The sequence below is a fragment of the Diadema setosum genome, chromosome 14 (genome assembly GCF_964275005.1).
Source record: "Diadema setosum chromosome 14, eeDiaSeto1, whole genome shotgun sequence".
Taxonomy (NCBI): Eukaryota; Metazoa; Echinodermata; class Echinoidea; order Diadematoida; family Diadematidae; genus Diadema; species Diadema setosum.
Window position 1 is genome coordinate 1,854,652 of NC_092698.1, and position 144,179 is coordinate 1,998,830.

At 38.7% G+C, this 144,179-nt stretch overlaps 6 protein-coding genes across 6 annotated transcripts; 2 read left to right on the forward strand and 4 right to left on the reverse strand.

Moving 5' to 3' along the window:
* Positions 1-46,732: 46,732 nt before the first annotated feature.
* Positions 46,733-60,539, reverse strand: LOC140237464 (deoxyuridine 5'-triphosphate nucleotidohydrolase-like). The gene is made up of 5 exons (XM_072317392.1): positions 59,961-60,539; positions 56,901-57,037; positions 55,803-55,877; positions 52,083-52,153; positions 46,733-50,948 (listed from the first exon to the last, which is right to left on the reverse strand). The coding sequence occupies exons 1-5, from the start codon at positions 60,305-60,307 to the stop codon at positions 50,892-50,894; spliced, it is 687 nt and encodes a 228-aa protein (XP_072173493.1). The 5' UTR covers positions 60,308-60,539; the 3' UTR covers positions 46,733-50,891.
* Positions 60,540-62,470: 1,931 nt separating this feature from the next.
* Positions 62,471-74,872, forward strand: LOC140237629 (protein KTI12 homolog). Its single transcript, XM_072317555.1, has 9 exons — positions 62,471-62,680; positions 65,829-65,880; positions 66,665-66,717; positions 67,502-67,557; positions 68,017-68,096; positions 69,856-70,015; positions 70,418-70,480; positions 72,779-72,847; positions 73,679-74,872. Exons 1-9 carry the CDS (start codon positions 62,530-62,532, stop codon positions 73,820-73,822), a joined length of 828 nt encoding a protein of 275 aa, XP_072173656.1. The 5' UTR covers positions 62,471-62,529; the 3' UTR covers positions 73,823-74,872.
* A 3,573-nt stretch (positions 74,873-78,445) lies between these two features.
* LOC140238160 (U4/U6 small nuclear ribonucleoprotein Prp3-like) lies at positions 78,446-93,689 on the reverse strand. Its single transcript, XM_072318099.1, has 14 exons — positions 93,526-93,689; positions 91,741-91,928; positions 91,116-91,363; positions 90,465-90,555; positions 89,697-89,888; positions 88,883-88,984; positions 88,145-88,313; positions 86,788-86,931; positions 86,101-86,200; positions 84,438-84,670; positions 83,657-83,737; positions 82,850-83,226; positions 80,814-80,924; positions 78,446-78,767 (listed from the first exon to the last, which is right to left on the reverse strand). The coding sequence occupies exons 1-12, from the start codon at positions 93,668-93,670 to the stop codon at positions 83,018-83,020; spliced, it is 1,902 nt and encodes a 633-aa protein (XP_072174200.1). The 5' UTR covers positions 93,671-93,689; the 3' UTR covers positions 78,446-78,767; positions 80,814-80,924; positions 82,850-83,017.
* Positions 93,690-94,318: 629 nt separating this feature from the next.
* Positions 94,319-97,566, reverse strand: LOC140237824 (uncharacterized). Its single transcript, XM_072317752.1, has 3 exons — positions 96,269-97,566; positions 95,215-95,791; positions 94,319-94,420 (listed from the first exon to the last, which is right to left on the reverse strand). The coding sequence occupies exons 1-3, from the start codon at positions 97,564-97,566 to the stop codon at positions 94,319-94,321; spliced, it is 1,977 nt and encodes a 658-aa protein (XP_072173853.1).
* Positions 97,567-101,676: 4,110 nt separating this feature from the next.
* On the forward strand, positions 101,677-103,601 carry LOC140238113 (uncharacterized). The gene is made up of 2 exons (XM_072318047.1): positions 101,677-101,827; positions 103,238-103,601. The coding sequence occupies exons 1-2, from the start codon at positions 101,682-101,684 to the stop codon at positions 103,452-103,454; spliced, it is 363 nt and encodes a 120-aa protein (XP_072174148.1). The 5' UTR covers positions 101,677-101,681; the 3' UTR covers positions 103,455-103,601.
* Positions 103,602-120,501: 16,900 nt separating this feature from the next.
* Positions 120,502-130,984, reverse strand: LOC140237564 (isochorismatase domain-containing protein 1-like). The gene is made up of 5 exons (XM_072317498.1): positions 130,626-130,984; positions 129,180-129,227; positions 126,572-126,730; positions 125,168-125,284; positions 120,502-123,050 (listed from the first exon to the last, which is right to left on the reverse strand). The coding sequence occupies exons 1-5, from the start codon at positions 130,752-130,754 to the stop codon at positions 122,904-122,906; spliced, it is 600 nt and encodes a 199-aa protein (XP_072173599.1). The 5' UTR covers positions 130,755-130,984; the 3' UTR covers positions 120,502-122,903.
* Positions 130,985-144,179: the final 13,195 nt, after the last annotated feature.

The following is a 144,179-nucleotide window of genomic DNA, read 5'->3' on the forward strand; positions in this document are numbered from 1 at the left end:
ACTGAAACTTTGTGTCCTGTTATCAAGAGAGAGAGAAATAAAACATTTGCTTCTGATAAAAAAAAAGAGAGAAAAATGTCTGTTGATTCCAGTAGGGGCCTACATTCACTGATGACGCTTGACTTGTTACATGAATATGATTTATAATCGAAGCATGAGGATGAATGCTCCAATTGACAAGTGCATGCAAAAGACGAGCGCCTTATTTGTCGAGTGAAAAGAGGGGAAAACACCTCAAAAAAAAATATATAAGTTAGAGTAAATAGTTGAAAGAATCCGTCTCTGTCCGTTTCAATACCCTGGCATTGCACCATGGAAATAACAAGACGACCCCGTTGGACTTTAGCTACAAGATTTGATTTATTTACTTTTTTTTTTCGAACGCCGTGGATTCGGCTACCTTGGTCAAGGTTTATATATTTTTTGTTTATCTGTAAAGTCAACTAAATTTACCTTGAGGGTCCCATATCGTATAAGCTTTGCTTCTTAGTGGGACCCTCCATTTCCGTCCCCATCGTGGAGGTGTCGTGGCCCAGTGATAAGAGCGCACGTTTCTGAATCGCATGAGCGTGATTTAGGTTCGTGGGTTCGAGCCCCACAAAGTCAGACACGTTTGCCCTTCAGCAAGGCAATTCATCCACATTGCTGCTCTCCACCAAGGAGTATAAATGGGTGCCCTGTAGGATGAGAATGTTAATGTTGGTTGATCAGCGTGTGCGCGCCTGTAAAATGGCGACTGACTGGAATGCTCCCCAGGGCGTGGAGAGTGAGCACTGTCAGTGCTGGCGGGAAATAATGTATCAAGAGACAGGGGTAATAATAGTATTTAGCGCTTTGAGCACGCTACAGAGTGGATTTAGCGCAATATAAATTTATATTATTATTATTATTATTATTATTATTATTATTATTATTATTATTATTATTATTATTATTATTATTATTATTATTATTATTATCCTTAGTTAACTTTTATTACATACCATGCTTTATGTATAATTATATTAAAAAAGATATTGTGGGTTTTTTCATCTGTTACTCATTTTCATTTTACTTTGGTAAATCACATTCTGCAATTATTACAAATATCCTGTGCATATACATTGTATATAATTTCTTTGTTTATTTGATGGAAGTGAAAATAAATTTGAATCTTGAATCTTGAACCAAATTTACCTTTTATGTGCTGCTTGAAACAGCGTCCTTTCTTATTTGGTGTAGTAATGAGTAATACCAAATAAGTTTACGCGCTGTAGAAAGTCCTCAGAAATAAAATGTCATGATTCCGCTACTAAGAACATATGTTTTTGTCGTTGTTGTTTTAGGTGATTTTTTAACTATAGTCTTAATCATTAGCCAGGATTCAAGTTTCCTTTTTCTCCATTCTATTCATTGAATATTTCAGAAGTCGACTGCTGTTACAAACATTTCAGTTTCGTTTGTATTATGAGGCTGATTTGTCTATGGCTCAAAAAGAGGAAATATCCACAAACTATACGTAAAAAAACTATACTTTCAACATCTTTTTCCCCAACTGTACTGGCAATGCTTTCAAATAGATGCGATCTTGAATTTATGCGTGCGTATATATTCGAAGTTCTTTCGATGGTTATCAAACGAGCTGTAGTATGCAATACGACGCAACGAATTCCCTGAAAGGAAAAGAAAAAGCATGAAGAAATGGAAACACCATAGTGAATAAATTCCCTTCAAGAAAACAATTATCTCTTACCGAATGTTGTGGCACTAGTTGTGATAAGGCACATACAAAGAGCGATGCAGAGTATGAACATGAAGCACTGTCTTGAAGCTTCCATGGCGGGGAAGAAAAAAAGTTTGTGTCCCAATTTGCACCAAGTGAAGCCCCGAACAGATGACCGAAAAATTATCCCTTGAAGAACAGAACAACGGGCCGTGATCCTCAGGAAAACGGACAAGATAAAGGGAAGGAATAAATTTCCCGACTAATCAGCGTTTGTTCAAGTGGTCGATCAGATACGCACAAACACGTGAATTCCGCGGATCGTTGCCAATAATCATGCAAATCGTCCTCTCGTCAAGGCCCGCATAAAACCGACGCTAACTTTGCAGGACAAATAAAGGAAAATTAAGGCGAGAGCAGGAGCAATCAACAAGTGAGGAGGAATCCGTCGATTATGAGCGCGAAACTGCGGCTGATGACGGCAGCGTATACTGACGACGTCTTCTTTCTTTTGTATCGTGAGGAGAGAGAGAAAAAAAGTTCAACTCAAGCGTTGCAAATACCACTTTGTCCGCCCGTCTATTGCTCTCTCTTCCACTGTCCCCTCTTGTTGCCCTTTACTTGATACACTTTCGGGTAAAAAACAAAAAGAGAAGCTTCCAGGACTGACTGTGACGATATCACCCATAAACTGATAGAGTTATTCAGAGGACGAGTAGGAGTTGTGCTGGCGAATAAGTGGGTGGAAGATGTGTATGAGAGAGAAAAGGGCTGAAAGAGACAAGAAAGGAAAAAGAAACAATTTCTGTGGAGGGAAGAAAAAACAAAGTATCCTGAAACGATGAATTTTGTGTCAACGGAAAAAAAAATGGAAACGTTTTAGCGGCAAATTATCGAGGACGGTTATTCACTCGGTTGAACGCGTTATCTCATCCAATTAGTAAATAATATTCCCGCGCTTTGTCGAGAAAGGACTCCCTTGTCTTCCTTTCCACTTCGTCTTCTGTAGGTTCCTTGTCTGAAATATTAGGCTATAATGTGGGATGTCAACTTTAGATGGCGACAGCGCAGCGGCGTGTACGAGCTCTCCTCCTAATGTGCGTAGAAATCACAATTACACGAGCGAGTGCGCGCTTTTAAAAAGTGGTGGAAGGAGCGTTGCGTTCATTGGTGCTTCGCGTGCAACGTTGTTACATCGCGCCATAACCTACTACCACTCACCGGAAGCAATACTATGGCCATTCAGTCATACAATCATGTTCACGTCATTTGTCTGGTGCGGAAGTACATGCCTTGGAATAGAAAAGCAAAAAGAAAGAAATGACTGATCAATTCCAAGAATAAGTGAGTTTCACAGGACGTACTTGCGGTGAAGATGTAGGCGGGTGTCTCTGTGTTTTAAAAAGATCATTGTATATGCAGACACATTTTCGTTGAGTGTAGGTATAAGGGTGTGTGTGTGTGTGTGTGTGTGTGTGTGTGTGTGTGTGTGCGTGCGTGGACACCTACGGATCAAAACTTTTGGACGATGGGGTGGAGCTACAATATTCATAGCTAGTTTTGATTACTTTTTGTCTACGTGTATTTAGTGTATTATGCTTGATACCATGAGGGATGATACCGAGAATCTTGAGTGTTAGCCTCTTTTACACTTCCATGGATCGCTTCATGGATCATCACGGATCGTAAAGCCGTGGTGTTCCGGCGTGCGACATCAAGATTTCTTCTCAACGCCGGTGTGGATACAACCCCAACTGGGTGTCTACAAGGACAAGTACCGGCTCCTACACGGACTAGCACGGTGTCTACACGGACAGACAAGGGAGCAATGCGGAGCACACCGGAAACGTGTACGGCGCTAACACGGACATCAAGAAACAGCACGGAGGCAACTGGGTCCCTTTACGGTCCTTACACGGATTTGTATAATGTCCACACGGGTACCCCCGAAATGTTGACAAATGACTTATGCTTTTAGGTGGCATTTGATGATTAGGTGCTCATTTGATAATTAAACCTTCTTGGGGGACATTTTGTCCTCAGTCAAGTATGGCAAGTACACCTGAAAATCTTCTGCTTGTCGACACCATAAGATGTAAAACTTTTTTGTTTCAAAAGCTCTAATTTTGCAGGAACATTAGGGCATTAAAAAAACTGAGACAGTTAGGAGACGGAATGTGTGGGTCAATTAAGCCTTGGCTTCTCAGCCGACGGCTTTTTAGATGGCTGATCTGATGGGGAAGTTGTGGGCAATTTTAAGAACTTTAAATGGAAGTGGCCTCAGACATATTCTCGCTTCAAAGTGATATAATATATGGGCCTTTATCTTTCGTCCGCGGCAATTTACCCTCAGTGATTATTTCGCATCGGCAAAATATATAGAATTTCAATTCCGGATGGAACCGATGCTGATACGGACGTCCCGATGTCTTCACGGAGTGTCCCGAAATGAACACAAGGAGTATACTGAGCCTTCAAGGAAAAGTACGGTCTGATTGTCATTCGTGAACTCCGGGATGAAAAATTAAGCAAGTTAAATTTCTTGTCCATGCATATGCAGGTACACCAAGGATCATGCCTGATGACTTCACGGTGTCTAGACGGTAATGCCGGAACAGCACGGATGATCCCGAAAGGACGATCCGTGGTGATCCGTGATGCAATCTCTGAAAGTGTAGAAGGGGCTTCTTATGGAGTTTTGGTTTGTTTGTTTGTTGTTGGTGTTTGTCTTTTCTTTGCAAGAGTTAAAGTCTTAAAGTAAAATGCGGATGTAAGCGCAAATTGTTGAATTGAATTGAATTCATTTCATTTCCATCTTTTCCGAAGGCGCGTATACACAAAAAAATTGACACGTAAAAGAACAAAAAAGACACAAAAGGAAATAACTCTAGTACAGTATTCTTTTACAGTGCAAGTTGATAGTATACGATGGAAATGGAGGAATGCACTAAAAAGCATGACTAGTCGTAAACGCTTCGTGAGAATTGAACAAAAAGAGAACATAATGTATACACAAAATGATAGAAATAAGCAGAAAGAAATCAAATGAATTCAATTAATTTAGGGGGAAAACGGTTCTCTTTCAAAAGCAGTGTCTACAGGGAAGATCATGACTTTGTGTTGGTGGCTGTTGTTCCAAGTCGGCAGTGAAACTGGAGCTAAATTAAACACTTCACCCACAGCCATGCCGTGGATTGGAAAGTAAAGTTAAGAGGGCGGGATTTCATCTTTGCCAAGCAAGAAGGAAAAAGAATTCTCATCTGTTGGGAAAACGCTGAATGGTAGTATAGAAATAGAGTCATGGAAAATTATTAAGAACTAGAACTAGATCGGATGACATTTACTTTGATAGTTTGACCTACTGAGAGTAAACGTAAAAGGATTATTTTGTCAACGAGAACGAACAAAAAGATAATCTTCATTTCTTAGTATCTTCCCCTGATAGACCTATATATAGGTTCTCATTAGAATGGAGGCTCAGCGGGCAGTGCCTTTCTGTCACGGTGTAACATTTTCACGCTCACATAGGCCTACATGAGTGCACATGTTATTTTGATAGTCGCTGTCACACTGGCAAAAGAGAGCGAAGTTTAAGTTCGCGATCTCTATAAGACAATGTGTAAGATCTCGATTTTTTTGCCAGAGTGACCGCGGCTATACACACATCAAAGTAAGAATCAAATCATATCTAATCTACCTAACGACATATGCACACGCATACACACACACACGCACGCACACACGCACACACACACACACACACACACACACACACACACACACACACACACATGTATACAAAATAATTATATAATATTTGAAAAACGCCCAATTATAGCAGGCATGGCAGGTATCTAATGAAAACCAAGCAAACTATAATAGTCTTGTGATGACCAGATAGGCCATTGCCGTATTGAAACAAAAGAGATGCCTGCAATTTGCAAAATATTTGTTTAAGTTGGCAGCTATTTTTTGCAAGTGGACTTCCCGAAGAAAAATGGCTATGGCTGGGTCTCACGTAGAATTTTGCTTTCTCATCATACAGACAAATTCATAGAGCAAGCTTGTATAAAGATGCTTTCTCGTAAAGATGTTGTGTCTATAAACACAATGTAGATTGTTCAGTTTGTGTAAATGCTGGAATGGGGTTTGTTGTAACCCTTACGAGGTCATGACGATTTAAACCTGGGTTATTGTTGCTGTTGTTGGGGTTTTTTTTGGGGGGGGGTTAGCTAAGGACGTTCATGGATTATTTGTTTTAATCCCAATCACATATTGATTTTCCTCTTTTTTGTAGAAAAAAGAACGTAAATCATTCTTATAGATCCTCCTTTTATTACTAATTTCACAACATAAATGACATAAGACATACAAAGACAAAGACAAAGAAGTCGTGTCTTTCGCAACATGTAATTTTTCTGTTCTTTTGATATTTACCAACATTTTACTGCTGCATTTTTCAACTTGTGTTCTTGTTCGTGACAAAGAGAATTCGGATATGACAGCATCATCTGGTTTTAGGAATGACATCATTCTCCAACTTTACAAGGAGTCAAGGATATCCTGTAGTTGTTATCTTACGCAAAGTCTTTCAAAGTCTTAATTTCAATCAATATGCATTGCTTCTGGAAGACTCGTTAAATATTATTAGAAAATATCGTTGAAGCTTTCCTGATTCAAATGAGAATATTCTTTTTCTGCTAGATTACGAACGTATAACCTTATGCAACTGTGCCAGCTCTTAATTCAAAATGTGGGTCAAAAGATAGATCCATATCCCATCAGGATAACGATTTTGTTGTACGGTGTGCAGTATGATTAATAAAATCAGACTTATTTTGATTGATTGCAATCATGATTTTGACCTTTATAGTCCCGTTTTTTTCGTTTTCGTTTGGCTGCACTCACAAACAAAACAAACAAACAAACAAACATGAAGTAAACAAAACCATTTTCAATTCACACACAGGTAAAAATGACTATACAATGCATTTGGAATTAGTCTATGTTAGGTTACATCCGAAACTTGAAGTCGCACTTTCATTACCAGATATACAGTATACAATCGTCATATATATGTAAGTATAATAAATATATATAAATATGTATACATATATATGTAGATATATATATATATATATATATACAGATGAAAAGAAAGATTACTAACTATCGAACGAACTACAATGTAAATAAACAAATAACTAACTGTATAATAATATATACATAATATAATAAAATATTATGTATATACATTCAATAGATTTACATCTTTGACGACTTATAATACATACTTGAACATAATGTGTGTAAATATATGTAGGCTAATTTACATAATGAATATATGTGTGTGTGTGTGTGTGTGTGTGTATATAGATAGATAGGATAGATAGATATACATATTATATAATATATATATATATATATTTAGACAGAGGGGGAGGGGGAGAGTCCAAAGAAGAGTGCACTATTATAGTATTTACTTGGATATTGTATGATATTACAACCCCGGGGCGGATCCAGGAATTCCGTAAAGGGGGGGGGGGGGGGGGAGGGCGCCTTTACAAATTAAAGGGGGCACATGCGCCCCTCCTTTTTTTTATTTCTTTTGTTTTAACAAAACAAAAATAAAGGGGGTGTGCGCCCGGTGAGCCCCCGCCTGGATCTGCCACTGCCACCTGAACTCAAATATCAGATGGTGCGTACTTTAAACTTTTATTTTCGAACGCTATGTAATGACAATCCAGATCAGTAATGCACTACACACACTAATCCTCTTTTGTGTTTAAGATCAATGCAACATCTTGCAAAAGTCAGTCCTACTGCCAAAAATGCGGTGTTGCGTTATCGTTTTGTTTTGTTGGGTTTTTTTTCCAATAAACAGTGGAGAGATGTTGGTATTATGGTTACCGCGGGTTTCACACCCGAATCCTTTGTTAGCTTTCGCCATGGCCAGTAGAAATCATTAGTGATCAGAGCTCCAGTCGTAGTATCATTATCAACCAAATCCTCTGTCATCAAGAATCGGTAATCGCCCCGTGCGTAACTCACGTTACAACACCCTCATATCCCGACGGTATAAGAACATCCGAACCATGTCACTAATCCATGGCCCAGTAGTTGACAGGGCCCGATATACTACAAGTTTGGAAGCAGAGAGTTCGCCCGATACACACAGGAGCGCGATGGTGATGGCTACAAATTTTGTAGGTGGTGGTCTTATTCTCTTCTCACACCCAAGAGACGAATCATTGTCACAGTTCTTGGTTGATATGCTCTTAAAATAAAAACATAGTTCCTATGTGCCTGAAGAACTGTCAATTTTAGCTCTATCATTATACACAAATAATATTTGTGTATAATGATAAAGAAAAAAATACACATTATGTATAACAAATGTGTGAAAGAGCGCCATGATGACATGATTACGGATGGGTAATGACGAAAATGCGAAATATTAACCGGAAAGGTTCGCCGGAAGTACTCAGTCTCAGAGTTTTCCCCGACAGTGGTTGCTAAGTGATGTTTTACATTCGATTACATCGATTACAAAATATCGGGCCATAGCAGTACTCATCGAGAGAGACTGAATTGCATGCAGCTTGTTCTGCATGCGATTCATATCGGTATACCGACTTTTATTCTATCACACTTTCGATCCAAAAATACATCAAAAACAACTCGATATCCTGGCAAATCGCGTCAGCCAGCCAAGTTTCTTGGAAGAGCTTTCCGATATATTGCAAATAAATTCCAAATGCTCAAAGATGGATTTTGAGTCCTGCTGAGTATTATGTCTTACCCTTAACCAGCAGATTCCTCAGGTCGCTGAGAAATATTTCAATCCATTCTTTTGAACTAACCAAGAAGTACTGTAGTGTTCATCAGAGAAGTTATACCCAATTTGAAATCAAAGACGAGTTGTGATATCTTCGAAGCAATTTCTTAATTCCTAGCGAACTGCAGCTTTTCATTCGTGAAACTTATATTCAGCGGGCGGTTTGCACCCAGAATCCCCCAAATTCTATATTTCATGTAATATGATTTTCTGTTGGTATTCTATGTTAAAATGCCAAACAAGTAATAATAGCAATAATAATAGAACTGAACTACTTTAATAAGGAAATGCACATAATCATTGTTTTTCTGCAAGACAGATGTGCCTTCCCTTAGAAATTGCTGATTTGTCAGGAATTTGCATTGCCTTGGACAGTTGGATTTTTTTATGATTAAATCAGTGAAAAGAACTGTATTTTTTAATCAAATTGCGTTTTTGGTTGTTGTTTTGTTTTTAGATTGTAATATATACTGTTGGATTAAATGCTAAGGATCTCCGTGAATTACTTAAAGGGACTGTTTTTCAATGAAACTGAGTTTTGTTTGTGTGTGTGTGTGTGTGTGTGTGTGTGTGTGTGTGTGCTTTGTTAGATCATTTTTGGTTGTTTGTTGTTTTTCCTTTTTTATTAAAACATGCGAGCAGCTCAATATAACGCTGAGGGTCATCGTGATGACCTTGTTGTCCGGAGAAGCGCGAATTAGGAAGTCATGGCGATCGTGTGGTCATGTTGTCCTCACTTTGTGAAATAATCCTTGTTGTTATGCTCTGGGCAGCACGCTTTCCAGCTACTGATGAAAATTCGATGATCTATATGAAGACGTGTTGCATTGCAATGGGAGTTATATCACACCATGATATTTCACGCCCGCCATGTCTAATAATACTGGCATGTCTGTAGGGTCAATGGGCACTGTGGCGTTACTCAACAAAATATTATCTTTGTCGATTATCCCGCGTTACACTTCCCGGCGAACTATAGAAAGAAGCAGATGGAATTATACAGAGAACAAAAGCGATGTTCGTATATAGGTGTAACAAAAGAGAACCTATTTTGTTTGTTTTTTTCTCAGTCAGTCAATGTGCCTCTGCGATTGTGTGATTCCATCACAGTTTTGCACCAGCAGTGGAGCGCCAGACACCGGCCTACCTTTATTTCCGCCTGACGCCATCCCAGGAGGAAATCGGCTTGTCGTAAGATTTAGAATATGTCTTCAGGGCAGTTCGACTTATGTCACCTTCCTTTACCCTATTACCTCTTACACATGAACATAAAGATGCCGAATACAAGAATACATTGATCTGCTAATAGTATTCAAACACCTGCGTTTCTCGATTTCCTGATCAGGATTGCAACCACATCGCTGGGACTCAACCCATCCCATGCTCGATTGCTCTTTTGCCTACATTACCCTAATTTGCTATTGCTCATCTACAGAGTCGTTTGCTGTCCCATCGCGATGTCTTTGAATAAGATTTAGGGCGGGAATTAAAAAAAAAAAAAGAGAGAAGAATGGTGTTTGCCGGCATCTTTTTTAAGAGTATAAACGGTCTCTCATATTCTCATTGCTGAGCTGGCATGGGGTACTAGTATATTGCGTCCTGCAGGGCGAAAAGCCCTGTACCAATAATAACCCTGTATTGTATGGTGTCGTGGTCTAGTTGCAATTTAGTAAAATGTTACACACTGCCGAATATTTAATGATACTGATGAATAATACAACTCTTGGCATGCCTTCGATTAAAATTTGTTTTATTGGTATGATGGGAGTGAGCATAACAGGATCAGATGTATTCATAATACATATGTTCAGTGCAATTCTAGCACCACAGTACTATTGTAATTTGCAATGTGAAAGCAAATACTCCACAAAATACGCAACGAAATAACGAGGTACGTAGTGTTGCAATCAAGATTTCGCACGAAATACGCATGCAAGTTTTGAGTGATGAGTCGTGTCACGAAATACCACCGATCGTACAGTGGTGTATCCCTCTCACCTGACCTGGCACACTTCTTCGTTCTCCCCGTAAAAAAAAAAAAAAAAAAAAAAAAAAAAAAAAAAAAACAACAACAACAACAACCAAAAAAAAAACCTATGCGCATGCGTAGTGGTCATCACGGAGAGGTGTCATTTCGGGCAGGAAATACCATGGTATTTCATTAATTAGAACGGTACCAAGTGAAGTAAGGTTTTACCGTCGTATGTTGTCAGTGAGAATGGTGCCTTAAAGGTATTAGCGCACATTTGTAAACCTGCAGCAATTGGTTTCATAGTTAGCATGGAGTTTGGGTATGATTGCAGTAACACCTGTGCAAAATTTCGTTCCAATTAGTTCATTACTTTCATAAAAATAAATGAAAATACACCGTATGCGTGCGTATAAAAACGCTCGCTAGCTCCGGTCCACGAACGTACTACATGCATGCGATACAAGGGCGGTGAGTTGGCTCAGTCGGTAGCGCGTCTGCCTCACGATCACGCGGCCCGGGTTCGAATCCGAGTCTGGACTGAGCAATGTTGTGTGTAAACATACCGTCCCCTCTAGCAAGAGGCAAAACACTCTGTCCCTCGGATAGGACATAAAATGGAGGTCCCGTGTATGAGAGAGTCACAGCTCATGCACGTAAAAGATCCCGCTTCATTCATTCATCGCAAAGAGCAGGGTGTCTAACCCGGTGAAGTGGTCCCACCCCACATCCAACTGGACCCCATGGAAGACCAGCTTAGTGTAGCTGAATATGGGCTATCCAGCCATCTTCACAGATGGAAAATGAGCAACAACAACAACAACATGTGTAAATTAATGTACGTAGCTAGCCCGCGCTCGTAATTCGATTTTGGGTCGGGTTGACCCGGTTTGAAAATTGATTTTAAAACGATGATTATCTCTCTTTTATCGAATGGTATAGACAAAGAGCAACAGGTGAGGTATGTTACTGTTATAACTTGTACTTGAAGTCATATTGGACCTGTTTTATGCAGTTTTGATTTTCGTGGGTTTGCAAATGTGTGCTAGTACCTTTAACTATCGTGGTATTTAAATACCCCTTTTTGTTAATTTTTGTATCCTTTTTGTTGATTGTTATTCTTGATAGTCATTTATTTGATTGTATTAATTTTTTGTATCTTAATTGTACAACGCATAGAGAAGCATGTGCTCATTATGCGCTTTATAAATTCATTATTGTTATTTTCATTATCATTATTGCTATAATTATACCATGAATATTCAAATATGAATGCACTCACACTTTCCCTGTTATAACACTGCATAATACTTATTTATATGAAAGAAAACTTTGTTAGTTATAAATTACAAATGATTCATGATGTCCGTTGAAATCATTGTAGGTCCTACATGTCCGTCGTTATAACAATGTAATGATACTGCTTGTAGACATCAACAAAATTTTCCGACATTGAGGAGTTATGATTTTCAGGTTATTACATGCAAAGTTGTTGTTGTTGTTGTTGTTGTTTTATAGACAAACTTGATTATCAATTGAACTAATGGAATAATTATGACCAAATTACTAAGAATACAAATGGATTGAGTTTCATGAGTAATATTGATATATCAATATAATTACACGGTTGATTTAAAATTATCTCTTTCAATGTATATCATGAATGTTTAACTCGATATTTGTACCACGATTGCAAACTATTGAAAACAAAATCCATTTCGAGCAATAATTGTAGAATAATCCCAATGACATCTATTTTTCTATTTTGTCGAAATGACATCAAATACATGTGCCTTTTCATGTGACAACATTACTTCAGATGAGAAAAAAAAAATCCCATCCATTATGTGTCATTCAGCTCATTGAGCACCGAATGCAAAATGACAGACAAGTATAGAAATACGAGATAAGACAAATATCTAGGGATTTACGTCAGAACAGTGTCTGCAAATAATATCCCTTAAATCGGATACAATGGATTCCTGAAATAGCTGGTGAGGTAACCAGGGTATCACTGCTCAAAATGGTTCATTAAAGGGATGGTACAGTATTGGTGGAGATGAGAATTGGGCTTTTAACTTTTTGCGAGATACCAAGAAAACACGTATGAAATAGTACAGAGCATACCATTTCAAGAGGAATTCAAAGTTTATTTGATGAAAATCGGGCTTGGAATGACTGAAACATCCATAAACAAAGTAAAACAAAGCGATCGTAATAAAATGTAGGTCCCACACTTTATTGGAATCACTTTGTTTTGGATATCTCAGCCATTTCAAAACCAATTTTCATCAAATAAACATTGAATTCCTCATGGAATTACATGCTCTTTCAAATTTCATAAGAGGTTTCTCATTATCTCACCAAATAATGTTAGAAACCTGAAATTAGGTCTCAACCAAAACTATACGATCCCTTTGAATCTCGGTGTTGTATACGAAATGACACGATTCATTTTACATTTCTTTTAAAGAAAAGTGAACTACACATGAGCTCGGGAACTCTGAGATATTCTATGTCCTTTATCGCAGTATTCTTTGTTGATCTTTTTTTTCAGACAATATTGATACAAATCCTGGGTTCATGTGGGTACAAAGCAAACGAGAATTACAACTCATCTAATATTTCTACGAAATAGAATCATTCTCCATCACATCCTATCAACTATAAATCTATCAACCTATATCAATCAACCTATAAATCTATTGCGATATCAAGTTTTGTTTGGGTTTTTTTTCTCAGTAATTTGCTTCTCCGTAATGCAAATCCAATGGAGGGGGAGTAACTTGGTTTACTTTGGTGACAGTCACGCATGATGACCAGTAATTCGAAAAAGTCGGAAATCTCTTCTACATGACGTGGTTTAATCTTTTAAAAGCAATATTCACGGGTAATAAACATTTGACAATTAAGAAGCGCAGTTCATCATATTGCAGTTTCAAATATGAAGCTGAATGAATAAGATTAAACAAGAATATTTGAAGAGTTTTTAAGTGATGGCTTCCACCCTTTTCAATGTTACATTTATGTACGAAAAAGAAATGCAAAAAGAAAATCAGGCAATTAATCAGTCAGTCAGTCCGTCAATCAATCAATCAATCAATCAATCAATCAATCAATCAATCAATCAATTATCCACAACACTGTATGGGTAATTTAAAAAAAAATAAGAAAAAAGATGAATGTGTCATGTTATATCATGACTAACAAAAGATATTGCAAGGAAATGTGTAAGATATGCTCAGTCTGTGGATTGTGCATTCCAATGTCTTTTGTTAATCATAAATTATTAGTAATTTTACCATTAACTGACAGATGATATCACTGACAGAATCTTGGTTTTAAAGGCTCTCTCTTTTTTTTTTTTGGGGGGGGGGGGGTTGCTGCGTAATCTGAAGAAAAATGGTAGAAAAATTAATATGTTATAACATATGGCACGTATCTAGATACTCTTTTGGCCACCAAGTGATGATGAGGGTAATATGAACCGATGCAAGTCAAGATATATATGCAATGCACGGACCCTTTAAGTTGTAATTATTTGAAGTGCTTTAATCTTCAAATGAGGATTCCTGGCTTCCCCTGGAGATGTTACTCCTCAATTTTGAGGAGTTGTTAAAGTGAGATAATGGGTGATTATGTCATCGGCACATATGTCTTGTTCGTTTTTTACATATCAGGGGTTCCTTGACATGGTGGGGGAAATACAGGGCGAATTGAAGAGTTTTTGGAAGCTCAAACAGGGTATTCCAGGTTGAAGACCTCACCTCCACCCCCCCCCCCCTCCTCAAAAACAAAACAAAACAAAACAAAACAAAGCTGGGTTTCAACAGAAACGAACCATCGTTGCTTGACGCTATAAGGTAATTTTTTTAGTTTTTTTTTTTTTATCCAGCAAGCTTCGTTTTCGGCGAAAAAAGAAATGCGAATTAATGTAGATAGTGATTGAAAAAAAAAAAGTCACTAAAGGGTTTGAAAAGAGTATCAAAAATTGGAAAGGCCTCACTAAAATGGGTAAAAAAAAAAAAACCAAAACAAACAAACAATCAAACTTAGTAGTACTTGGAAATCAGACAAAAATAACCATCATTTTTCCTCTTTCGCCGATATAATGTTTGATATTCTATATTTAGCACACGCCTACCTGTAGGAGTTATGCAGGAGAAAGGTGAGACCACTGACGAAATTTGATGACCATAATAGTAAAAGATTCAGTATATCGTATGTAATCATTTCATAGGCTGTCACACATCGGGCAAACGTGTTTGCAGCGCGCTCGATTCGTGCTGATTCAGAAAGTTGACAAGACCGGGGGAGACGAAATGACGTCATGGCGCACCCATAGAAAGCTTCATAATGACGTCATTACATAACGTAGAGATCCACGAATTCCGTTCTCAAGTTATTCCAAGTTGTAGTTAGAGATTTAAAAACACACACGGCGTTGTCGGGACGTATTCGTTGTAACCATCAACTATAGCCTATTCTAGAATAAGGTTTTAAGAAAATAATGTAAAGAATCGGACGAATTCAGATAAATAACATCATTGACAAAGAGTCATGGAGTATGGATTTGGAGTAAACTGAATTATCTGAAATTCACGAGCATGTGAAGTCGATTGCGAGCATGTATAATTGATGCTAAAGGTTGTACTTTCCTTTCTTACACCTTGCTCGGAAAATGTTGTTGTATGGTATAGAAAAGAGGCGGAGACGGACATCCTGTAGATGTGTCAAAAACAGAGATGGTGATGAGTATGGAAGGACAGAAGGACGCAGTGGAAGATTACACGAAGGAGATGAAGAACAATGAGTTGCTTCCTAAGAAGGACTAGTATATAGAAGTTGGGGTTTATTTATTTATTGTTCATTTATTTATTCATGTTTTCTTTAAAAAAATACAGGGAAGGCACATTTACTATGCTAACTGCTTTACGATTGCGCCCTGTATAGATACACAAAATATAAAATTACAATACATTTATAGCAACATGACTCACACAATTACAGATCAATGACATAAACAAACAAAAGAACTAAACTTAACTACATTTCTGTTACGTTCTGTATACTGAATACATTAAAGATCATATAAGGCCTCAGCAATTTGGATATTTGGAAAAGGGGAGAGTATATAACCATAAACAACAACAAAAAATGTCTAATGGGTTTGACAATGAAAAAGAAAAATACAAAATTAGATCTTGTTGAATTCATGGGAGAAAAAGAAAATTAAAGCATGCGGATAAATCTTAAAGAATTTGTTTTGAATATATTCAGAGACGAAGACAGTTGTACTGCAATGGGGAGTTTGATGAAAAGAGAGCTACCGGTGTACGTAAAGGAACGTTTCTTATATTCTGTTTTCGGGTGTGGCATTGTTGATCTGAAGATTCGTTCTTGCTTAAGGTTCGTTAATCCGAAAACGAAATAAGATTGGTAATTCGTTCGAGGTGAGTAAAAATTCGTTAACGGTTCGTTAGTACGCACCTTCTCTTCATTTTCGGATTAACGAACCTTCAGGATGACAGACATTATTGAATTTTTATTTTCAGATCAACGAACCTTCGGAATAACGAATCTTCGGAATTCCGCCACAATATGTTCGGATTAACGAACCCTTTTTCACTTCCGGATTTAAGATTGCGTTTTGGAATGACAAACCTTCGGAATAAATAATCATATTTAATTTTTGAAGTAACTTACCTTCGGAATAACGAATCGAATAACGAATAAACGAAAAATGCCACGTAAATGTTCGAATTAACTTAACTCTTTTTCATTATAGGATTAAGGAACTTTTAAGTGTAGGGAATCTGCATGTTTCAGAATAACGAACCTTCGGAATAACGAACATCACCAGAAGTTTGAGAAGTACTAGTATACTCAGTAGTATATACTCAGTACTCTATATTCACTTATATACACATTTATATTTATATTTATTCAGTAATAGTTATATCATATCGTCTTTCATGAATTGAATTGGGAATCAGTCGTCCACTAAGTTTGCATTTTGTGAAGCATGATCCTATCATAATGAATAGTTTCAGTGTCATACGGCCTTGTGGACAGTTTCATACTCAAAGACACCGTACGTGTCATAGAATGAAAAAAGAACAAAATATTACGTTAAATGTACTGTTTACCTTTGGGAGCAGTGATTTGAAGAATGTTAGAGTCATCACATTTGATGTTTATGTGCAGGTCAGTTGTATCACAAAACATCCTACATGTAAAATACAGATTTTGCAATACGGTATATAAGGAGATATCACTAATAATAATAATAATATATAATAATTATAATACAATAAAATATAAGGAGATATCACTATTTTCTTACCAAACCATATCTGTAGACGGCTTAGTGTATATAGAAGCAATCTTATTATAACCATTGTTCACATTTTGTATATTTAACAATACCAAACATTGATTATAATGATTAAAATTTTAGCATTGGTTGTTTCTATCCGAAACTCTCATTTTAGAACTATTTTGAAGCATTAAAGCTGGGTTTTTGTTTCATCTGCAAAATGGTAAATTATACCTTTCATTTGATCAGAATTGAAAATGTGGCCACAAATTCAAAGTATGTATTGTTGTCACAGTACATTATCTATATTTCTAATTTGAAATTTGAGTTTCATGAACTGAACTGATGCTGCTTCCGCTCAGATATCGTCTTATTCTCCACGAAAGACGTGACATTATTTTACGTATTGTATTTCATTGTGGCGTCCACGTGTCGCAGAATGATTTGAGGTTTCATCCGGCGGAGAAGAACTGGGTTGCTGATGCGGAAAAACGACCTTGCAGCTCTATCGCCTGTGTTCCTTATAGTATGTCGCATTCAACCATAAAAACCGCCATCAAGCTTATTGACGGATTATGGCTAGCCAAGTCTACACCATTCTGACGATAACAACACAACGAAATGCCCCTTCCCATGTCTTCATATATTTCCTGCCCGAAAACAACAGACATTATGTAGACTCTGTCTTTTATTATTTTAATTTTGCAAGTTTAAACATATCAGTGTTACAGCTCATACATTAAAGGTATTGTTTACCTCTTGGAGCAGTGATTTAAAAAATAAAGTGTTCAAGTTATCACATTTGATTCATTTGTGCATGTCAGTTGTATCGCAAAACATCCTATTTTTTTCAACAAAGCCTAGAATATAAGGAAATATTACAGTTTTTCTAAATGAACGTTAATTGTGTACGGTTTAACCTAGAAACATTGTTATTATAAGTATTGCCCACATATTGTATTTTTAACAATATAAAACATTGATTATAGTAACTGATCAACATTCTGCATTGGTTGTTTTTATGTCCCTAACTCACATTTGAGAGCTATTTTGAAGCACTAAAGCTGGGTTTTTGTTTCATCCGCAAATGGTAAAAATGGCCTTTAAAACACACAGAAAATCAGAAAAACGACAAAGACCCAAGACGTGGCAGGACTCGTTTATTAATATTGTCAGAAAAACGATATATGAGACGTTGCGGTTGGTCGTCCTAGACCGAAAAACAAAAGGTTATTCTAGGAGTTGAAAAGAGTATAAAGAATTGAAAAACCCACGCTAAAGTGAAATATCGAAAGTAAATTTTCTCAGAAATCAAACAAAAATAACCATCATTCGTTCATGTTTCATCATAGTGTTTGTTATACAATAGCACATGCTTACGTGTGAAAGTAATATAGGAGAACGTAAGACCATCAAGAAAATTTAAGGACTTATTAAAAGATTCATTTATATTATTTCGTATCTCAAAGACGCACATCTGGTAAAGCGTGTTTGCTGTGGCGCTGGATTCACGAGGAAATGGAAATTTCACTGAGTAGACACTGACGCCAAGGCGCACCCATGAAAACTCTGTCATTACACGGAAGGTCATTTCTCTCGTCATGTTCACCCTAGGATGAGGAAGGGTCCGCAAAGTATATTTTTCATTAGTGTTCCACAAGACCAGGGTTTCCTATGGCAAAGGAATTCAGTGGAATATTATCTTTATATTGGTAGTTTATTCATTGAAGTGACTCGCTATGTACTTAAAATATCTGTAATGCACTACAGGTCCTTTTGTCAATCTTGACTCAACTGGCAATGAAAATTATGCTTAATATAATATCAGCCCTTCCATCTTGTGTCACAGGGCCTGAGTCAGTTGGATGGGGGTTCGGATGTCATGGAAGCGCCCTGAGCGCCCTTCAAAGGCGGATGCCGGCGCTATACAGGAAGGCATATCATCATCACCATCATCGACTTCATCATCATCATCATCATCATCATCATCATCTTCTTCTTCTTCTTCTTCTTCATCATCGTCATCAACATAATCATCATCATCATCCTCACCATCTCCATCATCATCAACTTCATCATCATCATCGTCATCATCATCATCTTCATCATCATCGTCATCAACATCATCATCATCATCACCATTATCATCATCATTAACATCATTATCATTATCATTATCATCAACAACAACAACATCATCATCACCATCACCATCAACATCATCATCATCATCAACATCTTCATCATCATCAACAACATCATCATCATCACCATCAACATCATCATCATCATCATCATCACCATCATCGTCTTTCTAATCAACATCATCAACATCATCAACATCATCAACAACATCATCATCATCACCATCACCATCAATTCAATTCAATTCAATTCAGTCCATCAACATCATCATCATCATCAACAACATCGTCATCATCATCATCAACAATCATCATCATCATCATCATCACCATCATCATCATCATCATCATCAACAACATCATCATCAACATCGTCATCATCATGATTGTGTACTCTATTTGTGTTCATCCAAACTAACTTGAACACGCATGGGGTTTCCGCTCACCCCGGCATCGCGGGTTAAGATGTCACTTGGCACAGCTCGATTCCATCTTGATTAGCTAGTCCAGAACTCCTTCGATGGAATCCGTCTTCAAAATGACATCGAAGTTGACGGAGCCATGCGGATGGAGACTTCACTCCCTTCTGAGGTTTCCGTGATTGTGGAGAGAAGGAAAGGAAAATATGAAAATGGGGGAACAAAATAATTGAGCCTTTGAGTTTGAGCCTTTCCATGAGATGATGTACACTAAATATTTCCAAATTGTAAAGTTATCTGTCTATGATGGCGGTATGATTTTTATACGTGCGAAAATATGGCCGCGATAGCCCTAAATCTTCCACCCTCCGTAGTCGGAAACATTGAATTTAAGACCCGTATTGGCATCATGTAGTGGATCGAGTCCCCAATGAACCGAAGAGCGTTTCTCTTTTGAGATCATTCGAGGGTCACGATGATATCGACATAAGGTGAAAAGGTTTTATCTTGCAAAGTGACGGTTGTTAAGAAGGACAAAATATACTGATTACAAAAAGGTGTTTAAAATGGTATGCAAAAGCATAATAAATAGATGAAAAGAAAATGTTACTTTTTTAATGCGTATTAGCCTATATTCAAGACACTAAGCAAAATGTAAAGATTCGTGATACAGTAGTTTGTCATTCCTGATACAGAAGCTCCCATGAAGAAAGCTGTCCCACTTTCAAGCACAATTCAATCTGGACATGGGTGTACTGCAAAAAGTCCGGTGTTAAATATGAAACACCGAGCTGGTGTTAAATTTCCGGTGCTCATTCATGGTGTTAGATTAACACCTCCGGGTGTCATTTCAAAATTTAAATTTGTTTTTTGAATAGTTTCTTAGTTACTGCACTTCTTGTTAATTTTGAACTTCAACAAGACGATAAAGAATTTTCCGATAAAGTACTTGATTTTTGAAAAAATTTGTAAACACATTTACACCACAGTAACACCAGTTGGTGTGGTCCCCTATTGAAGCTTGACGGGTGTTATACCATCGAAATTAACACCACCAATATCAAATCAACACCATGCGGTGTCATTATTGAATTAACTCTAGCGCAGTGTCAAAAATATCACCAGCCACAGTGTCAAATTAACACCACGAAGTGCTAGGTGAACACTTTTTAACACCGTTACAATACATTTTCTACACCTGTGGGTGTGGTCCTCTATTGAAGTTAGATCGGTGTTAGATTTAACACCCATGGTGTTAAATCTAACACCGATGTTTTTACAGTGTGAAAACACCGTATTCATAATATGATGTTCCAGCTGTCACCGTTTTGTTTCTTTGCTTATTGGTTGTGTTTCATGTAGATGGAAGCATATTATGGTGAAAAGTGGTTAACACCAGGATGCACGATACATGTGCAATGAACTCTTCATTACATAAATCTATCAATCAATAAATTGCACGATAAATGTTCAAATTTAATGCGATAAGGTAAAAATAGACTATAGACTTATAGATGCAGAGTTAATGATAACTACGTGGACGTGTTCAGAATCCGAGCATAAGGGAGGGGGGAGTTCTCCCTGCACCACGCTTGAGGTGTCACACCTATAAAATAAATGGACTTGCCCTGGCTTCTTCACAAATTCGTACCAAAAATAGTATGAAGTAAGCAAGTAATAAAATTCATGATAAATCTAGCGTATGAGTTATGTACAAACCTTTTGATCCCGGTTGATGAGGGAGAATTTATCTACAACATACGCCCGATATGAATATATCAGATGTAGTTCTCATCTGAAAAATTTAGAGGGACAATATTTCTTTACGTGCATGTAGGTGCACCAAATATTGGGAATTTCTGAGTGAAGCATCACGTACGCGTAGTCTAGCTTTAAGGACTCATGTGCAGAAAGGCTTGATTGTGTGTGTGTGTGTGTGTGTGTGTGTGTGTGTGTGTGTGTGTGTGTGTGTACTATGTAGAAATTCTCAGTTTTTTTTTTATTTTAAACACACTTCTAGAGTGAAATTATGGCATGAGACCTACAGTGGCATTGACGCGAAGTGGCGGTGCTCCAACATATTATCATGAAATTTCGGTATTCTGCTCTAAAAGATCTGTATCTCCTCCCCACCCCCACGTGACCCCCACCTCCTTTAATCTTCATTTATCTTCAAAACTCCGTGCAATTCCCTCTATACTAGGTGTTTACAATACTTGACGCATTTCATTTTTATTGCCTATATGAAAAAAGCGTTAGTAGGTGTATTGATCGTATACTTTCTTTTTAAAGTGGATTTATGCAAAGTATAACCACCAATCAGTAAAAGTATTAGACGTAGTTCATGGGATTATAATAGAGTTTGTATTCACTTCTCCCCACTCATGACAGCTTTATAATATTTTACCAAACAGCGATATTAATCTGATTTCAAAGGATATTAATTCCTTTTCCTAGTTCGTTCTAAGCCATTAAAGTGGCCAGAGCTTATAGTAAAAATTCGAACAAGACGCAGACTTAATCCAAATATACACTTCAATAATATTACGTACAGAACTACAAAAATAGAATCCGAAAGATTACAACAACGTTGTAAGCCCAACAAAATAAGTAAATAAAAATATAGAATTATGCATATTATGTCCAGATAGATGTAGTTATAAAGATGTATATTAACAAATTTATATGGGCGTATGTGTGTGTTATTTATGCCATATCTGCAAGAGCCTAAAATAAGTTATATCAAATCGAATTCTTATTTTCATTTTGAATGGAAGTGAATAAATGTCATGGGGGGGGGGGGAGAACATGGAATGTGGTGAGTTGACATTTTTATTTGACTTTTTTTTTTAATCACAAATGTTTTGATGTGTTGGTAGCAGACAACACAGAGCCAACTAGCGACGTGTGACCAAGAAATCCTGATTAAATCTAAGATATCAAAAGAAAAAGAACAGCACAGTAAGGCCATTTTGGTAAATAAAAAGGTAGATATTTTAACTGGTTATTGTTTGTTATTCTGAAGGTTTATTATTCCGAAATTGAAATCAGGCTCGTTATTCCGAAGGATCGTTATTCCGAAGGTTCGTTTTTCCTAAAGTTCGTAATTCAGAAAATGAAATAATAAGCTTCGTTCTTCCGAAGTTTCGGTAATCCGGAAATGAAACAAGATTCGTTATTTCGAAGCATCGTTATTCCGAAGACGGAATTAGGTTTAGATTCTCTAACATTGAATAAACTTCATGTCCCTAGTGACAAAATACAGTGTTGTAATAAAAAAAAAAAAGAGAGTAGGATATTACGCCATGAAAATTTGATGAAAACATGCACATGCACTCCCACACACAAAGTACACCCACAAACACGTATATAAAATATGATAATCGTAAACTGTAATAGTGTTGTTGATGAAAAAAAAAAATTTCTCCTTCTCCTTCACGGCATGCCACCCTTCCCCCTCTTCTATACATCATCATCATCTGACAGGCATTACGTTTAAACAGTTATAATAAGATGCCACTAAAAGCAGGGAAAAGGCGAACAGAATAAAACAAACAACACAAAAACCAGAAGAAAAAAAAAATCACCCAAGCGTGTATACTGATCATCCAATCTGAAAGGATCCTGCGTACATATAATAGATCAAGCCCCTTTCCACCCTCATAATAACTACTCGACAGAAAAGAACCCCGCTCCCTCTTCCCGGCTCCGCCACAGATTGTTCAATTTTGGAGTAACAAACCTTAATTCGTTTTCGGATCAATGAACCTTCGGAATTAAAAAAAAAAAAATCTTATCTACATGTTCGGATTAACGAACATTCGGAATAACGAACCCTCTATCATTTCGGTTTAACATTCCTTTGGAATAACGGACCTTATCTTATTCTAGTATTAACGAACCTTCAGAATAACGAATCTTCGCATTTGCAGATCAATGAACCTTAAGAATAACGCATATCACCCATGTTAATTATATACCTCATGTCGAAGTTTAAATATCTAGGAGTGTGTGAAGTAGGAAACTTTGTTATTTGATGACGCATACAATAATAGATTATGTACTACTGTGGCTTGTGGAATCTATATACATCGTCTATCATCTTTAGATGTCATATATCCAGCATGCTTGATTTAAGCATCTTTCCACAAAACTAAACCGTTTGGTATATTCTTAAAAATAAAGTGAGTCAAATTAGGTCCACATAATAAATATCAGTAAAAAGCTTAGATTCTGGGAATTTTCTTGTTATGGTTATTGAAAACGAAAATATTCCGCGACTTTTTTCAGGCATTTGTGTTGACTGGTCACATCGAAATGTCGTTTCTGTACATCCGACGGCGAAAGAAACCGGACGCCAGTTCTTTTAATACGTCAAACTTTTATTCCCAAATTCATGAAATGACGGAAGGTTTTTGTGACGCGCAAGGGGAATAGTTTTCTGAAAGCTTTTTTTTTTTTTTTTTTTTTTACAATTATCTGACTGAAGACACTGAGTGTCGAAGAATGTATATGTGTGTCCAAAGGTGAATTTTACTTCCGTTGAGACGAACGCAAGGCGGAAAATACAGTGATTGCTATCATGTTTATGTAAATTGTACCAGTTAAGGCAATAATTAAATTTACAGCGTCCATTTATGATAATGATGAATATAACAATAACGATTATAGTGACAAATGTAATAATGATCATAACAACAATCGTTATCACTATCATTTTGTTATTTTATTTATCGTCATCGTCATCATTTTCGTTACTGATGGAGGTGATCGAGTGTTAATAATTCTGATAATAATGATAGTTTTCATTGATATGGTCTCTTTAACGCCGAGCAGATGAATATAACAGCAATTATTACAGTAGTGATTACAGTTATGATTTGTTAACTTATCATTATCCTATAATGCTTCCATTTTTCCATCCGCCTTTTATTCTTATTGCATTTGCAGCAATCCTCTGCAGAGATTGGTGATCTATTTGGTCACAAATTCATTGTGGGTTTTTTTTTTATGAATGTATCGTTTCGCTATGATGGAAAATAGAATAAACTTAAAACATGAAACTTTAATTGTTACTCTCTATCAAGGTGTAGAATGTCATTGCGAAGGTTCCTTGATCAAAAATGAAATAGGTTCGTTATTCCGAAACACACGAATTCCCAAAACCTATACAGGTATTCGTTGATCAGAAAATGAATTGAAGTTCGTTATTCCGAAGGTTCGTTCAAGGGGAAAATCAACAGAAGGTGCGTACTAACCAATCTTCGGAATTACGAACCTTATTTTATTTTTCGGATCAACGAACCTTCGGAATAACGAACCTTTATCATTTTCGGATTACCTAATCTTCGGAATAACGAAAATCACCCGAATGAATCATACCCGGCACCAGGTATAGCTGAAGAGGAAAGTGCTGTAAAAATATAATGGCAACCTGGCTGGTATGCTTCCAAGGGAGCGGAGAGAGTTCCTTGCAGAAGCCGGTTTGATTCCAATGATATAGGGTGACTAAGTTTGAGAGCGCTTCGGGTAATATCGGGCACTATAGATAACGCGGCTGCAATCTTCATTGTCATTAATACGTAAATAGCATCCTGTTCTTATTCCAAGAACTGGTCATAAAATGTACGGTTAACATTACGTTTCATTAGTCTTGTCATATAATAGAATGTATGCGGGGGATATGTGCATGTTTTGATCACTTTATTATTCTTGACATTATTTATATTTTTCATATCGTACATTGATAAGGATGATTCATATGTGATCATTTAACGTTTGCATGGAATAAGTGCTTGCATCATTGGAATGAACCCTCAAATGTTAGTTGAATTTTTTTCCTAAGCCGGTTTCTGTAATAATACATCTTACCTACATTGTAAGTATGACCATTTTGTGTGATCGATTATCTTCGGATTTAAGATAACGAAAGCCTGGAGGGTAAAACTACGTTTACAATTCTCAAACTGAAAAGATGTCGAGAAAAAGGATTGAAAAGTTGCACTGTTTGGGTGCCCATAGATTACTGGATTATTTGTGTATCTCTTAAACACAATATAGTACACCTTTGGGCAATACGCCAGTATTTATGCACAACAGCATTAATTCTCCGGTTGATCAAATACTTAAAATGCAAATAAATAAGTGCACTCGCTGTCAAAACATTGAAAATCAAATGTGACAAGGAAAAAATTATGAAAAAGGTAGTAACTCGCACGATTTTGGTTTAAGCAGTGTTTGTGTTAAATACTATGTGAGCTTAATATGTAGGGTCTACGACTCTTAATCATTCCGAAGAGTAAAGATTTTTGAAAAAGAATCTAGGCCATTTCACTTCACTTTGGCATACGAAATGTCACCGAACTACTAAAAAATACATCAATAAGGTTATATCTTCCCTGCTATTCAAAAGTCCATCAATCATTTCAGATACATATCTTTCCGAAAAAAGAAGAAGAAAACAACCCCATTCTGATGACTAAATCAATCTTGTACCAATGACTTATTTCTCAACTGTAGCTTCTTCTTGTTGCAATTCTACTGAAATATTAATGTTGGCTGTTGTTTTCTCTACTCGTTTGATTGAACTGCAACTCTCCCTTTGAATAAACGCCATTAAAGAGAACTGGTAATTGCACGAAATGTTGTTAATGTGTGTGTGTGTGTGTGTGTGTGTGTGAAATATATTTGTATTGATTTGAATATCAATAAATAAAGATTATCGAAAAGTGTGTGTGTGTGTGTGCGTGTGTTTGGGTTCATGCGTTTTCAAGGAAATGTTATATAAAACTGTGAAGGAATCGTTCAATCAAGAAGGGCAATCTGATACTGTCTGCAGACACGCATCCCCTTATAGTTTCCGACTGGTTTCCATTTAATGGGGCAAATATTCATAGAAATAGACTGGCATGCCTGTGGTGCATAGCTAGTGTATGAATGGATTTGATGGGTTCCCACAAGTCATTCATCTGTATCCTAGCAACCAACATCATACAATAATGTGATTTAACATGCTGACTCGGTCTCAATCAACCCGACTTAATTGCTAGTGCTTTTGAATGCAATCTTATTTCTGATGTTGACTTTTCCAATCCCTGGCAAGGATACCTGACTAAATATCCAAGGCACCGTCATCCAAGCAGTTCATGGACACACACGTTCATAAACGTAAATACACACACACGCACACACACACACACACACACACACACACACACGCATAAACTTTATTTATACAGACACGCAAATATCATTGCACAAATCATGTGAATCAGACATACACCTACGTATAACAAATTTGTACGATCCTCTCATATACACACAACTGAGAAATTCTAAATAAATAAACACAACAGCAGCACACATGGCATGTGGCATGATTATCTTCTCTTATATCTACATTGATTTCTAAATTAATAAACATTGCATTCATCATTTGAAACTACTTACAGTTATGTCTTAAGAAATATATTCATCTATTAAACGTAGACTGTTCGTTATTTTCTTCCAATATAATTATCTACCAATAACGTTTGTCAGTCTCATGTATCAATATTTTCTATATGTTCGTCTTTTAATAGCCTATTTATCATTGTATAATGTTCGTCTATACACTATTGTCGGGAATATTGTTATTCTTTTATCTTTCTAATATATACATCTAATCCATATTCGTAGTCTTCACATAATCACATTTCATGGCCGCTATGTTACATGAAACTATCAGTCATGTGATTCATATACACTGCAAAAAGTCCGGTGTTACATAATCATGAAACATCGAGCTGGTGTTAAATTTCCGGTGCTCATTTATGGTGTTAGATTAACACCTCCGGGTGTCATTTCAAAATATAAAATTGTTTTTGAATAGTTTCTTAGTTACTGCAATTCTTGTTGATTTTGATCTTCAACAAGACGATCAACAATTATCCGATAAAGTACTTGATTTTTGAGAAAAAAAAATGTGTAGACACATTTACACCACAGTAACCCCAGTTGGTGTGGTCTCCTATTGAAGCTGGACGGGTGTTCTACCATTGACATCAACACCAGCAATATCAAATCAACACCATGCGGTGTCATTATTGAATTAACACCAGCGCAGTGTCAAAATTATCACCAGATTCAGTGTTAAATTAACACCATGAAGTGCCAGGTGAACACTTTTCAACACCATCACAATACATTTTCTACACCTGTGGATGTGGTCCTCTATTAACACTTGATCGGTGTTAGATTTAACACCATGGTGTTAAATTCAACACCGATGTGTTTTCAGTGTACGATGTTGAGCTACGAAGATGGGAATCGGTTGAATTTGAACATCTTGTATCGACCGGACCCGATAAACAAGACTATACAAATTAACAAAGCAGCAGGTTGTATTTTCATATTTACTCGTATTCAAATTTTACATCCGCGTTTAAACTGTCAAGATCGTTTAATCTTTTATTTTCTTTTTCTTTGAATCTAGCACATTGTTAACTTGACTCTCAGTTTGCGCAAATACTTTTTGAAGGGCTCAAGTGATTAACTTGTAAGGAAAATAGGTGACATTTTCTATCGTCAACTGTAGAGAAGCAAGATAATTTCCATATGAATACTTGCATGCAGTAAAAGCAAGACAAAAAAACAAAACATTCACATCAATTTAATTTATTTCCATCATAAGGTTCAGAAAAAGTGTTAATATTTCCATTTCGGTTTTGTTTTAAGACGCCAAATTTTGACAGTAGGTACAGAAAAGATTAATCTTAAGACAAACTTAAAAAAGATTGAGTCAGTCAAACCAAATGACATGTTCTGAGCCATTACAGAGAATCTACAACTCTTGTGTGGGTTTTGAGCTGGACGGTCACAACAATTTCACAATAAAGTATATTGATAGCGGCGGGTGAGATGAAGACATCAACACCTCCTTTAAGTTTCATACACTTATTTATGTTTTGACTAATAGACCTCTCACTGTAGCTTTGAAGACACGCCAAAAGTTTCAAATCCTAGGTTATGGGGTTTTATTCTTTACTCTTTTTTCCTCTCCAATTCTAATGAAACTTGTATCACTTTTGTTCATGTGCGCTAAAAACATCATTGAAGTCAGCTAAAATGTTGAAGTGGAATTATGCACTTTGATACAACACGTTGAGCATTACCACTTTTGCCCACACCATGATGGCATTATTCGACAGGAACCATCGAATTTTAAAGGTCGTCATCAGCTTAATGGATCACTGATTGCGTCAAGAATGATAATTGTTCGACGATCAGAACGAGCCTATTTCCGGCAGAGTCCCTTTCTCCGCCCGTCGTTCCGACAAGGCGTAATGGACTGGGGCATGCAGCCACAAACTCTCTGGCAGATATCAATGAGAGATGCAATTAGCACAACCTGCAGTAACATGGCCCCACGGTCAAATTGGTATATCAACTTGCTTGTCATTACCTACTATGTTTTAGAACTACGTTCTACACACACAAAAACGAAGTGAAACCAAATTATGACAGAAAGATAAACAATGATAAAGGAGAAGAGAGAGAAAGATGAGAAGAAGAGAAGCAAAAGGAAAGGAAAAACATTCCTAAAAGGCAGAAGAAGAGGGTGAAAAGTTTGAAAAGAGTGGATAAGATTGAGGGGAATCAAGAGACGTTGAAGGAGGAGGAATTGAGAAGAGCTAGATTGAAAATTAAAAAGAGAGAAAGCTCCTTAAAAAGGATCTAACGATCTAAACAAATCCATACTAAGCAGACAAGTCACGCTTGCTGAGATGACATGCTTCTGTAAATGTCTTATTTTCGAACGCCATGGTTACTGACAGGTGCAAGCTTTAAATCCGTGAAATGTTGATCGGAACACCATTTACATATAATGTTTGCCCAGAAAAATATAGTAATCCCAACTAATTGGTGACAAACATCAACGACTCCTATTTCAATACATCGAGAATGACAGGATGAGATTTATTGCTTCCAGTAAAGTTATTTGAGCAATAAATCATCCAATCATCCATCCAAACTCTCGTAAGTCCACTTCAATTGCTGCTTTATGCATTTCATTTCAAGGATTTATATGGTGTTATGCTGCACTTAGTTGGCTATAGGGTATACATTTACGTTCTTAATTTTGTTCCCGTGTGTTTTGTGTGATTTGTTTTTGGAGTGTATATAACCATTCTTATCTGATTGCTATAAGAAAAGAAGCTCTTTGAGCTGATGAATACCGCTGTTATACCAAGATTACCTAAACTGCCATGATTACGTAAGAAAATCCACAATCTTCATATTGCTATTCAGCTACTGACAAACATCTAGTCATCATAATATTCTGATGGCTGCAACGATGACAATTCATTATGTTCTATAACATCACCCACTGAGGAAAAATGAAGGACAGTGAATTAAAGCCTTATTGATGTAGACCTCGAATCGATTATTTACAGAGCTTTAGTTCCCAATTTAAAATCAGAGAAATTTGATGATTTATTTTTACATGATCTTTGTTTACCTATAAGTGTATAATCTTATTGACAGATTACGCAGTTGATCACGAAATCCGAAAGGTTCAGATTTGTTGCCCCAATTGCACATTATACCAATAAGTTAAAACTTCATAATTCACACATACCATTCACCAAAGAACTGCTAAAGCAGTAACAGAGATAGATAGGCAAATTGATAATGTAGATAATGACAATATGATTAAAGGGGAAATCCAGTCCAAAAATAAGTTAGTCTGATAAAAAAAGAGTAAAAACTTACGAGTTCAACAGTAAAAATTTGACTAAAATCGGATGAAAAATAAGGTTAGTTATGAAATAGTGTTGCTAATTTCTGCAAACAGTTCTTGTACAGTGGATATGAATATGTAAATGAGTGAGCTGACCCATGTCATAGTCTTACAATTTTCCATTGATCGTGTACAAAAAACAAAATGACGAAAATTCAATGTTTCTGTCATTGAAGTCTGAAACATGATGTTATTTCTAGTTGAATAACTTCAGAATAGTGATCAATTAGATATATCAGGATTTGAGCCTTGGGCATAATTGCGTTTGAATGAAAAACTGGAAATTTCAAAATATTATGCACAAAGTATCTGGCAAGTTGTGAGGGGATGACATGCTCACATTGCCATTTGCATACCAATATTGACCGTTGAAAGAAATGTTACCTCAAAAGTTAGTGAAACTTCAAAATGTCATAACTTCCTTATTTTTCATCCGATTTCGATCAAAATTTTACCGTTGAACTCGTAATATTTTACTCTTTCTCATCAGACTAACTTATTTTTGGACTGGATTTCCCCCTTGAAGGGGCGTTCCAGACGATTTTCATAATTTCACATCATGTAGTACATAAATCAACAGCTCCATGTATAGACTTGAGGAATTTTTTGTGGCCCTTGAGCAGAGAAACCTATAATCTGTAAATCTTAAACAAATTACACTGGACAGTGTTGATGACACAGGAGCCTCAAATAATATTTCAGAAATGTAGCAGTGTAATTCCATTACAATCAATGACAATACCGCCTGCAAGTTGTGTAGAATCTATGCATGTTTTTTTTCCTTTTGTTCTGCTTCCTTGAGCCACAGCTAATGCATTGTTATAGTGAGGCTGCATGTCGTCATCCTTGTTCATTTGCAATGCGTTATACATTTTGAAAACATTATTATTCCTCATAAAGTCACTATAAATTCTGAAACTCCGTATTCAGTATAACTTATTTATAGTTGTTCAAATATAAAAGTCTGAAAATCATCCTTTAAACCTTATCAGCTGAAGATAATCGGGTCGGGCGGGGGGGGGGGAGCTCAGGGTGCAAGGTGGAGTATACGAGATGTGTACTTGTTCGACCATAGATCCTAACGTACTTTTTATAATCCATACACACAATTTCCAAGAATTGTATTAGCTATTGATAGATATTGCTACATTTTGTCGTGCATACATTGAATATCCGTCCCCTACAGGACAAACATTACACTAAGTATTATCTTCTTCAAATATTTCATGATAAATAAGTTGTCCCGTTTGAAACGATGTCTCATCAATTTTTTTTTTTGCGTGCGTGCGTGCGTGTGTGTGTGTGGGTGTGTGTGTCTATGTGTGTGTGTGTGTGTGTGTGTGAGTGAGTGTGTGTACATATGAAATTGATACATGTGAGATAATAATACGGAAAGACATGAGCACAGGCACGCGCACAAACCACGGCAAGAGGGGAAAAGCAAAAAGGTCAGCTGACATAAACCTGAAAGAATCAGATGAGACGTTAACATTTGCATATATAAAGTTCCTTAGGCTACTACAGGCTGCTCAGTTTCGTATTCTTTCCATCAACCTACAAACGTTTTATGTCTCCTGTCTCCCTGTAGGAGTGGAGACAAAAAGATGAAGGGGGAGGAGATTTCAAAAAGATTTCTGTGACATATTAAAAAGAAGGAGAAATAGATTACTGATAGGGAAGCATTATATCGAATGCTATTTAGTGCGCATGCAGCATCCCACAGGAACAATGCATAGTCATGAACCAATCACAATCATGCTTAATTCGCGGTGACATCAAAGGTATCCTTTTCCGCTTTTCATTTTGTGTTGATTTTCTTTCTTAGGTAGTGCTGGGCTCATATTTGCCCTAAAAAGATTGTCATTTCTTTCAGGAGAGGTTAGACGGGGAAAATTAGACGAAAGGGATCCTCTCCGAACATATCTTTAGACACAACATGCCCTCATTGCCAAAGCTGTCACTGTAAATTGCGCTGGGGCATACAATTCGCTTTCAGAAACGCATAGACTGAATCAGGTTAGAATCCGTTATACATGTTTCAAGGAATGTGATGGTATAGCATAATATATTATAAAAGTACTGGTCTCCCATCAGTATATAAGAATACACCTCAAAACTCATCCAGAAGATGTAATAGCAAAATGTGTGAGTGTATCAGTGAAGGCATAAGTGAAAAGTATAGATATACCAGGTAGATATTAAAGACTTATTTTGATGTTATCAAGTATTAGGTTACATTTAACTATTCGTTTAATCATGTATACATGACGGGACGCGGGTAGGGGGAAACTGCACATTACGCTAATGTTGTCATTCCATACAATTAGTGTTAATATATACAACCTTGTTTTATTTTTCACAACAATCTGGAAGCCTGTATTGCTAAGCTGGAAGTCTTATGTTTACTGTTGAATAAAAAAGATACTATTTTCATGGTTCATATCGGGCAACTTGTCAGACTTGTTCTTTCCCATAACACCATTCAGCGTCCCTCACCTTTTCTCAAAGTAAAACAGGTAAATAGTTTTAGCCTTTTTTCCCATGAATGTGACACCAATGACATGACATCAGATCATTGAAACAATGACAGTATAACAGCAATAGTTACTGCGATAAGTCAAGTTCAACCATGTATTACATTGAAAAATAAAAGAAGTGATAATATTGATAATATTGACGATTCAAATTATAACGGTTGATACTCTGGATAGTAGGTGCTTATGGGAGGAAAAGGAGGGGCGGGGCTATCTAAACCAACAGTCGAGCAGTGTCAAGAATGACCACTTACGTAAAGTGGGAGAAGCGAGGCCTTGCACTCCATTAACAAACAAACAGACAAACAAAATCAAGCACATTAACTTTCCTAGGTGTTCATGACTGATACGAATACAGAAAAATGCGATATGCATGCTTATTGTAAATCGTTTTACTTTCTCATAAGTTGTAAACGCAAAACTGGTAACACAGTTTATTATCATTTTTTAATCCAAGGATTCAATATTTTGGGGGACAGCATGAAAGGATTGAATGGAAGGATATTCTAGCTCCGTTTTCTATATATCATGTGGTGTGATGTACATTGTAGAACTGCATACTCAGGGATGTCAGGTGGTTAGGAGAACGTGTGAGTAAAAATTTTTGCATCCATCTTTTGACATGACAAATAAGATTAGCGCCGTGAAAGTTGACGTTGAATTATTACAACCCACTGTATAGTCTCAAAGTTTAATGTACGACTGCATGTCACGTTATAGTAATTCATCCCCGCTATCCTGCCAAGGAGCTGTGGTATTACATAACACGCATAATTTGAAAGAGAAGATGATTACTAGTATTATATCAAGGAGAAATCGTGAATGTTTTGATGGTGGAAGATTTTGTTGGTGAAATTGATAGTAGCGGGAGCAAGTGATCCAGGTATACATTTCATTTTTCATGTCACGTTTTCCATCATTGGAATTGCAGTGTAACCTTCAAAATAGGCTTGATTGCTCATTGTCCTAAGTGCGCATTGATCGATTTCCTAGGATAGTGGGGGGCGCAAGGGATTTTTGGTTCAAAATTTTCCAAAAGCAACCAAATTTGGCACACATGTAGCCCAAACCATACTATTTCGATTTTTGATGGGCGCCAAGAAAGGCGCCCTCTGGGGCGGCCATATTGGCAAAATCCAATATGGCCGCCATATAGGTTTAAAGGTCACTTGCATTTGAAAACATCTAAGGGTTACAATCATTTAAAAAGTCAGGTTAAGAGGTTTTCAGGGTCAAGGAATTCAAATCTGAAGTTGTTTTTATGGTATGAAGTCAATTTTTCCTTATAAGGTCACCTTAAGGACATTTAGGGGTCAAACCATTCATTCATAACAGTTTATTGAAAAAATGGCTTGCCCATGGTCAATATTCCAGGAATGCCAGCCTTAGTAATAGAATTGCAGTTGTCGACGGCTGAAAAAGGCGTATTTCTTGTGAAGGGCGCCCTCCGGGGCGGCATATTTACAAAATCCAATATGGCTGCCACCTACGTTTAAAGGCCAGTATAACAATCAAAAACCTTTAAAGTGTTACAATAATTTGAAAAGTCAGCTATAGAGGTTTTATGGGTCAAGAAATTCGATTCTGAAGTTGTTTTTATGGTCTGATGTCAACTTTTCCTTAAAAGGTCTCCCTAAAGGTCATTTGGGGTTAAACCATTATATTCACAGTAGGTAATTTAGAAAATGGCTTGCCTATAGTCAATATAGGAGGAATGCCATCCCGAATACAATTGCAGTACGTGTTGTTGAGGGTTGTGGAAGAGGGAGAGGTGGGCTTCCTCACGAGTAACAACGTATCTGCTTTCGTGTTAAGATTTCAAACACTAGGTATACACTCATGAATTATAATAAGAACCCCTTTCTGAGAGTAATTATGTTTAAGGGATCTTACTCATATCCTTATTTCACAATTAAATTTGAAGACTTGGCAACCCTTCAATTTCATTTTTAATGATTACTTACGGTAATTTTTGTCTGCATCATTTCAATTATGGCCTGTTATGATATGGCTAAACAAGCTTTTAAGTGAGGTTCTGTCCAAAGCTATGGAATATTATAGTTAATGTCACAATCATTCCATTAATTATTTTTATATTACAGGCGCTAAGAGGAAATGTCCTCACCGACTGGTCATCTTTGCGGAATTCAATATTTTGCATTTGCTTTAATGACAGCCAAAAGTGCTAGTTATGGGTAATGCCCTTTCAAAGAGTTTTCAAGATTTGATTATTGGATTATTATTTTCATCTTCATCTGCAAGGAATGCAATAAAAACATACATATATGAGAAATAGAATCCTATTCCTACCTAATATATTAATAGTTTAGCAATAAGGGGGGGGGGGGCTGTTCTCTATATTACCGGCGTCCTTGACGTTGCCACTAAAAAGAGAAGTGTCTTTATTTCTCTGTTGCAGTTCAGGGATCCTCAATCAAAATAGATATTCATAATCCAGATTTAAATTCAGTGGAATAATGATTATAAAGCTCACTCCTAATCTGGATGAAAAAAAGAACAAAATCTGTCGTGTTTAAGAGAGTTTTTAGTACATAAGGTTGGCATCAATTTTCGAACTTGTTTAAGAAAGTTTGATTCTAAAGTCCTTATAGGAAATTTTATGTTCCTCCACAGCTAAATATGCCGTTCAGAGAGCATGACGGTCCTGGTGACGCCATGTAGGGAACAAGCATATTTCGCAGGTGCCACAGTGACACCATTAACAGGGTACAGATTAGATATGCTATAGTACAACTTTCATGACACCTTCTAGGGTCTATTAAGATTCTATCCAAAGTGCTTGGACGCAAATTAGTATGATATCACAAGACTTTATAAGTTGGTATCTCGTTGGTCTGAAGTAACTCTACTCTCCGCAACATCTCTACGACGCACGTCTCCTGGAGACGAGCCCAATCTCCAGGATTCGCAGGAGAATCGAACATTTTCGATTTTTGCAGAGACTATTTCCATCTTCCAGCTGGTCTCCGAGACAAGTATATATGTTGATAAACCCTATCATTTTCGATATAACAATCTTCCTTTACCAAAACCTCGAACACATAGTTGTAAACGCACATTTTTTTTTATAGAGGTATAAGGTTGCATAATAGTCTTCCCATTTGTATTCGTAACTGCCCAACAATTGTAACATTTAAGCGATTATTGCTAAACAATTAGACTGAATAATAATAATAATAATAATAATAATAATACAATGCATTTATAAGGCGCTTAATACCGATGTTTCTAAGCGCACAGTTTACCGGAAAATTAATATCTATACCAGAATGATACAAAAATACCAAAATAAGACTCAACGGTGTCTATTTTATGAACAATTCAAAGATTTGTCATGTATGATGTTTATGTATCGATCTGTATATCGATTTTTAATTTGAATAAGAAGATAATATTGAATATCATTATTGTTATTACAAGACGATATTACCCCCTTTCCTCCCACTTTTTTTTCTATATTTTTCTTCTTCTTCTTCTTCTTCTTCTTCTTCTTCTTCTTCTTTTCTTCTTCTGGTCCCCATGGAAGACCAGTGACTCTACAACAGTGTCGCTGAATGTTGGTTTTCCGGCCGTTTTCCACTATCTCATATATCACTTTGTCTTTGTTATTATTGCTTAGGTTCTCTGTTTGTAAACTCATACTCGTACTGTTCAATGATATTAATTTTCTTTTGTTTGTATAGTTTGTATAACATTGCATTTCTGTAAACTCTGTATATTTGTAAAGTTATTTCATTTGTATGCTTTTTATGACGGGAAATAAAACCAAACCAAACCAAACACGTCTCTGCGAGGTCTCCATCACTGTGGCCATGTCGTGGGGACTAAATTTGTCTGCAACATCTTCGAGATGTCCCCGCATCTTGTGGAGACCGTAATAACATAATGGCGACGAAAGGGAGAAGTCGCTGTGAAAAGACGTCTCTGATAAATCCCTGCGACTGCAAAAGCCGTGCCAAAATCCCCGTGAATTCCAAGCAAATAAGTTGTCCCTTCGTTTGAAGACGTCTTGGACGTCACCCTGGAAATCGCGTTAGTTAATTTCTTCGAGACGCTGGCATTGCGACAATGTCTCCTCCCGTCAGATAGGCCCTCAATCCCCTCCCCCACCCCATTTTAAGTTTGCAGCAATATCAAACTACTGACTATGGCTCGTCTGACACCTGCTCTACATTGTGCATTCATTTCATTTCATTAATTTTTTTCCATTTCCATGTTTTCCACCTCCCAATGCGTGCCTTGAAACAGCTGTGGTGCAGGAGAATGAAATTTGGTACTGAAGCATTGCGGAGAGTGGCTGATAGTAATTGCCATGTACCTGTGTCATCTTTCCTCCAACTCCACTCCCTGAAGTCAGGGATCACATCATGACCCATGCTGTCATGATTCCAGTAGAAACTCACTTGCAGCAGCACTCATCTTCGAAATGTTGATACAGCGCCGCTTGAGCAGATAAGGTGGTTTCTGATGATCTGCTCCCACGTTATGACGAGATGATGCCTACCCTCGTTGACGCTGGCTGCCCCATAAACCTTGTTGCTCATCAGTCCTTGCTGGACATAAGCACGATTATTAAAGTAGTTAATGTGTCTGTGAGCTCTGGTTTGCTGACCCACCCATTTTGCATGCCACATCAAAGCAAATCTGAAGTAATGTCGCACCCTGTCAGTGCCAGATGTTGGGCTCTGGAAGAGAGGTATGCTGTACAAGAAAAAGCTGAAACATTCGGATTATTAAAGGATTATTAAAGTCCTTATCTTTTCAATACCACGACCCACCCGTAACTCCCTCAGATCAAGGGATTTAAAAAAAAAATGTGATGTTATGCTCATCCGTGCGATTGTATACTGTTTTCAGAAAATGCTTTCAGAAAATATTATGTCATCCTTTGTAAGGATATCTTTGCGTAAATCGCATCTAAGTTGTTGGACAGCTGAAGGGTTGTGAGATCACAATTCCTGTTGGATATTTCCGTCTTGAATCAGGTGCTCAGGATGAGTTGTCCGTCCCATTAATTCTTGGATATCTGTGCGCTGATAATTGAGGGCAGTTCTTTATTTTTCAATCTTAATTTTCAGGAAGCCGCTACGCTCTTCCAATCATAATTTGAGATTTGAGTGGTGCCATCACCATCTCTTGTCAGAGGACTGCAGTGTTGCTGCGCAAAATGTTAAGATTATTTTCTTCAGGATCAGTATACCATACCACATCAAAAGGTGTTCAGTTTCCCTAGTCATTTGCGCTTTCAGTAAAGAAACGGTTTCGTTTGATAAAAAGAGAATTAAAAAAAAAAGATTTAAAAAATCCTTCAGCTGAATTGTCTTCACCTACTCGGATAAGATACTGCCATTAAAGGACTTTAATGATTGAATTTAGTTAACTACCCCTAGAATACTGGTCTGACCTGGATTGAGGAGCTCGATTCCCTGGAAGCTTCTGCCATTGCTTCCTTCACTGAAGAAGCAGACGCTGTCTTGTCGAGGGAGAGCAGGCATACACCAATTTCAGCCGGAGGAGAATCATATCGCTTGCCAGCTGGAAAGTTATATAATTGACCATGAAAGATGACGAGGTGGCTCAGTCGGTAGCGTATGGCTTGAGGTCTAAAGACTTGTGTTCCGGCGCGGGTTGGAATCCCACTTATCTCAAGTCTAGCTGTGTTGTCATACCGTCCCCTCTAGTAGAGGCACAACACTTTGCACCTCATCACTTGGATATAAAAAGTGGAAGTCCCTTGTGTGAAAGAATCACAAACCCAGACACATGAAAAGATCCCGAATCGGCATTCCGTTATCGGAAAACTCAAGGTGCATAAACCGGTAAAGTGGTCCACCCCAAGTACATACAACTGACCAGCTTGTTGCATACGGGCTATCCAGCTATCTCGTCAGAAGGAAAAACGAAGACAAAATAAGATTAGGCGTGTTTATTACCCTCTTTGCCATTGCACCCTGATTCGGCACCTCGGAATAGGATGGCGGCCGTATTAAGCATGTATATTTGAAACAAAGAAAGGAAAAACTGACCAGAAACTATTGATATAATAGTGAAAACTTTGAGCAAAGAAAATGAGAAAAGAAAACGAAACCGATGGAAGCCCGTTTTCTGTGCTGAAAGATTTTGATATATATATATGTATACATGTATATATGTATACATATCTTAGATATATATTTTTTTCATTTGTCATAATCATTGATATGTAGGGGTGGACCCGCTCTTGGCCCTAATTGACCATTGATGGAGTACGGAAGAGATGGCAATTGGGACAAAACAGGGGTGCAGTGAATTGCAGTTGAATGCTCACAGACGCCATTTCGAAAAATGAACAAAATGCCTGATTTGACCCTTATTCTACCTTGAAAGTGACCTTGAGAGGTGATAGTGACCTTGAATTGCAGATATGACATTTAGAATCACATTCTCTGACCCTGTAAAATCTTCCACATGGGATTCATAACATTAATCAACCTTTCCAATTTGTAACTGCAGTTGACCTTTAACCCAGATGGCGGCCATATTGGATTTCACCAATATGGCGGCCCCGAGGATTTTTGGTCTTGGCGCCCATCAAAAATTGGAAGAGTATGGTACAAGGGACCTATGAGCCAAATTTGGTGCTTTTGGAAGAATCTGAACCAAACGACCCATTTTGAGCCCTTAGGCCCCCAACTAGGAGTGCCATGGCCCCCAATTCAATGACATGCACGTAAATACTTAACACGAAAGACAACCCATAATAAGACATAAATTGTGGAAAGCTGTAGAGTTTTGTGAAATCATTGTTACGTCATGGTAACCAACAAGTGAGGCAATTATTGATGGCAATTTGTTGCGCGACATGCATAGACGTGGTATAGATGCTTATTTTTGTAAGAGTTATCGTTTCTATAAGCATGCATCGATAGTGATGTATAGTGACCTTTCTAAACGTCGCAATAACCCTAAATGCGGAAGCTCGTAGACAAAATTGTTAGAATTCATTAACTTACTGTTTGACATGGGAACAATTAATTACGTCTATATAGTTTCTTCATATTTTGACTGCGGTGGGTGGGTGAATGGTTTGTTGTGAATCATAATGACGTTTATACAGGCATAGCGCTCTTGAGAGAGTAGGCTCAATTATAGCCCATTAAACGAAGAAAAGAAAGCTTCGTGACCTTTTGAAACACTGACTTGGAGAATTTACAAAGCAAGTCAGAAACTAATGAGGAACATAAAGACAAAGCAGTCAAAAGAATATGTAACAAAACAGAACTAATCAAATTTTAAGTAATTTGATGACTAGACCAGCATAAAATACAGAGAACGCATTCTATAAAATAAGTCTGTTCTTTTTTTTTTAAGTTGAAATGTCATGACACGAAAACCTGTATCCTTTGAAATTGTATTCTCAAATTTACAATGTACAAGACAACAGAAAAAAAAATGAGCTGAATCATCGCCACTTCCAGTCTGTGAAAATGAATTTGATTTTAAGCCGTAGAAAGGTCGGACGCTATGATCTATTACCACAATATAATGCGGTCTACCTGTTTGATCCTATCTCTATTTTGGAAACTTTGTTTTAATATCGTCTTTTTTTTTCTGCATGCAGTCAAGGTTCGAACAAAAGCTTTTGAAGGTGTTACACATCCAATTAAAGGATAAAAAAAGGAGTGTGCGATTGTGTATGTCAGTATGTGTGTGCGTGTTATTTGAGATGAGAAATGGAGAGAAACGTAACAAAAATATAAAAAGGGTAAAGGAACGTGCAGACAAATAGGAAATGAATACCGAATGTATCGGTAGAAACAATGATCACCTTTAATTTACGATATTCATGATCTTTAAATGTTACTAAAGGCGTCGTCATCGTTGCCACACTTTTATACAGGAAACCTATGTTGATGCTTGCATTCATACTCTTGAAGGCACATCTCATAAACTATATTGATCCTATAGGAGAAAATGTAGGAAAATGTGTATAGGTATGGGCATAGTTAATCACCTTGGGTAGTTTATAATAACCACTGTCATTTTTATGGTCGTATTAAAATTATTTCTAGCAGAGGAACAAAAGGCTATCACAAAAGTACGCATGCAACAAAATTAGAACACTGGAAAGATGCTAAAGTTTGACATATTCAGAGTGGGATATATAGTTATGAGTTCACCCTTTACAGTTTTAAATCATAGGTGAGATGCTACACACGATGTGGGTTTTTTTTTTTTTGTAAACACAAAACCCTTTTACCAAGACTGATGTTGATCGCGGTAAAGCCAGCTCACGGACACGGTATACGATGTCTGTAGGCATGATTAAATAGGGCAGCGAACCACTGGCCTTTTACAGCGCTCTTACGTTATCCTCTTCATCAAGCTTCATAGTCTGGCATGATAATTTGCTCGTGGAGCTTCTCAAGCTGTCCATAGATTCACTTCATTGACTTTGTAATCGCAGCTCGAGGTACCGCGATTAAGGAATCTTGATAAACTGTCACGACGTGAATAAAGCTAAAAACCGCGCGGAGAACTATCCCGCGTCTACGCGGCTGCGTGTATTGAGGACGGAGCCCACAGGTGTATTGGGGTTGGTCAGGCAACCTTCTCCGATCTCGCAAACACGCGGAGCGGCGATCCCTTTGAAATTTGCCGAATTTGTAAATTTATCGAATGATTATTCATTCATATCGTGGGATCCAGGCAATGTAAAGTGTAACAAAGCATCCCGAAGGCAAATCGGGAAGATCGAGTCGCCTTTGACTTGACCATAGCTGGCCAAAACTTCTTTTTCTTGCATATTAATTTCTCTCGTTCATATTCTTTTTCACTTTATGTTTTCCTTTATCTACTAATACTATTACTTGTCAGTATGTTTTCCTTAGTATAAGTGCTACTTCTTTGAATCTACAGTTGATCAGAATCGAAAAGTTAACATTTTGTCTCTCCCTCTCCCTTCTTCTCTCTCTCCCTCTCCACTGCAAAAACATCGATGTTAGATTTAACACCACTTGTGTTAAATCCAACACCGATCAAGTGTCAATAGAGGACGACACCCACAGGTGTAGAAAGTATGTTGTGATGGTGTTGAAAAGTTTTCACCTGGCACCTCATGGTGTTAATTTGACGCTGTAGCTGGTGATATTTTTGACACTGCACTAGTGTTAATTCAACAATGACACCGCATGGTGTTGATTTGATATTGCTGGTGTTAATGTCAATGGTATAACACCCGCCCAGTTTCAATAGGAGACCACACCAACTGGTGTTACTGTGATGTTAATGTGTTCACACCTTTTTTTCAAAAATCAAGCACTTTATCGGAAAATTCTTGATCGTCTTGATGAAGTTCAAAATCAAGAAGAAAAACAGTAACTAAGAAACAATTCAAAAATCAATTTTATATTTTGAAATGACACCCGGAGGTGTTGATCTAACACAAATGAGCACCGAAAATTTAACACCAGCTCGGTGTTTCATATTTAACACCTTTGCAGTGTTTTTCTGTCTATGTATATAGCTCTCTACCTACCCAGCTATCTATCTATCTATCTATCTATCTATCTAACTATCTATCCATCCATCTATCTATCTATCTATCTATCTATCTACAAATGTATCTCTGTGTGTATGTGTGTGTGTGTGTGCGTGTGTGCGTGTGTGTGCGCGCGCAATGGAGGGGTGTTTGTGTAGTTGAAGACGGAATGTTATAAAAAAGCAGTGATTTTCGGTCCTCGTGGGTGGTTACAATGATTGGTATTATGCGCTACCGTCACAGTATATCTTCGACGAAAATGATACATATCATTTAATACTTGGATTGTCGTGGTTTAAGAGTGCGGTCATCATAACAACCACCACTGACCACTTCAACACCTTGTCCTAAATACTCCGGATGGTATTTTCTCTTAAAGGACACCTCCGGATGATTTCCAGACTTTTACATTAATGAACAATACGGTGGATACAGAGGTTCAGAATTTCTTGTGATTTGGATGAGGAATAAGAATGTTTTCAAAATTATACCAAATCACAATAGACAAGGATGATGACATAATATGGACAACAAAACAAAAACAAGAACAAACAAACAAACCGGGGGAGGGGTTAAGCCCCTGCACACCGAAAAAAAGAAAAGAACAAAACAATAAGAAGCCCAAGGGGGTTAAACCCCCTACCCCCTCCCGTAAATACACCACTGACCTTTCCGTTGCTTCTGCGTCATACAGCCGTACAATATTGTTGTTGTTGGGTGTTTTTTTTTTTCTTCCAGCACGCTTGAACTGCTAATAAAGATGTCCTCTCAAAAGCTGGGGTATAGAGGAATCCTATGAGAACAAAAATATGAAAAGGAAACATTTCTTTCGATGTCCGTTTGTTATGGCAAGAAAAAGTTGAAAGCATAATAATGACTGGCAATATTGATGGATATAGATAGAAACAGATACAAACTAGAAGTATCACTAAAGGTGATAAATACCCCCGCTCCCGCAGCCCAGATTCCTATGAAAAAGAATTGAACCTGTTTTCGATAAAAGGTTATGTGTGTGTCTGTGTGTCTGTGTGTCTGTCTGTTTGTCCCTACATGTGTGTAGTACCTTGTGAGTACAATGTACCTGGTGAGGTTGACTACTTCACAATTGTGGAAGTAGTTCACTCCACAAGATTTGAAGAAAATATGCAGTTACCATGGCAACACGTCAGGTACAAACACAAAGAGTGTCTTGCATAACTACACCTATAGATCATTATTGGCCCTAGGCCTACATACTGAATTTGAAATAAATCGCTTAAAGGGGATGGCTAGTAACCGATAAGTGGGAATCAGTGGGAATGCTGAGGGATGATTGTTCCAATCCTTGTGGATTCATTTAAGAGTACATTATATATCTACTGTTGTGTGAAAATTATTTGCTTCATTACGGTCTCGTATTCAAGTAATGTGCAGATTAATGCCCCGTCACTGACCAGGGACGCTTACCTGGAAGCATTAAACTGCACATTACTTGAATATGAGACCATTCTGAAGCAAATGATTTTCACACAAGAATAGATATATAATGTACTCTTAAATGAATCCCACAAGGATTGGAACAATCATCCCTCAGCATTCCCACTGATTCCCACTGATCAGTTACTAGCCATCCTCTTTAAACACTGTAGGAGTAGTTCGCTCCACAAGGTTTGGGGGAAATTGTGGTTACCATGGCAACGCTTTCTCCAACAAACACACACACAAAAAACCCATGTCTTGCACATCTACACCTCAATGTCATTATGTACACCAAATTTGAGTTCAATTGCTTCAAAATTGTGGAAATAATTCACTCCACAAGATTTTCAAGAAAATGTACCGTTACCATGGCAACGCCTTGTCGGATACAAACACAAAGTGTGTCTTGCATAACTACACCTATAAATCATTATACATACCAAATTTGATATAAATTGCTCAAATACTGTGGAAGTAGTTCACTCCACAAGGTTTTGGGAAAATTGTTGTTACCATGGCAACGCTTTCTCCGACAAACACAAAAAACACGTCTTGCACATCTACACCTCAATGTCATCATGCAACCCAAGTTTCATCAAATTGCTTCAAAATTGTAGGAGTTCGCGACGCAAGATTCGCAACGGACCGCCCGACCGACCGCCTGATCGCCCGACCGACCACACTCTGATTCCTATACCCCCTTATACACTTCGTGTATGCGGGGTATAAAGATGTTGATTTCATATTCGCATTATAAAAAAAAAAAGAAATAAAAAATAGAAAAAAATAAGCAAACAGGTAACTGACAGAGACTGGCCCCGAACAGGTGGGCGAATGGGTCATAGGTCACCACTCTAAGGACAAAAGGTCATCAGGTCATGAGCCATCATCGTGCGGCGCACATATAGGGAGGGAGAAGCTCATATAACAACGGTGATCCATACCTTGACAGAGCGCGACCCCCACGACGAATGTGCAAGTCCAACAGGTGATAGATGCACAGTCGGGTTGCAAACTTCTCACCAATCACAAAGCTTTATATTTCGACGCCTGGGGCACTACTTGACGTAGGTGGCGTGCAACGCAACTTGGAAGGGATCAACACCAAACCCTAATACTGTAGCCTACAGGAAAATAAATACGTACAGACAACCAAATCGGGAGTGTTCGGCAGACAAATAGTTCCGAAGCAGCATTCCCAAGTTCGGGACAATGCGCGAAGTTGGATGCTTACTTACGTCATGTACGTAACATTAAAGAAACAAATATAAAAGCAAGTCAGTTGCTCGTGGCGAAAAGCCTGAACTAAAATCTGTCAATTTAAAGTGTACTAGTTTTAATGATTTTGTTCACATTTTGATTGTAACCTTTGAAAAAAAAAGAAGAAATTGATTAATTGATTAACAAAAGCTGCTACTTATAACTTCCACATTTCCTCAAGGTTTTATCTCTTATTTTGTTTTGCAATTTTCTATCACATCACCATAATAACGTATGCACATTGATTTTTTTTTTTTTTTTTTTAGTATAACAGTACTCGGTGCAAACAGGTTGCATTATAACGTTGGATCGTTGGCAGGTCCTCATGGGAAAAAAGAAAGAAAGAAAAAGAAATACTAAATTTGAATATTAAAATCAGAAAGCCTACCAATTCACCAAGTTTTGGCCGTCGGCATCCTGGCTACAATATATTCGTGTAATGAGTTTACTTCAGTGTGATGACTTTGAGCATTGTAAACGTGGTACACGCATAGTTGCAAGATACAACAAAGATTCTCATAAATGCTTTACCCCTGAAAGACTACAGAATGATGTTAACCCCTAACGGTTTCAAATCGCCACATTTTTTTTCTAAATCTTTGCTCCGACTCTGTAAATGGCTGATAGGATCTGATTATTTCCTCTAATATTCTAGGTTTCCTACATTATCAGTCTATACTTCAACTTCAGGTATATGCATAGGAATTTGAATAAAAGTTTGTACACAATCATGACTTCTTGTGATAGAAAAAAAAAATACAATAATATAAGCCAGTTTACAGTTCCATTTTACGCAAGAGCAGAAAAAGGTCATTCGTACAATCAGGCGTGTTTGTCTTTGAAATCACTGAGATAAGCATCCCCGATGTAATGATTATTCATGTAACTCTTGTAAATGGTGCTTGCTAGCATACCAGTATCCATCTGACAGCAGCCAGCAAGCCTGGTATTTAGCAATGTTGGTAGAAAGACTTTGTTTATGCATTCAACACGAAACTATGAAATGAATGCCTGCCGAAGTGTCAATATTGACAGACCATTCTTGTCACCTGCTCTGTGCAAGTTCATACTTTGTTTGAACGTGAATTCCATAAATTGTGGGCATGCTTGGAATATGCATCATGCTGCTTTGAAAACGAGTGAAGTGCCTAACCAATTGAGAAAAAAATAAGAAAGGTCATTTGTACCAATGTGCCCATGAGCTGTGAACTGGCTTATTGGAATGAAGTTTACTAGCAGCTTCCTGGCATGCCAAAGTTGATTCTGTAATGCGATGTGACTGTGATGATGGTGTTTGTTTGTTTTGACAATTTTATAAAGTTTATCTCCAAGGTCACACACACACACACACAAAAGTCCTCTTGCCTGAAAAAGTGTCAGTTTGTATAGATATAAACGTGACTAAACATCCACCCACACACACAAATTACACACACACACACACACACACATATATACATATATATATGCATATATATATATATATATATATTTTTTTTTTTTTATACATTTTACAAGAATACATATTCACCCTCAAACTCACAAATATATCATCAACACTCATACAATCTTTCTTTCTACCCCAAATATTTGTTGCAGTCTATGCAATCTGTACAATGATGTGTGTCTGTAATGAAGGCAAAACCATTTCCTCGGCAGGTCATCAGTTTATGAGTTTATAATTTGGACTTAAACAGCTTCAAATTTGCTGTCGCATATTCTCTCCCAAGTTACCAAAAAAGATGAGTCATTAAAGACGACGCAATTTTCCATCAAACATGGGTGTGCAAGTTTATTTTGTTTTCACTACTGTACATGCCATGAAGAACATTTTTATAAATTAAGAAAAAATCTACAAGACTAGCTATACACCAGGAGAAAAAAAAAAGGAAAAAAAATTGTGTGTGAGCTTTTGTAACATGGCCCAAGACTTGTACCTGTATTCACACATAGGAAACGGTATACATTGCCATGTCTTCAAAATGGTACACATACAGACTGTCATCTCTATATACATGTCATCTGCCTACAAATAAACCCTTCATCTGCTGTGAACATACCATCATGGCACCCTCACTATGAGAATCGTTGCCATGACTACTGAGTTCCCAAGTACTATCTCAACAACCGGATACTGATATGCAAAATATTTCGCAAGGTTTTATCTTTGCAAATTTCGCGAGTCAGGTGCTTTTCGTGAAAATAAAGGCACGCAAAAACAATGACTATGATCCCAATATGAATGTGACACACACGTATACATTTCTCCACTTAGTACTGCACTCCACGATCTCGAATTTAACCACTCGCAAAATCATCAGGAAGTCCCGATTTGCGAAAATTTAGTCTCACTATATATATGGCATACAGTATACTTTGTAACTTACAGTGGGAACTGTGGTTGTTTTATGTGTATCTATCACATGGCAAATACTCAAATATGAACACTTCACAAATGGGCTAGTACACTGTAAATAATGGAATACTCAAATCTATGGATATTTGGCCTCTACATACCAAATTCACTTGTATGTATCCAATGCATTTCAATAGCCAATCACATTGGTTTTCTTGGGCACAGTATCCCCCCCCCCCCCCCTCCCCAAGGATCAGGTATGATAGCCTTCAGTCTGGACAGGAGAGAGATTCCACATGCCAGACGCAGTCACCGCCGAACATATCCCCGACAATAAATACTGTAAAACACAATATTTTCGCGAATTGGAGCGGACGGCCTTCTTCTCATGAAATTTTCGCGAGTTGTCTCTAACATTCAATGCGCATAGTGTAGACGAAAACTTTCACATGCATTTTAATTTCGCGAATCTTGGCTCTCGCGAAATTCGCGAAATTAAAATGTATGTGAGCATTCCTTGCTTTACAGTACAGATTTACCTCTCAGTCTAGTGGCTGTATAAACATATGCAAAAAGTTCCTGGCACGGACATGTCTTATCTGATCCACACAGAATACAGTGCAGCTTATTTATTAGCAATGGATTACAACTTCCCATGTAAGGTGTAGCCTGCCCATGCAAACCTCCGTAAGAAATAATGATATGTATATATTTCATGCAGGTTAACTGATGTGATAACATACAGTGAGCTTCAGTAACAAACACAGTTCAGGTGACTCTACATAACTATGTACATGAGTCAGAGTCAGAGACAGACAAGATAGAACAACAGATGGCATTTTAAGATGGCATCATCATAGGTGAATACAGTGGAACCTCCAGAGTCCTTATTAAGAAGTCCAATATGTATATGACAAAACCCTCTTTAATAACAAGGTGATTTGGCAGGTCCCATCTCTTTACAAATAATACTTTGTTTTTTGTACTGTGATATAACAAGAGACCTGGGCACCGTCTCATGAAAGTTGTCAGCGCTGACAAGTTGTCGGTCTCTGACAATTTCAGTAAAATCCTTGGTTTTGATTGGCTGAGAAGCTCTGATCACTGACTGTTACTATAGTAATAGTCAGAGACCGACAACTCTCAGGACTGACAACTTTCATGAAACGGTGCCCAGATATAACAAGATGCACTGTCTCAGTTTTTAGGTTCCCATTGTAAGAAGGTTTCCCTGAACTGTACTACCCGAATCAAAACTTCTATTCACATCCGAATAGATTTGACTTGCTCAGAGCCGTCTCTTGCCATTAATCAGATCTGGGCCTGCCATTCGAAACTCTCACTGGCAATCCTTGGCAGAAGAGCTACAAATGGTACTGAATGAGTTACTGACCAGGTACAACAAATGATACATAAAACTAAAATCTACTTGCCAAAAACATTTCTTTTCTTTCTTTTTTTTTTTCACTCCTAGCTCATTTCCGCCTCAAATGTGAAAACAAAAATCTATGCCCACTTTGCAGAAACTACTGGCAGATCAGCCATGCACATATTCACCTGATCTTAACCCGTTGAGGAAGGTTTGATTTTGCTACAACACGCATTTCCCATAGACACTTGCCCAAGTATACTCGGGACTCGTCCTCAACGGGTTAAGGCATCAACAGGAAAAACCAGGCAGGAGCATAAGTTCCAACTTTAAGCCTAATGAATATGCATATTAGGATGAGGAAAGATTGACAAGAATGATTTATATCAACTCCTTACTAAACCTGCTTCATTTCTTTACGTGTCCTCCTTTTCATTGTTTGCTTCACGGTCACAGTATCCTTGTAACCAGCTGAGACAACAACTTGAGTCTTCTTGACATATATATGCCACTCAGTTCTCTTCATGCGAATCCCTTGAATCATCACGGAATTTACTCTAATGCTTGCTGCCAATCATAAAATCCCTTTTGAGGAACACCTTTTTTCTGACAATGTATGGAAATGTATGGAAATCATATAAATCCACCACTTACGTAGCAGTGCCTGCTTCAGGGAAAGACAAGAACAATACATGTTTATGAGCTCAGATTATCCCGCCTTTCTTGTCGGGGATATTGACTTGCATACCACTGCATGTTCAAGGCCTAAGTGTATAGTGTTCGAGCCCTTTATCCCAGTGCTTTACTTCAACCTTGTTTTCACAGCTTGAATAATAATTGCCTTCATGAACTGTAGGTAGGTGGAGGAATTTTCCAGCTTTACATGGCCCACACAAATACTTTGGACTCATCCCAGATAGCCTGTGCAATAGAATTCTGCATGAAAATTGCATACTTTGGTGAACTGGTTAACTTCACTAGACATTGACATGTATGACTGTCAGAAAAACAAGATTACAACAGCTGCAAGAATTCTCTCTGTTTGAGCTGTTCACATAATTTTAACTGAATATTAAATTGCATTCTACATTTGTAAATATGCTTTCATAAATGGCTCATTTTCATCTTTCTTTGCCTGTCAAACTGATTTCATAATACACTGTTGTATCGAATCAGGTTTGTTTGAAAGGTCATAAGTCATGAAATACAAATGTACACATGATAGATACACACAAACATATACAGGACAAGGTAAGACAAGGAATTGCCCTATAGAGCCTTCTAAGACAGTTGGGTGCTATAGACAGGTTCGTGAACAGGTTCTCTACTGCTACGCAGAATTGACCACTGGGATAGTTTGAATTGATGTGAAAATGTCTCAGTAATACAATAAATCAAGTACATTCAACATTTTTGTCTTACTTTTATGACAAAAAGGGTACATTCTATATACATCTTTAGGTTAGCTCCTTTCTAGTTTCACCAGAATCATGCAAGTCTGTGGTGCTAATATGGGATTTCCTGAGAAACAGTTTTACATAATGCATTGCAAATAATATAAGCCGAGACATTAAAAGAAGACTTGACGAAATGAATACAAACATATAGTTTGGTACTGAATGATGACAAGGTCTTACAACAGGAAGGTTCAAAGTGTCATAGGGTTACCAAACAGGTGATGTCTAGGTCTCTGGTATCTCGCTTAGTGCTGGTCTCAAACACGATGTTTGCAGAAGGTTCCCAGCTGTGGATGATGGGTTGGAACTAAGTACATTTATGTACGGTTTTAGCGATCGTTGCTTGCAGATATTTTGACTACAGGACCGAGGTGATTCAGAACCAGTTTCCACAGCTTTGAAAGGCCGAGACGTCACACTCTGGTACTCTATAGGTGCGGTCAGACTGGCAAAAGATCGAGAAGTTTAAGATCGTGATCTTTAAGATCTCCAAGTTTTACCAGTGTGACCACAAACTTCCCGCGAAACTTCTCCATGTGTTTGCGGGCGGTGCCTCCGAAGCACGAGGCCATCGTCATGTACAGATGTGCATTGTTACGTCACAATCACTAGCCATCAGACGGCGCACTCTTGCTTGCGCACGTACCAATGACCCAAACTTCACAATCTTAAACTTCTCGATCTTTTGCCAGTCTGGCCTTATGTAGTATCAGGATATTGATGGAACAGTTTTTGGACAGGCCTACTTTGTTCCAGTTGACCCAAAGCCACCGGCTCCTCGCTCTGTTTCATCAAGACTCTGCAAGAAAATTATTGTAAGTATATCATAAAAAATGTGCAAAGAAAAGTTTGAATGTTGCATGAGAACTTTCTGCACAGGTGGAATAAATGCGGCATGAAAACTATGTGTTTACAGTGTAAAGATGGAGCACACAAACTCATGTCAGAGTAAAACTGAAGTTAAAACAAACTACTGAATATGATGAAATTTTTGCAGGGGATTCATTCACGCACAATTTGCAAAATAATTATGCTCTCGATAACAAATACAATGTACATGAATGAAAAATGTATATTGATAAAACTGAAAAACTTTTTTTCCTGAGGTATTTGATCTCATTTCAAGCAATGTTTCAATAAAACAGGTTTGTTTCAGCAGTCACACTTTCCTCTAAATGTTTGAATTGTGTCCCTCACTTTTTTGGTAATTATAATAATGAGAAGACAAAGCGCAAAATTAACAACATGCTGAACTGTCCAATCAACTGTCATTCACAGAAATATCCGCAAAAAATATCAGCAAGGCTAAGTACAGTAGATAGTTGAAATCAAAGCTGCTCGCTAACATCCTGATTCTTTTAGAGCAGGGGGAATGAATACAGCAACATGGTCTTGGATAACATTAATTTCATTTCCATTTAGCATGACTTCCCCAAAAGTGTGTCACAAATCACAAAGGTAATTATATGTTACCTTTTTGTGGTACCTTTTATTCTCTTAATCAATTCATTTCTTCATTTGTAATTTCTTTATAAAAGACCTATGGCAAATTTCCTCAAGGTCACCCTTGTTAGCAAAACAAGAGACCCAAACAGAGGGGTCTAGCACTCGCCTCAGCAGCACACTTCACCTTCATGACACTCCATCTAAGGCAAACTATTTTAAAAATCTTGAGATCTACTGGGGATTGCTGCAGGCCCCTTGGGAAACACATTCCTAATTTTGGGTATGCAGGCCCCTCCATTGGGGCCCCTGGGGCCATCAGCACCATTTGTACAAACTGTAATCCAAATTACATCTTAAGAATTGCAGTTAAGAACCTGAGACTTTATATTGGTCTAACAGGTGGACTGGGATTTAAGCATATTTCAACTGATTTCATGCTGGATATCAAATACGATTTCTGTGACCTGTTCTGACACGTAGAACATACCTCACAAGCCTCCAGCGATGGCATGAATATCTTCTCACAGACAAGTTGTGCTATTCTGTCTCCCTTGTTCACTGCAGAGTTGGGGGGGGAAAAAAAAAAAAAAAAGAAAAACACTTACACAAGTACAGTCAAAACGGTGTACGGCACTGATACAAGGAAAACAAGGAAAAGTAGAAATTACGCGGTGTGTAATATATGTCCCCGCCGGAAGTAGCATTTTGTAGCAAAATGTGCAATATAGGTCAAAAATCAAGGTCAAAGGTCAAAGAAGTCAAAGGTCAAAATTCTGTGTAAAAGTTTTGAAGCCCTCACCTAGTGCCATCACATAAAGCAAACGGAATTGAAATCGGGTTAGAAATGGCGAAGGAGTAGCATTTTGTAGCCAATGTACAATTCACGTCAAAAATCAAGGTCAAAGGTCAAAGAAGTCAAAGGTCAAAATTCTGTGTAGCAGTTTTGAAGCCCTCACCTAGTGCCATCACATAAAGCAAACGGAATCGAAATCGGGTTAGAAATGGCGAAGGAGTAGCATTTTGTAGCAAAATGTACAATATAGGTCAAAAATCAAGGTCAAAGGTCAAAGAAGTCAAAGGTCAAAATTCTGTGTAGAAGTTTTGAAGCCCTCACCTAGTGCCATCACATAAAGCAAACGGAATCAAAATCGGGTTAGAAATGGCGAAGGAGTAGCATTTTGTAGCAAAATGTACAATATAGGTCAAAGGTCAAGGTCAAAGGTCACAACTGAAATTCTGTGTAGAAGTTTCAAAGCTCCCATGTAGTGCTATCATATAAAGCAAACAGAATCAAAATTGGCTCATAAATGACAGAGAAGTAGCAAATTTAACATTTTGATCACACACGGACGCACACACGGACGGACGCACGCACGGACGCACGCACGGACGCACGGACGGACGCACGGACACACACACGTACGGAGCCCGTTTCATAGTCCCCTGCTCGAACTCGTTCGGCGGGGACAACAACATGGCTGACCTTTACAGGCACTTAGCTAATATTGACTTGACGGCAGTCATTACAATTTATTTTGAAATAGCTGGAATAAATGTTTATTACACACTATTATACCACACATATCACTGAAATGGGTATTCAGATGTTATTAATTGTCGTATCTAAGAAATAGATGCAAGCACTGAGACAAACTTGTCACCATTTGTGACCTGCTACAACAAAAAGGTCCTAAAGTCGCGCACGGTCGAAGCCGTGAAAGTCGAGTTTGAAGTCAGAGCATTAAAATTGGTCAAAACTTACGATTTTCTGATTTTGATATATTATTGGAGTCTAACATGTCTTCTATCATCTGTCAAAATTTTGAAGCAAAATGGTGAAAGGAAAGACCAAAAAATAGCGTTTTTCTGAGCCATGTTTTTTGGCATTTCAACGAAGCAGAAACTGGTTCGAAAATTTGAATTGAGCGCCACAGATAGGTTCCGCCCCTAACAACGACCAGAGTGATATCATTGGTCAGTTTGCTGCTTGCTACTAACCGAAGCATGAAGCTCGCACACTGCCCAGTCGACTGGTGCGTGTGTGCGGGGTGCGCTATGCTCACCCGCTTCTCACATCCTGGTCACTGATTGGTTGGTGAGGAGACCGCCGATGCTGATGTGCTTGAATGAACTCTTCGGGGGTTGCTAGGGCTTACCTTCTATTGTCCAGAGGTGAAAACTAACTTGCGTGTCCCTTGATCGCGATTGCGTCGAAAGGAAGACTTTTAGGGCGCTTTTCTCGAAACAGTGATTTTCCAGACGTCTCGACATGCTCTCTTTTAAACATCGATATCTCCGCAGCCGATTGTTTTTATAAAATGTGTTATATATCAATTTAAAGCAGAAAGATTAGGGGATTATATCATGCAATTTTCAAATAATCGACCTCGCCCGACTTTAGGATCATTTTGTTGTAGCGGGTCACATTTGGATGGCCTTGTGAAAGGTTGATATGATATAAGTAACAAACACTGACAGAAAGAGTGAGCCTCATTTAACTAACACTGGAGTTTGAGGCCTCTCTACCCAGTGAAATGTTGAACACAAATAGAAATTGGAAAGCCGCTGGTTGCAGTGGGTCACACTAGACATGTGACCATTATACACAGGGTGTCATTTCAGGGACATTTAAAGTGGCATCACAAAGAAGAGGTCAACTTCAATGCTAGTGTTGTAAAACAGTCATTGGAAGACTTTCTAGAAGGGGCCCTGGAAGCAAACCCCATCAGCCTACCCTGTTTGAAGTTTTAAAAGCATGAGATATTCACACACTAGTCACTCACAGCAAAATCCTTCTAAAATCCTAGTTCAACTAACAATAGATGTTGACAATTACTGCAGCAACCTACAATACTGCTCAACAAAACTCACTTTAGACAAAAATTTCCCATAGGACACTCATGTTGGTGACAAATCACACTGGTAGTAATGGGTTTCCAGTACACTGCATTATGAGAGTAATCCTTCTGACACTAAGTGCTTCTTACAAAATTGCTTTTGTGACATTATAATGCCTGCTAATAAGTGCCCCATCCTAAAGATTGGTCATGAAGGTTCATGCTCTGTAATTGAACCTTTTAAAGCTTCAGCATTTACTCCCTGTGATTCTTTCATTCAGCGCTAGTTAGGATTTCTTGCTTGACAATTCATGATTTATATGTGTACAAGTCACTGTGTGACACAGTCCCACATGTTGAACTTCATGTAGTATATGGAAGACTAAATATCTGACCTCTTTTAGTTGGGACAGTTGCTTAATCAGGACAGAAGTTTTATTCCTGAGTTGTCCCAACAAAGTGGTGACTGCTGTACACAATTGAAGATCTGAATATAAGAACGACCCAAGTCCAATTTTTGGCCAAATTCAGTTTGACATGGGAAATTGTTGCTTATGCATGGACTCATCTTGTGTATAAATGATAAATCCTAATTACCCCCGGAAGTGCCTGAAATGAATGAGATACATCTTATATGAATGTAGGAATGAAGGACTTTACATTCATATTATAGCACCCTCTCTCGTCCTCCTCTCATCTTTATAGCAGAATATCATGTACAGTATATGATTCAAAGAACGACCCAAGTCCATCACACAAAATGGCCTCTCCACAATTAATGTAAATGTTAATTGCCATAATAATATATGTTCTAATTTCGTTGCCTTCCCATCACAGTTAAATAGAATATTATTGGACAAATAAAAATGATATGAAGTTTTTTTCAGTTTACTCGAAATGGTCTTCCATGGACTTTGGTCGTTCTTATATTCAGATACTCAATTGTTTGTCCTTATATTAAAGAGCACTTACATATTACATACATTGCTATCATCATGACACATTATATGTGACAAAAAATATAATATCTTGCTCCAATAGCATTGACGCAAACACAATTAATTCCACGAGAACTAAGCCAGTGTAACTGTTGATGGGGGAATTCACTGTTGCAGTGACTTAAATTATTTGAGCATTACAGTGGAAACTTGATATAAAGAGATCTGATATAACAAAATACCTGATATAACAAGCTAATTTATCCAGTCCCCATGAATTCATTTCCTTTGTTTTCTATTATTCATTGACTACTGATATTACAAAATAACTAATAAGGAACAAATTGTCTTGGTCAAAGGGATCTCGTTATACCGAGTTTCCACTGTACTATTGTGAAATGACGCTACCTAAGGAAGGTTTCTGCACAATACCTTGGAAATCTTCTTCTGAGAAATTGAAAAGAAGGATGCGAACATTTCCCCTGTAGTCTCTGTCAATCACACCAGCTGCAGAAAAGAAAAATGCCAAACCAGAGTGAGGTTTTCAAAGAATGATATCATAGAACAAATTACAATTCATGATTCACACCAGAATCAGCTAAGTGCAACAAAATGTGATAAAGATTAGATTGATGGTTAACAATATAATAATGTTACTTCATAAAACATTTCCAACATTTTGAGAGATCTACTACTTTTTTTCTTTTTTTTTTTGTACAATGCACTCCCGCTATAACGAACACGGTTATAACGAAATTCCGGTTACAATGAAATAAAAATTCAGGCTGCAACATTATCGGCTCTATATATCTTTTTTTATTTGTTGGGTTATAACAAAATTTCGATATAATGAAAGAAAACTGCCGGTCCCAAGGACTTCATTATAATAAAAGTCCACTGTGTTTTTTAATATTTTGAATTTTTTACACTAAGAGATGTTGTAGAGGGATAAAAGCTACTGTACGAGCTGAAATTTTCGCGTACAGATATTTTCGCGAATTGCTACTTGGAGGACATTTTCGCGTGTTGTTAATTTCGCGGTTACGAGGGTCTAACTGAACTTAGTTAATTGCGCGTTGTTATTTTCGCGTGTTATATTTTCGCGGTTCGAAGGCGATTCGCGAAATTCGCGAAAATAAAACCACCACGAAAATTTCAGCTCGTACAGTATATTAAGTAATAAACACAGGATTTGAACAAACTCTAAATTACGTTAGCAGAATACACGTTTCATTTTCAAATCTATGGCCTTCACCATTCCAATGGCTACCATCAAACATATCCACATCATTAAAGAGGTTACAGAGGTGTCCTATTTGGCCGACTTCTCTCCATGAAAAATATTGTCCACTTGATTTCTTCATTTTAATCTCACATCATGTCTTTGTGGTTGGTTAGATGGTTGTTTTACGTTTATTGTGCTTTTGCATGAGCATACATTGTCTTTAGCAAGGAGAGACAATTTTGTCATTATTTTGCCCCTCTAAGATGAAGAGCTTTTAGAACAGACTAAAACCTGTGAAAACCTACCACCAACGTCGATGAATTTCTTGACTGCCAGACCCGATCTTGGAGCAATCCTGCCATAGCACCCCTCAGGAAGAGCGATCTGAATGTCTGTTGGGACCAAGGCTTTCCCCTTGGATGGCACCACCATGTCTGCATTACTGTAGGGTAACAAGGCAGGAAAGGCAGACATTATCACACAGACAAAATACTGTAAAAGTAAACATTTTCATGGTGTGGAAATTTTTGCGCTGTATATACGTCCATGATTTTTTTTTTCGTTTTGTTTTTTTGTCTGTGCGTGAGATGATGCTAGATCAGTGTGAGAGCGTGAAATTATCTAGTCAAAATGCGTGAGTCTCATGGTCAATGCGCAAGAGTTGGCTGCCCTAGACTCAGAGTGTGGCCTTGGCCTAACTGACCAGCCCGGATCAACACGAAGCGTTGGGACTGTGCATTGTAGGATTTTGGATCTGGAAAGGCCTAGTATCGCGGTTAAATATCACTTTAAATACTACAAAATGCATCAATTTGAATACTTACTGATGTATTCCAATTATTGACAAGAGGATACGCGGAACGTAATAGTCCGCTAATACTAGTAGTCCATTTCTGTCCAAATCAATGATTTTAAATGATTTGGTCAGGTGGGATCTGCAAGATCGGCAGCTGCCCAAGTAAACAAGATTTGAAACCTCTGCGCTTGCATGAGTCGGTAGCAGTGTAGCCTTTTTGACCAGGCACTCTTGCTGCGCGACATCATGTGGCGCCCGATTGCTCTCTGCTGGTGTGGGCGCGTTTCACTTGAATCCTCTCGCTCGCCACAACACAGCGCGCAGCGAAAGGGCCTTGTTGAAAGGCTAAAATCATCGCAACTCTCATGCGTATTCATATCGCCAATGCGCAAAGTGCCATGCAAAGGTTGCATCGAAAGCCAAAGAATGAATGGGAGGGATGGATATGAACTCGTAGAAAAACGTCTTTTCAAGACTACATGGGATTAATATGGAAATTAACAAGTGGACGTATTGTATTATTAAGGTAAAAATTGTATGTATATTATAAAAGTAGTATATTATAAAAGTAAGCCTTTTGCTGGTAAAATACCAAACTTATAGTGGCGTGAAAATTTGTGGTTTTTTTTACAACATACAGAGATAGCACTCTTTTGACTCAGGGCTAGGTTCGCGCATAGGCACGAGATGGCGTCATCGCGGATGTGTCCCAAAAGTCAATGCGTAAATCGTTTCCGATTCCGTGCGATTGTTTTGCTATCGGCGTATTGCTCTGTGAAGGTTGGTCGTATGAATATTTTTGTCACTTTGTGTGATTCGGTTTTCACACTCATGTACCGGTACGTACGGTGATCTGCTACTGTATCAGTACTGCTGCTCTCTAGAGACAGCCATCCTGTGAGGGAATGCGACCGATATGTCATAGAATCAACAGTGAAATCTGAGGCCAAGTTTTAAATTTGAATCAATTACATGCCAGCTTTCCATGAAAAATCACAATTAATCAATGACAGTGTCCAAATCATTGAAGTTCTAGTGCTTTTTAACAATCTTGAATGCTTGTACAAGTTTTCTTTGGCCGAGGCACAGTAGCGCTGAGTAGCGCATAGATGCAATGAGTACATAAAGTAGGGCTTGCAGGAACGATTTTTCACACGATATCAGTCAGTGAGCAGTCTTTGTTCACACTCCTGGGAAGAAACCAGAGCAAGCATCTATGCAGTTGTACTGTATGATAACGTGTTACATGAATGGAGGTATGATGTGATGGTATTGTACTTTTGTTGGCAGAATTTGTTGTGTCCAAAGCAGTTTCATATTGTTGTTTCCTTGAGATAAATTATTCTCCAGCTTGTGTAAAATGCACATGACCGCATTATTCCAGTCCATTACTGTATGAGACGTCAGTATGCGCTATATAGTATACAGCATGTAGTGGCACGGCAAACTGGCAAGGGATATCAAAGAATTCGGCAGCTCACGCAACTCACGGCCCTGTGGCACCTGGAGTTGAGCGCAGCAAAAGCAGTGGCGACACGAACGGGACACATCCGGCGGCTCGGATTCTCGCAACAATTAAAGCGAGCTGGTAGCAGAAGATTCGTATTTTAGAGCGCGTAACGGACGCGTAGTACTAGTACTAGTAGCCTTGGCTTAGCGATAGCAAGCCATTATCGCAATATTGAATTCTCATGCGACGGAATTAGTATACCTGGTACATATTTTTTTACAAATCCAAGGACAGTTTTCTCTCGTTTTATTCCGAAATCCAAACAATATCCTAAAAAGCAAACATCATGCATGACATTTGAGATAGTGGAATGTTCTAGAGAGAGTCTAAATCTGAATTCAGTGACAGTCCTCTAGACAATTTTAGTGTAACAGTTATTTTCTACCGTTACTGAGAGTGCCTACTTTTGTATGATTAGGGCGCTCCCACGAGTATGTTTAGGCCTAACACGTTGCAAGGAGCGCCCCGGGGTTAGCCCTGGCCCTGCTACACTGCTGGTGGGTTAAGGTAGGTCCTACTTGGTAGTCATGGTAGTGGTACTTGTCTTGGTACTAACTACCAGTACACGTTCGTAAAGAAGTGGACAGGAATTAGTGTGGCCACATGTAGTAAGGCGGCCATGAACAGAACAGAGTGGAGGTCCATTGGCACCGGTCCATTGTAATAGATAGTCACCAGCCTTTGGACTGAAGACGGCACTTACTAAGAAGAAGAAGACACATTCGTTGGGATCCTCCTGATACTCCCACCATCCATGCCCACTGGAGTTTTAACTGGAGGTGCCAGAGCAAATGTTGATCTCTGTGCCTTGTGCTAGATGTGGTAAACACGGACCCTAGAGTCCTAGGAATAGACTTGATAGTGGGGGTATTTTACATATGAACTCTTTCCACATTTTTATATAAACACCCCTGCATGCACCTGCAAACGAACATCGATTTAAATCATGTTTGTTTGTTTTTTTCTCCATGCCTCTAACGACTGTTTTCTGCAAATAATGATCAATAATAATACTAAAAGTATTCGTTCTTCTAGGTCTGAATCTAGGTAAAAACTAACCTGAACAAGTCATAGCCAGCAGCTTGGTCACTTCCTCGTACCGGTTCTTTCGCGTCTGGCGCTAGTTTAGCATACCGCAGGATTGGCTGTTCTTGAAACGACGAAACCTCGGCACCCATTTTCTGACGTTTCGGAGGAGGTTCCTGGCTTTCAGCAGGCGATTCAGCAGGGGGATTTGCGACCTGACACTTCACAGGGGAGTCTACGGCACTAGCAGGCATGTCTTTACAAAGGCACCGACAAACTTGTACAGTCTGGTCAGTTTTGGAGAGCTTTGCCCATGCGATGCGATTGCTTGAAACAAGTGTTGTGGCACGTCGCCGTAGTGAGTGTAGAATGCTATACATTTGCGTGCAGTGGATGTGTACAAGTTCTGTGGGTACGTGTTGTGAATTTGGAACTCAACTTTGGCGGGAACTTGATGACGTCATATACGCGGGAAACTGACCGTTCTGGTGAGGGGGTTCCCCTGTCCCTGAAATGCTCCCGGCCGAAAATACACTGTACTGTATACGTGTAGATTATATTGGCGGCGCGACTCTATTCCAGCGGTATCTCTGAGCATGGAGTCTTACTATATGCCAGTAGTAGGAACCTACGATCGTAAACTACCTAGTGCGAGGGTCATCGAATTTGTGTTGCCCATATCAGAGAGCGTTCTGCATTAGTGAGGATGGCTGGCCTGGCTCATATACTGGGTATTGAGTAAAAGAAACGGGCAACCTACTGCTGCCAGTGGTACCCCTGCCGCGATTTTTTTTTCCCCCAAAAGATGCTGATATATTTTCGAGTTGTATTTTCGGGACATACCACTGCATACTTATTTTGGAAGATATGAAAAGATCTTCATATGAGCACGAGTATGCTGTGCATTCTCAAACACACACACATACACACACACACAAACTAGAAACAGGGGCGGATCAAGGAATTATGTAAAGGGGGCGCTGACAAAGATGCGCGGTTTCTTTCTAAAAAAAAAAAAAAAAAAAAAAAAAAAAAGTTCTACTGTTTGAAAAATATGAAAATAAAGGGAGGTGGCCGGGTGCGCCCCTCCCCCGCATCTGCCACTGAAAGTTACTGTACAGTACTGGTTGATCGGGAATTCATGTTTTGAATATTCCTAATTAGTGGGTTAATGAGAAACCTCTTCTGAAATAGGAAAGAGCATGTAGTTTTAAGAAGGATTTGTAGCGGTTTATTTGATGAAAATTGGTTTTCAAATGGCTGAGATATCCAAAAAAGTAAAAGGCAACAGGCCACGCCTTTTATTAGGATGTCTTTGTTTCATCTTGTTTTTGGATATCTCAGCCATTTCAAAACCGATTTGATACCCCTTAGAATTGCATGCTCTTTGACATCTCATAGAGTGGTTTCTGAATATCTCGCAAAACATTAAAAGCTAAATCCTCACCTCAACCAGAACTGTACACACCCTTGAAAATAACATACCGGTACTGTAGTATTCAATCTTCATCTCACGATCCTGCTCTCTCTTTTTTTTTTTTATTCTTCCTTCTCTTTTTCTTTTTTTTTTTTCATCTACATGTACGTTTAAATTTTGATTATCTCTATTAAACTTCCTCTCCGTTCTTTTGATTCTGTTTGTGATTTACAGATTTTTTTTTTCTGTGTCTACGGATTCTCTTGATTCTTCTAATTCATAGGACTACTTAGTTTATGGTTTTGATTGTTCTGATCACGAGTCTGGACGTCGAAAGAAATATTTTGGTGCCTCACAATACTGGCCCGCGGTCACATTGCAGGTGTGGTTGGGGCAGGAGGGGGGGGGGGGCGAGGGGGAGGGCTGATGGGGCCGGGCCGGGGCCGGGGGGGGGGGGGGGGGCGGGGGGGCCGAATGGAGAGTAGCAGCCAAAGAGATTATACCTATAGAGTAAGTAGTCGCCATACGCGTGCGTACAAATAGTGCGTCCAAAATTGAAGAGGGAGCGCACACTCAGCTCCTGGCACTGGATCGAAGTCTACGTTCAAGTCATATCTTCTCATATCATATCTGGAGTGATATGTTATTCTTCATTACACATTTTCATTTTCAGAATCGCAATGTGGTTAATTGTTTAAATATTAGTTTCTGCGATGATACCATATCATTTGAACCATTTAGTAGAGTCCAGACCTTTTTGTTGTTCGCAAAATTAACAGTGGGAACTTGGGTGTAGACTAGACAGTAGTTGAGCACTATGACGTTTGTTTCGCGTACATTCCCACTCACGCCATAAAATCAAACAACATCAGCACCATTATGACGCTTAAACATGACCATTGTGACATCACAATAAAACAACGCAAGGTCACTGCGCCGAATATTCAAGTCGAGCGCATTTAACAGTGCGCTGCCATCTACTGTACAGGATCCGTGCAATGGCGGCTCCCACAACGCAAAATGGCAGCTCCCTCGCGCGGCTGCCTCTCTACTGGACTACGCCCTCTTGTGGTATAATCTCTTTGGTAGCAGCACAGTGCAGGTGTGCGATGTGGATGTTATGTGGCAAGGATTCCGTGACTTCAGACTGAAGTAAAAGCAGACGCTACCTTTCAAAAATTTACCATGCCACTTGTTCTTCTATGTGGCTTTCCCTCCAGTGGAAAGAGCAAACGAGCGGAAGAATTGAAAGCTTTTATCGAATCAAGTAGTGACAGAAAACTGCATTCTGTCAGTGACGAGAATGTTGGAATTGACAAAAACACGGTATATGCAGGTACGATAATTTACTTAGTCCCGCTAATTGCATATCGTGTCAGTTATGTTGAATACTTCCTATATGTGCTCCGGTTCGGTTTAATCAGAGGAGCGAGCTGTGTCGAGTTTCTGGTCTGTATTTCACTGGTCACTGTACAAAGCACTGATAATTTTATTCAGTTCTTCTGGCTTCGTTGGATTTCACATAAATATAATTGAAAACTTTGAAAACCGGATCAACTCATGAAAACATGTTTGCTTGTGCGTGGGAATGCAGCATATGCGTTGGACATGATCTAGAGTCCTAACCAACTGTTAGTGTTCAACTTCTAGTAAGGGACTAGGGGGCCTAGCTAGTATACTCACAGTAGTAGTATGGTTGAGGGGTCTAGATATCGCGCACGAAACTTTGTGATGCTCTTATAATAGAAATTATTCCACAATCGTACCTGAATTTCTCAATAAATATCACAAAAATGCAGAAAAATCACCTCCCAGAATCTCCTGATGATACGATGACGAGTGTTTAGTGCGCTGTCGCCGTTTGTATGTCGGACTTAATAATTTTATGCGTTCAATTTCTCGGGGTATGTAAAGGTCGCGCAGCTGCCCTATGTAGTTTCATGCGTGAAAGTGTCTGCCCCTCTGCGGCTGTAACGTGCTTCGGCTTTCGTAGAATATTATAAACGATCGATCGAACAAATTACGAATTCTATCGGCTACGAACGAGACAAGCGAGACGACTCGTCTAGGCTACAACATCCTTAAAACAGATTTTAAGCTAAGGTAGGTAAATTACAAGGTAAAAAATTGGAAATTTAGTGAAAAATTTGTTCGAAATCAAAATTTCTTACCTGCTTCCCTCTCATGTTTAGCGGTTGTCAGGTATGTTTATTCCGTGGGCGTATCGGCAAATTTTGCGCTTAGTCCTACAGTACGCGTAATATTGCTTGCTATACGCAGTTACGCTATGCGCGACCATTAAGTCCCTGTGCGAGAGCTAGTACCCTTACTATACTAGTCTAGTAGACAGATTATAGTATGAGTATTGACTGTATTATGACGTGTTTATGATGAATGGGGCTTTTAAGTTGAGCACACTTGCACGCTGGTTCTGGTTGTCCAACTGCTGCATTATTGTGAAATAGGGTCTAGTCCACCACTCCATTCACCGCCATTCATTTCGTCATAGCGCGGCTGGGGACTTCTTTCAACCTCCATGACCATAGACTTTGCACATGCACACGCAGAACAGAGGGGACCGATATCACGATTTGGCCCCAACTGGTAGCGCACTACTCCCTTGTGCAAGTATTGTGATATGGCATTTCAACTTTACTTATACTCACTTGGATTTAGAGACGTAAAGCATTGCTTATTTGCGCCTCCAGGTTTCACTATCCCTCTGATATGGGCTGTACTTTAGGGGATGGCTGTTCCAGTGTTTCTCAAGGATAGTTTTGAATTGATTTACACTTGTTGCTCTGACAGCTGCATCTGGCAAGGAGTTCCAGTTGTTTAATACAGCAGCGAACAGGTTGGATCTGGGTTTTCTGACTTTCATGCAGTGGCCTCTGATTCTGGAGCTATCTACCAATTGGAAAAATTTGCGTACATCAAGGCGGTCAATCCCGTTCATGATCTTATAGATTTGTAGAACCTCTGCTCTTTGTCTCCTGTATGCAAGAGTCTCCAAACCCAGGGCTTTCAGTCTGTCTGGATATTCCAGGTGGCAAAGATGTGGAAGTTGACGTGTGGCTCTTTGCTGCAATTTCTCTAGCAAATCCTCATCTTTTTTTAACATTGGACACCATACCGAGTTACAATATTCTAGTGTGGGTCTGACGATAGACTTGTAGAGCTTGAGCCATCGTCTTTCATTCAGGCTGGAAAAGGATCTTTTCAGAATGCCAAGCTTGGTATTGGCTCTTTTGGTTATCTCAGCAACGTGCTCGGTGAACGAAAGTGCAGAATCAAAGGTCACTCCAAGGTCTTTCTCATGATCAGGGACAGGGATCTTGCTTTGGCAACTTTATTTGTGCAAGTTGTGAAAAGAATGAGGATTACAGTGGTTAACATGTTTGATAATGCAGATATGTTTTTTTTTTTTTTTTTTTTTTAACATGCTAGAATCATTTTCACCTCTAAATTTAAAAGTCTTCTGCAAAAGTGCAATAAGCAAAATATGAAATGGGGGGATAAGGGGAATCTCCCACTTTTCTACTTGCTATGCTACAATGATACTCAACAGGATCCATCACTCTGAATGTATTGGACTTGTGTCATGCAATGCAGGTAGGCTGTGTTTATGTAAATGACAAGGACACAAAGGTGCAAGTAGAAAAGGCTGCATCTTTTAGTGGCTGATTCATGTGAGCGCTATCTTACAGGCTTCTACTAATGTAAAAGCCATGAGTTGGCATGAGAATGTTGGTACTGGTAGGGAGTGTATTCCATGCCAGTACGGTCTTCAGTGGAAAAAAAGAAAAGAAAAAAGAGTTCCGATACAATTGGGTTCCTGCTAACCGCACCAGTGACTCCACCGTGTTAGGTTCCTGCAGAAATAGATCTGGAACTTGTTTGGATGGTATTGTGTACCATGTCTGTGTAGGGCATGGGCGTCAAAAGATGATCTGTGTTGATGGCTATGTTGTCCTTTTTTTTTGTAGAGAATATTGAGGCAGAACTTAAGTTGTTTGATCAAGCCTGACACACTATAGTAGAATCTCTGCAGGACAAATCGAGCTGCTCGTTGCTGTACTGTCTCAATTCTGGATGCATCCTTCGTGGTGAATGGATTTCAGATGATGGCACAGTATTTCAATGGTGGTCTCACGAGGAAGAAGTATAACTAGGCCCTCTGTCGTATCTTCTGTGAAGAATGTGGTAGGTTCCTATTTATTAGTCCTTCCCTTCCTCAGGCCCTATCAGCTCCAAACCTATACAAGATGTAGTAGTGACATTACAGAATCAAATTCTTGAGCAACCAATTATCTCTTTGAAACCTTTAAAGAGGGGTTCAAATAAGATATTGAAGTACAATTCTAGATGAATTATACATCCGCTATTGAACCAGGTTGATATCTAGAATAAATAAAAACCAGATTTTGTTTAATTTTATTCCGGCTATGCCCATACTGTGTTAATGTTGGTTGTCTTCCATGCAGATTCAAAGAAAGAAAAAGAAGCAAGAGGAAAGCTGAAATCTGCTACTCAAAGGTATGCACTATGACCAATCATACAAGAGCTTCAGTACGGTAATTGAATTAGAATGAAATTTGATAAGATGCCAACAGTCATTTCCAGGCAAGTTATCCAGTGTAGGAGGCTTTAAAATCTTGTAAACTGCCATGGACAAAAGAGATTTTTCGCATTTCTTGGTTGAAGATGCTGGAGGACACAGAAACACAGTATTTCTTTTATTTGGACTTAAATGACAATATGGATTAATCAAAATCTAAGTTTTTTTATGTGATGACAATATCAATGATTATGTGATGTGTCAAATGGATAGTTTGGTTTTCTTTGAGAAGTTTCAGGTTTCCAACATTTTTTTTTTAAGATAATGAGAAACCTCTTTTGAAATATGAAGAAAGTATGATACAATTTTAAGAGATATTCAAAGTTTATTGATTAATTGGTTTAGAAATGGCTAAGATATCCAGAAACAGATATGTCTGAATGAAAGATAGGACCCACCTTTTTATTAGGAGCGCTTTGTTTTACTTTCTTTGGGGATATCTCAGCCATTTCAAAGCCTATTTTCATCAAATAAACTTTGAATAGCTCGTAAAATTGTATACTCTTTCATATTTTTTAAGTGGTTTCTAATTATGTGGCAAAAGGTTAATATCTGAATCCCCCACTTCAACCAAAACTCTATCATTCCGTTAACATTTTGGGAAATATCATTTGGAATTATTATTCATTCAGTGCCCTAAGTGATGTGCAGAGAACACATTTCTGTCACTGCCCTGAATAAAAACATTTACTCTTATTTCAGATTACTCTCAAAAGAAGATGTTGTCATCCTTGACTCCCTGAACTATATCAAAGGTGAGCAGTATTACAAATATGGATATTTTGTAGAAAGAAAGACTTAATTAAGAATGTACGGTAGTCATATTGGCTAGCATGAAACAGAAAAATAAAACTTAACCTGAAGCTACATTTCAAGCTACTCTAACCCTGGGTCCCCACTTAATCATGTCATGTCTTCCAATTTTGTGAATCTTGCTGTTGCTTTCTGTAAATTATTAAATTATGCAACTAGATTGCCATCTTCAGTTATTTAGATTGATATGTGACGATCGTAGCTTACGACAACCGGAATGCTTCAAGAAATGACTGTGCTCGTTTTCTATAATGTGAAATGAATAATGTATGGGATGCTGTATTTACAAAGTACCGGATCCATTTATGACTGAGAACAAAATCTTTGAAAGATCTTTTTAGACTTGTTGAGTGATGCTAGTGATCTCTTTTTGTTACAAACTGTAAGACGAGGAATGTTCGCATGCATTTTAATTTTGCAATTTTTGCGAGTGCCAACATTCGCGAAATTAAAATGCACACGAAAGTTCTTGCCTACACAATATGCATTGGATGCCAGTGGCAATTCGCGAAAATTTCATGCAGCGAGAAAGGTCGTCGCCTCCAATTCGTGAATTTTCACGCCGCGAATATATCGTGTTTTACACTAACAGACACAAATCTGTAGAATCCTTTTACCTTGTGTTGCCTCTTATACAATCTATTCATCCACCTATTCGCGTGTCCATCAATCTATTTATCCATTTGTTCATCCTTCTATCTCTCTATCCATTCATCCTCTCTTCAGGTTTCAGATATGAACTCTACTGTGCTGTCAAGTCATCACAGACACCTCACTGTGTTGTGAGTATCCAACAGAATATTTCGTGATAACTTTGATGAGAAATTTTCTCATGCGGAGAAAGTGTAATGATTTTCTCAATTAAAAGTATATTTCAGAAGACCTATTTTACTAACAACAAGAAAGTAGCCATTGTGTGCATACTTGTAATATTTGAAATTCTGCTTGTATTAGAGAAAGGTTAGGAGGACAACAAAAGTGTAATTTATATCATTGTTGTTTGCTAAAGGCATTATCCTTTTAATGTCATAGTGTATAAGGATTTTAAAAAAAAAAAAAAAATGTGGGTTACATGGTAAATACCAGTTGTACATATTTAAAAGGAACCTTCCTATTTTACCTTCTTGTCAGTAATTATTTGAGTTTGAGTCAATTTTACACTTTCGGGTGTGCAAGAGATCCAGATTTTCATTGTTTGGGGGTGTAATCTGTGTAATTGCACTTTTACAATCTGCTGGCAGATTTTCTGCAACACTCCAGCAGAGATGGCATCAGATTGGAATGGAAGGAGACCCGAGGAGGAGAAATATTCCCAAGAGATGTAAGACTGATCATTCTTTACTTTCTCTAGAGAACGTGGGTGCTTGTATGTAAATAGTGATGGCGTTGCCGAATGTATCCAGATAGCTTGTTTTGAGGTCTTTGAAGTGGCAGAATTGAGGATTATAATGTACAGGTATGCTCTTTATATATTAATGTAAAGTGTTCTTTTCTTTTGAATGCAGAGCAACTGTTCATCAGTGACTGAAGCCACAAAATCTTGAAACAAAGAGGCAGGATTCTTATTTACAGAATAATTGTTTTTTGTACTTATTTCAGTCTAGTCTAGAATGCTGGCAAAGTGAGGGTTAGGCAGAGTTAGTATGCTGTATTTGAAACTGTTAATATTGTCGCTGTTTTGAGTGTAGCACAGCTAAATTACTATACAGTGTTTGTTGTGAATTGTGTCATAGTGTTCACTTGATGAGATGGGAAAGACTGTGATTAACCCATTTAGGACAAGTCCCGTGTATACTTGGGCAGGGGTCTGTGGGAAATGCATGTTGTAGCAAAATCAGCCTGTCCTCAATGTTCAGGTTAAGTTAAATCAATGCTGCTAACTTTTTACAAGGTTGTGACCCATGAAATGTTATAACTCTTCTTTCTCAATGCTGCATCTGCTGATGAGATTTAATCAATATTGGCATCTGTTTATAATTTGATAACCCATAAAGGTTTCTTTCCCTTTTTCAAAAAACAGTTAACACATGTGCAAGGACTGTATTTCATATACAGTAGCACACAGGAGAAAGTGCAGTATGGTTGGGTGTTCATAATATCGGACACCTAACGTTTTTCTATCAATAGAAACGTGAAAAATCTCACAATTTGCCTGAAATTTTACTCACGTGTGGAGAAAATACTCCGGATTCACAAGCGCGCACTGCAAATGCGATCTGAGGTACGCGCTCTAGATGGCGGCTTCGAACGCGTGGGGTGTCATTTTTTCCGCACTCAGTTGCCGGGCTCATATCGACCGACCACCCCGCCCTCTATTGACAATACGTATAAAGCGTACTTAAACACGTTTTTTCGACAAGCTGCTGTTTTTTTCTAGTCGTAATTTTTTTCCCCAATAATATTTGAATATATTTTGAATCCTTCGATATTACTTTTGAAGGACTGTTTGATGAATTTGACTTGATTTTCATTAGGAAACTTTTCATCGTAATTGAAATAAATTAGATGAGTCGGTTTGTTTTTTCACATTCATTTCTCGTTTCTGCATCAACTCGTACGGTCGTAGCGGGCGACAAAATGTTTATGTCATGTGTATGTGTAACGTGTGCACGATCGTACAAGCGGTGGTGACAATTTTGCGGTCAAAATCGTCAAATTTATTACGGAAGGATACTCTACATCTAACAACGAGTCAGCAATGGTAGGCCTAGTTATATGTAGTTACACGATAAACCGTATTCGATTTTGCTAAATTTCGGTAATTTTGAGGGAATAGTTAGTTGTTTTCGCCACATTTTACTCGGTAGCGTAGCCCAGTGAAGAATCGAACACCGTTGCGCGTAGTCCCATGCGTACATTTTCTTTCTGTACGCGCAATGCCATTATAATGCGCGGTCGGTCGTTATGGACCCGGTCGGTGGGTTGGACCCCTACCATACATCTTGTAAACCCAGTTAAATGTATTAACTGTCTGGGTTATAAGCCTGTACCATAGATCAATTTCACCTCTCTGTATAGGCTGGTCTATTCCTGACGATGGTGTTATTATGAGTATGTTCATTTTGGTTTTTATCTCTTAGATTAGATGCCCTGGTAATGAGATTTGAACCTCCGGAGTCCAAAAATCGATGGGACTCCCCACTCTTCACAGTCATGCCGACAGATGAGCTCCCTTGCTCTGCAATATGTGACGCACTCTTCCACAGAAAGGCCCCTCCCCCAAATCTATCCACCGTTTCAGTGAGTATACATTGATTTGTAGGCAATGTTCCTTGTGGTGATTAGAACACACAGTTATGAACCATTATTATGCTTTGTTTGCCAGTCAACATGCTTCATGTCTATGCGATGACTTGCCTTTCTTCATTGGTCATTAACCCGTTGAAGACTAGTCTCAAGCATACTCTGGCAGGTGTCAATGGGAAATTATTTTTATAGCAAAGTCATCTCGTCGTCAACGGGGTGAGAAAGTATTATCCCACAGATAAAATTGTATTGAAAGCTGTGAAATAAAATGGAGCAATATGGAGGAACTAGGAGCACTCTCAATGGAGATATGATATCCAGGGAAGGGATTAAAATGCTACATATGAATGCCAATTTTGTTTCAAAAAGACTTTGTTGTCCTGCCTTTTATTGCAGCAACCACTGTCGGCTACCAACTTCCTGTATGAACTTGACAAGAGGACGCAGGAGGCAGTTACAGTAAGATTTAAATTCTCTTATATCTGGAAGCTTATAAGTGCCACCAGGAAGATGAGATGGTTCCATGCCTTCTTGACCTTTTTTGGTCCAAGGAGGTGAGAAGACAAGATAATTCCTCCCCTTCTTGGAAGTGAGAAGGCGAGATTCGAGATCTGAAATCCTTGACTTCTTGTGATGGGAAGGCAAGAGGGAAGATCTTCTTTTCTGTTCTTGGGTCCAAGAATGCAAATATGAGATCTTGTCTTCTTGCGTTTTGGGTGAAAGAAGGTAAGAGGGTGAGTTATTAGACCTTGTCTTCCAAATTTCTCCTTTCCGCAAAGACAAGAATACAAAATCTCAGACCGGTAAGTCATAACTAGCCTTCACTTCATGCCTCCTTGAAACCCAAAAGGTTGAATTGTCTTCTTGGTGGAACCTATAAACTTTCGTACATATCTGACCTGTAGAAAACACCAAGCAAATTGTTTGTTTGTTTGTTCATTTCCATCTGTGAAGATGGCTGGATAGCCCATATTCAGCTATGTTAAGCTGGTCTTCCATGGGGTCCAGTTGGATGTGAGGTGGGACCACTTCACCGGGTTAAACACCCTGCTCTTTGCGATGAATGAATGAAGCGGGTTCTTTTACATGCATGAGTTGTTACTCTCTCATACACAGGACCTCCATTTTATGTCCTATCCGAGGGACAGAGTGTTTTGCCTCTTGCTAGAGGGGACGGTATGCTTACACACAACATTGCTCAGTCCAGACTCGGGTTCGAACCCGGGCCGCGTGATCGTGAGGCAGACGCGCTACCGACTGAGCCAACTCGCCACCCTACGAATCATCGTATTTAATAATCACTGACATGCATACACACCCACCTTCCCACTTGTCTTGGGATTAACTATAAAAATCAAAGTCTGGCAGGCGAAATAAATGGTGAATTATAACTTTGCTTTTTCAAAAGTATGAGGCTCACATCAAAATACCCTTTCAAGTAAGTGGGAAGAGTATTGCTTGTAATGACATGCCAAACACAGCTTCACTGTATTGATTTCAAAAAGATAGAACAATGATTATTACAGTAATAGTTCCTATGGCCTCCTTTGAGGTTTCAGTCATGTAAGAATGAATTATCAAAAATGACCACAAATATGAGGAAAATGTCACTGGAATTCTCTTTTTCAAAGGAATAAGTTTTGCTGTGTAATTGTACCACATAAAAGTCCAATCTTAGACAACTGCACTGGCTGCCAGTAGAGCAATGGATTGACTTCAAGATCTTAATCATGTATTTATGTGTTTGCAAGAACTAGGCCCTATTTATCTTCAACAGCTCATAACAAAATATTGTCCAGCAAGAAATCTTCGCTCTCAGTCCAAACTTTTGTTGTACATCCCCACAATATCAACACAGTTTTACGGCGCAAGATCTTTTCAACTGGCAGCAGCAGAGTTATGGAACAAATTACCCACGTATCTCAAGCAAACCAACACAGTAGATGATTTTAAGCGTTTGTTGAAAACATATCTCTTTAACATGTCCGTGGACTAGGTTAAAACTATACAATGTTTGTTACAGCTCTGTCACTTTTCATTTCGTTTTGCCTCCTCTCTTTCTCTCATGTCTATTTTCCTAATTTTTATTAGTTCCTTCCTTCAATGTGCATAGAGACATTAATATATTTTTGTGATATGCGCTATACAAAAATAGGTTTATTATTATTATCATTATTTCTGAAAAAAATTATTCATCAGGCTTTCAGTCCTCTCTTTTGTGAGAAAGCATAATAAAAAGTCTCCTTGTGAAACATACTTACATGTCAGCCTCTCACTCCCTGGACAGTCATTAAAAGTTCCGTTTTAGGGAGCAGTGCTATATCACTGAACATCGCTTTCAAGTCAATACCAACAGAGAAGCAGATGTTCCCTCACGAAACACATTCATCAGCAGTTTCCCTAACAGCTTGCAGATTTGTCCTTCTCTGTTTGTACCAGACACTTTGTTGTCATCTTCACTATTGCTTCACAGTTACTCAGCAAAAACAGTAATTTCCCAACACATCATTGACAGTGAGATCTGAATATTTTCTCGTTCTTCCAGAACTCAGCTAAATCTGTATGGAGAAAGAAAATGACTGTTTTTCATACTCTCATTGATTACAATGTACTTTACAGCTACAGAAAATGACTGTTTTTCATACTCTCATTGCTTACAATGTACTTTACAGCTGTAGGCTGCTTCAGAGATACTGACATTATTTTGTGTTTTGTAGATGCTTATGGTGTGCTCAATTGCATTACTTCCTTCCATAGACTCTTGTAGCTGCACAGAAGACAAGTGTTCCTGGAGATGAGGTTGCTATCCCTGGGGCAAAGGACCGAATATCCTTGCTCATTTCAAATACCTTACTAAAAACGAATCTTGAGTTGTTTTGAGAGTTGCTTGTTTTTCTTAGTATATACAAGAACTTTCGATTTCTCGTGATGTGCTTAATAATTGAAGTGAATTGTTTTGTGGATTTTATTAAGAGGACCCACAAATCTCATATTAATAGTATGTATATATGAATATCATGTGAGTGTATATATAATGATGTGTGCTGTGTAAATTCTCTTTCTTCTGTTGTCCTCGTCCCTTGTTTAAACAATCATTTGTTGTGCAGGTCCCCTTTGTACCCAACACATTACCTCCATAATACGTGAAGATAATACTGTGTATTTTCCAACTGTCCTCACACTGTAATGGAACCACATCATACAGTGGAACCTTCTTATAACGAGGTCAGATGTAGTGAGATTCTTGATGTAATGCAAGGCAATTTTGCAGGTCCCATCCCTTTTATGTTCTTGTGATTTTTCCCGTGATATTGAAAAATACTTGATACAGCGCACTCCCGTTATAACAAATGTAGTAATTACAAAATTCTTGTTACATCAAAGTAAAAATTCAGGTCCAAAATTATCGTCCATATCTCTTTACATACATTACTGTTCAGCTATAATGAAATTTTGATGCAACAAAAGGAAACTGCCTGTTAAAAGGACTTCATTATAAAAGGAGTCGCCTGTATAAAGAGGTAATTTCAGTGATCCCAAGAAGCTTGTTATATGGAGAATCCCCTGTATGTGCTTCCCTTCACCTTGTGCTTGTTAGAGATCAGTAATTAAGAGGAACCCATGCAGTGGTGTCACATCCTTAACGCTTTTCATCACGTTCATCTAGCCAGGACCATCAACAATGCCGAGCTGCAGCGGCTACGACGACAGTTTATATCGTACACCAAGCTTCACCCCGTAGAGGACATCTCCCTACTGGCCAACATGTTTGTTCAGTACATCAACAATAGTATAAAATGAGACCTAGCAAGGCTATAGCTAGATATTTTATGAATATTTATTGCAGTTTAGCACAAACTATATGGTATGAAACTTCATGTTGTGTATGCAAGAAGCTGAGTTACAGTGGACAGATCTCGCAGCTGTGGAAAGAGTTTCATCTAGTTGAAAAACTGTTGTGATGTTGAGAATATCATAGTTCACAAACAAAAGTATTGCTAGGCATCTTCACATATTCTAAATGTTCTCCATTTACATTTAGGTGGCCTGCTTTATTTGGTCCAAACAAGGTTCAAATGTAACAATCAAAAGTCAGCATTTTGCCCTATGTGATAATTGGAGGAATGTGGCCCCAGGAGACAATTACATGTGAATATCAATAAAACATCAACTACAGATCAACAAGTTTTACAAAAGTAAACAAATGAGAATAGAAGTCACTCATTTTACGTGGTGGAGTATTGTAAAGACTCCTCGGAGTCAATCACATGATGATGCCCTTCCTTGGATGACCTATTTGTCCACTTTTTAATTTATTTTTTTAGTCATTGAATATCCGTAATTTTATATGTCATTGCAAATAATAAATTCAAATCATCAGGTCTCTAGACACAATCAAACATCCTCCAGTGGAAACCGATTTCTTCATTGAACTTCAGCTATTTTGAGGGGTGATGCAACATTTGCTCCTGCGACAATTGCTCCGGTCTTATTTTCTCCAAGGACTTAGAGTGACAGGGTTGTGATACGGGTTTAGGTTTAGTTTGATAATATGACGATTAGGGTTAGGGTTAAATTTGTTTGTAGAATTTATGATTGGCTTAGCATGCAGAAATTTCATGGGAGTAATTGTCGCAGGAGCAAATGTCATGGAACCATTTTGAGGAGGGGGTATTTTGGTGTACAACTCAACCAAATGAGATCTACCGTATTGCCATAAGATGATCCCAGAAAATGTCATATTAAATGTATGTGTAGAACTGTCAAAAGTATGTGTAACATCCTGTACAGATCAAAATAAAAATTACTAACATTAAAGATGTTGTTTTTTATAATGTTTAATATGAATAAAGTCAGAAAATATTAATATTTGGAATAGTAAGATTGAACATTTTGTTGGAGTTCTCACTCTCTCTCTCCCTCTCTCTCTCTGCCACACACATATACCCCCTCACACGCACACACACACACATAAAACACAAATGAAGGGGTCTGTGCAATATAGTGCTAACCCACACTTTTGTCAAAATTGAGTTACATGCATTTTCATAATCCTTATCCTTCACTCTAACGTCCATGAAAATATCATATTTAAATTCAACCAATAAGATGGTAAAAAATCCATGCATTCATGTTTTATTAATGTACAATGTATGGACTTTCCAAACATTCAACAGCGATTATCTCAAAATGACTATTGTGTGGGTTAGCACTATATTGCACCGACCCCTTCAAATCTCCTAGAGGATTATTATCATTTTCTGCCTCCAGTCAAAGGCCATCACTTGGGAAATTTAGTTCCACGAGTCAAAATAGTACTTGTATTTGTGTTACTGTCACAAAGTCATATTAGGGGCCTACATAACATACAGCAGAACTAGCCAGACAAGTAAAGTGCACTCCCGTTATAATGAACATGGCTATACCGAAATTCTTGTTACAACAGAGTACGGAAATTCAGGATCCCAAAATAACTGTATCTACATATCTTTATATACTTTTATTATTTGGCTACAATGAAATTTCAATGTAACGAAAGAAAATTACTGGTCCCGAAGACTTCGTTATAGCGGGAATTGCCTGTAACTATCTTTATATAATTTATTGTTCTACGACAAAATTTCAATATGATGAAAGAAAATTGCTGTTCCAAGGACTTCGTTATAACAGGAGTCACCTGAAAATTGAATTTGCAGTGTATGTTTTTAGTCATTCTTTATCACTGTCATTCAAGAAATCATACAATTACACACCATAAAGTTTGAAATGAAGTGTGGCATCTACTGTTTACGCCATATATTTCGCGAGTTTCAATTTTCGCAAATCAGAACTTCCGATATTTCGCGAGTAGTTAGATTCGCGATCGTGGAGTCTTATACCGAACAGAGAAATGTATACGCGTACATCACATTCATAGCATGATCAGAGTCGATATTTTCATGTGTCTTTAATATCGCGAATAGCACCCGACTCGCAAAATTAGCAAAGATAAAGACCTTGCGAAATATCTGGCGTATACAGGATGTTGCAATATTGTAGCTAGAGACAGGCTTGTCTAGAGACCAGAGGACATCACTGCTTTCAGTTCAGTGGAAATGGAACTTCAAATCTTCCATGTTCAGCCAGTGAAATGAAGTGAAATTTTAAACTGATGAAATTTCTACATCAAGTTTTTATTACATCTCGCATCTGATAGACAAATTGCCCTACATCGTAGTGAATAGTAAGTAGGCACTGTATTGATCAGCCTTTTAGTATATAGTAACCATGACAAAAGAAAACACGGGCGTGCATACCCCACCAAGATTCAAACCCATGACCTCCTGATCACTGGACAGGTGTCTTGTTTCATTCATTTACGTTGATGTAACGCAATTTGTCAATCAGCGGAAGTGAAATTCACCAGTTTTGGAAACAATGTTTGAGGTACAACGTACAAATACACATGAGAGGTGGAGGAATTTTGCTTTGTTTTCAGTGAACATCAGTAGCATGTTTATTGCCATACTGTGACAGAGACATAAATGACAAAGCAATATACATGTCTAAAGTTAACATTAAACAGAATTAAAGTTGTACACATTTGTATACACTTATAAACAACAGATAACAAAGTCAAATCCTGTACAAAACAAAAGAGCAGGGCAAAAGATGTGCAATAAAAAAAAGTAGGTACATGTACTGCTAGTAGCTCCAATGACAATGAACAATCCTTGATTTCTTTTCGGCACTGCTCAAAAAAAACCAAAAAAAAAATATCTACATACAACTCTTCCAACAGATAGTTTATAAAGATTTGATACACTGTACGAACATACACTGTACGAACATACCTTGTAATAACTTCTTTCTTTTTTTTAATGTGTCAGTTTTAAAGCCTGGAAGAACATACGAAATCTGTGTTTATGTCCTGCTCCACTAAAATGCATGCAATTCATCACTTCCACATTTAAAGGCAGAAGTGTAACACTTCACTGAAATCATAGCAAATCATAAGTGTGTGAAAGGCTTGCATTGAAATACAGTCAATCTTGCTGAAGACGACCTCGCACAAGTCGAATATTCGCCCAAGTCAAAGGTCTTTTCAAGTCCTCTTCACTTTATATATCCTATTGATTTTAAGCCCTCAAAAGTGAAATTTTCTCTTCAGTCGAAGCTATTTCTTTAGTCCAAATATATTTGACTTTGGCAAAGTTGACTGTACTACAGGAAAAAGGTACAGTATCTGTAAAATTTACTCAGAAAAGTACTGTAAAAGTGGATATTTTCGCGCGACTAATTTTTCGCTCTCGGCCGGATAAGAAGAGTTTCGCGTGTTTTTAATTCCGCGGTATCAAGACATCAACTACAGGAACATATGGCAAGCAGAAATATTCGCGTGCTTTTATTTTCGCGCTAGTTTCTGATTGCGCGAAATGCGCGAAAATTTCAACACCGCGAAAATTTCCACTTTTACAGTAGTCAATTTGAATGTGACAACATATAAACTGCACGCAAGATAGAAAAGGTAAAACTTACCACTGTATTACATAGTACAGTGCATCTTCAAATTTTAAAGTCAGTGGGTTGTGGAATCCGTAATCAAAAGAGTTGGCTAGTCTTACGATATGTCTCTGTTCTTCATTTACAAAAAGATAATTCATTTGCTACAGACAACAAAGGGCATGTAAATGTTCCACACACTAATGAATGGCCTTGTACTGTCGGTAGAGGTTGGCCTGCTTAATTGACCTCAATTTAAAGTGGGTCTTTCCACCTTTTGGCTGTGAGCTCATGACAAGCCTGTTGGCCCTTTCACTACCAAATGACAGATGTATTTGGGACCGATATCACTTGTCACTCGTTATTTTGACAGATTAATTAGGACTAATTGGGCTATTGAACCATTTCCCACAGGGTTCTATTCCCTCCTCTTACATGCATCTGAGGTTCTAATCTTTTAAATTTGCGCTTCTCAGTCACTTTTTAACCCGAGGCCCACTTTCGCTTCCATAAATACTTTCGGGGCTAGATCGAATAAGATAAATTTAATTTTTGACCAACATCACACCCACCTATGAGAGCTTTGCAGCCCACTGGCTGACGAGTGTGGTTTTAAAACATTAGTTTGAATGACATTTCACAATGCTTAATTATTCTTCAACGCATAATCTGCATATTACATGATTTTAATGACATCCCCCCCAAAAAAATAAAAAAATAAAAAAATAAATAAATAATCAATACAATCTCTTTTCTAGTTGATACGCAAAGATGGGTTTCTTTTGCTTTAACAAAAGTGCTGACTTATGGAATCATTTACAAAACATTTCCAAACTTTGGTACACCTTTTTATGATACTGTGATATACAAAGTAGGCCTACCCCCCCCCCCCCCCCCGAAAAAAAAAAGAAGAAATGAAATAAGTAGACAAAAGCCAATAAAATCAAGAGTATCTATGACATCACAGACAGCTCAGCTGACAAACAAACACTATCTGCCAAAGCAGTTTGTGCATTCAGTCAACTGTACAAGCAAGTGCTCACTAGCACTGTACACAGGCAACAATGTCATAGCATCATACACTCTAACAGTCAGACTCGACAGCATCACTCCCCCCTTTCCCCACCCCCAAAACAAAACGGAAGATTGCTGTCGCCGCGAGCACTGGCTGAATGGACACATCATACCAAACCTACCTCTGTCCTCGGGGTGTCTAGTGAGAGAGCGGCTGCAAGATATGTAGGATGGACTGGTATGCAGCACCCTGACAGAAAAGGAGGCAACCAGAGAGAAACAAAGACTTCAAAGCACACCTCATCCCAAGGAGCGTACATACACAACTTCAAACTGGCTGGCAAGTCTTCTGAAAACCAAAGGCTTTCTGCTTGTACCTTGGCACATCAGCAGTGGCATTCAGTTGTCAAAATGATTCAGATTATGCTTTAGCCTCATCGCCGTAAAATGTTTATAATTACATGATAGACTATCATTTTTTTAATAAAATTTTGGAAGCATTACAGAACGTCAGATATTCAGTACATGTATGACATCAGACCATCTAACTTTGAGCTGGTTTACACTCAAAAACAAGCATGACCACTGATCACAGTATTTTTTCCAGTGTGTAGATGTGAAGTACTTGCCAGTTGTTTGAAGTGGTGTACAATCTTAGCTACAAGTCCCCTCTATCTGACTAGTTATATCCAGGTTATATCCTGTAGTTTTCTTCCCATACTTTCAGAACAGAGATCCTTCAACCTTAAAGGGGAAGGCTAGTAACTGATCAGTGGGAATCAGTGGAAATGCTGGGAGATGATTGTTCTAATCCTTATGGGATTCATTCAAGAGTTCATTGTATATCTATTGTTGTGTGAAAATGATTTGCTTCAGAACGGTCTCATATTCAAGTAATGTGCAGATTAATGCTCCGTCACTGACCAGGGACGCTAACCTGGAAGCATTAAACTGCACATTACTTGAATATGAGACCATTCTGAAGCAAATCATTTTCACACAACAATAGATACAATATACAATGAACTCTTGAATGAATCCCATAAGGATTGGAACAATCATCTCCCAGCATTTCCACTGATTCCCACTGATCGGTTACTAGCCTTCCCCTTTAATTTCTATTAGGATTAACAATGCCAGTTTGTATACTTTGCTTCTCATAGCAGGCAGACCCTTGGCATTCCCTGAACTTTTGACTTTTGATAAATATATATTTTTGTTGAGAATAAAAATCAAAATATTACAAAATCTTCCAAAGTGAAGCTAATGACAACTGGGTACTTCCAGCTTTCTTCAACCAGAACTACTATGGTACATCGATACTGTGAACATTTTTCGTTTTGTTTTGTTTTGTTTTGGGGTTTGGTCGTTTCAATCTAAATTGAATGTTCTCTGGAGGTGTGAACTTAAAATGCCTGCTACAACAAAATTTTCATTTAACGATGTGATATCGCTGGTCCCAAGAAATTTGTGAGAACAAAGAGCCAACTGGTATCACACCCTTTATATTTTCTTCATAAAACATGTGCCTGTTCTGTCATCCACACCATGATAGCATCAAAATTTCTCTCCAATCTTTGAATGCACAGTAATATGTAAACCCACTGATAAACCACAAGAAGTAGATATATCGATATCAGAGCAAGTTGTGGCTGTGAATATACTATGTTATCTTACCCAGCATTTTAGGAGAAAATACACATTATATCACATTCTCATGCCATATTCATACGTTTTGCTCCCAAAGTTGTATCTTTACCAATATCTTGAAACATCATCAGCTTGTACCTGACAGAAATTATGAAGAAATCATCTCACACTGCATTTAAAAGGACATTTTTTGGAGCTCTCATGGCTGAGATTAATTGCCAATGAGTTCCTTCTTTTCTCGGAGGAAAGCAATTACACAAATAATAATAATGCCACTTGGATTATGATGTCAGAAAATAAAAGAAAACGAGAAATCACTCTTTTAAAGGACCATAATAGATACTAGACACTTTGAGAAGTAACAGACACCACTGTCACATGCACAGATTTGGTGGTTCAATAAAAACATGCATATTTCTTTTCAATTGACAGATGTAATCTGCATGATGTCAAAACAGTAATACAATTCTTGCTTAGAACTGACTTCATACTGGATACATTGCCATCTCACATTCATACACACATTGCAAGACACACTTCGCATATTGCCATGACAATCATAAAACTCCCTCAAATCTCAGAAATATATTCTGCAACATAGAGTGACAAGGTCTCAAAAAAAAAAAAAAAAAAACAGGCTTCATACTTATTCATTGTATCTGAAGAATGGATGGGTAATGTTACCGGAGACTGTCGGACATAATCCTCAATTTTGTCCGGTTCGCCGACGCCATGTTTACGCAATCCCGTTAACAGGCTTGGGAGATACAAACAAAACAGCAATACAGCGTGAAAGAAGCTTCAAATTGGCAACTTTCAAACAAGGAATAAAAAACAGAGGGTCACTTCATGTTATGTTTAAAAAAATGTGGTCAACTGATCATTAAAACAGTTGTGACAATACACATTCAAAATCAATGAAACATCTTGCCAAAGGAATAAAGAAAAGTATGCAATGTTTTTAAGACTTTTTGGTGTCTTATTGGAAAACCAATTCATCTTTTAAGCAATTATACTATGTTAAATCTGCAGAATGTGACTGGGTTGTTTTCTTTGAGTTTATCACACCTTCAGTTTTTGTAAAACAAATCCAGATAAAATGATTTTATAAAGCTGTGTACAGCACTCTTGCTGGATTAAGGTTCCACTTTGTGACCCAACAGTTTTTAGTCCTTGTTTTAATCATATTACATACAAATCCTCACGCTTTGCTTTAAAGGGGAGGGCTAGTAACTGATCAGTGGGAATCAGTGGAAATGCTGGGAGATGATTGTTCCAATCCTTATGGGATTCATTCAAGAGTCCATTGTATATCTATTGTTGTGTGAAAATGATTTGCTTCAGAACGGTCTCATATTCAAGTAATGTGCAGATTAATGCTCCGTCACTGACCAGGGACGCTAACCTGGAAGCATTAAACTGCACATTACTTGAATATGACACCATTCTGAAGCAAATCATTTTCACACAACATAAGATATACAATGAACTCTTGAATGAATCCCATAAGGATTGGAACAATCATCTCCCAGCATTTCCACTGATTCCCACTGATCAGTTACTAGCCTTCCCCTTTAAGTCTTGGGCAGAGATGCTTCTCTTGGACAGAATTCTTCAGAAAATTTGGATCATTATTTTCTGTACAAAGATGATCTCTCTGTAAAATCAATTGTCAAAATGCCTCATGTTGTGAAGAGAGCAGTTACAGTATTTGAATGGCTAATGATGGGTGGTCTTTGTAAATAGTTCAACCACTCCATGCATTTGATGAGTGTCAAAAGGTCACAACATATCATCGGTTGAGAATGAGAAGAGCATTAAGTTGCCTTGAATGCTATGGGTTTAGTGGCAGCTTAACGCCCTTATCATTCTCACCTGATGATATAGTAATGACAAGGAAAAGGAGATGCTACGATAAAAATATGGTCAAGACACCACATGAAAATGTGGAAAAATAAAACATGATACAAATTTCCTCCCTTACTAGTACCAAGGAAAATGCATCTTGATGAAGAAGGAACTAGGTATTACAGTATTCATCGCATAATCGGGACAGGTTGGGAGTAGCAAACACGGCCCCTTTAAGCGGGGTGCCCGATTTCGCGATGAGCACTCACCATACACTAACGGCATACGACATGTACATGTAGTGCACACACACACACACACACACACACATATGTATACTGACGTACTGTACATGTACATGAATTACACAACCACGCTACCCCTCGGCGCGACCCTCTAGCTCGCCCTGCACATGGCTTTGCTTATATGTAGGGGAGAAGAATGTTCGCGAAAGCATGTGTTTCGCAATGGCATGGATACTTATACATGGCGCTTTCGTGGCTATGCATGTACGTGTACTGGATGGACAGAGGTCAAAACACACCAGTCCGAAGCTTGCTTTGTAAGTTCGATGTAAACGACAACTGATAGGGAATCTTTGAAATATTGTTGTGGTATTTTGGTAGATTTTTTTGTGTAAAATATCAACAGAATTAAAGGGCTTGAGGAAAAATTGTCCCGTTTATCAGAGGTCCCCGCCCGATTATCCAGTGAAAATAACATGCATTGGAAATGTTTCTGGGAAGCGTATGTCATTTAAGCGAGGTTCCCGATTATCAGATGCCCGATTATGCGATAAATACTGTACTAAAAAGTAAATGAAGCAGAACCGACATTTTCTCAGCCAAGCAATGTAGCCGATATGGTCTCTACAAGCAGTTGATGTACATGTCGTGAATGGTATGTCTCCAACTCAGCAAGGGGGCAGAGATAGGGCCGAGTCCACAGTGTGAGGTGGTTTCAGGGTGTGAGGGGGCCCAAATGGCAAGACTGCCATGCCCATCACGTGTCGGTTGACTCCAGAATGCTGGTGCTGTGGACTAGTGACCAGTAGTGCTCCACGTTGTGCTTCTTGAACTGCTCTCGGGCCACGGACTCTGTCGGGCACATCTTGAAGTAGAGGTCACTAAAGTTGCGCTGCTTGACCATGCCGGACCACACCAGCTGGCAGTGGTTGGATTTCTGCTCCGACTCATCACCTGAGTCTTCATCTGTATTGGGGAAGGAAAAGGGAGAGGGGAAGGAGGTGGGGAATGGTTGATGGCAAGAATTGGAGAGGTCAATATTATTTCAATCATGGTATACCTCATGTAATATAATAGCAAGCTTTAGATCAGCTTTAGATCTGTGACATGAAAGCTAAGACAACGCTAATACGGCAAAAACAAGCCCCCCTCGACATGTCTTTTTGGTGATAATTTAAAAATGCAATTTTTCTTTCTGGTGAAATTTCATTACTTTTTTCTTTTACATCTTGCCTGCATTTTGAAATCATATTCACGAAACTTGGGGTACACTTGCCGAGACATAGCACATTTTCACGATCAGTGTTACTGAAAATGGCAGTTTCCAATGACCTTTGTATGTACAAGTTCGGGAGTTGGGGGGGGGGGGGGTGCCAATAACTCAGACAAGGCTTACCTTCATCCTTGTTGGTTTTGTCCTCTCCCCATTTGATCCTGTGTAGCATCAGACGCTTGAACTTCTTCTGTTGTTTGGGACCTGCAAAGAGTGATACATCCAACCAACCATTCTTGCAAGTTACAAGAGAGTTACCTTACCTTACAATGTAAGCATCCTGGAGTGCATTTACTTCCAATTCAATGGGAATTAGACCAACAGACCATTCCTCAAACTTCATGGGCATATCTTTTCCTACAGCCCAGCAACAAACAATTTTATTCACCTGCTCCATTCAATGACGTTTCTTTATAGGCAGGAATTCACTGAACATTCCTAAATTGTTGCTACATAGGGAAAGCATCCACGAAGCCTTGTGGTTGTTAAGGCAATCTCTTGTAAACAAAGCATGCATAAAATTTGACTACACGCACAAAAAGAGTATATTTTAGCTTACACAGTCAGTCTAAGTTCATGGTGGAGCATCAGACTCACATCTGGAATTAAAATGCAATGTTATGATCACATACTTCAGTCATCAATAAGTGATTTTGATCAACCCCTTATAAGTTGAAACCACAGGGACCTAAGGAAGTCATTCAAATTAAGTACATTTTGACTAACACAATAGAATTAACAGAAGTTTACACCCATCTTAGAGGCATGTTTCTTTTTTACTTAGGCAATGTTTCAACTTAGGCGAAGTCAACTTAAGTGAGATTGACTGTACATTATCGTTTCTTCTTGATAGGAACAATAACAGTATCTATGCAGAGACATACAGACAAAAAAATGACCTTACCGCCCTCTACGACCACAACATTCATGTCCTTGTGGACGACAGCAATGCCTGTCATTTGAAGCTGCTTTGCGTTAGCCTCCACCTTGAAGCGTTTGGCTAGGTTGTTGAGGTTCAGGACACGGTAGACGTTGACGTTAACTCCGTGAGACGTGTCCTCTCGGATCTTCCTTTCTTTCTTCTCGCGACGCTGCTCGGCGGTGAGCTTCCTGGCGGCATTCGTCTCCTCGTGATTCCTATGGAAACACAATAATGGAATAGAAACTTGCTTTTCACTGTGGCATTTCATTGGTGAATAAAGTAAACCACAGGTTATTCCTAATCTAGAGTCTTGTGATGCAGGAAAAAATATGGAATACAGGGAAACCTCTATATAACAAGCTTGCTTACAGCAAGATACCGCTTTTAACCCCTTGGCCCGAATTCACGAAGGTGGTACATATGAAACCATGGTTTAAACCATGGACAAAAACCATAGAGTGCCAAGCGTAGCATGGAATATTTCGTTATGAAATCAGTCATTTCGTCGATGAAATGATTATTTTGTAACGAAATGACAACATTTTGTAAGAAAATGAACATTTCGTCGATGAAATGATAATTTCGTTAACGAAACAGTCTTTTTGCCAACGAAATGACCAATTTCGTAACGAAATATTCCATGCGACACTTGGCGCTCCATGGTTTTTGTCCATGGTTTAAACCATGGTTTCATTTGTACCACCTTCGTGAATTCGGGCCATAAAGGACAAGTCCTGAGTATACTCCGGCAGGTGTAAATGGGAAATGCGTGTTGTAGCAAAATCAGTCCATCCTCAGCGGGTTAACAAGGTGAATTTGACAGTCCTGATCTGCCATTACTGTATTTAGCTGGTGACTTTTTTGGTATATTTACTATTAAAGAGGTACTGTACCAGTTATAATAATGTGAAATTGGCAGTCCTGACAACCTCATTATAACAGACTTCCCAGAATGAAGCTTTGAATAAGGATATTTTGGAGTCAAGCAAAAACAACATAGCTCAGAAATTGTTTACACAGGATTTTTGTTCGGAAAAATTCATTGATTAAGAATGAATGAAATGCGATATAGATATCATCATCCACTAATCGTTGTAACTGTCTTTTTGCTACAAGACGTGCATTTTGTATCTATATGAATTTCCTTTCCCTGTCTTCCATTTTAGATGCTGATAACATAACCACTTGTGCCTACATGGAAGGCTATAATACCTTGCCAAAAGCATACATGGGTTTGAAACCAATTTTATGACGACACCCTATGCCATGGAGCCAATTTGAATGCTTATCAATCTACCAGGTATCCATTTCACCTTGCTCTGCTGCAAGGAGCAAGTAAGTAATATGTAAAATATGTCATCAAGTCCTGACAACAGGGATGCCAATATGGTGTAAATACAGTATTCTGAGTGCTGACAAGTCATTTTTTTTAAAGAAAAAAAGTATTTTTTACCTTTCCTAAAATAGACTTTGTAGTAATAAAATTTTGAAAAAAAAAGCAGTATTTTCCATGAAACCTGCAGTATTCTTGGCAAAAAAAAAAAAAAAAAACCAACAGTACAAAATACTGCACAAAAAAATGAACAATTGGCATCTCAGCAACAGCATGCAGGTGGATATTGTGTACTAATTTAGATCGTCCAACCTCTGCCGCTTTTCCATCTGTGCTCTGACGTGGGCCTCCACCTTGGTGGGATCCTGGATTGCCTCTGTTCCCAAGACCCTCATCAAATTGGCCATGCGAACTGTGAAACAAAAATAGACTACTTGTTAGCATATGTCGCTTCATTCATTTCCAGGTATAGTTAGCTAACAAGAAAAGCGCAGTTCAGTGGAACTGCCAACACATAAATTCTAGTGCAGTCAGTTCCATAATAGTATCTTTTGTGCTCTAAAAGTTGTTTTCTCTTTTGCTTTTTTTCTTTCTACGAGCAACAGGCCCCTTATTATTAAATCAATGATGTGAGAGTTACGCTATGACTGCATCTCTAAGAGATTCATCACATCATGCTCTCTACCCTACGTACCAATAACCAAGAATCAATGTAGGTAAATCTTACCATGGCACAAAACACAAACCATGTGTCAAACAAAATCTGTCAATGTCATTTTCATGCCTTGTCTCACTGAAATTGTACCACACCTCATCATCTTCATCACAATTAAAATCAATGCTGCCACCATCACGCACACTATCATCACCATCTACAAACATGTGGTCATTGCTACCATCGTTCCTTACGATCACGTCCATCACTACTACCACCTCTAGCACTCTTACCACTACCACCACCAACACCACCACAACCACTACCAGTCACACAATGGATACCTTTTGGCTCCGGTGGTGGTTCCAGTCCCATCCGGATCTTCTCCTGCATCTCCTTCAGGGTCTCCCTCCTCTTCTGCCTCCGCAGCTTCTTCCGCTCCTTCTTGGTCAGATAGATGGGCATCTCCACATCCTCTATCACCCCACCTGATTGGAGGACGGCAAAGAAAGGAGGAGGGACATTTGAGATTATTGTCAGGAAGAGATTCAAAACTGTTCACATCTTTACATGGAGAGATGTCCTGGTTGAGAAATCCCCAACTACTCATTCTCATGGACTGTATAACAATCAAGGCTTTTACATGTAATCATCACTTCCCCACTTCATCCTGCTCTTTATGAATGATGAAAAGGAATGTTAATGTGCTGACAAATCAGCACAGACAATTGTATTTCAGCAAGGTCCTATTTCATATCAAAAACAATGGCACCACATAATCATTGCAATATCCTGCATGACAGCTGGACCACACATAATCAGGTGCAAACTCTTGAACTGCTGCTGTGAAAATGCAGTTATTGTGATTCCAAATACAATTTTGTAACTGCTCACACTTTTAAGAAACAGGTTTTTGGATCCATGTACCGTAAGTGCATCAAGTAGAATATATGCCATCAATCATGCTAAAAGAACAATTGTGAAAGATTGCGAGAAATCTCTTTCTTTTAAGGTCTTTTTTTGTTATTGTTTTGTTTTGTTTTGTTTTTATTGCTGGTGAAAGCTGGCCTGCAGAGCGGACAGTATGTAGAGAAGAATGACATGTATTGTGTGATACGATTACCTGCTACATGAACTAGCACATTGTGGTGGAAAGTATGCTAAAGAAGGAAGAGATAAGATGCAGAGTAGCAAGATAAGTGTCCTAGCCTGTCTCACTCATTCATAGTTGCCTTAAAGTCTATCTCACTGATTCCTAAAGACAGAAAACTTCTACGAATACTATGCACTGTACACATGCCATGTGTTTTCATACAATCATCAATAGGGAGCTCTAGATTTGCTGCATGGACGTTTGAGACGACGCTTGAGCTGGACGTTCTTCTCTCCCTTGTGTCGTGCTGAAAAGTAGCTTTAGATTACGCTGAGACGCAACGTATAAAAAACAAAATGGCGCCCTCATATGATCGGTGCATGAAGTAGCCCTCTTTACGTCGTGAACTGAGCGGACGTAAAAATAGCCCAGAACGCGTAGTGAAAACTCAGGCATGCAAGCTATAAATAGATCGCGTCTGATACACGATTCTGCGCATGCTCAGACCAGGTTTTTTCCCTCTGAACATCCCCATCGCGAAAATCTAAAGCTCCCTGATGATTTGACGATGACCAATATTTAGTTTGACAGCAATGAATCTACCAGACCTGGGGCTTCCATCTGGATGGGGTGCTCCACAAGGTTAGTGATGCCGGTATACTTGTCTGCAGAGCGGCCGTCGCTCGTCTGAGGCACCTCGCGCTTGATGTCAGAGTACGATTCGTTGGGAAGAATAAAGCCATCCCACCATTCCACCACAGGTATCTCATTCTCTCTCTACATGGGAATAATAATTCGTGACATCCATACTTACACACAGGCATAATGCCAGTAACACAACACCTGCTATACATTAGCTTTAAGACTGAGACAAAATTTGAGTAGAACTCTACATGCAGGCAATTTATTCCCTCACTTTGTTAAAACATTCTGTACTAGTTTTGCTATTGTTGTAGTAGTTTTAATTTTCATGCAGCGCCACCCTCTGAAATCTAATTTACATCTAACTGCAGTCTTACTGATTATATTATAACAGAGATATCAAAGCAAGAATATGCTAAAATCCTAATCACTTTGTTTAGTCTTAATACCTCAGTGTATGATCTATTATGTACCCTACATTAGGTTACAACATTCAAATTCATGTTTAAAGCTATCCAAATGCAAAGCACAACTATCATGTAAGATAAGCAACTAAGTACTGGCAGTATGCATTTATGTGGACACACACACACACACACAAATATGTAGAGAGTTATAGGAATGTTTACCATCACTATCGAATTAAAACGGGAAGATTGATTCTAATAAAGATATACAGGCATGTATATCATTCAGACACTCACCAATTCTCTCTTTGGTTGGATGAGGGCTAACTTTGTGGCAGATGTGATTCCTGTCTTCTTTGCTGCTTGGGCAATTTCATTTTGTAACCTTTCCAATTGGGACTAGACAGAGGAACATGAAAACAGCAACACGGTTGAGGAAGAAAAATTGTGATACCTACTGCATGTCACTGAAAATTACAGGCATGAGCATAGAGATAAGAATAAAATAATACAATCATACTCCACATCATATCTGACAAAAGCTATAGTTAAGCAGTGATGGGATTTGTAAGTATATTCATCGTAGTAATCTTTTAGATCTGTTTTGTCTTTCTAATACACCAAATGATTAGTGTTATAGAATAAAGTTACAAAGGACATTCATGAGTGGTATTAGTGAGTTGTCTCTATTTCACACCTATGATTACTGCGGTAGATTTCCTGAGCTATATTCATGTCCAAATTGATAACCCTTTGACAAACATGAAAACCTACAAGATTCAAAAGAAAGTGCATACTAGAAAAGTCTGGAAAAGATGTAAATCTGTAACTGGAAAAAAAAAAAAATCAGAGATAAAAATTTCAGTTGAAAAATCTTATATTTCATATGGTCATCATAATGCGACTTCACTGTCACGACTCAAGATGTGTTACATACTTCTCAGAATATCTTTAAAAAATCGCCAGTGCGAATACATCAAGAAATATGACTACCTGGTACATCAGCAAGGACCCTACAAAGACAAAATTATATTAGTACATGATGATTCTCAATAGTTAAACTTGTAAAATCAAAGCAGCTTTTCACGCCTTAAAGAAACTTTCTCCACACCTTTGCCCGTATTCTCTGTGCAATCTGTTCAAATTTGCCCTTATCGTGAAACTTGAACACTTTTCGGCCACCCCTGGCAAGGCCTGGGGCCAGACGAGGGTCAAAAAACTTGCTGGAATCCGAGGCGAGGTCCTGGGGTTTCTCCTGTTGGTTTGCCTTGAATTCTTCTCTCCTCTTGGCACGGATGTTGGCCTGCAATAAAAGAAAGTTAATTGATGTGAATTCAAGTCCTCTCTTGCTGTATGTATGTAGCTACATCTGATCCTTATTATTAGGATATCTTATTCCTCAAGAAAATAGATAAAGAATTTACACTCTCTGGAACTGCTGTGGTACGAATTACATAGACACAATGACAGAAATAGAAACATTTGACACACTCTATAGCAGTCTAGTTCTCGAACCCTTTCACAGTTTATAATGGAAAGATATCCATTATTCCTCGATATCCAGATATTAATTGGCATACATGTATGCCACTGTCATGTGCTTTACTACAACGTTTAAAAAAAAAGCAACTTTGTGAATTTAGAATGCTCATGGTCAACATACAACACGTTTTATTCGAGTCATAGACATCTGAGTAATATGCAGTGATCCCATAGCACACACTGAAGACTGAATGTTTTGATGTCATTGACAACACATACGCTTTAAACCACTTCAGTAGCATTTTGTGACTGCAGTCCCAAGGATACACATTTCATTTCGCATTGTCGAGCTAATGAGATAAAAAATAATACTGTGTAAAACAATTGGATCACTCACCTTTATTGTGGGTCTGTGCTGGGGGAGCTGGATCACACGTCCCGAAGTATCAATCGTCCTTCCTTGCTCATCAAGAATCAAGGGAGCAGGTCTGAGGAAAGCAATTAAGTGACACCTCATCAGAATCTGTGATTTTTGTTGGACTCTTTTCATTGACAAATAACTGGAAGGGAAGCCATCCATTTGATCACACACTTACAACAGAAAAGAGAATTTTTACAAACCAGCCACCGCAGTCATGTGTACAGTATTTCATTTTCGCAAGTAACTCTTACCATTATGTTACCTAGCTCTCTTGAATTATGCAATTTGTAAACACATAAAATATCCTAATGTGAGCACCATTAACTAATTAGAAGTCTAGTGAGAGAATGGAAATGAATTAAATTTGCTAATCCAAGAGAGGATATGAAAGTGGAATGTAATTCCATTCACTCATGACTCAGTTACTGTATATTCCACTGCAGTTTCAGAATGTACAGTAGACTTAATTTTGTACATAGATCTTTTCTTGAACATGGAATGACAAAGCTTATTATTCTTCTTTCTGTAAAACTCTACGCTCTAAATTCTGAGACAGTCAAAAAGCTTCAAAACCAGGAGAGAATAAATCTCTCCTACATTCTTGTACCTGCCATGTAAGAATCTTACTTAGTGAGAATCGTAGGGGCAGGTTTGGATTCCTCTGGTTCCTGCTTTGGAGGCGGCGGTCTTGGTACTGGTGGCATCTGTGGCATCTGTGGCAGCACAGGCATGGGTGGCAGCTTCAGACCGCCTAGCCCGGCGTTCATCATGGTGGCTTGGATGCGGGCTTGAATCTCCGCTGCCTTTTTTGCCTTCTCCAGCGCATCATTCCTCAGGGCCTCTGGTTGGGTGGTTGGGAGGCTGGGTTTGGGAAGCTGGAAAGCGAAGAATATCGAATTTTTTAGTCACAAAGGTCTTCTTTCCTACAATGTATGCCAGTGGGGAAAAAAAAAAAAAAAAAGATCTTTAGGAAAGCACTACCCTGCACTGCCGGACGATACACATGATGCATTGTTAAACTATGGCAGATATACAGTATCAGATACCTTAAACTCTATTTTTGACATTGTCTTCTAAATCCAAATACTTGGAAAGACAGATCTTATCTTAATCAGTGTACACTGGAAAGAATGGAGTACTGGTAACTGAAATATAATCTACATGTACCCAGATACAGCAATCTAAAAATTATAACCTGTAAAGCAGCAACCCATACAACCATGACACGGATAAGGAGAAAGTGTTAAAGCACCTTGACACCATTTTCCTCATCTCCAGGTAGGTGTGAGAGCTTGGCTCTCTTCTTTAGGCCATCGTAGCCGTCCTCGTCTTTGCTTGGTCGTTTTGATGTCCTGGCACTGATCTGATAAGTGGCGATGTCATTGAACAGAGTTTCAACAAATCTTTCCGCAGAGTCTTCAAGCAGTGGTTTGAGCATGTCTGAAAAAGCAAAGCATGGTAATACATTTTAACATCAAAGGAGGAACAATCAAGGACACATATATAACAATAAATACAAGCATTTAGTGTCAGCACTGTTCATTATCATATTGAAAATTGCATTTCTTTCATCATTATAATCCTCATTTGGATCATGTATGGTGATATAATGAACACAGCATATTCAATGCACTTTAACTACCTTACAAAAAACAGTGTAGGATTTTTCTAGTGATACTAACAAGTTACATTGTATCTACATATGAAATTGACTAATATTGTCCTTCACTGCATCATGAAATCACATCAAACTTCTTGTATTCAAGCTCTTGAAGAAATCACCAGAGTCCACATCACAAATAATGCTACACTTTTGTGATCTTTTCTCTCCTCAATGATACAAATGTACTCTTATAAATAAGACTTAATTTATAAAATAGATTTATGGTTACTAGATGTCTATACAATCAACGCCTGCCTGCTACACTATCACTACAGTAAAAGCCCTAATTTTCAGACACTTAAGCTTTTTTGCAATATTTGTTCAACTCAAATAATTCTCTACAAAATTATATCTATAATAATGTATGTTAGATATATCAACCTACTTTTTCCCAATATTGATTTTGTTAAATAGATCATAAAATTTCACCGAATCCCCAAATGTTATCACTTTGTCAATTCCCCGAAATTCATACAGCCTCTCCAAAATTCGGACACGCGCACAATGTCAATACGCATACGAGGCCGCTGAAAAATCTGTGCGCGTCATACCTTGTTGTCGCAAGGTTGCATCGGGGACGTTGCGGCGCCTGTTCTTGTCCAAATTTTGGGGACTCTGCACTTGCATTCAGCCCCTGTACATTTATTCACTGCAACGGCACGTACGGAGATTTTGTTTTTCTTTTGTGTTTTTGAGGATACCATCACACTCTGAGCTTGCGATAAGCGAAAAATCTCGCAACATAACGGCGTAATTTTTCAATTTTTAGCGCTTTTTCGGCGACCCCGATTCTTTACACGGGACCTACATAAGATGTGCGTGATAGGTTTCTCAATATCTAATGAGGTAAATCATGTATGATTTTTGTAATTTGCGCACGCTTTGGAAAAGTTGCAGCGATTCTGCAATTTTGACGGCAAAATTTGGGATTTTCGATGGATTTTTGGAGGTGACTCGGGCACTTTCCTGTGGTGAACGAGTGTGCCAGTATGTGAAACGATGTGATATGCGTGTGTTGTGACAGTAGAATTTGCTGGCTTGTGATAGAGCCTCTAGGAGCCCCTAAGTGGCAAGTGTCAGGATTTTGGAGGACAGCCGAAAATTGATTTGAGGTTCTTGCTCTAGAACTAGTTTTACAGTTTCAGAGGGAGAAATGCTGTTGTCTTTCTGGTGATGCCCATATTTAATCTGTTTTAGAAAAAAAAAGAAATGGGATTAGGCCTACGTTAATGAATGAATGATTTAAAATAGTATTAACAGTTAACGTTAGCATGATTAGTCAATAAATTACACTCCGTGGTCCGTGGACCTGCGTAGGTGCCGTAGTACCTACTAGGCCTACTCTGTACTAGTATGTAGTAGTCGTACACTTACCAGCAGTTTTTGCTTTCGTCATTCTTTTCCCGATGCAGTTGACAGCAGCAATAACAACGGTTGGTTCACTTATTCCTAAAACTTTCAGGACGGATCCTTCGACAACTGGGCGCAGTTCGTCTAAATCTCTCTTTGACAATGCCATGGCTACTTTTGTGTCGCCGTCGTCGTCGCCAGACCTAGCGTCTACACAATAGAATAGTACTTGTTCTTGCCAGCAGCAAACGGTATAGCTGGGACCACAATCAACAAATTTCCAAGTTACTTTTCGGATGGTTCAAGGATTACAGAATTTCGGCTAGCGGACGCACTCACAATGATTCTCCATCGTTGTTACTTGTCAAATAGACATAGAATATGATGGTGAGGCTTCTATCAAGATTCTTTCAGAGCAACACTTTGAGACAAAGTTTGAGAGTTTCACATCTTTCCATTCACCCAGTTCGTAGTCAACGTTGTCCTTGCCGTGCGCGCGCGCACGCACGCACGTAGAAAATGACTGCGAGCGCGGCGAGCGAGATTACTAGCAAAGATCGTACACTCAATACTATGAATGGTAATGTGTGCGAGATGTGCGAGATGTGCCATATTCGGCCGCTTCTATCTTTGCGCACTAACTACAGTACACACATACAGCCTCTCGATCGAGCGAGGGACACAGGCAACAATATATACGGCAACAAGTGCCAAAGATCGAGAGCTTTGAAGTTTTACGTGTGTAGGCTTACCGGGTATAATAGTCAAAGAGATTTTTCTCTGTGACTGTAGCTCGTTCCTAACTCCAATGTTTATCTCATCTGTTGGTGGTGAGCAGTGAGCTGTGTTCATGGTGCGTGTTTGGTCTTGCATATTCAGTGGTTCCGAAGTAAGTATCCTGAACAGCTGAAGTAGAAAACTGTTTTTGAGAGTTTGATTCAGCGGAGGATGTATGGTAGCCCTACTACATATCGACCACCCTTATTGAAACCGACCGCGTATAATTCGCGCACTGAACACTTAATACGCACTTCTCTGCGCGCAAAGCACATAAAAATGGATTGGCTTTGAATGTAGATTAGGATGGTGTGGGAAAACGCGATAATTCACTCTTCATTAATGGTTTTAATCAAGGACAAAATTTCGAATGAATATTTTCACCGAATCGTAATGACAGCACAATGTAATGTCTATGGAAGTTTCTAAAAGGCTTCTAAAAAGCTTCGTACAACACGGTGTTCAATACAACTCGGTTTACGTGCATTGTCAATGCAAAATCAGCGGTCGATCCTAAAAACGCGATTTACCGCGGGGAGCTGAAACGAGGCCACGCAAGTTCGTCGGCGATATTTTTGCACTGAAACTTCTGGATCTGGATCTGGATGTGTACAGTGCAGGACCGTTGTGGTATAGTGCACCGGAGAGAGAGAGGGCTGATGAAGATTACTGGTACTGAAGAAACTGGTCCCCGACTGCAGCCTTGAAGATTGCTACTGTTTGGGAAGTTGCTATGGTGTCTGGAAGATGATTCCAGTCCACCGTTGTCTTAACAAAAAAAGAGTTCTTATACTGATCTGTATTTGAACTTTCAACAACAAAACACTTACTATGATTTGTGACTTGCCTTTCTACTAGATTGTCTGCCTCAAACCCAGTAAATTTCTTTGCTTTAATTTGTCTTTTTGGTCGAATAGGTCTGAGAAAATCATTTACAGGGAGGGCTGGTACCAACCCCCCGACCACTTTGAAGTAGGAAGATAGCCTTGCACATCTCCGCCTCGATGCTAATGTGTGAAGGTCAAGATTGGTCAGCATCTGCGTCATACTTCCCGGGTCTCTCGACTGGTAGTCTCCAGTGATGAAACGGGCTCCTCTTCGTTGGATTTTTTCGAGGGAGTCTATATCCTTCATTAAGTATGGATCCCATACTATGGCGCCGTATTCCATGATGGATCTGACGAGTGCTGTGTAAGCTGTTCTCTTGCAGTTCTTTGGACAGAACCCCAGGTTACGCCTCAGAAGTGCAAGTACTGCATTTGCTTTGCGAGCTGTCTTGGCAACATGTGGGCTCCAACTCAGCTTCTCATTTAGAGTAACTCCGAGGTAAGGGTGTTCAGATACCTGCTTTAGGATCTGATCCTGTAGCCTGTAAAAGTGGGTGGACTTTGAGTTGATGCTCAGTATCTTACATTTACTGGTGTTGAATGTCATGCCCCATGTTTCAGCCCACTTCCCCAGGTTGATGAGGTCGTTTTGGAGTATCTGGTGATCTCTTTGCGATCCGATCTTCCTATATAGTAGGCAGTCATCAGCAAATAAGCGTACTTGTGATTTGACGCAGGATGGAAGGTCATTTACGTGACAGAGAAAAAGCAATGGGCCGAGGACTGTGCCTTGTGGGACGCCAGATGTAACAGGCACTGCCGCTGACTGGTGTCCATCCACTACTACAGACATTTCCCTGGTAGTGAGGAATGTTTGCAGCCAAGTATGTAGGGGGCCTTTGATCCCATATTCAGTAAGTTTGTGTAGTAGCTTGTTGTGTGGGACTGTATCGAAGGCCTTCGAAAAATCAAGTATGGCAACATCTACTTGCTTCCTTTTGTTGTAGGCTGTCATAAAATCATGGACAGTAGTTAACAGTTGAGTTTCGGTAGAGTGACCTGATCTGAACCCATGATTTAGAGATGTTAAGATATTGTGTGTCTCCAAATGGTCCATCATATGCTTGCAAATGATGTGCTCGAGGAGTTTGCAGATTACTGACGTGAGTGAGACTGGTCTGTAGTTTTCTGCCAAGTGTATGTCTCCATTTTTGTAGACAGGTGTGATATTTGCCTTTACCCAGTCAGGGGGTAAGGTGCCTTTTAATACAGACAGTTGGAATATCTCGGTCAATCCCGGAGCTAGGTCTTTGGAGCATTCTTTTAGGATGATGTTTGGGATGTTATCTGGGCCGACTGCTTTAGAGATGTTGATATCAGCTAAAAGCTTTTCAACTCCTTCCACAGTAACAGTTAGGGGTTCGATTTGGTGTTTGCAGCTCTTGGTAGTGGGTAGGTCCCTACTTGCTTTCTTGAAGACTGACTCAAACTGTTTCACAAGAATCTGGGCTTTATCCTTGCTGTCATGTAGGAGTTTCCCATCTTTTTTGAGTGGTGGAAGTCCTGTCCTGTCCTGCCGCTTGGCTTTGACGTATCTCCAGAAGGGCTTGGAGTTGTTGTTGTCAAGCCCTGTGATAATGAAAGTGTTGACATATCCTTCTTCTGCTATGCGAAAAGCTCTCTTGCATTTCCGTTGAAAGTCTTTGAATTTACCCCAGTCGTTGCTTCTCTTTGCCTGCTTATACAGTCGGGCCTTTCGACGTACCATACATTTCAGTTTGTGGTTGAACCAAGGGAGGGACTTTCTCCTCTTTGTTGTTCTTGAGGGGACACTTTCATCAATGATGTGAGAGAGTGAAGTTTTGAAGGTGGTCCATAATGCGCATATATCATCCCCCTGTTTCTTTCTTTCTAGTATGATGGTGGAGAGGTGAGAAGCTTCCGAATGAATTTTCTTCCAGTCTGCTTTGGAGAAGACATAGAGACGTCTGGCATTTTGTGTGGTGAGTTGAGGCAAGATACAGAAGTCGGTCACCACCATCGCATGATCACTGATTCCAGGGATACTTGTGGAAGTTTTCACCAAAGATGGATTATTGGTGAGGACCAGGTCCAAAATGTTCTCTAACCTGGTGGGCTGATCATGGATTTGTGTCAGTCCATAGTCAGTGGCGATGTCAATGAGAGCTTGTTGTACCTCCCTATCCGGTGCTCCTTTCCTCACTGTCAGATGCTCCCAGTCTATGTCGGGGCAGTTGAAATCCCCCGCTAGCACTATATGCTTCTCCTTGGGCTGGGACAGCAATTTTTGCAGTGAGTCTCCTAATTTGCGGATGCTGTCCAAGTGTCTATGTGGCATGTAGAAGGATGCAATGTAGAGGTCCCTGCTCCCTTGAATCTTGGCTTTGGTCCAAACTACCTCGCATTCCGTCGTAAGTGACGGCTGGCTTTCAGATGTCATGTCCTTTCTAACACCAACGAAGACCCCACCACCGGTGGTCTCTCTGTCGTTTCGATAAAAGGCATGCGTTGGTGGAAACACTTCGCTTGATTTGATGGCATTGTGTTCGGGATCCTTGCCAGGCTTGATTCCAGACAACCATGACTCCGTACCACATATGATATCTGGTTTCACATATTCAATTGCTGCTTTAAACTGTGAGTGGTTTCCTTTCACACTACAGCAGTTCACTGTGAGGAGTCGGAGATTGGTCTTATTTCTTGGTCTTGTGGTATGAAGGCTGCACGAGTTACTGGATGATCTGCTACCAGATGATGATGTTGTAGAGGAGTTATCAATACTGCTGGCTGCTTGATCTTGCATCCGAGGACTGCTGGTGTAAGTGGGGCTGAAGGGATCTTGTGATGAAAAAGAGTCCACAGATGTGAAGGACAATGGGTAGAACGTGTTTGAGGTTTGCAGTTCGAAACTGTTGAAGGTAAAACTGTCCACACTAAGGCAGTTGCACTTGTAGCAGTGCCAAACTACACTGTCACGTCCAAGGTGTGATATATCCCTGCTGCTGATTTCTTCACAAGAAAGGTGATACCAAATGCTACAGTTAGTGCAACAAACAGCATTTTGTGACCAAGTGACTGGTTTACTGCAGTATCCGCAAGGGTAAATAGCGCTACCAAGTGGCCCAGGATTCATCTGGATATCCCCTGCCAGTAAGATAAGTAGTACATAGATAGAAAGATGCTTCTTAGAACGTGGCATGCGGGCTGGTCTAGTTGATGTGGCCTGGATATTACTGCATGGAGACCTGGTAGGTTTACAGTTAAAACATTCCTGTAGAGTCTTGATTGTAGATCTATGTAACTTCCAGCTTACCATGGTAATGGCTGCGCATGATGGCGAATGTGATGTATCATGTGATGGTGAAGAGATGGTGTATCCTATGCAGAAGACAAGCATCCATACTGCAACTAGAGCCGGTTGTGTGTGTGGCAATGTGGTCGCCATCTTGAATTCGGTGAGTGGTCGGGGGGAGGCAAAAAGCCCTTTAAAAACTAGCAAGTCATGATTACAAATTTACTATCAGAGAAAAAAAATATATAGTTATACTTATAACTGCAGAGATATCAAATATACAAATCAAAATCAGAAGATTAAGACGGATAGTTACTGCACTGGATCAGAGCTCCCAGAAATCACGTCCGTCCGTCGCGGGTGCGCCCTCTCTCTCTTCGAATCGAAAAGGGAACAACGGCATTTGATAGAGCTGGATTTTCTCAATCACGTAGGTCAAGTTTTTTACGTGAATTTCAGTGTTAAATATTCTTATCAACTTATCAAGCAAATAAACATTAGGCGGTCGATTAGTAGTAGGTCCAACCCTACTCAATTTGCACTGAACTTTTAGCAAAGTTTCACTTCAGCTCAGTTAGAACAGAACATGTACAGTAGAGATGTAATAATAGTTGAAGTAGTAATAATGTAAACTTGACTTCTGTTGAACTAACTGTTACTAACGTTAGGCCTAGATGGTCAAAATATACACAGCCCAGTCACTGTATATATACAAAATATCTTCTTTCTGTTCTGTGGACTGTGGCATTTATTGGCAAGGTTAAAAATAAAATTCTGTTTTTCGGTGGAGCTAGAGTGGATAAACATGTGATTACCGATATTTAAAGTAAATTGATCTCTACTACTCTAGTTTGTTTGTTTTCTTCTAACGTTACAATTACTTCTTAAAACTTCTGTAAATTTTGGGGCCTGTGTAACCCCGGGACGCTCCGTGTACACAGTTTACACACCAACACTGCGTGTTGGGGCTGGTCGCAGTTAGGGCCTGTGCAGGGTGGCTGTTCACTGTTCGCAGCTCAACATCAGTTAGTAACAAGTTAGGTCGACCGACATTTTTATCAATTTTGTTGATCCTGAGCGAGGAGGTTGTGAGGTACATCACAATTGTAATCAGCGTTCTTTCTCTTACCTAACTATAGAATAGGGACTTTTCGATTGGTAACGAGAACGATGTGACACTGACCGCAGGCATATATCAACGCATCATCACCTCCCCGCGTCAGCCCGCTGCTGAAAAACTTTTCGATTTCAATCGTCATATCTCATGTAGTCATGGCATGAGCAGTACCTTTGCCTTGGGTGTATATGTGGAATTTGTGACTCGTTTTTTTACTTTTGATATTGACTTTGTCTTTGACTAGATGCTGAATAAGTATCCTTATTCCTGGGATGAATTATGTGGATTTTAAAACATAATGCATGTTAAGGCTGCAAAGTGCAATTCACTGCTGTACCAGTATACCAGGTTAGGCCAATTGCCAAGCAATGAGACGTGATTGGAGACAACATTACGTGTACATGAATGTGTGGGACTACGGTACGCAGTTGCACATTGCAGGAAAGTAAAAGCGGGCAAATAAACTAGGTACCTGATGTTGTAGTTTGTATTTCAGCGGTGCTGTTGTGACGTGTCAAGATCATAAACTTTCATGTAATTAGATTATTAATATTCTCTCAAAAGAAATAAGGAAACCAGGTGGACTGAGCACTGATTTGCTTAGAGTCATCACAATCTTTTGCATGATCTTGTCAAATCGTTAGAGGAGTATGATGTCATAGGTAACGTGACGTGAGTGCAGCGCGAGTGAATTTGGGTGGATGCTGATTACTGGGGTGAATGCATTCGAAAATTGGGTTGTGAACAAGGGGTCAGCACTGATGCATGTGCAGTACGTAAAAAATATAGTTTGTGTGTCATAGCACGGTGACGACGGTGTCGACATGCAAATTGAAAAGTGCCTATACTTAGACTCTTCTAGCATCGAGGCAGGGAGGGAGGCAGCAGTGTGGGTCAAGTTTAAGCACATACCAATCATGTATGATGGGAAATCACACTGGTGGAGCAGGTGACTCACCAGTAGCTGAGGTGCGTTCACACTGGCAAAACTTCGCAAAGTTTGATTTGAGTTCTCTGAGTTTTGCCAGTGTGACCAAAAGCTTCCCCAAAACTCACAAAACTTCTTGCAAAACCTCCCACTCAAACTGGTTAGAGAAATTTTCTGAATCCTGCAAATCTTGTATGCACTCCAAACATTAGCTGTCAGACGGTGCACACTTCTTTGTTGAGCATGCGCACCAGTCACCCTAACTTGGAGAACTAAAGCTTCAAGAAGTTTGGCTGCCAGTGTGAACAGACAAGCAAACTTCACGAAAAGTTCTTGAAGTTCAACTTAGAGAACTTTTGCCAGTGTCACTGTGGCTGTTGAGATTCTGTTATCAAGTGAATAGAATCCATGAGTAGAATTTATGCTTGAGCCAAAAGCCAAAGGGCCGTCCACAACATGTACGTACACATCATGTAGACTTAGAGTACAGATGTACAGTGGAAAATGAAAGAAAAAGAGAGCAACATTCATCATTTCTAATGTCATGCAATTCAGTGCATGTATTTCATTCCTTTTTCATTTCTTCCCCCTTGTAAGTATACTGTAATGACCACAAAAGGATGCAAGGTTGAATTGATAAATGATATGTTTGTGTGCTGAATTAAATTCTCACGTGATTTAACTTCCCCACTTTTAACATGTCTGCAGATTGTCTACATTTTACGATCCTACTTGTAAGGTTGATAATGTTTTTTTTTTTTTTATAAACATTGCTGGATACATATATGGCATACATGGTACTTCTCCCTCATTAGACCATACTCTATGCAAAGGCACACTAGCTGTCTGTTGAAATTATTACTGTGAATTGGCAGGGTATGTTAGCCTTTGGTATTCTTGAACAGTAGAAGAATGCAGGAGTTTTCGGAACTGTTTTATTTGATCTTTCTTTCTTTCTTTTTCATCGCACACTCCACGGGAGATAATCCATTTCTATGTCTTGTAGAGAGCTGTTGGTATTTACTGCAGTTGATATTTTCTAGTCATCAATGATGATATTTCTAATCAGTTACTGGAAAATGAGAGGTTTTATCAAATTGCATTTGTTGTTACACAAGATTTGTCTTTACACAAGATTTGTCTCCACGGTGTTTAGGTTCACATATGTTCATATTTCCCTGCTTTACCATGTGTTTCTTTACAGGACAAAAAGCCAAGATGGATATGGTAGGGAAGGCTATGTTCTCTCAGCAAGTCAGCAAGTTGAAAGAAGACTTTGGCTTCAAGGATGAAGAGGAAAGAGAAGAGAGTAACTATGACCCGGTGAAGGCAGCCGAGGAAGAAGCCAAGGAAGCAGAGCTGAGGTAATAGATGGGATTCAGAACATTCTTCTTTTTTTTTTTTTGTTCTTCAGGGGCTATAGGAAGAGCAAATATTGACAATGTGACTATTTTCCATTTCATTATGACACTTTCCACTATATGATGTGTCTGTACTAGCTTTTTTGCCCATATAACACATATGGATCTATAGCTGTTCATTTACTTTAGAAGTGGAAATTTTTGCGGTGTTGAAATTTTCACACATTTTGCGCAACCAGAAACTAGCACAAAAATAAAAGCACGCAAGTATTTTTGCTGCCTCTATGTTCCAGTAGTTGATGTCTTCATTCTGCAGAATTAAAAACATGCGAAACTCTTTTTGCCCAGCCAAGCGCGAAAAATTAGTCGCACGAAAATATCCACTTATACAGTACTCTAACCCTTGATGTGTCCAGGCATGTACCCTGTCTTGGATACTGGTAACTCTTTCATCAACATCACTAGGCCATCCAAACTTGACCTCATTGTTAAAATAGTATTGAAGTCAATCAAAGCGGAGCAGTAATGTGTCTCAAACCAACATAAAGGTCATAGTCGAATAACAGGGATTAGGGAGATTAGATAATCTCTATTCATTGACAATATTGTGTTTAGACATCTGTGCTGATCTGCAAAGAAAGCACTCCAGGGGGGTGTTTCATCAACGTTAGTCAGAACTTGTCAGCGCTGACAATTTCAGCAAAATCCTTGGTTTTGATTCCATTCAATGCTCTGGTCACTGACTGTTACTATGGTGATTGTCAGCGCTGACAAGTTGTCAGCGCTGACTAACGTTGATGAAACACCCCCCTGTATGCTTGCAAATCAATTGAGCAAGGCACAGTAAGAGTTAAAATGTACCAGTACCCTGGAAACTAGATTTATGGACAGATAGAATGCACAAAAGACTGCCATAATTCACCTGTGATAGCCCCTGAAAATGAATAAATCAGATCCTATCTTTATAACAATTTGGCACTTGTGCTCGGCCCGTTTAAGTTCTGCTCTGTAAGTGCCAATACTGATGTGTGCGCATTCTAGCTGTGCGTGTATGTTTTTACAAATATATCAAGATTCCATGTCGATCAGTATCAATCGAAGTGCTTACATGCATGCATATTGCTATCGTTCAAGATTGACTAGTCTATTTCAAGTGGTTTTTGTTTTGTATACTCTTTAAAATTTACATTTAAATTCCAATTTATAGATAAAAATCAGAGAAACAAAAATTATAATATTTTGCAGAGGGCATGTCTCAAGTATATGCTACAAAATAGCAAACATAACATTCGGGGTATTGGTACATTGAGGACAGACTGATTTTGTTACAACATGCATTTCCAGTAGACGGAGTATACTCAGGACTCGTCCTCAACGAGTTAAATCAAGTCTTGCATCTTCCTCTCATTTTAGAGCCAAGAGGAAAGAAGAGCACAGCAAGAGACAGGCGGAGAGAGCAGCCAACCGTAACAAGATCCGGGAAAAGTACGGCCTCAAGGAGAACAAGCGGGACCAGAATTTGATCAACCAGAAGGAAAAGGCGTCACTCCCCCCACAGAACAGCTCGGGTTCACTACCAAAGAGGTCACCCTCTGAGGAGAAGAAGGACGAGAAATGTAGCGTCATGTGAGCACACCTCATGCAAACTGCTTGACTAGACCACCAGGTGGACTCTTGAAAAGCGGATGGTAAATTTTGTCCACCGTGAGCATGATGAGGGATCATTGTCCACGTTCCAATAAGGTGCCTTATTCTGGAGAATGATTCATTACAAGCTTCCAACATGATCAAAAGTGCCTTGAGCTTCCTTGATGTGCTGCTGTAATATTTTTTTTTTTTAATGTTTTGTTCAATGCTATCATGGAATAATTCACGAAACAGGTGGACTAAAGGCAGATGGTTACTGTAAAAGTGGAAATTTTCGCGGTGTTGAAATTTTCGCGTATTTCGCACAACCAGAAACTACTGCGAATGTAAAAGCATGCGAACATTTTTGCTAGCCATATGTTCCTGTGCGTGATGTCTTGATTCCGCGGAATTAAAGACATGCGAAATTCTTCATACCCGGCCAAGCGCGAAAAATTAGTCACGCAAAAATATCCACTTTTACAGTATACAAATGTCCACCCTGAACATAATGAGGGATCACATTCTAATAAGGTGCCTTATTCTTGAAAGTGATTTCTTCCAAGCGTCCAATGTGATCATCAGTGATTTGAGCTGCCTTGATTTGCTACTGTGATTTTTTAATTTTTTATTTTTTTCAAATGTGTTGCCCAATGCTATCCTGGAATAATCCATGAAATGAGAATGATATCAAAATATCCTCATTCAATTGAGGTACACTGCAAATCATTCCATACAGGGTATAATGCTTATAGTAACCATACATGTTTGTGATCAAGTACTTATAGTCTCTTAAGCTGTCTAAATGCTCTGAATTCTATCCCATTTAGAATAAAGAGCAGACTGCAAGAAATTTTGTTCAAAATATGAGAAATAATAGTGCTTGCAAATTGTATGCAATACAGTGGAACATTTGAGGAAGTCAGTGTATGCAAATCTATGTAGCCCTAGCTTGTAGTAATTTACTGCAGTAACTTCTATCTCATATGCCATTTTTTGTTATCAATATTTTATGCATAATAGAGTGAATCATTTCAAGATGATATCTCATTCATTCTGTGCACATTTTAAATCAAAAAATGAAAATGGCAAACATTTTGGTAACGCTCACTTCCCTTCTGACAGGGCTTTTATACACATTGCCAAGAACTGCTTATGCACCAGAATTAGCTGTTTTTAAATGATGTCATGACACACTTCAGTGCAAACTATGTCTCTGATGTTAAAGGGTTGGAGCATGGGGAGACCATGTAATATAGGAAGATTAGCCCAACTGAATCAATCTTTATGTCCTTGCCACCATTTTACGTTTGAATACCACAGCTGGCACAGGCCTGCTGGAATAGACTTGCCCATCAGTGAATGAATATGTGCACCAAAGCATTCACTCCTCATTGAAGAAAAAACTCCAGATGATTTTCAGACTTGAAAACCTACAAATTGGTTATACTGCATACAGAGTTACAGAATTTATAGTGATTGGGATAAGTAATAAGAAGAAATTCATAACAAATCACATTGAACAAAGATGACGACATAGCAGCCTCACCATAGGAATGCAGGATTGGGCGCTCATGGAAGCAGAACAAAAGAAGAAAGCATGCATGTATTCTGCCCAGCTGATGCTGTTAAGCATGTGGTATTGTAATGGAATTACACTGCTTCATTACTGGAATACAATTGTATGTGAGGCTCCTATAGATATCATCGTCATTGTTCAGTTTGATTTGATTTTTTTTTTCAGATCTGCTCAAGGACCACAATAAAGTCCACAAATGGCAATTCATGGTCATATTGATATATATGTACTAGACCTATATGATGTGAAATTATAAAAATTGTTGGGAATTCCCCTTTAACCCTAAAAAGACTGGGGGGGGGGGGCTTTTTGGGCCCCCCTCGACATTTTTCGCGATAAATCTGGAACGTAAAAATCTTGCGCCACGACGTTTTATGACTTTTTTCTTGTGCAACTTTTGAGACCAAATTCGCAACGCCCGGGTACGCAGTTCTGAAGTTACGCAATATTTTATAAGTGCATGTCAGACCTGAAATTGCTCAAAAACGTGATTTCATGTACAAATCCAATGCAAATTCTGTTTCTGACCAAAATTCATAAATGTATCATTATCTTCACTTTTACTGATCAAAATCAATTGATATCATGTTCTTTATGATTGAAATAGTGTCGCCAATGATTTCCATCGAAAAAAAACAATAAAAAACAAAAAGTCGAAAACAATGAAATGCATAAGAAATTTTAAAAACAATAAAATACATAAGAAAAAATTTGATACCGCTGTTTTTTTTTTTATGTACATTCAATAAGAATCCTACACAGAGTACCTAAACCAAAAATTAGCAGTTTTGGACTTTTAATTACAGATTTACAGCCATTTTTTAAATTCATGCATAAATTAGCATAATTTATTTATTTAAAATAAATTTGAATATTTGTGAAATAATTACCTATTCAGTTTTGTAGATTACCTAGTGGGTGACGCGCGTGCCAATTTTCCTTGTGATCATGCGGTCAACGGCCAAGATCTTGGGGGGGGGGCCCCAATGAGCCCCCCCCCCCCCCCCCAGTCCTACGAGGTATCAAAATAGCCCAGTCTTTTTAGGGTTAAATATCCACCTTCAGTTAAGACTCTTCAGCTGTGTTGGTGCTGCTTATGTTTATACCAGCTACTGACATAGCAGTGCATAATGTTTTATGGGGATTTCTGAATACATCTATCCTTTCACTTTCATTTTTGGGCCCATATCATGTTTTCAAAACGAACAAGTTCGAGCGCAGTGCTAGAATATGTCCCAGATCAAAAATTAATTGATAATGCAGGAACAACACGTTACTGGTGAATCTAGTAACAGGGAAAAGCCGTGACAAAACCTTGTTAAATCAGGTTTCTCATTATATGAGGGTACAAAACAAAGAAATATATTAAGAATGGGGACCTGCAAAGTCACCATGTAACATGTACATGTATATGAGAGTTGTGTTGTATCTGACCTTGTTATGATGACGTACCATTCCACTCTACCAGGTTGTCTATGATCCATCAAGTGCAGTTATTTCAACTGAACCGATGCTTGTTGGTATCTTCCTGTACAATCACTACATACTGTACGTATTTCCAGTCACAAAGCAGTCCACAATCTTTGCCTTTCTCAAACACCTAGTATTGTCACTTCTGTGTATTGCTTTGTGAATATGACAAGTGTTCTCATATTTGTGTAGTGTGAATAGTTATGTGTGTGTGTGTGTGTGTTCTTTGAGAACAAATATTCTTGTTTTTTATTGATCAAATATAGATTGTTTAACCCTAATCAGGCTGGGCTTTTTTGGCTATGCTATATCTGGGGGGGGGGGGGGGGGGGGGGGGCGGATTCCGCCCCCCCTTCAGATCTCGCCTATGGAACGCGCGATTGCGCCGAAAATCGGCACACGCGACGCCCGCGACGTATTCTATCAAAATGTATGGTTGCTTTCTGCGAAAAAATTTTTCTTATATTTTATATTAATTAATTATTGTAATTTATGCATGAAATCAGTTTTGGGCTCTAAATCACTTATTAATGCTCCAATTAAGCTAATTTCATTTTTAAAATGTTTCTTGTATCATTCTTCTGAGACTTGGGATAAAAAAAAATCTGTATCGAAATAAATTTCTTATGTATTTTATTGTTTTTTGAATTTCTTATGTATTTCTTTGTTTTTTGACCTTTTGTTTTTGTTTGTTTTTTGGCCAAAATTTGTCACAGACATTTTTCGAAGCATTATTATGCTAAAATAAATTAATTTCGGCCATTCTAAGTGAAGATATGAATTTTTATGTGAATTAATTGAAAAAACACAATTTGCATTGGATTTGTACACAAAATCACGTTTTGGAGCAATTTTGGGGTTGACAAATTTTTTTCAAACGGGCGTCGCGTCAAAACGGCACGCGCGGGCGCAACGATTTGGGTCTCAAAAGTTGCGCGATACTTGAAAGAAAAAAGTCATGAAACATCGCGGCGGGAGCTTATCGCGTTGCGAAGATATTGCGCGAAACGTCGAGGGGGGGGCGGATTCCGCCCCCCCCCCCAGCCTGATTAGGGTTAAAAAAAAAAATCATTATGAATTGATATGAAATGAAAAGTAGTCTTCCATCATCATATTGTTATTAGTAGTAAATCAGTGTCTAAGATGTAAACAATTATACTTGTATCTTTCATTATTTTTCTAAATCTCTCATATTTTCATCAGTTTTGGACTTGTGATAAGCATACATTAGTTCTCCAAATTGTCACTTGCCAGTTCCAGTTAAGAAGAAATGATGTCATTGTGATGTATGAGCTAGAAAAAGCTTGCAGATCACACTTGCAAACTATGTGTGAATATCTTCCAATACATTGGTGAACTTGAATCATTACCAGTGCCTTCCTTTGCATCAAACATTTTTTTTTTTTTATTACCTTGGTATGCTTTCATCACTGTGTATAACTTATGGTAGATGGTGTTGCCATCAACTAGGCAGAATGATCAGCTCATGATTCTCAGTTATATATATGCAAAAGTGCCATTCTCAAAGCCTTTTGTATGTGTCTCACTGTAACACATGGAAAGCAATTGACTTGCACACTGTTCATTATGCATTACCAATGTGCAACATATATAAATGTACTGGTAAAGTACCGGGTATGTACAATCTGTACATACGTGTATGTGCTAAATCAAGCATTTTCTTTTTGTCAAAGTTGCATATCTTACATAATGTATAAAGATCTTTATTTACATATGTACATGTTCATCAACCAGGTATTAAGAATTATTTTGTATTGGTGATGCAAAATTTATAGAAAGAAAATATTTCATTGTGTACAATGCATATGTAATGGGATGCACACATGGACCAATGTGCCTTTTTGTGTTTTATCTATATGCAACTTATGCAAGTGATCCTTGATGGCTAAACACAAAGATTTAACAGGGACCTACATATTTTTAAGGATATACTACAATAATGTACAAGCCCAATTAACCATCCATTTATAAATGTATGCATCATATTCTCATGGTCAGTTATATATCACTTGCAGTATAACTGGAGTGAAATCAAACAGTGCGCATGTACAATAGATGTGCGTAACCAGAGTGTGAATCGGTACAGTGTGAATGCTGTGTATGCGCAAGCACGCAGTGTACAAATCTACGTGGTGATGTGGTAGACGACATTGTGTTGGTGTTCAGAATCCTTGATCTACTCTTCTTTTACTTAATCTATCAATAACATTTTCTGCAGCAGAAATGTTAAGATGGACCGTATCTGACAGCTTCTTGTGATTTCAAAGTCAATCATGGAAGAAATGTAGAAAATTGCATCTAAAAAAATATGGCGACGATGGGTTCGTTTTCACTCCAGCTGCCGCTTAATACCCACATGTCCAACCATGAGAATAGTTTTCTACTGGTTGAAAGATCAGCTGTTTAGCTAACTATACACAGCCCAGTCGCACTTTGCACGGCATCTGGTCAGGCTACTGTTTAGCTGTTTGAAGTTGCATGTTGTGAAACAAGAACAAGGAAAAGATGATTCCTTTTACTCTTAGTAAGTGTTATAGAATGGGTAGCAAGAATCCTGTGATCTGATTGGTCAAGAGCTATGTGTTCATTTTTACTGGCCGCACGCTGAGTCACAGTTGTAAACATGTTATCGCGCACTTAGCAAGAGTACGCGTACTTGTAACAAAGGTTCGCGCACTAAAGTAAGCGTTCGTGCACTCAGCTTGGCCATGCATCCAGTAAAAACTGATGCATGGCTGGCCATGCATCCAGTAAAAACAGTAAGTACGGGTATGCATGCCCGTTTACCGCAAGCCAAAAGGAAATGCATCCAGTAATTTTGTCATCGGGTTACACGATAGAAAAATGGGTTTTTGACAAGAAAATTACCCATTCTATAAATCAGATGATGCACATTTCTTTCGTGCGTCAGTCGGAATATAGTGTGCATGCAGTAACTATGGAATTTAGCCTAAACCCACTCGGCTTCGCCTCGTGGGTTAAGCATTCCATAGTTACCTTATGCACACAATTCCGACTGACGCACTCAGACCTGTGCGCCATTTGTATACTGTTGCTCTTTCTCAATTCCCTGGCATTCAGGCCCTGAAACAGAGCTAAAAAGCACCATCACAATGTGTGTGACTATCTACAAGACTGCAAGAAAGTATATCATTACTACACTGGTAGTTGTGTGACATATCAATTCAGTTTCAAGAGCAAACATTGTTTCCATGCCAACACTAATCTGCATGTTTATGGCATGATCTCCTGTAGGAGTGGACTAGCAAAAGCATGGTTCTGATTTCCACTATCAATGTACTTACTTCATGACTTTTCTGTGCCAAGTCTGCTTTTTGCAGATATACATGTATAACTATGTGAGATCAGTCTAGGATGCAACTGTCCTTATGTGATGGACCAAACAAGTGCAACTATGGTTTTTAATAAGCTTACCAAGGTATGCAAGTTTTTGATTAGTTTAGATATTCTTTTACAGTGTCTAGTTCTTTACTGTAGGTTAATTTGGCATAACCTACAGTCAGTTTAATGCAAATTGCATAGTGGGCCCAAAGAAATGACCCCTAAAAATTCATGATTTTTAGACTGCATTCTAGATACTCTATACTTCATATATTCGGTGAGTCTATTTTTTGTGAATCGGAACTTCCAAAAAATTTCACAAGTGGTTAAATTCATTATTGTTGAGCACAGCAATGGACACAGAAATGTACTCATACAGGTCACATTTATATTTCCATGTGTTGTTAAATTTGCAAATAGTGCATGATTCACAAAATGTGTGAAAATATAAACCCTGCAAAATATATGGCGTATACAGTAATTGATTCAGAATGCAGTATCTTATTTCATGGGGCCAGTACTGAGTTGTCTAGCAATCAGCTTGACTTTAGCAAAGGTTTGTACCACCAGGTGATATGAATGGGTATACTGAGACATGTGAAAGTAAAAGTATCTATGACAACCATTTGCATAGTTGTGTCATAGTTTAGCGTGAAATGTATATTCGAGCTGTCTATTGCATGTTCGTCAAACTTTTGTATATACATGTATCAGTTTTAAATGCCATGAATTTCATGAAAGTTTTTTCTTTTTTTTTTTTTTTTTTTTTTAAATGCAGACAATATTTTCAATTGCTTTTTGTTTAAAGGGAGTGCTTGTTCAGTGAGGTTGGGTCACAAAAGCTTTTCATCATATGTTAATGTTGCATATGTTTCAGCCCAGTCACATGATAGCAAACAATCCAGCAAACTTTTCAGTTATGTTGCCCTTTCTTCTATCAGATCTCCAGAAGTAAAATGCAGATTTCATATACATGGACAATGTATGAGTAATTTGTTTTTATAATCTTTCCTCTGATAGTCTGCACATATGGCACATACTTATTGCATGTCAATTCATATGGTCTGCTTTGAATGCAGAGGTTGTTGCTATGTGGGGCAAGATTTCTGGTTGTCAGGAACAATCTTTTATAATAATATAAATATGCATGAAATGTTACTAAGCTGGTCTGCTTGCTTGCACGGCATTTATCATGTTCTGTGCCCCTTGATGTGATGCAAATGAGGGCAGGTATCTGTTAGTAGATCTAGCAAACCATGGTTTAAAGGCATAATTTACCATTTGCACATGAAACAAAAACCCAGCATTAGTGCTTTAAAATGGTTCTAAAATTTGAGTTAGGGATAGAAACAACCACTGTAAAAATTTGAATCCGTATTATTGTCCCCGCCGAACGAGTTCAAGCAGGGGACTATGAAACGGGCTCCGTACGTGTGTGTGTCCGTCCGTCCGTGCGTCCGTCCGTGCGTCCGTGTGTCCGTGTGTGCGTCCGTGTGTGATCAACATCTTCAATTTGCTACTTCTCTGTCATTTATGAGCCAATTTTGATTCTGTTTGCTTTATATGATAGCACTACATGGGAGCTTTGAAACTTCTACACAGAATTTCAGTCGTGACCTTTGACCTTGACCTTTGACCTATATTGTACATTTTGCTACAAAATGCTACTCCTTCACCATTTCTAACCCGATTTCGATTCCGTTTGCTTTATATGATGGCACTAGGTGAGGGCTTCAAAACTTCTACACAGAATTTTGACCTTTGACTTCTTTGACCTTTGACCTTGATTTTTGACCTATATTGTACATTTTGCTACAAAATGCTACTCCTTCGCCATTTCTAACCCGATTTCGATTCCGTTTGCTTTATGTGATGGCACTAGGTGAGGGCTTCAAAACTTCTACACAGAATTTTGACCTTTGCCTTCTTTGACCTTTGACCTTGATTTTTGACCTATATTGTACATTTTGCTACAATATGCTACTCCTTTGCCATTTCTAACCCGATTTCGATTCCGTTTGCTTTATGTGGTGGCACTAGGTGAGGGCTTCAAACCTTCTACATAGAATTTTGACCTTTGACTTCTTTGACCTTTGACCTTGATTTTTGACCTATATTGTACATTTTGCTGCAAAATGCTACTCCTTCGCCATTTCTAACCCGATTTCGATTCCGTTTGCTTTATGTGATGGCACTAGGTGAGGGCTTCAAAACGTTACACAGAATTTTGACCTTTGCCTTCTTTGTCCTTTGACCTTGATTTTTGACCTACATTTTGCTACAAAATGCTACTCCTTCGCCATTTCTAACCCGATTTCGATTCCGTTTGCTTTATGTGATGGCACTAGGTGAGGGCTTCAAAACTTCTACACAGAATTTTGACCTTTGCCTTCTTTGACCTTTGACCTTGATTTTTGACCTGTATTGTACATTGGCTACAAAATGCTACTCCTTCGCCATTTCTAACCTGATTTCGATTCCGTTTGCTTTATGTGATGGCACTAGGTGAGGGCTTCAAAACGTTACACAGAATTTTGACCTTTGCCTTCTTTGACCTTTGACCTTGATTTTTGACCTGTATTGTACATTGGCTATAAAATGCTACTCCTTTGCCATTTCTAACCCGATTTCGATTCCGTGTACTTTATGTGATGGCACTAGGTGAGGGCTTCAAAACTTTTACACAGAATTTTGACCTTTGACTTCTTTGACCTTTGACCTTGATTTTTTACCTATATTGCACATTTTGCTACAAAATGCTACTTCCGGCGGGGACATATATTACGCACCGCGTAATTTCTACTATTCCTTGTTGATGTTAAGTGTTGCTACATACACAAAATGTGAACAATAGTTATAATAGAAATGTTTCCAGACTAAACCGTCTACAGTTACGCATGACGAAAATCACTCGTTTGAAGAGCTACACCCCAGTAAATAATGCCAGTGCATATCTTGGCAATCAATGACTTAAAGTCAAAGATATAAAACACCTGTTTCTTGACCCTGGCCTAATCTAAGCATCAGTCATCGCCACAGCGCCACAGGAGGGGGGGGGGGGGCACCGCGAGAGGAGGAGATTGTTTTGGTTTTGGCATGGGCCATGTAGCTCCATGGTGCGTGTGTGTGTGTACGTGTGTGTGTGTGCGAGTGTAGACATTCAGCGTATGCAGACAGAGCATGCCTGTACTGTAGTGACCGGAACTATTGTCATTCCATTTTGCTCTCACCTTCTCCCTCCCCCATCTCTCCCCCCTCTCCTAGTTTGCAGGCACAAACCCTTGTTGGTCGTATAGGAGTCTGCATGCACCAAGACTAATACACACACCACTACACTGCAGCCTCTCCCAGTTGGGAGAAGCTTCAACACAGGGCCTATGGGACAGTGCCAAAGTGGTGCATGTAGTAGTCTTGGCGCAGACTCCTTTACGACCAACAAGGGTTTGTGCCTGCAAACTACCTCGCTCTCCCCCCCCCCCCCCCTCTCTCTCTCTCTCTCTCCCTCTCTCTCTCTTTCTCAATCATCCAGTCAGCAGGCTGATTGTAACCAGGGAGGTAGTCTCACCTCCCCGTTGTAACTCACTGCCAAATAGCACATTGTCAGCACCGGCAAACTGGCAACGCTCTCCTTCTTATTCCTGTATTTTCGTTATTTACGGGTCGATTTTTTTCGTTCGAAATGTAAAATGGATGATCATAGAATTTCTCAATAGAATATAAAATTGAAAACTTTAGAAAGGATAGAGAAAATTGAGTTCACTTTGAATGGTCTGCCACAGGCAGATATCCTTATCATGCTCTTACGTAATACGACAGCTGCTTTCTCAATGATCCAGTCAGCAGGCCAGGGAGGTAGTCTCACCTCCCCGTTGTAACTCACTGCCAAATAGCACATTGTCAGCACCGGCAAACTGGCAATGCTCTCCTTCTTATTCCTGTATTTTCGTTATTTACGGGTCAATTTTTTCGTTCGAAATGTAAAATGGATGACCATAGAATTTCTCAATAGAATATAAAATTGAAAACTTTAGAAAGGATAGAGAAAATTGAGTTCACTTTGAATGGTCTGCCACAGGCAGGTATCCTTATCATGCTCTTACGTAATACGACAGCTGCTGGAGTCATCAAACCCTGGCTTGGCCTCCAGGTTTGTCACGCCTCAGCAGAAAGTTTATTTGCAATGGACAAGTACTTCGACTCCCGCTCTCAAACGACAAATAAACGCACCCCACTGTGGACTAAATCCGGCTGGGGTTTCGCCTCAAACGAGAGATTGACGGCATGTACGCGAAATCAAAATGCACACAAAAGTTCTTGTCTACTCTATACGCATTGAATGCTAGTGGCAATTCACAAAAATTTCTTGCAGTGAAAAAGGATGTTGGCTCCAATTCGTGAAAATTTTGTGCATATCCTGCTTTGAACTAACATAACATATGTGACCCCGCTACAACAAAAGGATCCGAAAGTAGGGGAAGGACAATTTTCTGAAAATGGCATGACATTATTCCCTTACTCTTCTACTTTAATTCATATACTGTATAGCACAACTCATAAAAGCACTCGGCTGTGGAGATATCGATGATTTTCTTAGCGAATGTCAAGTAGTTGAGGAAATCAGAGTTTCGAGAAAAAATTACGCCTTCAAAGTTTTCCTTCCGAGACTATCATGATCAAGGGGAGGCGAGACAGTTTTCACTGCTTGACACCAGAAGGCATGCTCCTAGCGACCCCTGTGTTGTTCATTTAAGCTTAGCGCCAGCAGTCTACGCACTACCAATCAGTAGTCAGGATGCCACGCACTGACCAGTAAGATCACTCCCTCGTTGCTAGGGGCGGAGTCTATCTGCGGCACTAAATTCAAATCTTCGGACACGTTTTTGTGACATTGAAAGTCGGAAAATCATGGCCCAGAAAAATGCTGATTTCTTGCCTTTCCTTTGTTCGTTAAGCTTCGAAATTTCGGCAGATGACAGACAAAACATTGGACTACAAAATAATGCTAAAAACAGAAATCCGAATGTTTTGACCAATTTTGATGATGTGACTTCAAACTCTATTTTCTCGGCTCAGCCGTCAGCGACTTTAGGATCCTTTTGTTGTAGCGGGTCACATATAGTACTGGGAGAAAAGAAAAAAGAAAGAGAGAGAGAGATAGAAGGGAGAGAGAGAAGAGGAGGAAGAGATAGTGAGATAGAGAATAGAAACAGAAAGGTAGATAATTTACTTCTTGTACAGAGCTACATGTATATTTTATTAAAGAAATCTTTTACATGTACCTATTTACTATAAGTGCATTACCAAGACACCTTGACACATGATTGATAGAATCTTTTTGGGGCTATTTTTCACTAAACAGAACTCCAGCATAAACTGCAATGTACAGACACATTGAAAACAAAAAATAAAACAGTAATTTCAGTTTTTTTCTTGCCATTTTTTTTCATTAAATATAATTTATTTAGCATAAATTGTATTATACAGACAAGGACATTATAAATGAGAAAAAAAAACCCTTTAGATCTGATCTAATGTAATTTTGTTTCATATGTACAGATTTACAGCAACAATTGACAAACCATGGACAATAATTTCATTAGCCTTTTTCTGACAGTATTCTATGCAGACATGATGTAAAATTCCCAACTTTCATCTCATCTCCAACTGACCAACTGTGCCTTTCATGTACTGTAGTGCATTGCTGCATGCTCAACATCTCAAATACAATGAAGAGTAGCTTTCTCAAGTGCCACACATTTATTGCCCCCTCTTGGTGATTAACAACATCTTTGACAATGCAGCAGCAATGGGGAGTATGTAGGGCTTTATAAACTGAAAGTGACACAGGATATCAGCATACCACGCGGAAGTAGACATGAATATTCCTGGACGAAACCGAGAAAAAAACAACTTTGTGGCTATTGGGAACTGAGTCAGTTTTTAGTCACATTTAGGCACACTGACTTTGGCTTTCAGTTTGAGTGTTTATTGCTACTGATAATGAAAGAAACCATGAACATGTATATTATCTTCCTGTTAAGGATAATAAAGTGGCATTTACAATAAACATGCCCATAAACACATTGTATCTATGCAGCTATCAACATACTGAACACAAATTCATTAAATACCCAATTTGCTTTGTTGCTAAGTTGTGTTTGAATGTTCCAACAATTTGCTATAGCGGTCAAATTAATATAAAACATTCCATTCCTATTAAATTGAGTGTTATAGTGACAATCAAATAGCCATTTTCTTTAGTCCATATGTTTTTGAACCCCAAAACCTGGTCTCCATTTTGGTGAGCTATATGAAGCACTGAATACGACTACTAATACATGTAATCAAAATCTACCACATTACGTACAGTGGAACCTCAATAAGAAGAGGTCAGATGTAACAGAACCCTCCTATAACAAAGTGATTTTGCAGGTCCCAACTCAATATTTCTTTGTTTTTGTGACCCCAATATGGTGAGATATCTGATATGTTATACATGTAGCGGGGTAATCATCAAGTCCTCATTACAAGGTTCCCCTGTACCATGCAATAACTTAATAATAATGTCACCTAGTTATCCTTTATCCTGGTCATTTGACCTCCACTATAAGAAAGAGCAGAGCCCGTTACAACCATTACAATGAATCTTTGATATAATGAGAGAAATTTTAAGATGCCCCCAAAATACACACATGGAGGCATTATCACCCTCTGTAAATATAATTCTTCATAGCTGAGCACAATTTCTTTCGGTAATGACAAAAAATGCAAGAAAAAGCAACATTTCTACTTCTGTATCATGGACAAAGTGTAATGAGCCCATCAAACATGTTAAAGGTCCAGTTTACCTTAGGGAGCAGTGATTTCAAAAAATTTCAAAATATCACATTTGATGCATATGTGTAGGTCTGTTATATCACAAAACATCCTACCATATAAAATTTTCTCAATAAAGCCTAAAATATAAGGAGATATCAGTGTTTTTCTCAATAAACCATGCCGTCAATCTCTCGTTTGAGGCGAAACCCCAGCCGGATTTAGTCCACAGTGGGGTGCGTTTATTTGTCGTTTGAGAGCGGGAGTCGAAGTACTTGTCCATTGCAAATAAACTTTCTGCTGAGGCGTGACAAACCTGGAGGCCAAGCCAGGGTTTGATGACTCCAGCAGCTGTCGTATTACGTAAGAGCATGATAAGGATACCTGCCTGTGGCAGACCATTCAAAGTGAACTCAATTTTCTCTATCCTTTCTAAAGTTTTCAATTTTATATTCTATTGAGAAATTCTATGGTCATCCATTTTACATTTCGAACGAAAAAAATTGACCCGTAAATAACGAAAATACAGGAATAAGAAGGAGAGCATTGCCAGTTTGCCGGTGCTGACAATGTGCTATTTGGCAGTGAGTTACAACGGGGAGGTGAGACTACCTCCCTGGCCTGCTGACTGGATCATTGAGAAAGCAGCTGTCGTATTACGTAAGAGCATGATAAGGATATCTGCCTGTGGCAGACCATTCAAAGTGAACTCAATTTTCTCTATCCTTTCTAAAGTTTTCAATTTTATATTCTATTGAGAAATTCTATGATCATCCATTTTACATTTCGAACGAAAAAAATCGACCCGTAAATAACGAAAATACAGGAATAAGAAGGAGAGCGTTGCCAGTTTGCCGGTGCTGACAATGTGCTATTTGGCAGTGAGTTACAACGGGGAGGTGAGACTACCTCCCTGGTTACAATCAGCCTGCTGACTGGATGATTGAGAAAGAGAGAGAGAGGGAGAGAGAGAGAGAGAGAGGGGGGGGGGGAGAGCGAGGTAGTTTGCAGGCACAAACCCTTGTTGGTCGTAAAGGAGTCTGCGCCAAGACTACTACATGCACCACTTTGGCACTGTCCCATAGGCCCTGTGTTGAAGCTTCTCCCAACTGGGAGAGGCTGCAGTGTAGTGGTGTGTGTATTAGTCTTGGTGCATGCAGACTCCTATACGACCAACAAGGGTTTGTGCCTGCAAACTAGGAGAGGGGGGAGAGATGGGGGAGGGAGAAGGTGAGAGCAAAATGGAATGACAATAGTTCCGGTCACTACAGTACAGGCATGCTCTGTCTGCATACGCTGAATGTCTACACTCGCACACACACACACGTACACACACACACGCACCATGGAGCTACATGGCCCATGCCAAAACCAAAACAATCTCCTCCTCTCGCGGTGCCCCCCCCCCCCCCCCTCCTGTGGCGCTGTGGCGATGACTGATGCTTAGATTAGGCCAGGGTCAAGAAACAGGTGTTTTATATCTTTGACTTTAAGTCATTGATTGCCAAGATATGCACTGGCATTATTTACTGGGGTGTAGCTCTTCAAACGAGTGATTTTCGTCATGCTCGGCTCTTGCGAAATTACCGAAATCAAAATGCACATGAGCATTTCTAGTTTTACAGTACATGTACAATGAAATTTATTCTACTTGACACTATAATTATTTCAGTCATGGGACAACAATATCAAACAGTTTTCCAAGGCAAGAAGGGCATTTGTGTACACTTTATCAAGAATGAGGAGATACTCGATTCCTTGGGGTGTAACACTGAAACAAACAATTGTCTGTCACACAATATTGGTCTCGTAAGATACTCTTCATACACTTTGTATTCATGTTTAATGTATGCTCACAAGTACAATGTACCATTTGATACTTGTATGACAATCATATGTACAGTTTTTCCAAATCATTCACAAACAAGAGACCCGCGGGTCTAGCGCTCACCTGAGTATCGCAAGTTCACCTTTCACTCAGTCACTAATCTAAATTATTCACAGCTCTACTAAAATTTGACCAGGCATTCTCAAGTAGAAGATGAAAATATACAATAAGGGCCCAAATTTTTTAAGATTCCTTAATTTGGGGGGATGGGGCCCCCTGGGGCCCTCTGGGCGGGGCATGGTGCCCATTTTGATAAATTGAGATCCTGACGCCCTAGGGATGCTACCTGCCAAGTTTGACGAAAATCCATCATAAGGTTTTCAGGAAGAAGATGAAAATGTACAATTCAGGCCCCCATTTGGACCTTCCCAACCCCCCCCCCCCCCACCCCAAGAGGGACACCCCTGGATCTGCTATGAACAAACTTGAAACTACAGTCATTAATGTACTCACTCTTAGTATTATCTTAGCTCTATAACTTCTGATTCTAGAGATGATTTTTAAAGATTCCTTCATTTCGGGGGGTTTGGGCCCCCCTGGGGGCCCCCTGGGTGGGGCATGGTGCCCATTTTAACAAATTGAGATCCTAACCCCCTAGGGATGCTACCTGCCAAGTTTGGTGAAAATGGGTCATGGAGTTCTCAAGAAGAAGATGAAAATGTACAATTTAGGCCCCATTAGGACCCCTCCCCACCCCCCTCCCCAGGGTCCCGAGGGGGGCACCCCTGATTCTGCCATGAACAAACTTGAAACTACAGTCATCAATGTACCAACTCATAGTATTAACTTAGCTCTATCACTTCTGGTTCTAGAGAAGAAGATTTTTACAGATTCCTTAATTTTTGGGGGTTTGGGCCCCCTGGGGGCCCCCTGGGTGGGGCATGGTGCCCATTTTAACAAATTGAGTTTCTAACCCCCTAGGGATGCTACCTGCCAAGTTTGATGAAAATTGGTCTTGGGGTTTTCAAGAAGAAGATGAAAATGTAAAAAGTTTACGCACGACGGACGACGGACGACGCACGATGCACGACGCACGACGGACGCCGGACGGAGGGCGATCGCAATAGCTCACTTGAGCCTTTGGCTCAGGTGAGCTAAAAAATCATGCAAAATGATTTGATAATGATAATGGCAATATCTTTATCATTTCTTGTCAAAATATAGGATGAAACATGGCCGCACATTCTCTTTAGGTCTTGTCATTTGCCTTTTTGCATGATAGATAATACACCAAATCAGAAAAAAAAAATTCCTTTCACCACACTTTTTCTCTTGTTTGCTGACTGCCCATATCTCATTCTTGCCTATTACAGCTGGGCCCTGCTTTATCAAAAGATAAAATCGATTTTAAATTTCCTGAACACACAGGCTGCCATAAACTTATCATAGAAATCAACTTTATAATCAATTTTAACTCCTCATAAAACAGGGCCCTGGAATGCATAGAGTTACATTATTTTTGAAGTCCATATCCAGGAACATACATTGTACTGCAAAAGTTTGCCTGTAATACTTTGCAGCTTGAAAAGAATCTGAGACACCCCCCCCCCCCCCCCCACACACACACAAGAAAATACTCTGTTCAACACTACACATACAGGAAAAAGTGGGGGGGGGGGGTCCTTAAAATTCTTAATGATGTGTAAGGGGGAAGAGCTATTTTGGGATGACCATTTTACATCACTAACTTTCATTGAAGAATAAAGCCATACACTTAGACCAGCCACCCTTGTTTCCCTGGGTCCCGTTGCATAAAACTTTTTTAGCAACCTTAAAAATTCAGGTTGGGATTTGCCCAACCTAAATTTTTTAAGGTTGCTAACTTAAGAATGTAAAATCCGTTGCATAAAAACTCTGGTTGGGAGCTTCCAACCGGAATTTTGTGATTTCAACCGGAAAAAAATCTGGTTGGAGTTTTATGCAACGGGCCCCTGGATTAAGTTACAAATTTGTCAGATACATTATAACGAAGTACCTGGTAGCTTTGTACTTCTGTTTGCAATATCTGGATTTCCTGTAAAACATTTATATACAGTATGTGTATTTTTTTAGTCAGAAAGTACTGAATTTGTGGTCTATCTTAAATTGAAACACACTATATCACATTTTTCATCACAAAAATGAGAATATGACCAGTGACAATAGAGCTATTGGTAATTCTTGCATACATGATTGTGATGATTGTCTAAAATCATTTGTCCTTGCAATGAAAACTTTGCCTACATGCTAAGGTTAATTCTTAAATGCACATATTTTGGTATAAAGGTTGAACAAAGTTGTTTAATAAAGATGCATTCTTATAAATATGACTCTAATAGGAAGTATGGTAATAAATGTTTGTTCTCATCAATTAGGCAGAATAACACAAACTCCCATTCCACTATATGCACAAGCGACAAGCCAAGTCTATTGAAATTGGAGAATAAGCTTCATTTTTTTTTATTGACAAATATTTTTCATACTTCAGTCTGAGCATCTGACTTTTCGTGTTTGGCTGTACACACTGTATTTGAATATGGGGCTAACACAACGCTGTAAGTATACGGTGAATGTTTATCCCCTTTGACTATGAAGTGAGTTGTAAAATTATTCTTGCAAGGAACTAGAATATGGCGTGATCTCTGAACACTGCCATGGTAATGGCAGAAAAGACATTTTACCATTTATTACATAAAATTTATTGCTTATTTGCAAAGAAAGCATACTCCAGACCTGATGTACAGGATACTTCAAATAACTGTTGTTGATATTAATTTTCAGAAAGAATGCAAGTGAATCAAATTGCTTGAAATGCATACAAGTAATTTCAGAGGTATCATTTGTGACCGTGCATCACAAAAAGAACAAAAAGTCGTATCCATTGATTTTACGTGACTGAAAAAAAGAGAATCGGTTCAATCTTGACTTTTTCATATTTTCTGAAAGAGTTATCCTTCTTCTACATTATTCTTCAATGTGGAATCATAAAATGAATGGAAAAGTGTGTTTTCAGCAATTTTTCTACAACCTTTTTTGGGGGAGAATAGAATGATCAGGTATGTCTTAGAGTCCCCTTTTCATTTCTTGAAATCCTTTACACACTCCTCACTTTCAAGTCTAATAACTTTTGAAAGGATAACTCTGCTGCTTTGAAAGTTGGCAAGAATCATAGACAGAATGTGTTAATAAACATGCTCAATTTCAGCTTAATCTGATAATCCCTTCATTGTTGTTGCTTGGGCGGTTTACATCCTGTGTTTTGTCCCCTTCATTGCACAGCTAGCACGGCTTGGTAAAGATTAAACGCTTGAATAGCCCGGTACTTCAGAGCCTCTTTTCTCAGTTCACAGTTTTCCTGAGTGTGTGCTTTCTTTTCAATATTTATATACGTTAGGAGAGCCCATTTGAATTGAGTCATACATCATCTTAAAGCTTAGAGTCTGCTCTTTAAGAATCTGCCCTTAACTAAAAATCCATGTCTGGTGACTTTTTGTTGGTTTTGTGATGCAGGGTCACATTTATTAATACCTTCTGTATTTTGTAGGCTCCACGATCTTGGCATTCTTGACAATAGAAGTGGACCATATTATTGTGGTTTCACTGGTCCCAAGAAATTTGTTAGAATGAGAGATTTCTGTAGTGTAGGAGTGTACCTGAATAGGTATGTATGACCTTGAAAGTATCGTCACAACAGATGTTCAACTGCTCACTTGAAAATGCCTTCATTTCTCTCTTTGAAGTCATTCACTCATGTTCACAGTACTTATTGGACGTTTTACGGGGGTTAGATTTTTGTACATAAGGTGAACTTGTCTTCAATAAGATCATGCACATTTACATCAACATCCCTTTTCATTACCCTGCACCAATACCTTATTTATTTAAAAAAATAAAAAATAAAATAAAATCCACAGTGATCATATCAAATCAGATTTTTTTTTTTATTCTGTTGGTGAAATCATTAGGCTCATGAAATCAATCATCCTCACTTTGTTCACAAGTATGACTTCACTTATTATAAATGTATAGCCCTGAACAATCCATAAACTGAATAGGCAGCATTCATCTCCACATACATATGTACACAGAGTTTCCTACCCTGTTTTGTGTTAAAATATTTTTAAAACATCACCATACCTTTCAGATACACTATTCCATGACATCACCATGCCTTTCAGATACACTATTCCATGACATAAGACAATCAATCGTCTTGGCAGATCCAATAACTCCTCTCATTTTAAGATTCAATTTCTCACTTTCATTTTAACAGAGTAATAATGAGTATGCGAATCACTCTCTACTGACGACTCCATGGTAGAAAAGATAAAAGAGCAACATTCTAGTGCATAGGCACATCACATGTTTGAGACAAGGCCTGAAACTGGGGCACTTGTCTTCACCAACGCTTGGACCTCCTTGAATTTGGGATGATTCTTGTCGCCTAGCAACTGGAACAGCACCGACTCGCTCGTGGTGATGATTGCTCCAAACTGGCGTAATCTCTGGCAAAGAGGACGAGACAAGACGAAGGATAAAACAAGTTAGGAAATGAAAACATGAACTCTGTCACTTACAAATATCTCTTACTTACGGTCGCATGTTCACATGCAAAAACTAATAGGATTTAAATAGCTCATTCAAATATCAGAGTCACCATACCAGCCAAATATACAGGTAGATATGAAGACTTTGTTCGCAAAAGCCGATAAGTCCATTTTTGAAGATTTTGAAGTACGGTCTCTGTCATTAAGTACAAAATAATACCTTTTAAATGATATATTGGTCACTACATATAAAGGTACATTTTTGAAGTTATGGTCAAAAGAAGCAAAATTTTTCTTATTATTCTCTTTATTTTTCTTGACCTTTAATCGCAAATATCTCCATTTGGCAAATATGGACTTATCGGTTTTTGCAAACAAACTCTTCATATAATCTGTGAACAAGTTCCAGAGGTAAATAAAAGAGGTCTGAATCCCATTTCATTTACAGCTTAGAAACACAGCAATTTTAGTACAACTGCAGCACTGTAATCTTGAATACAGTCACTGAGTATAAAAGAGTTCGTTTGCTCCATCAACAATGATCAACATTGAAAACAAATAAGACTACTCACTGATGGCATTACTATTCAGAGAAATAATGTTGGTAAATCAACCCATTCCTCCCGCAATTCTCCAAGAGCTTCCAATGTTTCCATCAAATGGGATTCTTTTTGCCCGGCAACAAAGAACATGTTGGTAATCCACTGTGTGAATGCAGTCAAGTGGATCCCCTTTTCAAGGTCATCTGCATGTGCCATCGAGCAATGGAATATATTGATCAGACGTGAGATTATGAATAGAGTGTGTGCTGATGGGCTCGCAAACTCTTTTATTATACACTATGAGGGCACCCAAATGGGGTCAGCAAAAGTCAAAATATAGTGAGTCCAGCCTTGATGGCTATGTACGTCTCCATACAAGTTTTATAGCAAAATGTATATTACTACGCTGGAAAAAGGTGAATTCTAAAACAAAAATACACACAGTTTTGATACAGAAAAAGAACAGATATTGATAGAAGAAGCTCTAATCTTTCAATAGAAGTCATTTATCTGGTCAGCATAAAACAAACAAACATGAATTTAGGCCACAAATGCAGACACTCTCGTCAACATTTTGGGAACCTGGTGTACCATGATCCCATAATCATATGACCTGGCGCCATTGGAAACCGGTATGCCAGGTTCCCGTAAGAAACAGGTTAATGGCATTGAAAACTTTACAGGAGCTCATCAGATATCAATAAAACAAAAGACCCAGGGGTCTCGCACTAACCCGAGTATCGCAAGTTCACATTCCATGCATTCTTACAGACCCCTAAACTACAGTATATACAATGTACATAATGTAGTATTAACTTAGCACTATCACTTCTGGTTCTGGAGAAGATTTTTAAAGATTCCTTACTTCCTTTTTTTTTCTATCCCCCTAGGGATGTTACTTGCCAAGTTTGGTGAAAATCCATCATGGGGGCACCCCTGGATCTGCCATGAGCAAACTTGAAATTACAGTTATCAATGTACTAATACCCATAGTATTAACTCCAATAGCTCTATCACTTTTGGTTCTCAAGAAGAAGATTTGTAAAGATTCCTTAATTTGGGGCTGGGTGGGGCTGGGGTGGGGTGGGGGGGGGGGGGTGGGGGGGGGGGGGTCTCCAGGGAAGAATGGTGCCCATTAGAACAAAGTGAGATCCTATCGCCCTGAGGATGCTACCTGCCAAGTTTGGTGAAAATCGGTCATAGGGTTTTTACAAAGAAGATGAAAATGTAAAAAGTTTACGCAAGATGCATGTCGGACAAAGGACAACAGACAACAACAGATGACAGACGACAGAGAACAGATGACGCACAATGCAATCCGAATGCCGGACAAAAAGCAATCGCGACAGCTCACTTGAGCCTTTGGCTTAGGTGAGCTAAAGAGGTCTGGGGATAGGGGTATCAAGGGATACACAACGGATACACAACTTGAAAACAATTCCTATGACCTAATGTAGGGCATGGTATACAAAAGACTTTACTGCTCAGATGACCACTGGAACAGAAATGGCAGAAAAGGATGGATCTACAAACCTCATAGGCAAACTGGCGATCCATCATGCTCCTGGCCGAGACGGCGTCGGCTACGACGTGGACGTCATACCCCTTGGCAAGGAGATCAAGAGCAGTCTGCTGAATGCACACATGGGCCTACAAGAAAGTCAGTTCCATTCAAAAAACTATAATGTAACAATATCAGACATTAACAATTTGATCTCTGGACATTCAAATAACCTACATTCAAAACTCAGATTTGAGGGTTTGTCTAATCATAAACATTTGAATGAGGAGGGACCTGAGGAAGAGAGGTCTATAGTACCACCATGTGTATGTAGTCCTTGAAAGAATTGTTGTTTGGTGAAAGAAGAACCTGGAGAGAGGAGAGTGGACTCTATTCACTTGGTGTTACTCCAAACATCTCTTCCTCATTTACATCAGCATGCAAACTTTCACACAACACAAGTGTGTTGTGTGAGTGACCTACCAACAATTTTGAGCAGCCATTTTTGCAATGATACTGAACTTTGATAAACAAATGCAAAAAAACCCCAGATATTCAATCAGTCTCTTTCTCTTTCAATTATCTGTTCATGAATTGGGAATCAATTTTTGGTTAAAGAAGAAACCAAACAACAAGAAAATGTAACAGCCTGAAGAATGAGCAGATTCATGGAATGACTGCTTTAGAAAAAAAAATGCTAATAATTATGCTGACTTAAAGCATGGCCTAAATGACAGACAATCATCACACAACACAGATACTTGCACTTTTCATGTGGTATATTTCAGGGTGTTTCTGTTTTCACAAATTCTTAGTCAACAGATATAAGTTGTAAAATTAACAACATGCAAAATTATTGTCTTCTGTATCAAACACAGGCATTGTATCCATCACATCTCCATGGAGTAAAATTGCTAACTTTTCTCAAGGGAAAAGTGATAACACTTCTCTCTCTTTTCATCAATGTGATTCTCGATTGCAAAATTTAACCGCTCATAAATTGCTTTACAAGTTCCAATTCATAAAAAAAAAAATACCAAGCTAGCCAAATATTAATGGCAAATACAGAATTTAGCTTGAAATAGAACATAGCAACTTTCTTTGCTCCTTTGAGAGCACTTGATGTAAACCTACTGAAGACTTGTGCCAAGTATACAGTACTCAGGCAGGTGCCAGTGGGAAATGATTGTTATAGCAATATCAGCTTAGGCCAACTGTAAAATGAGGAATGCTCGCGTGCATTTTAATTGCAGGAATTTCGCGGCAGCCAAGCTTTGCGAAATTAAAATGCACACAAAAGATCTGGTCTACACTTTAAGCATTGAGCGTTAGAGGCAACGTGCAAAAATGCCGCGGAAGAGGCCATCGGCTCCAATTCGCAAAAATGTCATGCCATGAAAATATCATGTTTTAGAGTATCCTCAAGACTGACTCACCTCGATTCCAACCAGAATGATTGATTTGACTCCGTCAAGTTCCCTCAGTTTCTCTTCCACTTCAGGAATGACCATGGAGAACTTTGTCTTTGGAAACACTACTGTTGTGCCGACATCTAGTTCCAGTTCCCCAACAGTGTGACCAAGTCCACTGGGATACTTGGGTGGGGGTGGGGGGGGGGGGGGATCATGCAAGAAACAATTGTCATTTTTTGTTCCAAAGCACATAAATGAAGGTATAATGAAGGAAGATAGATTTATTTAGAAGAAGTCTTCTTTCTTATCTGCATCACAATTATCTACTTGTGTAATGTTCTGCCCTGTGTCATCTGGTTCTGTGATCATTTACAGAATTATGGGTCATCATTATTTTCATGTCACTTTTGTACCAAGATATTACTCCTATATGTGACCCTGCATCACAAAACCAATAAAAAGTCGTCAGACATGGATTTTTAGTTAAGAGAAGATTCTGAAAGAGCAAAGCAGTAGCAGTTTCCGTTTAAAAGTTATTAGACTTGAAAGTGAAGAGTGTGCAAAGGATTTCATGAAGTGAAAAGGGCCTCAAAAGCCCACCACACACTATACGACTCACGACCTTACAACTGACAGACTTTGGATCTGAAATAAACAAGAGACCCGCGGGTCTAGCGCTCACCTGAGTATCGCAAGTTCACCTTTCACGCAGTCACTAATCTAAATTATTCACAGCTCTACCAAAATTTGACCAGGCATTCTCAAGTACAATTGTAGAAGATGAAAATGTACCATAAGGGCCCAAATTTTTTAAGATTCCTTAATTATTGGGGATTGGGGCCCCCTGGCATGGTGCCCATTTTGATAAATTTAGATCCTGACCCCCTAGGGATGCTACCTGCCAAGTTTGACGAAAATCCATCATGAGGTTTTCAGGAAGAAGATGAAAATGTACAATTCAGGACCCCATTTGGACCTTCCCAACCACCCCCCCCCCCCCCCCCAAGAGGGACACCCCTGGATCTCCTATGAACAAACTCAAAACTACAGTCATTAATGTACTCACTCATAGTATTATCTTAGCTCTATAACTTCTGATTCTAGAGAAGATTTTTAAAGATTCCTTCATTTTGGGGGTTTGGGCCCCCCTGGGGGCCCCCTGGGTGGGGCATGGTGCCCATTTTAACAAATTGAGATCCTAAACCCCTTAGGGATGCTACCTGCCAAGTTTGGTGAAAATGGGTCATGGGGTTCTAAAGAAGAAGATACAAATGTACCATTTAGGCTCAATTAGGACTCCTCCTCACCCCCCTCCCCTGGGTCCCAAGGGGGCACCCCTGATTCTGCCATGAACAAACTTGAAACTACAGTCATCAATGTACTAACTCATAGTATCAACTTAGCTCTATCACTTCTGGTTCTAGAGAAGAAGATTTTTACAGATTCATTAATTTTGGGGGGTTTGGGCCCCCTGGGGGCCCCCTGGGGGCCCCCTGGGTGGGGTATGGTGCCCATTTTAAAAAATTGAGTTCCTAACCCCCTAGGGATGCTACCTGCCAAGTTTGATGAAAATCGGTCCTGGGGTTTTCAAGAAGAAGATGAAAATGTAAAAAGTTTATGCACGACGTACGACGCACGAAGCACGACGCACATCGCACGACGGACGACGGACGAAGGGCGATCGCAATAGCTCACTTGAGCCTTTGGCTCAGGTGAGCTAAAAAGTGGTGTTTATTCTGAGGTTATTGTGAATTATTTCGAATCCAAAATCTGTCAGTCGTAAGGTCATGAGTCGTATAGTATGCGGCGACATACCTGATCATTCTACTCTCCCCCCCCCCAAAAAAAAAAAACGTTTGTAGAAAAACTGCTGAAAACTCACTTTCCCGTTCATGTTATGATCCCAAACTAAAGAATAATGTAGAAGGATAGCTCTTTCAGAAAATATGAAAAACTCAACATTGACTCAGTTGATCCATTTAACCTTTATTGAGTTCTCAAGTAAAACCAATTTTTTTTTCAGCTGGCTCCTTTTATACTTGCCACTGTATCTCAGCTTTAATATCTGTGACTTAAAATATACAGTTTGCATTTAAGCACCACATGTTTGAGTTGTCCTGCAAAGAAAACTATGAATGATGATGAGAATCAACTGCTCACCAAGGTACATTGTACGGATGCTGTTCGTTATTCCGAAGGTTCATTATTCCGAAGGGTCGTTAATCCGAAACACAAAAATTCCCTATATCTAGAGGTTCATTAATCCGAAAGTGCAAAAGGGTTCGTTGATCCCAACATTTGTGGCGTTATTCCGAATGTTTGTTATTCCGAAGATTCGTTAATCCGAAAATGAAATTCGGAACAATGATCCTTCGGAATAACGAATCTTCAGACTAAAGAGCCTTCGGAATAACAAACCTTCGGAATAACAAGCTGTAACCACACTGTACTATCTTTTTTGCAGTGCAAGCCTTGTAACAATCTGGTACCGGTAACCAAAATATGTGGTATCTTAAGTTTTCCATCAGAAGTTCAATCACTAGTTGGTCATATTTGGTAAGTTTTTTAAACACTTAGTGACTATTCAAACTGAAGTACATCATGAATGGAAATTCAGAGAGCAAAGACTTACCTGCTCAGTTACAATAACTGGTATGTCCAGGATATATGCGCCTTTAATCTGTAAAGACATATTAAAAATTCTTTGTTTTTAAACAAAAATGTCTCTGACAAATGTAGATATTCAAATTCCTGAAATTTTTCCGTCGAGATGTTTTCACTGCAACTGATTGACAAATTGCCCCACATCGATGTAAATAAGCACTGAATTAATCAGAGTTTTAGTAGTAGCAATGATAAAAAATCATGGGCATACATACTAAAGCAGGATTTGAACGTATGACTTCCTGATCTCTGGACAGGCGTCATTCCACTAGACCACCAACCTTCCGCCCAACAGCAAGCGTTGGTTCTAATCCTTATACTATAGCATGCAGCAAGTACTGCGTAATTTGATATTCAAATTCATGAAATTCTTCCATCCAGATGTTTTCATTGCAACTGATTGACAAATTGCCCTACATCAATGTTGCTGTATGGCAATTTGTCAAGCAGTTGCAAATCTAGGTATGATTTTACAAATTCATAGATATCAATGTATGACCATTAATTTATACCATGAGTTCTACATTTGTCATTGTACACAATCAATTCTAATTTCTTTCTTTCATTTTGTTTTTAACCTGTTGAACACTTGTCTTGTTATAATCGTGATATAGTCCCCACCGCTCCCTCCACTGCAGTGCGAGTGCACCCTTGCGTTAGGGTTAGGGTATAGGGTTAGGTAGGGTTTTATTGAGTACGGACACACAGCGGTGGGGACTATATCACGATTATGCCCTTGTCTTAAGTATAGCGACAATTTAGATGTGAGATGAATAAAAAGTGAACAGGGAGCTTCACGAGTCTCTCTCCCCGGGAGCGACATGAGCCTCTCTGGAGGCCTCACCTCGTGAGGCAGAGGAGTGCTCGTACGGGGGAGCAGGCCTCATGAGCGGGTTTCCCGGACTGGCATGATTCAATAAATTACACTCCGTAGTCGTACACTAACACGTATAGTAATATGCAGGCAGATGTCTATGAGAAACAATGGTGTTAAAAGCCAAATCATTATGTTAATCATCAGTGCTGTGCCCAGTGGGGTTTTTGAAGCACGATGAAACTGCAGTGCGCCTATATAATGATTTAGATACAGCGACTTGGCAGCTAAGCAGTGTAAGTTAGGGCCTACTCTTTCAGTGCGCAGTGCTAGAATATCTTCTTCAGTTGTTGTTGTTGTTTTTTTCCATCAGTCTCATAGACCTTGACGTCTATAAAAGTTGTCTGTGTATGAAGAACAGAACTATAACTAATGAACACACACGCTCTTTGTTGCCAGACTTAAAAGTTTTGTATTACTATTAAGCCAAATCGCCAATTCCAACCCGCTGCTGCTGCGGGGCAAACACAAGTCACTGCACTCAGTCCCACATGCTGCAATCGATGTGGGTTACAACAGCTCAACAAGCAGTCTACTTACCAACCGTTTGGTCACGACAGTGATTTCATCGAAGTATTTTATGGCTGGTTTGAACTTTTCTTGCATGTCACACACGAATAAGGCCGCAGTTTGTGGAGTAATATTGCCATATGATCGATCTTGAGCCATTTTGATAGGTTCGGATATGTTCTTCTCCCCTAGCACGGCAAGGTTCCAAGGTTTATTACTTTATACACAAGGCCATGGAAAGGGGCTAGACTACCTAGAGCCTGCCAATCGCCGATCGCGCTCCGCTGCTCAGGATGTACAGCTAGCTGTTTGTACATGCATGCACACATTTAGGGGAATCCCATCAAGGCAGGTGGGCGGGGCCGCAGGAGAAAGTCTACCGGTATTCTCTCTCCCACTCGCAAGTCCCAGTAAACTGTGCCAACGAAGTGTACGCTGCGCTTGCGTGTTTTGTCGAGATCATGCTATATTACGTTACGTTGCGTTACCTTGGTTACCTTAGTTGATGTTGTTGTTGTTGATAATGATGATGATAATGATTGATGCTGATGAGGCCAAAAAAAAAAAAAATGTTTGTTTGCCCTTAATTGTCAAAACCCAAGAGGGTCGGTAGGTCGGTTTTTTTTTTTTTTTCTTTTAATACAGGGTACCCTTTTTTCCACGTCAATGCACTCAAAACTCCAAGAGATTCATTCAAATTTACATCTTGCCAGGGCCCGGTACGCGAGGCAGAAACACTCACTGACAAACACTTATAACGTTCATCTTTGTTAAATTTTGCAAACAGCTCCAAAAAAGTACCTTCCAGTGAGATGCTGGCAACTGAACTACAAACAGTTTTGGTGCCATGACAGCTGGTAACGGATGCTGCAAAAGTAGCCATCTTGTGAAGGGCTGCACACTAACCCATTTTTTCTGCCGGTTCGACCTGTCTTTGTCGGACCGGTAAATGCCCCGTTTTACCATTTTTTACAGGTCCGAACAGAAAATTTACCGGTCAACAACGACAACATAAAAAACATTAAATGACTTGCAAACTTATTTTCTTGTTTTTTATGGATGTACCCCCCCCCCATGTACATTTTACAGATTAATATTTATTTAAAATTTGCATTATCTATTGCACAAGAAATTTAGAAATAAAGACAGGAAAAAATTAGAATGTTTGTTTGGATGTAAATTAGTGTAAAATGATAATGAACAAAATCAGATTGTATCAAATGCGTTTGTGACTTTTTCTAAACATCAGGGCACGAACTTGCTGCGTAACCTGCTCTTGGTGGTCAGTTGGATTGCGATGATTTAATGAATTATTTTAGCTGTGACATTTTCTGATGCACGCGATACAAGGGGTTCTTTATTTTTCTCCCGATAATCTCTTCGCATTTGTGCATGCGTTCTTGAAAGTACACGACATGCAGGGCCGAATTCGCAATCCTTTTTGCGCCCATTTCCACCTCAAATATTAGCGGGATTGTGACGATTTCATAAATTACTTCGGCTGTAATATTTTACGATGCACACGCCAAAAGGGGTTGAAAATGCGTCCTTTATTTTTTCCCGATAAACTCTTCGAATTTCGTAAGTTCGTTCTTAAAAGATGTACCACACGGCCGAATTCATGATACTTTTTTGCGCCTATTTCTACTTCAAATGTCAGCGGGATTGTGACGATTTCATAAATTACTTCGGATGTAATCTTTTGTGATGCACGCACCAGCTAGAATGGTTGAAAATGCGTTCTTTATTTTTCTCCCCATAATCTCTTCGCATTCCGTATAAACAAAATGCGTTCTTAAAAGATATACGACACGGCCAAAAATCATGATTCTTTTTGCGCCTATTGTTTCCTCAAACTTCAACGGGATTGCGATGATTTTATGAATTATTATTCGGCTGTAATCTTTATGATGCACGGGCCAAAAGGGGTGGAAAATGTGTCCTGTGTTTTTCTCCCTATAATCTCTTCGCATTTCGTACATGCGTATACTTGTACGACACGGCCGAATTTGCGATCCTTTTAGTGCCTATTTCTACATCAAATATCAGCGGGATTGCGATATTTCGTTAATTATTTCGGCTGTAATCTTTTGTGATACATGCACCAGAAGGGTTGAAAATGCGTTCTTTATTTTCCTCCCGATAATCTCTTCGCATTCGTGCATGCGTTTTCAAAACTATACACTGCATGCAGGGCCGAATTCGAGATTCTTTTTGCGCCTATTATTGTTTACTCAAATTTCAACGGGATTGCGAAATTTTCAGGAATTACTACTCGGCTGTAATCTATATCACGCAAGCGCCAAAAGGGGATGAAAATGTGTCCTTTATTTTTCTCCCGCTAATCTCTTCCCATTTCGTACATGCGTCCTTAAAAGGTATAGACACGGCCGAATTCACGTTCCTTTTTGCGCCTATTTCTACCTCAAATATCAGCGGGTTTGTGGCGATTTCATTAATCACTTCGGATGTAATCTTTTGTAATGCACGCACCAGAAGGGTAAAAATGTGTTTTTTATTTTTCTCCCCATAATCTCGTCGCATTTGTGCATGCGTTTTTGATAACCAACACGGCATGCAGGACTGAATTCAAGATCCTTTTTGCGCCTATTATTTCGTCAAATTTCAACGGGATTGCGTTGATTTCATGAATTTTTATTCGGCTGTAATCTTTTATGATGCACGTACCAAAATTAATGTGTCCTTTATTATTTTTTTTTCTCCTCTATAATCTCTTCGCATTTCGTACATGAGCTTTTGAAAGGTGTACGACGCGGCCGGCCGAATTCATGATCCTTTTGGGGACGATTTCTACCTCAAATATTTAAAGCGGGACTGCGATGATTTCATGATTTTTTTTTTCTCCATAGTATTATCTCTTCACATTTTGTGCATGCCTTCTTAAAAAGTACACGGAAGGGCCGATTTCGTGATCCTTTCTTCATTGTGAGATCATTCTGAACGAATGAAAATATTCATTTGTGAAATGACTGTGTAAAATGAAACTGAACGCAATCAGATTCATTTACTGTATCGCTGAATATCGAATATGTTTTTACTTTTCTAAAAATCGACACAAGTAAATTAGTTCTAACATGTCAACTGCCACGCTGCTGCGAAGCCGGGATCGGATCGTGAGTAAAATGACCCAGAAATGCGTGCGCTTCTAATTCTAATGCTTCTTGTCCGGCATGACCGCCGATCGCAAGCAAACGAAAAGCAGTTACACTGTACATGCTTTGCATGTATTGCATGGCATGGCAGTGCGTGAGCAGCGCCAATGCGCAAGCTTGCGCGAATAACTGGTCGCCAGTGTGCAGCCCTGTACTAAGTGCATTATACATGCATTGATTGGATTTCGTGCGCGGCCCGAACACAATTAGGAAGGGTCGATGAGATGAAAAGAAAACAAACATTTTTAGACTATTTTTTATTCTTTCTCTAGCTTAAAATTGATAATTTTGGGTTTAAAACCATTCACAAATTTGTAGAAGATGAAATTTGTGGAAAAAAATAAACTTGAAAGAGCAAAAAAAAAAAAAAAAAAAAAAAAAAAACGCGACCCGAAATTTCCGTGATTTTCGGTCGGTCGCGAAGGGCAAACAAACCATTTTTTTTTTTTTTTTTTTGGCCTGATTCTGGTGTATGTAAAACATGATAATATTCGCGTGATGAGATTTTCGCGAATCGGAGCCGACGGCCTTTTTCGTGGCATGAAATTTTCGCGAATTGCCCTGCATGGCGTTCAATGCATACAGTGTAGACAAGAACTTTCGCGTGCATTTTATTTTCGCGAATCTATTCGCACATATCTCAAAACAGCATTATAGGATCCTACGCAATTAAGCTGACTTCAACTGGATTTAAATTGAAAATAGAACAATCAATTGGGGCAAATATCAGTATAAGGTAAAACAAAGTAGAATGGAAAAGTCCCCTAATTTCAATCTGCTTTCACGTCTGATTTTGATGGGAGCTTTTTCCATTCTCTTCTTTACGTAATTCATCATAATTACTTAAACATGGGATGAATAATCACACTTTACTGTATTTCGATGGTTCGCATGCATGCAACGATATCTGCTTGGTGTACATGTAATGTGCTTGTGTGGTCTCTTGTTGATATTGCATGTCTTTATGTTTGATCAGCGTAACATATTGAATAGGAATGCTTCATAATTTATCATGTTTAATGGACAATTTCTTCATTTCATTCATTGTGCAATTTTATGCAATGGATTATCAGAATTCTGCATCTGTCTCCTTAATGTGTGTGTTTAAAGCAGGCAGATCCAAGACGGATACAAAATTTGTATCTTCCGGCGCTCCAGAAGTGGAAATGCGTTGTGAACGGAATTGTGCACGCCTATCGATAGACCTACATAGTAAACTAACGGCAAACTGATATCCTGAATATCAATATCTGTTAGTAAGCAAATAATCAACGTTGGTGAAGGTGATGGGACAAACTATCACTTCCGAGGCGATCTGGATGTAGCTATCTTTCTGAAGCGCAGCTGAGGAAAGATAGCGTACACATTCAGAAAGTGATAGTTGTCTCATTGCCTGAAACTAAAAGTTGATTATTTGCATTATATTCCACATCTCGGGTCCTAGAAATTCCCATTTTATTCCACATCTGAAACCGTTTTAGCTGTCTTTATCCTTAGGGTTTAGGCTACGTGTGCGCGTAGATGACAAAACAATGAATTTGCTGCGCGCACCGCGCGGCACCGAAGTGAAAGTGCGTTGCACTGTGTACTATCAAGTGACCTAGGTCACATGATAGTCCACAGTGCAACGCACTTTTATTTCGCACGTACTCGTCTTGCGTTAGGACTGTGTGGGCTGAGTGGAGATCAGCGAAACAAAAGGGGACTGTCAACATAGAGTGTAACCAAAGAGATTTTCCCCAGTGGAGAGGAGAAAATCTCTTTGAGTGTAACGAACTTTTCTTCTCAGGTGATGTGATGGGCAAAACTACGCTTCATCACGTGATCAGCTCTGGACCAATCCTATTGCAACATTCTTAGTATGTGGAATAAAATATCTTTCTTCTTCTTCTTCTTCTTCTGATTAAGTCTGCCTCCTTCAATAGACTGAAGATTCTTGCAGACTGGTGCTATTTACATCATAATACAAAATTATCTACAGATATTTACAAGCACATAGAAAATTTGACGAAAATAACTAGCCACTGTGATCAACCGTTAGACGGTTTCGAAATGAACCCACAGATGGCGCTGAAACAATTTCTGACGACAGGGAATTCCAGTTCCTTACAGTTCTTGGGAAGAATGAATGGCGATGCGATTCAGTTCTCGAACATGGTATCTGATATGAGTGTGGTTGCGAGGCTCTCGTCAACTGAGTAGCCTGTTTGATGATATAGTCCTGTGCTGAAAGAGGAGTAAGATTATTGTGTATTTTGTACATCATAATTAGCCTGTCATTTTCTCTGCGCTGATCCAGAGTAGTCCAATCAAGTTCCTGTAGCATTCTGGTGACACTCGAGGTGTTATGGTAGCTATTTAAAGTGAATCGCGCAGCTCTTCTCTGGACCATTTCCACTTGGTGGATTTGGTTCTTGGTAGATGGGTCCCAAACTGTGGAAGCATACTCAACTGATTGGTCGAACCAATGTTTCGTAAGCTGTGGCTTTAACATCAGAAGATTTTATGCGAAGATTGCGTCTTAGAAAAGAAAGCACGTTATTGGCTTTATTGACAGTTATTCATATTTTATTGGCTTTATTATACTGACTATAATGGGTATCAAATAACCATCGATTGGTGCAACGTGGTCAATGGTGGTCATGGTGGTGATGTCACGAACTCTTGAGGGCGCCCCCGGTGTATGTAAAAACGACCATACACTTGGTGATGTTTCATACTTTCTTTGTTGTTAGTTTGGTCGTTTTATATTTTATACCAAAGAACTTTAGTCCTTACTGGGTCGATGTTATCATTTAATGTCCAATAGCTGTGATAGCCAGAGGGGCCCACATTCTACAAGCTCTGTCTTTTTAGTGGGTCCCTCCATTTTTCGCACTTTACGTAAGGTTATACATGTTCCTTACTTTGAACACTTCTGTTTCTTTTTTACTACAATGTTTAATTACTATAATGTCCCTCAATTATTGTATAGTCTTTTCATTCTACATTTTTTTACCTTATTCTCTGTTATCAAAGGAAGTGAAATATATGTTTTGTCGAAAAATGAAATAAATTTTGATTTGAATTGAAATGAATTTAGTGGGCTATTCTGTTTAAAGAATGACAATAGTTATGAATCAATCTGGTATTTTTTTTTAGGTGAAAACAGCCGAGTCAGAAAAAAAAAATAAAGTTAATAAAACTTTCTCGTTCGTTGGTTAAATGTGAAGATGTCTTGTAAAAACAATTGCAATTATCATGATTATGAAGTAGCAGAGAGTTCTTTACGTTTTCAGAGCAATGTAGACAGAATCAAACGAACGTCCTCATTACATAATAAAAAGCAAACAAATTATCAAACAAAAAAAAACAGCTACATAGTTGTTTTTATGTAAACATAGTTGTCTTTATGTAGTAAACTGTCAAGAGATGCGGTGTATAGACGCTCATCCACATTCACGATTGTGCTGTACCAATATCCTCATCGAAATGAAATGCGTTCACGAAGATTGTTTCACGCAATTTTGTGTTCACAAATCGTTCCCTTTTATTTTATTTTCTGTTATATTATGTGAAGAGTGAAACTCTGTGTTGGTCATAGGAAGCTCGTCATATCGTTTGGGGTTTTTGCTAATAACTGTATGAATACTTGATAATTATCCGGGAGTCGTGCCACGAAATGCCGTTCAATAATTCAATTTTGATAGTTATTTGATATATCCATGGCAACCGAACAACTGAAAATAATATACTTAGCATTAAAATGCATGAATTACAACATAATGATAACAACAGAGGGATAGTCAGTCGATGTCAAATTCTAATGTACAGGCAAGGACAGGTATAGATAATGAATACCATGGTGTTGTGTGTGGGTTTTTTTTTTCTCGTACGCATGCATAGTATTTGTATTTATTTATTTATTCACCACTCATGAGATCGACTGGGTAGCCCTTTCAGCAAATTGCTGTTTTTTTTTCGAAGGGGGCCAATCAAAGTAAGAACAACATAATGCACAAAACATTCAATAGGGGAGAGTAAAACACACAAAAAAAAAGCAAAATGACTAAAAAGAAATACGCAAATTTAACTGCAGCAGTAAACAAATTACAATATACGCGAGGTACATGTAAGTCACAGAAATCAAACAATATTGAGCAAAAACCTAAGAAGTAGAGAAAAAAAAGAGCCAAACAAAAGATAGTAACTCATACATTACTACCAAATCAAAATGCCATAAACTCAATAATGTTAGACATTCAGTGCATTGGATTGGTGTTAAAATGACGTTTGAAATTCTCGACTGACGCAAATTAACCAATACCAATGTCCAGGTCATTTCACAGCTTTGCGCCACGATAAGTTAAAGATCGTTTGCCATAATTAGTTTAGGGTTGAGTGAGCTTGAGTTTGTGTTTGCCAGATCTCGTCACATATGGAGTTTCACGCACACAAAATATATATCGCTTAAATACGATAGACAGAGATTATGAGTTGTTCGATACATGGGACATGCTCATTGCTTTTTCCAACGTATACTAAGTCTATCTAATCTAAGTAGGCCTACATCATACAGGTTTTGAAAAGGAAATGAATAGTCCACATTCAATGCAACCCGAAGTGCCCGGTTTTGTAATACTTGCAACTCATTAAGATATGACCAGTATAACCAGATATGAATTTGAACAAAAATTATGAAAAGTTATTTACATTGAAAAAATATTGAAGTTGAACTGAACTTTTCAGTGGAGTAGATATTCAACGATATTTCAAATTAAGCTCAAGTTCTGTTGAACATTAAGGACTGAATAATAGGCCTATCTAACTAAAAACACAGCTGCTAGGAGGTACTTATCACGATTTGCAAATGTGACATCTTCAGAAGCGCCGATTAACATCCATCATGATACTGTTTAGTTATAGGCCCAGGGGTCCAAAATTAGCTACTCACTGGCCCGAATTTGCAAAAGCGCTTTTAAAATCTGTCCGTTTATAGGTTTTTATTGTCCAAGAACCGTGAAAACACTCTGGAAATATAAACGTATCTCGCACATGTACGTATTGGCGTGTCTTCATTATTGCTGGGTGTCTGTTGGAGTAATAGACATTAGACGCTCAGTTACACAATCGAAATTTACAAATTCCATGGACTATGTTTAAACTGCCTTTGTGAATTTGGGTAAACAATTCCTGGCAATAACGAATTTTCCCAGTGACATATTCCACATATACCTTTGAATAATGTTCCGAGACTGGGGAATCTTATACGTTAATGTGATGTGAAGAAAATAGCAGGTGAAATGACGTGTGCAAGACGAAGTATGAAACGTGCATTATTTTTCAGAGATCTCACAGCCATTCCACTCTCTCGAAGTATTAAATCAATCACATTCTTCTGATCTCCTATAGATATTGCATGACGCCATACATTTCAACGTTAAACAGCTGTCGCTTTCGATGAAGTTCAGGAAATGTTAAATACATATCCCCGGTAGATTCTATAAGAGCATAAGTTACTGTGAAAGATTGCCTTTTTGTGGAACATCCCCACAGCACTTCACAGATATGTTTCGTCTCTTAGTAACAATAAGAGTGCAATCTATCATCAGCGGCCTTGTTTTATTCCTGACTGTTACAAAGTAATCATTCCACCACGTATACACAAGAAACTCCGTATAGAGAAAAAAAAATCACCGGATCCAGGAAATAATTCTTGCTTATCATAAATAATCCATTGCAATTATTTTGACATTTTTCCAGTAACCATGGTAACAAAAAAGAGGAAAACATAGATAGAAATTCGTTCGAATAGGGCAAACACACGAATTTGTAACTTTGGAGATCATGTTTCAGTGAACCCCATTCTTCATTATAAAGTGAGTCACGATGGGTTTATTTCCTCCTAAATATATCAACAAACGTAATAATACTAATCAGTTCTTAGAATGCATAATACCATAAGATATAATCTCTATGCGTGTACACATGGAAACAAAATCTTTCAAATATTTTTATGTTCACATATAATTAACAATAGATATTTATTATAAAAAAGATGAGTTTTTAACACAGATCTGAATTTATCAAAATCTATAATGCATCTAATTGTAAAAGGGAGATTATTCCATAATGTTGGTGTCGTTTTTCCAAAAAAAAAAAAATTGTTACCAAATGTCTTAGATTTGACACTTCTTTCAGAGAGATTTTCTTTTTCAATTTTGAGCACAGATTACGACAGGGATGATATGGCTTGATGAATTCACCGAGGTATGCAGGGGCATTTCCATGAAAACATTTGAAATCAAGGGTCAAAATCTTAAACTTGATACGAGCTCTTATCGGCAACCAATGAATATTACGAAGGATCAAGGATGGGAGTTATATGATCAAATTTCCTTTTGAGTATCCTCACATTCTATCTACCCTCACTCTTACTGCGGTGATTTTTTTTTTATATACATCAACCAAACATTATATTTTCACAATAAATAAAAGATTGATATGTTAATATGAGGAGGTGCTCTCCTTGTTCAGTTTTACTCAAATTTTGTCAAATTTATAAATCAACTAATATTTAGATATCATTCTAATTTGCCTTAGACCAAAGAAACAATCACCAATCACCATAGCTTCCTTTTTATTCTAGAGATTTGTGTGTTATGGGTCAGTGGATACCTGATAGGCCATGACATTACGTCGTCTAACCTGATTTTCTTCGGTTGCTTGTTGACAAATTAGTCGTCCTGATACCTTCCGATACCTGAAAGTGAGTAATATTAAGGTTGAAATTGAAACCCCAAATCCTGCAAAACAGGACATATCCAGCCCATATGAACAGTTATCTGAATATTTTAGCTACCACAGGCACAATCTATACACACTTGATTTCATCACCTTGTGTGGTATTTCATAAAGAACATGAACCTTGTCATTGTTGAACGATGCAATAGACGGTCGATCCACAAACAGCAGCGGGTCAATGGGTCTTCAATACTCTCAATTCATTCAAACCATCCAGAGACACCGAATAAAAAGCTTTAGCTGACGACTTCATAATTTTATGGCATTTATAAAGCGCAATGAATCACATTCATCTATATATATCAAGAGACAATTTTTTTTTTCGAGGAAACGAAAAATGTTAAATAATGGGATGTACGTATTGCTGTAGTACCGCACATTGATGATGATCATTAAGTGCAAAGATTCAGCGAAGCTTATTTTTTTCACGTAACATATCTCATCAAAATCACCAATTTTTCCTTTTTTCCTCAGGCTTTAATACTTGTTCTGCTCATTATGTATGTTTTCTTGATATTTCCCTCGTTATCTCGTTGTTGCTTCTCCTTCTCTTGAATTGAATTGATATGACCTATGTCTCTTAATTTCAGTGTATTAAACAGAACGCATTGACAGTCGTACAAACAAAATTTACACTAAGTAGAATGCAAATAAACTGGAACAGACACTGGTATATACATCCAATGTCAGATCGATATACAAGCACAAGCATACACATGCACACACACACACACACACACACACACACACACACACACACACACACACATATATACATATGTGTATGTTTGTATTTATATCATATATATGTATATACATATATATAATATATATTATATATATATATATATATATATATATATATATATATATATATATATATATATAAGCGAGAGAGAGGAATAGACGACTAGAATAGAGAATGTATGTATTCATGTTCAAAAAACGTTCCGTCGCAACTTCATCCTGAGATGTGAACACACCGTAGATGCATTCGGGGCGAGGTTCGACGGCGGTTCCGATCGCTTTGCTTATAAATTCAGTGGCAACGACGGCACAGCGAAGCGACTCGGACGCGCCTCCGAATGTTCCCCCTGACCCATCGACTCGCCGTCCCCTGCTAAGCCCCTTGAGCTTGATGACACCGATCATGACGTTTCACTGATAGCGCTCATCAAACCAACCTCGGACAGCTGTCGGCGGTTCTGATGATGCTCCCGATTCTTGGATGATCATTATGGTGTATTACACTCTGGATTCAAGTCGAGCAGTCGCGCAGTATTTATTACAATAATGGTACTAAAACAATTACTTATTTTTGCTTTATATTACACATACCATATACATGTAGGCCTATAAGTTATAGGTATCCATTTCACACAAGCACATGTTTACACAAAATACAATCATGAAGTAGGATATAGCTGTCTCTAGTCTTTATAATAATGTGTATACGTTATGATTATGTGTTTGTGTTTGTTTGTTTATAATAATGATTATAAGATCTCGTCTAAAAATAGCTCAGATTTCTCCTATTCCTCACCTTTTACTGTAATACAACTTGCAACGTCAGTTTACAGCAATCGAAGAAGACGCTTCAATAGCATTGGCGATGACAATCACGAAATGATGGCACAAAACCGACACGTCTTAGAATCATGCACAACCCTAGTTTAGAGAACACTAATCCACCTGTACACTTCAACGCAAATCACGGAATGATCAAAAACTTTTTAAACGCAATCCAAATATATCTATTTCGGTATCCCACATTTTCGTAAATATTTGATGGTTATTTGTCTCTTTTTTGCAGGGACTGTGGGCAAAATGTCAAATTTCCATCGCTGTACAGGGGCAGAGATGATCAAATTTTAATGACATCTCTGCAGCGTGATGTAATGTATGATTTAAATTAGGAGAGATTTTAGCGTTAATGGCTAGGACAATTTTCAGCAATCTAATGTAACAAATCTGCGAAATCAAAAGATTCGCCGAGATAATTGCAATTATTAATCAGAGCCGCTGTGGCGTTTTGGCAGGATTTCGACTGTGGTTTTTTTTTTTTTTTTTAGTTTTTTTTTTTTTATTGTTTTATCTTTTTTATTTTGCTTTTGCATTTTGCTCTTGACAACTTTGGCAAACCAATCAATGCTTTCATGTTTTGTCAATAGGTCATTATCAAGCGCAGTGTAGCGTCAAGCGTCAATCAATATACAAGTGCGCCCCCATTCATTACGTCGCGAGGAAAGAAATTGTCGCAATTAAAAAGACACCCGTTTACACGGCTGGGTGAGTAGCAGGCTTGACCCCGTAACAGGGCATTTATCACTCATCCGATTATGATGTCTTCTACCAGGAAATCACTCTAATCGTGACTTGGTCCTCGTTTTACGCTTCATTTTGCCTGGATGATTAATCTTACTAGGAATTTGACGCTCTCCATTTGTTATGAAAGTCGCATGGATTCATATTGATAACCACAAAAATATACACAAAAAAAAAACATAGTAAGACAAGCGTGTCTACTACATACGTATGTGTGTGTGTGTGTATGTGTGTGTGTGTGTATGCGTGTGTGGAGGATGGTTATCATGTGTAAGGATGTGTGTGTATGTGTGTGTGCGTGTGTGCTTCCTGCGTGTGTTACAAGCGTTGTCTGCAAACTATCATCATTTTGTAGAGAAGGGAAATGATTCAAAACCATGATTTTAGAACTTTTCATATTGTAATATGTATAGCACAATGGACAAACAAAGCAATCCATGTATATGCATGTATATATATAATTACATACAGTATATATATATATATATATATATATATATATATATATATATATAATTACATAAAGTATATATATATATATATATATATATATATATATATATTTACAGTAAACAGAAACTGTTGTGTTAGCACGTTTACTTCTCGTTTGATTGTTTCGTAGAAAGCCAGGGAAAACCCCAACGCCTATACATTGCAGATCCTATTTATAAAAAATCGACGTAATTTCATAGAAACAAGAAACAGAAAAAAAAGAAATATACAGCAAGAAAAAACAGAATATACAGCTATCAAGTATGGATAAACAGGCATTCATTCTTCTCCATACATTATATAAAATTACGTATAGGCTCCACACGTTCCCAAACTTATCGTCTACATACACGAACACATCCACGTGTGAACTGCGTTGCCATGTAAACAATGTAATGTGCTATAACGTCATTAAACCCAGTTTGTTTGGTTTCTTTTTTTGACAAAGATCCTTAGAGGGAAAACTAGCTGGAGCTTGGAACGAGCTGCACTTGTCTATACTCTCGCCCAGAGTCTGGGCATGGAAGAAAGGCATGTTGCCTTAACCCTTAGACTGTGCTAATTTGGTCGCCGATTGCCTTTCACGCTGGAGTGCCTTCCCCGTCAGTGATTGACATGTACAGATGTCTGGTAACTAGTTATCAATGAAGAGAGAGTTAACCCTAATCCCTATTAGTCACCGTGGCTGTCTTGCAATGCACATTGATCCTGTGGAGGCTTGTCAATCTACAACTATAAAGTTTAGAATGATGAATGGCTTGACAAGATAATTGCCTAAGCTCATCATAAAGAGTTGATATACTCTTTGTAA

What these genes read in the sequence shown, in the direction of transcription:
- LOC140237464 (XM_072317392.1), bottom strand. Translation starts at nt 60,307, where the DNA reads ATGTATAGCATTCTACACTCACTACGGCGACGTGCCACAACACTTGTT. An exon ending in CTCAGAAGAAGATTTCCAAG is followed by an intron (nt 52,154 to 55,802) that starts GTATTGTGCAGA and finishes CCAACTCTGCAG; the next exon opens with TGAACAAGGGAGACAGAATA. An exon ending in CATCGCTGGAGGCTTGTGAG is followed by an intron (nt 50,949 to 52,082) that starts GTATGTTCTACG and finishes ATTTTCTTGCAG; the next exon opens with AGTCTTGATGAAACAGAGCG.
- LOC140237629 (XM_072317555.1), top strand. Translation starts at nt 62,530, where the DNA reads ATGCCACTTGTTCTTCTATGTGGCTTTCCCTCCAGTGGAAAGAGCAAA. An exon ending in CTGAAATCTGCTACTCAAAG is followed by an intron (nt 65,881 to 66,664) that starts GTATGCACTATG and finishes CTCTTATTTCAG; the next exon opens with ATTACTCTCAAAAGAAGATG. An exon ending in TCCCTGGGGCAAAGGACCGA is followed by an intron (nt 72,848 to 73,678) that starts ATATCCTTGCTC and finishes GCTTTTCATCAC; the next exon opens with GTTCATCTAGCCAGGACCAT.
- LOC140238160 (XM_072318099.1), bottom strand. Translation starts at nt 93,670, where the DNA reads ATGGCATTGTCAAAGAGAGATTTAGACGAACTGCGCCCAGTTGTCGAA. An exon ending in GACGAAAGCAAAAACTGCTG is followed by an intron (nt 91,929 to 93,525) that starts GTAAGTGTACGA and finishes TTGCTTTTTCAG; the next exon opens with ACATGCTCAAACCACTGCTT. An exon ending in TCCAACCAAAGAGAGAATTG is followed by an intron (nt 88,314 to 88,882) that starts GTGAGTGTCTGA and finishes ATTCCCATGTAG; the next exon opens with AGAGAGAATGAGATACCTGT.
- LOC140237824 (XM_072317752.1), bottom strand. Translation starts at nt 97,566, where the DNA reads ATGACATCTGAAAGCCAGCCGTCACTTACGACGGAATGCGAGGTAGTT. An exon ending in TACAGACCAGTCTCACTCAC is followed by an intron (nt 95,792 to 96,268) that starts GTCAGTAATCTG and finishes CCTACTATATAG; the next exon opens with GAAGATCGGATCGCAAAGAG. An exon ending in GGTTGGTACCAGCCCTCCCT is followed by an intron (nt 94,421 to 95,214) that starts GTAAATGATTTT and finishes TCTCAAAAACAG; the next exon opens with TTTTCTACTTCAGCTGTTCA.
- LOC140238113 (XM_072318047.1), top strand. Translation starts at nt 101,682, where the DNA reads ATGGATATGGTAGGGAAGGCTATGTTCTCTCAGCAAGTCAGCAAGTTG. An exon ending in GCCAAGGAAGCAGAGCTGAG is followed by an intron (nt 101,828 to 103,237) that starts GTAATAGATGGG and finishes CTCTCATTTTAG; the next exon opens with AGCCAAGAGGAAAGAAGAGC.
- LOC140237564 (XM_072317498.1), bottom strand. Translation starts at nt 130,754, where the DNA reads ATGGCTCAAGATCGATCATATGGCAATATTACTCCACAAACTGCGGCC. An exon ending in CTGTCGTGACCAAACGGTTG is followed by an intron (nt 129,228 to 130,625) that starts GTAAGTAGACTG and finishes ATGTCTTTACAG; the next exon opens with ATTAAAGGCGCATATATCCT. An exon ending in ATCGCCAGTTTGCCTATGAG is followed by an intron (nt 123,051 to 125,167) that starts GTTTGTAGATCC and finishes CCTCTTTGCCAG; the next exon opens with AGATTACGCCAGTTTGGAGC.